This window comes from Opisthocomus hoazin, chromosome 2 (assembly GCF_030867145.1).
Source record: "Opisthocomus hoazin isolate bOpiHoa1 chromosome 2, bOpiHoa1.hap1, whole genome shotgun sequence".
Lineage (NCBI taxonomy): Eukaryota > Metazoa > Chordata > Aves > Opisthocomiformes > Opisthocomidae > Opisthocomus > Opisthocomus hoazin.
Genome location: NC_134415.1, coordinates 29821022 through 29965200, shown reverse-complemented (window position 1 = coordinate 29965200; position 144179 = coordinate 29821022). Strand labels below are relative to the sequence as shown.

Below are 144179 nucleotides of genomic sequence, written 5' to 3'. Positions count from 1 at the left end.
TGATCTTTCTCTGACCTTTTATTCAAACTTTTTTTCTACATTCCCAGGCTGTTATATTCTGTTCAATCATGTCTCTTTGATATTCAGAACAATCAGATACTTTTTCACTTGGTGTTACATGATGTCATAGGCAAAAGCAGCATAAATCCCATGAGGTTACCCTCCGGTCAAAACGGTTCACTGAGAGGATGAGACTCAGTCCTAGAGCTTTCTTCTGAGTCCGGAGCTATTTTCAGGGCTGGGGGAGGGAAAGGGGGAGCTGGCTTTTTGTTTTGTTTTGTTTTCCCACAGACATTGTAAGGCAAACAGACCATGGGTCAGGTAATGTAAGCAACAGACTGCAAAACCATTGCCAAAAATTGTAACCACCCAATCGTCTCTGAAGGAAAAAATTCATTTAAGTGACACATGTTAATAGTATTGAATTCAAAACACTTGTTTTGACATCCAGATGTTGGAAAGTGCCATATCTTGATTAACAAAAATATTTTCTGGTCTTTCAGATCTTCCTTCCTTATTTTGATCGCAATTCAAGTTTTGGAGAAATTCTTTCCCACTACTGTCCACTGATCACATCACTGAAGTATTTCAAAATTTTAACTTGTTTCCTATAAGGAAAAAATGGAAAGCATAACCACAAATATTTATGTTAGTGTCAGTGCTTATTATTGGAAACTTGGTTCAGTCTGCTGCAGTGCCATTGCAAGAGCATACCATCAGATATGGCATCCAGCTCCTCCAGGCACTTAAGAACAGCATCAACACACACAATCTTTATAACCTGGGAAAGACAGAGTATCCCAGATGGAAAAGTGTGAGTGACACGCAGAAATGTCCCCATGCAATTGCTTCTAGTTGGAAAACCTTGAAAAGGTATGGTAGTATTATCAACAGGAATGAACTCCGGGCATAAGTCGGCTTTGGAGTGCCTCACACATGGAAAAAATGAGACAGCAAGATTTCGGTGTTAACTCCTTCAGGGCAGGCACTACCACTAGTGATGCTCTGCAGCTAGGTGGTTTCTTAGTTGTCTGCTACTATATCAGGACTCAGAATTTTCCTGTAAGATGGTGGTGAGTGAGGGGAGAATTTCAGGAAGAGGGAATTTAGGCCACCATACAGTAAAGCCTGTTTGGCTTTCAATGCTTTCTAAGGATAGAACATGTAAGTGGTGAAAATCTCGTTTATAAAATGTCGTTGACTGATAAGATGGGGGCTATCTTTTCAAGAGGAAAGCATCACCAGTGACCATGATGTCAATGCAGAGTTCCCCTTCCACAGCAGACAGCCCATATTTTCCTAGCTGAGTGTTGTGTGCTCTTCCTGTGGTTGTACATCCTTTTGAGGATGGCATTACTCTTAATAGTGATAAGAAATTAAAGACTGTTACACTACTTAATTCTACAGTAATAAAGGGGAATATAATTATCTAAGAGAAATAGGTTTGGGATAGAAGACTCGGTAATGTTCCTACTAGCCTGTCTACTTCTCTTTTCTCCTTTAAATATGGTAGTCTAGATCCCAGTGTTATCCGTGTGACAAAATACCCTCACTGTAGCCTTACTGCTGCCTTTGTAGTCTTACTGCTAACTGTATTTGATAAATAAAGCCTTACAACAATAGTAAGGGTTTATGCAATGTTCTAGCTTGCCTTTTATTCACTGTCTCAAACTGGTTTACAACAAAGGCCCAAAATACTCCCCTACTGCAGGAAAGCTTTCTCCCACTCCTCCTTCCCAGGTGGATAATCTCCTTTCAGCTAGAGAAATAAAGGCCTTTCTTTTGTCAAATCTACCAACAAAGGGACCTAACTGCCAGGAAGTTATTAAAATATAAGGGCAATAACAAAACAAAGACCATCTGGGTAGCCTAATGAAAAGCCAAAAGAAGTTTGGGGCATGGTCAAGAACAGAATTCAAGTTCCCCCATCCTCAGATCAGAGCCATAACCACAACTACATTCAATTTCCCTATTTAATATATTTTGATACATTTTCACCTATCAACCAAGTAGCCTCATTTTCCGGAATTTTAAGGTTTATGGCCCATTTCAGTTTCTTCGTTTACTTTATGGGAAAGACACATTGTAAATATTGGGCAACGTCTCTCGAAGTCTTGTCCTAACCTAACACGACTGAGCAGTGTGGGAGGAGGAAGTAATGACTTCCCCCTGACCTGTGTAGCTGACATGAAGTCTGCCAAGAATCACAGCCTCTTTGCTCAAGGGAACACAGGAGCAAATCTTCAGAGAGGAAGCAGGGAACGGGGGGGTGAAGAGGGGGGCAGAAGTATGTCTCTACCCCCTCCTGTGCTCCATGTGGCAGAAGAGAGTGGCTACACCACTTAAAAAGAAGTAGTAAATTCCTCTCTACCTTTCCCCCTCACCAGTAGTTCGCTTCTGAAGGGTGGGGTGGTGTAGCTTTACACTGCCACTTCCCGGATTGGTACGGTTTTGCAGTGCCCACAATGTGGGGTAGTGTATAAAAAGCAGAGTCTAGCCCATTTGGAAAAGAGAATGGTTTTCCTACATGGCCAGAAAGACAGAGCTGTGCTGTAAGGATGGAATTTCACAACAGAACAAAAATAAAGCACAGCGCTGTTCCAGAATTTCTCGATTCTTATTCTAAACAGTAATAAACCCACCTCCCAAACCCCAGTCCGGACGAAATATTAGCATTCCCTCTGCTCTGGTTACAGCTCACATCCCTCTTAATACCTCTTGCTCTGCCATGAACTATTTGTATAAGAAAGGCTTATGTTTGAACTGGAATTGGCACAAATAGCTACCCATTGGATATTCCTTTTCTGCAGAAATCTGATCTCTTTCAGTTCTTCACAAATCACAGAATCCACTGAGGACAGAAGCCTGTGTTTTCTTCTTCTCCAAAGAGAATAAAAAATCGTCAGTAACCCTGACAGCTTCCTGTAGTGTGGCTCTCACAGCTTATTCCAGATGAGCCGAACTTTAAACTTGCCATAAAAATGTTATGATGGGAGGATGTATCTCCCACTGTACTCAGAAATTATATAGTGAGTTTTACCATCATCACGCCAGAGTGTAACCATTTCCCAGCCCTTCTGAGAAGTGAAAACGGTAAGAATAAACTTAAAAACAGACCATAACAATGACAAATAACAGCAGCAATTATCATAGGCAGCAAAAATTACCCAAACTGAACACAGAAATGTCCATCCCTTCCATGTGCTTTGTGAACAACTTGACCTCATCTACTTGGGCACAGGAAAGCCACTGAGAGCTGTTTGCAAGGATTCACCGCAGTCTGTGTGCCGGCAGGACTAAGTGGCAGCAGGGAGGCTGGCCCTGTGCTTCGAGCAGGAGGATACGTTTTCTCCCTGCCTCCACCACACGCTCCCTGTGAGACCTTAGTGACTCAGCTGGCCCCAGGTTCCTCGTTGCGTAAAGCGAGGCACACTCTCCTTACCCGCTCTCAGCTCACTTTACAGTGGTGTGTATGAAATGTCCAGCAGAAAAAATGAGTATTCGTAGCATTTATTGATTGCTGTGAATGATCTACTGCTGACATCTGTGAGGCTGCCTCTGATTTCGCCAGTGACTGCCAGCTGAGGATCTGCCCCCTACGGTTTTCTTCTCGCTGAGCAGCTGCTGCTGCTTTATAGTCTATTTGGTTATGTCATCATTAGCTTTTTAAATATGGGTAAGGAACCTTAAAAATGTTTTATGCACTCAAGAGATCTGGAATTTCTCAAAAACAAAAAAGTTCTGATGTTTCTCAAGCCTCCCTCCCTTTCCCCTTCTGAAAAGGCTTTAAAAATGTGGAATGTTGTGGGAAATTACTCAGAATGCAATAAAAATGTACATGTAAAAAAAGAAAAAATCTAACTCACAGCTTCCTTGGCTGGAGTGATGTCCCAGGGCTGGTTCCAGCTCAGCAATGCTCTTTGGCCTTTCTCTAGCTTTCCCTTTCCAGGACCACATCCCTCATTCAGTCTCTGCTTCCAGGACCCTCTCTCTCACCCACACACACCACATAAATATACAGACACATACAGCTCTGACACAAATTTCTTTCTATGGCGCAGGATACCCCCAAAGATTCTTTTCTCTTTTACAAAATTCAAGAAACCCCTGTGCAGAGCATCTCCCTTCTCTGCTCTCTGCTCTCCAGCTAGATACAAACAGCCCAAAACATGGTTTATTTACTGGATCTGCTTTTTTAACCTTTTGGTCACTGCATCATTCATTTCTCCTCAAAGCATATCTTATAAAAGGTAACAAAAACACTTCTGGAAAGTACCTGCTGTTCAGGTTTTTTTTATTTTACAATGTTATTTTACACATACATGCTTATAATTCACCAAAATTTCTCTGACAAATAACAGTTGAAAATAACTGTAAAAAATGTGGATGTTAACTTTGCAAAAGGACATAGTAAGGGTTAAAAAATATTTAAATGTATAAAAGGGAGTTACTTCAAGGTTTTGCAAAATAAAAACAGCCCCAAATTTTATTGTTGTGCCAACAATTTTAACTTTTTTATCTAGAAGTCACTTCAAAAAGTTCAGTGTCTGAGCTATGCATACACAAGTCATTCTCTGCAGATCTTTTATACTGCCAAATATTTCTGCCATTACAATTTACCAAACAGCATGCTGTTTACGCCTTTTCCATGAAAAAGCAAAATGGTTTTGTAATTGAAAGATCTACTGAAGATGATAATTGGTATCCAAATGAATGTTACAGACTTAAGCTTGCTGACTTGAGGCTCAGGCTGAATTAAATGACTCGGAATTCAGCAGGGTAGAGATGGGCTTTCAAAGCCAGTTAAAAGCATGAAATGAGGAAAGCATTTCATAATAAGACTTAATTCTAAGCATGTAATAGGAACTTGATTAGAGTGCTTGCACGCTTAAATACAGGCTTTAGTACCTTGCTTGGTTATGCCATAAATGAGTATAGCTTAGATACGTAAATAGTTTAGAAAACACTGTGTACTTAAAATAACTTTTTACCCTTTAAAAGTTCTTGTCCATTTTCCATCTCTTAGGTGATATTGCCATTGAAGGACACAAAGCTGAGTATGCTAAGTCCCTGGGGCTGCCCAGCTCCTGCAGTAACCTACTTCAAGCTGCTCGACGTTCCCCTCCACGGCACATGGCCTGGACTTGCTCTTAATGCGCAAAATTCCCACTACACTCTAGGCACTGCTAAATTCCCACTCAACTCTGCTCTGGGAGATTTAAAGAGAGGGTTAAGGAGGAGGGACCTCCACAAAGGATGAGTTTCACCCACTGCTTCTGTTTTGCCCCTGCTGTTGCAAAGCCCAGCTTGCCACCACACAAGGCCTGCAGCCCAGGAAAGGGAGCTCCACAGCTGAACGAAGTAGCAAAGACAGAAGGTCTCTCAGTCTTGTAAGTCTTCTTCCCTGCAGTCATGTATTCAAATTTTGGAGGCACTGCTTTAGGGAGCATAAACACTCCTGAATACCCTTATAAGTCCTTGCAAGTCTCCCTTGCTGATGGGAACTGAAAGGGGGTCATGCTTTCTCTGCACTGTGCTGGCTTTTCCAGGTTGACAACCAACACTGACACTATCCCGTTTTCCAGGATAAGTGTTCTTCAGATGAACAGCTCCCCAGTAATGCTACAAAAGCAGTCGCAAAGAGAGAAACCTGTAGTATATCTCTACTACTCTATCACATTATGACACCGATGTATTTACAAAAGTATGATGTTAAGCTTAGACACAAGCCCAAAGCGCTGCTAGAAATTCTACCAGGCTGAAACAAACAGACAAAAAGGAGCCAGCAGCCACCTCATATGGTGTGATTTCAGCAGAAACCCTCTTCTTGGCTCGTGGGAGCTGGCTGGGGTCCAGAGCCAGGGACAAGGTGGGGTTCAGGGGTTCCAGGGCTGCTTCTTCCACTGCCTCTCCTGCTCTTCATAGCATTAAAAGCTCTCTACACAGGGACATGGTGATGGGGAAAATCTGTTTATCACTAATATGTAACCCACAGCTTCTACAGAGGCTGCATTTTTGTTGCGAAATGTGATAAGAAAAATAGAAAGAGGCTACACTAAAAGCAAATCAATACTGATTGTCTTCTTTTTTAATTTGTCTGTGTAACTAGGTGTGTTTAGAGTCTCACTGGATAATTAGGGGAACAAAATTTTCACACAAGACCTCTACTTCGTGGCTGCCTTGCCAGTGTGAGAGTTCATACCAGGTACCAAATGCTTCCTAGCAGGGAAGCTGCATTTTCTCTGTGCTGTGGCTTTTACAGGTGCTGACGTGACTGTGGTGGACTCAGAGTACACGTGGGTACTTTGTCAGCTGTGATCAAAGGAGCACTTGCCAGAGCTCAGCAGAGAGACGTAAATGGCTCTTTCCAGTCCCCAGTTTTTGAACCACCTCTCATAAGCCTTGAACTGGATGAGTGCTGCAGCAGTGGAAGGTCACCTAGGTGATTAGAAACCCTCTATTTTTACATCTGTTTTCCAAAAATTCCTCCAGCAGAAGAGAGCTTCCCAAGGCCAGAGCCTTATAGGTTTGTAGTAGAGGTCTGAAATGGCAAGAGAAAAGTCCAAGATCAGATGTCCTGATACCAGCGGAGTCGTTTCAGGTCTCCTCATACATCTGAGATCAGCATTTCACTCACTGACTTCTTGATTAAAAATGCTTCAGTCACTTTCTGGAAAGACGGAGTTCCCTTAAAAGCTCCAGCCAGAGAAGTCCTTTCTAGTTCCTGCTGCCAGAGCAGAGCTAGAGTTTGCAAAGCAGGTTTTACATGCCCAGCTCCTACTGGCTTCTACGGACTCTCGGAAGCCAAACTCCTTAAGGCATTTCTTCTCGAAGACACTGTGGGGTAATTCAGCAGGCTGTGCATACCAAGCGGAACAAACTCTGACATCTCTGCTCCCTGTTGTAACAGTCCCTTCGTGTGTGCTGTTGAGTATTCTGACATCTAGACTACTAGATGACTATTAGTGCCATCCCTAAGAAGACGTCTTTTCTAACAACTATTTCTGAAACTCCTTACAGGTTGAGAGTGTCTATGCTCTAGGGCCTCATCTGCACTAGAAGAAGTTTGCTGGTATACAAGATGTTGGCTACGTATACAAAAAAATATTGCCTATTTCTGCCCCAAAATTACTACAGTCTGAGTGAGAGGGGCTTTACAAAATCTATTTGTACCGATAAGCTTTCATGTTTGCGCAGCAAAATAATCCTCTAGGAAATAGTGTTGAGGTTTGACTGCAGCTGATAATTTAAAGTTAATCTTAATAATATTTGCAGAGGAGAAAATCTGAAAGTATGCAAATGATTACCAACAGTCTGCTACAGAGAGTTCTCAAAGCAACAGACCAAAATTATCACGGTTTGCTGTAATGCCACACATGCTGTTGTAGTGCAAGTCGAAATATAATATTGGTGGGCATAGGTGGGCATTATTCATCTGCCACAGCTTGTCACTACCACGCTATATGACACAGAAATCAAAATAACAGCTCTGTACTGACATCCAAATATCTCAGTGCTTTCTACAAATACCAGCTACATGTCCACTACATAAAATGCTCAAAGCCTCCCAGAGAAGAGCCCAGAGTGGAGGACAGCTGTGCTTGTCTTTTTTAAAATTCTAAGTTCAGGTTTTTGAGTTCTTCTGAAGGAATGACAATAAGCATTCAAAGAAGAAGATGGGTAATTCTATAGCTGATTGTACTGGAATGTCCTGGAAAAAGAAACTCATGGAATCACTGAAATGTCATTTTAGTGCCAGTGTGAAAATTACATCCAGATTACTTTGTCTGAATATTAATAATACTGGAGAGACAGGCAGCAGTAATTGCAGTTTGTGCTATAACCTAAGAAATTAGTGAATGCACCTGCCTTGCATAAATGGCAGCACTCTGCCTGCTGTGAAATTACCTCTAAAACAAACATAGGCCCAATTTACTGAGACTGTTTGCATGTCAGAGAGATCTGCTGCACATGGCACAGGGAACTGAACTGGGAAAGGTGGCTTAGTACTACAGCGTTTGAACTTTATAATGGATGGTAGACAATCTAATGGGTAATTAAGCAAAAGGTGATTCTGCTACTCAGCTTTAACAAGGACCATATTCCAGAAGTTGAAAGTATGGAAAAGTATTTTGATATGATTTGTTGAGAGAATTACAAGGAGTCTCAATGCACACATAAGGACGATGCTGAGATGGAAGAATAGCTGACCATTTCATCTGAGTAAACTATTACATAACAGCTAAGCTATAATAAAACCCCTATTCCAAATCAAATAAGTCTCCCAGACTGCTTAAAATGAGTCACCAACAGCTTTATAAACATACAAAATACTTGACAAGGAAGTCTCTGATAATTTTTTAGTAATTATGTCTGTGGATTGTTCTCTGTTGACATCACTATTAGACATGGTTTCCCATAAGTTTGCACTGCCTGTTAACATCTGCTCATTAATCACTGAAGCTTTGAATATTTCTTTCATTACAAGTTTATTAGAGAGCTTACATGATCCTGAATCTGTTTGTTCAGAGAGTTGTTTAATTAGCACAGAAGCAATAGCTGAAGACAATATAGTTTTATTTTGTCCGGATTTTTATGGTTTCAAAAGCCTCTTAACAACATGATTTCACAAGACAGTCACAGATGATGAAATATCTGTGCATCTCAGAAATTTTTAAGGAACAGAAAACCATTTTTCATGGGCTTCAAGGACACTTTCAAGCCTTGTCTGTGGTCTGAACAAAACAATAAAAGTTTTGCACTGAAGTATGATTTGGAAGCAAATGCAGAGCCAAATCTAGGAGGTCAAGCAGTGTTTTCTTAAGACAGTCCTACAGGGCTGATACAGTGAACAGATAAAATTGGCTTAAAAATGACCATGAAAAAGGAAGGATGTAATCAGGGCCTGAGGAAAGAAAATCATCCCTGGGAATATGATTTCTGAGGAGAGAGGAGAGTCTAACAGTTACAACACAGTGTTTTGGAGGCAGGAAGGTCCTAAGTTCAATGGCAGCTAAAGTATCACCACAGGCAGTTCACTTGACCTCTGTGGTACCTCAGTCAGCTAAGCTGTAAGACTGGCTTCCATGGAAATCCAGATGTTGCCTCTGAATTAAACTGTTCTGAGTAAATAAGTTACCAGAAGAACTGCATATCTGAAAAATGCCTTAGCCAGAGGTTACTAAAGGATATTACTAATGACAGACAAATGAGGAACATCAGAGACTGCCATATTTGTAGATACTTCAGCCAGGGATGCTACTTTATGTAATGCTTGAAGGAAAATAAATAATGAGTTTCATTATGCTTCTAAGAAAAAAAAAAAAGCCACAGTGCAAAGGCAAGATGCTAAAATGTTTTCAGAAACAGCAAACCTGTAGTGGTAACTGTCAGTTGTTTTAATAGGCTATAAAAGTGCAAATGAAATCCCTCTCAGTCTATCTTGCAAGACACAAAACTAGGGCTACTCATGGGCAATGCTTATGGAAAGAAAGTATTTCAGATGCTCAGTAAACTCTCATTCAGCACTACCTACGAAGAGGCAGATGCCAGCCCACTCTCACACGGACAGAGAAAAGGAATCTGTGGAAAAAGCCCATGAAAAGCCAGACGGCAAATGATGGTGGCTCTCCCAAGGCCCTGGCCCGAGCCCAGGTTAGTGCTGGGAGGCTGTATGTGAAAGCTTCTAACAGGCAGGTCAGGTTGTGTGCAGATAAACCCACTCAGTTTTGCATTTCATAGTCCACCTAGCATTTCAGCCCTAGAAATTCTGGGATGGCAGCAGCTCTCTTTCGTCTAGTCCTGCAGGAAAACACAAAGAAGGTTTCAAGCAAGTAAGAAATTGGAGCTCTGTTTTGCTTCATTACCTATAACCTGCTGGGTGGAACCAAACCCACATCATGGCACAGTGGCTGCACTGCTCTCCTCTTTAGCACAGTTCAGTACCAAGCTGAAATAGATTCCTAAACAAATGAAAGAATCACAAGCTAGAGGATAGCAACCAAGGTTCTCAGAAGGGAATGTTCCTAGTGGGAAGCTCTTTGTCCTGATGCGGACACACTGTTTTGTGGTTCTGGTACAGGGATGGGGAGTGGGGCTGCCTGCCATTTGTTTCCTCTGAAGAATGGTTTTGGTAGAAAGAGTGACAGTAGGGTGGAATAGATCATGGTGCCTTCATGCAAGGTACAAGGGATAGGCTGTAATAAGTTATTTTTGTATTCATTGGGACCAAATTCCTTAGTACAGTACTCTGCAAGAATAACTCCTGTGACAGTCACATTTATGCACTGTCCACAGCTGAGGACTAATATGTAAAGTCAAAGCATGACCATATGTAGGACCTGCATCATGGACTAAACCACAGAAGGAAGAAATGCAGTCGATGGTGATCAAAAGCCCAAAGACAATGGGCAGATCTTTGGGTCTTCTGTTTACATTTTTCAGGTCCTCGTGCTTGCTTAATTTTTGTTCTTGTTTTTTTTTTCTGTAACTCTGTTCTTCAACAAACAGAGTGGCAAGAGCTCCACCTAGGATAGGTTGCTATACTGGAGTGGGATGGACTTCTGTGTTTACACCTTTTTTCGACACAAGCAGCTTTGGTTTGAAAATAGCGTCTAGAAATGAACAGTGATTCTGCCATTTTTTTTATTATGTGCAAAATGCTAGGAATGTTTAAAAGTAACAGTAACCAAAGTAACAGGGAATAGGAAATAGGAGAGACATTTATCCCCTTAGAAACAGCTTTATTCCCCTTGCATTTCTACAGGAGCATAGACGTTTTCTGTCTGCTTTGGCACCAAAAGCAACTTTTTCGAACATCAGGAATTTTTCTGCCTTTTACAAGGGCTGCATATATTGGATGTGAGAGCAAGAAAATGGACTTCAGTTTTAAAACAATTTATCACGGCTACCAGCAGGACAATAACAAATATGACATTCTCTTGAATGAGACAGGCTGCTGAAGAAATATATAATTTCACAGCGCTCCAAAGTCTTTTTTTTCGCTTTGCAACTAGTTCCTGCTTTGTCAGATCCTCTCATCTAATGACATCAAAGCAGCTGAAAAATGTGGACTAGGCTAAGATGAATGTATGAGTCACTTGTACTCCCATGGGTGGGAGCTAAGTACAGTTCAGCATTAGAAAACAGGTATTTTTATTGCAACAGTGATCCAGCAAAATCAGTCACAAGGGAGCTGATCCAAAGTCCATTAACATCCACGGAAGATGGAAGTTTTTCCACTGATTTCATAGGCTTTTAATCAGACCAACTGCCTCTTCTACAATATCCATCTACTCTGATATTTCAAAGAGAAGATTAGTACAAACCAAAGATATACATGCTGCCATGAAGGTCATATTCACTGATTTGCTATAGCATATGCTGCAGACAAATTTCTGTACCTCAAGCTGACATCAGGAGCAATTTAGATTTAGAGAAGAGTATTGAATAACAGGCTTTTAAATACAGTAATTATAAGGTCTTTGAAACAAATACTAGTGTTGTGATTTGGGAAGCCTGAGGAATTTAATCAGCCATTCTTGATCTAATTGCCAGTGTGATTTTCACTCTATCAGATGTGAGTTGTAATCAGTTTTGAAAAGCCTGACATATGATAGGCTTCTGGGTTCTCCTTACTTAAATGTTTTGTTTATTTTATCAGACAACTTTCTAAGCACAATAGGTAACCTGGTCTGAAACTCTCACCCGTTTTTCTAGGACACAGTGAAGCAGGTGCTAGAACGCCCAGAAAAAATGGCTCTGGAAAGCTATCACAGCTAGTAACAGCTGAGGTTTTGATAGTTACAAAGGGCCAGAAATCACTTTCTGTTAGCATCCAGTATTTTAATTTCGATGGAGAGATAAATGAATCTTTGTCTGAAATCCTTCAGCACAAGGACAACTTCAGGAAAATGAAAGGAAATGCATCTTCACAGAGTGGAAATGCTACAGGAAACACTGGAGTCAAATACTGTGTCTAGCTTTCTACAGGACTGCAGTGGCACTACTTATAACAACTGTAATTTCAATTTATGGGCTCAATCTTGCACAAATAGGGTCCTTGCAGGATCTGGGCTTAGATCTGCAGATTCGCTGAGGCAGGAACCTGTGTTCAGAATTACCTGTGCAGATGATGGAAAGGCATAAGGAAGCCTGAGCTGGCTCAAGGGTTTTGGGAGGCTCCAGCAAAAGTTGATGCCCCCCATCAAAATATCAAGGGTTTTTGCTACCTGGCCCCGGCAAAAACTCTCCTTTTTCAGGTGAGGAAATTGCAAGCATAGTTGTGATTCAGGGGTAATGCATATCACAGTCTTCTCTCTCTACTAAATTCAGCATGTCGCAAGGACTTTGGAAAAGAGCAGCAAACCGGTCCCATTTTTTGGGTCTGATTGTGTGTCTGTGCCCCTTCCTACGCAGGAGAAAATGGGCAAGTGCTTTCTATCAATGGAGGAGTGCAGAGAGAGAAATGTAAGGAGGCTGTAAAGAAATATGATGCAACATGACCTGGGCCTGATCCAGAGCTCAGTGGAGCCGATGGAAAGACTCGTAATCAGCCTTGGATCCCACTCCGGAGGAACTGTAACCATGCTCCACGGGGAGCCCAGAACCCACCTTCTCTGGCTGCATAGTGTGCCCTTGTCTTCACACCAGGCAGAGCTGAACCCTGCCGAAATGTTGTTTGTTATTGTTGTTATTGTTATCGTTATTATTATTATTGAAAGAAGTATTTTCACGGCAGTGAAGGTCAGCTACAAATGATGACTCACTTGCACCGCAGATCTACACAAATAGCATGTGCTAAGATTACCATCTGGTATAACAATCTACATCACAAGACTCCACATTTCCTGTTACCCAGGGTAAGTAAATTTCAAGCATGAGGGAAAATTTTAGCAAGTTTCCCCAAGTACCTTTGCAGAAAGAATAATGTGGCTTACACAGAGGGGGGAAGAGAAAGGGAAATTATGAGGTAAACGCTATTCCCCTCCCTCCTGCCCCCTCATCTCCCAAGAAGAAAAACATATTAAGTTTGCTGTTCTCATTTCTATCGTATTTAAAAAGTCAAATCTATGTAATGAATACCTGCCTGGAGGGAGTCCAGCGGGATGCTGACAGCCAGGCTTTCTGGACACTGTGTGAAATGGAGGGTGTACATTTCACTCACTCCCTCTCTCTCCCTTTTTCCGACTCTTTTTTTCACTTATTTATTTAACGTCAGGACAGTGCTGTGCGTGCTGCCGCTGTGAAGGGCGCTGGACCCCGGCGGCGCTGACGGCACTGAGCCTCGCGGCAGGAGCGCAGCCAGGCCCACGCCAAGCTGAGCTGCCCCCAAAATGGAGGGAGGGCCCTGCCGCAGCCTGGCCGCAGGGGATGCACACGCAGACGGCCCGTCTCTCTGGGGACACTGGGTGGGCAGCTTCCCGAGCAAGGCACAGATGAAAACACAGAGATGGAGCAAACACATATTTCCATGGACGCCAGCGGCCTGGCTGTGGCAGCAGCTGAGGGTCTTGTCCCAGGCTGAGGGTCTTGTCCCAGCCAGAATGGCATGCACTAGTCTTGCGTCCGCCCAAGCAAGCAAGAGGCTTTTGGTGACAGGGCTTACCTTGTGAATTCAAGGTGCTGGGGATCATATTTATTGCCTGGTAAAGTCTCCCAGTGCCACCGAGCTTTGCTTTTCTGTCTCCCTCCGTCCTATTTGCCCTTCCCATCACACCCATCTAAGAGGAGGCCACGTCGCCACTGGAAGCCCAGCCTGGTGCTGAAGCCACTGCCCAGGGTGAAGCTTCAGCCCCACAGCCTTTGCGGGTTGCCAAACACCACAGTTCCGACCTGCCATCTTGCTCTCCAGCCATGGCACCGTGTCCCTCTCCTCATGGGTGCCAGCCACCTCCCATGAGCCTGCTGCTGGCCGGGCAGCCAAGGGACACGGGCTGACTTGTCCTTCAAAGAGGCTCCCAAAACACATGGCTCTGGGGTTTGGCAGGAGCTGAAAGAAAGACCTGAGCCCCGGGAGGAGAAATAGATAAGTCTTTCCAGGCAAAACTGAGGTGAATAAAACAAATAAATAAATAAAGCTGGACAAGCCAACGGATGCCAGAGTCGCTGCCCGTGAGTGAGGTGGCTGGGAATCCCCTTTGGGATGCTGGCAAGGGTTTCTTTGGCCTCGGGGAGTTCCTGATGTCTTTCACTGTGACTCAGTGCCGTTCAACATCAGCTGCAGAGAGACAGGCCTCTGCAAGGATGAGAGAGATTTCATCTCTTGCTCACATTTCAGCCAATATCTAGCACTCAGGAGAAGGCTTCTTTCTGTTTGTTTGTTTGTTTGTTTGTTTGTGTGCTAAGAGCTGCAGCCTGTGCTGTGGTAGAAATACCAGGAGACAGCGAGACAGCAGGGCAAGAAACACAGAAATAAAATGCAGAACTATACGTGTCCTTCTTTCCCAGTCATGGGCAACCTTCCTGCCTGCCCTGCCCTGCCCTGCCCTGCACTGCCCTGCCCCGACACATCCCTTCCAAATTTCTTATCCAAAGCTCTCCTTCATGTGCCACGTTTTAAGCCATCTCAGGGTCAGTGCTGACGCCTAGCCACGAGCAGATCTTCAGCCAGGATAAACTGGTGTAGCTCTCTCAAAGAAGCCCAAGAACAATGCCACCTGGGGAGAAAACCCTTCTAAGTGACAAATGTTGTCTCAGTTTTCTCCACAGCTTTAGCTATCTTGCACTGAAAGGACAAAGATCGGGTCTTCCTCTGTCTTCTGTGCAGGTCCAGGACTACTGTCAATGCCTGCACAATAACTGCTGCTTTCTGAGTTAAAAAAGCAGTGAGTAATGCACAGATCACAAGTTGAAACTCTGCACAGCTTGCTTTCTCAACATTTTAATTCATGCCATCAACATAATTCTAACAAAATTGGGATCTATATATGATGTAAACTGGCAGATCTTTGTATTTGAACTTCTGAATCTCCATGAAAACTGCTGCCCAATGATGCCAACAGGAAAGACCTCCCATTTGGCACTGGCCATTCAGTCCAAACAGCCTGCAAATGCAGGTACTGCACCTCAAACTAGGTAAGAAATCAGCCAGCAAATATGAGAAAAGACTCATTTGTTAGACATTGGATTAGAGAAGGCCACGTTTTTTCCACCCTGTGATCTAAGGAACCTTTAGAGAAACTTCAGAGAGTGAGATGCTCTCACGAGCTAGTAATATTCACAAAGCACGGTAGTGTTCCCTGTGAAATGCAGAACCTATTGAATGTATGATGAAATACTCTGGTGTCCCAGAGCTAGTACCACCCAAAGTTGCACCAACAACACTTTTGTTTCTCATTCTAGTTCATCGAGGCCTGGTTCAGACATGCACTGATGTAAATCAGACTTCCTTTGAAACTGAACTAAGGCAGCAAATGGAAACCCAGCATGCACCAGGACAGACTGAGATGCGACACAGTCATGAGGAACTTCACATCCCTCTGAACTGAATAAAAAGCTCCCAAACCCCCCAATTAGTTTTTTATCATTTCTTTAAAGGATGATGCACTGGACAGAATAGATGGGAAAAATTTTAAAGGACGGCAACTGTAGGGATGTTGCACTTGCCTTGAGGCTGAACACTGGGGCATTTTTAAAGGTATTTTCTTAGTTTGTAAAAACATTGCCCAAATCCATCTCTGAAACCTCAGTACCAAGTGTACAGATTTCATTAGCAACCTTGCAAAAATATAACTGTGACTTCAGCACTTCTCAGTTATTCTTAACATATGAGCGTTTTCTGGAGAATCCAAACCTTTGATCAACTTTATGAGAAATACGTGTGACAGAAAGAAAATATTTAAGGAGCCAGAGATGTCAATTACGAGCTTTCAAGCAATTTTATACCCTATATAACGCATATAAACCAATACGGTTTAAAGGGTATTTTATCATTCTATAAATGTCCTGAACTATCTGTTTTAGTATTTCAACTTTTCATTCATTTGTTTCAAAGCATGAAAGATCAACTCTCTTCACATACTCATGGTCTTTCAGGGCATAAGGCAAAACAAATTGGGAACAAACTAGCAGAAATGCACAGAGACTGTAAATTTCAAACAAATGAAACACTTCTGTATTTTTTATTTCAATCAAAACTTGTTCAGATGGATAAACAACTGATGTTGGTTTGTGCTTTTTATGATTTGCTGCTTTTTTTATATTCTCCTTTTCTGACCATTGTGCTTCAGGACCGGACCCTGCTTTATTGCTATTAAGGAGAAGCTTACCACTGACTTTGGCAAAAACATGTTCATTGGCTAACATCTTCTAAAGATGATTTTAGACATGTTGATTGTTGGTGTGCCTAGGTTTTTAGAAAATGCAGAATTCTGGTCTCCTGAACTGCACAACCATTATGTGGCTCAAAGACAGACGTCCCAAATATCTGTTTGCTTTGGTAAATCTTGCTCTTTAGTCCTGGAGTTTTGCAAAGCTGTCCATCAGTGTGCTAAGAACTCCTGACCATTGCTATTACAAGGAGTGATAAAATAATTCTACTTTAGCCATTTAAAGATCATGTAGACCAAATTCTACTTTTTACCATTATCAGTACGCTTTGACTGATAAACAACAGGATGTTTCCCTTTTGCAACTAGACAAATGTCCTGGACAGAGATAATGTCAAAACTTCCAAATTAACTTAGGTACTCAACCTGCAGACGAGCCCCTTTAAAAGGGCTTTCATTCCCTCACAGTCTCTGGGCCTATCTGCAATACCTTATGCTTCCATTTTGTGAGATTTCTTGCAAAACATATTAGCCTCAGTAAGAAATCTTCAATTCCCACGGAGAATTACGTTTCAAAATGATGCTCCGTGCTAGTAAGTAATATTTTTTCTGGGCTTCCACATATGGTAATATTTATCTTCAAAGTTTTCCTCTTTGGCTCGTAGGCTGGTTTGTAAACCAGATGGTCTTGTGTGGCCTAATTGTAAGATGATTTGTTGTGTGATTCAGTAGCATTGTTTATTTGTACAGTGGTTTGATGGAATTTGTAAACTGCATAATATTGTTTTTCTGTGTTTTCTTTTATGAAAGAGCCACATCTTGCTCTGGCATTTGTGGCGGTGATTATAATTAAATGTAGTTCTCAAGATACTTTGATCTCTGTTTGCTTGCTGCATTAAATCAGTAACATAAAAACACAATATTTCTCATTTAAGCAGGGAGACAATGCTTGATTTGAAGGCTGAGTGAATCCATCAAATTTTATCTTAAAAAAACAGAAATACAATATTCATACAAATAAGACATTAATTGAATGGTGGAAATTCAATGGCTTTTCAGTGGTATCAGCCGCACGATCTACTTGGAGCTAATGTTTTTGTTGCCCTTTTAACAAGCCTCTTTCATATGGTTTCTGCAGAGAGGTCATCATTGGTTTTTGAGACAAGAATAGTTTTGCCCTACTTGATCACTGCATATGGTGACTTGAATTCACATAAGGATTCCTTAACTGTGAATATATTTAGGCTGCCAAGTCTATAAAAAGATCTAAGAGTTTTCTGGCCTTCCCACTCTGTTTCCATCATGAAAGGTGCCTTCAGAGGTCTGTTTGGTTTCTGGTAGGCAGACTTATGGAGGGGTCACCGTGACTGAGAACACAAGAAATATTTTGGAGAACAGGGCTCCAAGCTTAGGAGATTGGGAGGCTTCTTTCACTTTGACGAACCCAACTTAAAGACTACCCACTTTACTCAAAGTCACATGTATGTCTCTTAGGTATTGATGGTCTATATAGAAAACTGATGGACACAGTTCAATGTCACAGAATCACAGGTCGTACCCTTTTTCAAGAGATGTCCACATCATATACAAGAAAATCAATACCATGTACTTGTGGCACTGATACAGCCAAACCTCAGAAGACAGGCTGCAGACAGAAGAGATACAAGAATTAAATTTGCCCTTTAGCCTCTGGAAGCAGTTCTCTTAAAGCAAATAAAAAATTTTTTGTATGGATTAGGAATTATTTTAGTACAAAGATGCTGAGTATGCAATCTCTAGTAAGTAATTTACAACAGATTTGGAATAAAGCACAAGAATCACAATCATCAAAACAAATCCTGTAATTATTCCAGCAGAAAATCTGGGTGCAATGATGATTCACACAGAGAAAGTCTGATTGACCTGTATTTTTTATTTGGACATTTTCTACTTTTCATCCCTTTATGCAAACACATTCTGTGGCAGATTACTCTTGAAACGATTTCAAAGGAATAGATCAAGATTCAGACAGACGCATACCAGTAAGTAACCCAAGTTCATGATGAAGCTGAAACTAGTCTGCGATGAAGCTACTCCCACACAATGCCTGGCCAGCCTAGGGATGTGTCATCATTTTTTTAGTGCCTTGACAGAGATAGTCACTGCTCTTGCACTTTCCTAAGCAGATCTTTGTTTGGTATAAAACCTTCCCATTTTGCCTGTTAGTCTTTGGAGATGCAGCTTAAAATTGTTGTTCTTTGTAGTCATTTTTTTGCTGAAGGAAATTCCTTCACACTTAGATTTCCTCTTAGGTCAGGCAGTGGTTGAACATCAAGTCGTGTCTGAACACAGTTTGTCTTCTTCTGAGATCTACCTTATCTCAAAGGGCCATCATAGCTTTATTCTCTTGTCAGATTGCCACTACTCAGCAGTGAATAAAAGCACAACGGGAAGTGAGAAGCGCAGCTAAAAGCTCCTTTAAGAGGCATCTGCCTTCCCTTCACATTAGCTGGTGCAGAGTATTGGCACTGAGGTGCTTCACCCTCTTATCACAGACAGGAGGGGACTGGGCTGTTTCTTGAGGCCTCTCATTAGGACACATACAGAGGTGGGCCAGTTCATGCTACAAATATTTTTTATTTATTTCTTGAGAGAATATTGTCAAGGCTGAAAACAGTTCAGATGATTAGCCATTTGTTTTTCCTCAGACTTTTTTTCCTAAACAGGAATACGAAAACCTGGCGTTTTCATTCTTGTTTCTTAAGTACCAAAGAAAGATGACGACTGTTTCACTTGGGAGACTTTTTTCTGTATGCCGGAGGCATAGGGGAGAGGCCACTCCTCTGAAAGTGGTTATTTTTCACTGAAAATCAGCAAAAAGCACAACTTCATTCAGTGCTCTGTTTTGGTTATTTTTGAGGCTCAAGAAGATGTTGCCATGTTAATTCAACACAGCTCGTGGTTTCAAGCATTTCTTTACAGTCAGAAACACTGGAAACTTGCTTTCATGTTTGAAATGAAAACTGATATACTAATCTAACTATGTGACACCAACAATCTAGAGTGCAAATGACTGAATCCTGCTCTCAAGTTGAGCTATAAGTGCACAGCATTTCTGATTTGAGAGTATAAGGCAAATATATTTGACTTCTGTTCTCTTAGAAATCAAAGATATCTCAACAAAGGCTGATAAAACTTTGCAGACAAATTTATCTCTGGGCTGAATACCAATATCGAAAGTTCAGCCTGAAAACGATTCGAGAAAGCTATAAGCAACTGAAAAGGATTGTTTACCTTAGCTGTAGCCTTACAATATACTCATGCAATAAATATGGTGCAAGAATTGAATCCAGCATTAAAGAATATTATTGTCAATACTGTTGGAAGAGATAAAAATGACAGCAACATCTTGTAAAATATATCAATTGAAGTGATAATAAGATCAGTTTCCACCTTCAGAAAATTGTCATATTCTTAATTTTTCTAGATTTCAAATATAAACTGAAACGTGTAATACAGATGTTTTCATATAGGCTGCTGTGGCAACCAATGTTCAAACACTTTACAAATACACGTGCTGTGTGTGAAGCCACCAGTAAAAGGACAAACTGAGCCTGACTGTTCTTAGCCAAATGACTTTAAAGCCTGGTTTGTGCCCTGTTGAAATAGTCATGCTAGAGTAAAGCTAAAGTAAGATAGCTCGGAATAAGACCAGTCAGTTCAACTCAGTTGCCTCCAAAAGTAATTTCCTGCATCCAGCAACACAAGTTACAAAAACAACCTGCTATGCCTGGAGTAACCCAGAAGTGAAACAGTTTCTGAAATTTCCTTTTTTTCCTCCTGGGTGCCATACAGTAAGACTGCTAAGAATATAACTAGTGAAGTTGTCCAGAAAGTGCAAAGACACTTAGCAAATAGAGGGAGAGGCTTACAAATACAGAAAAAGACTACATAAACATGGCAGTCCAATGCAAATTTTAAAGACGTCTTTAAATTTATACTCACCACTTTAAATCTATGCATCCACAGAAACAGATCAAGCATGAATTGATTCTTTCCTTTCTTGCTGTGTGCATTCTTGCTTGCAGGTGTGTAGACAGGGTTTTCACATCTGCAACCCCTGACACATTTTTGCATATACATATTCATCAGCTTCTGAAGATAGATATCCCCCAGCATGAGCGAGAGTCACTGATTCCTCCTACAGTGCTTACAAGTGAGGAGGAGGTCTGATCAGTGACATAGTTGTTTGAATGGGTCCATAAGGGTCTGGTGGAGACCAAGACACAATATTTTTTCATAATTTACATGGATAGCCCACTGTTGAAAGTGCATTTGATGTCCTGCTTTGTACCCAGCCTGCAGAGCACCTGGCGTGCTAGAGCACTGCTTTAAGGGACCGGGCACTAGAGAAACCCAGGAGTTTAATGTTTGAGATCTCTTCCTTGGTCCTTGGGATACTTGCTGAGTCTTCAGCTACCTGATAGTCACCATCTGTTACCACAAACCAGTGGAGGGACTTTTAATACTAAAATAAGAGAGAGGCCAGGAGAGCAGTTAGGGGTGCTTAGCTACAGGAGAAGTTATTTAAGGTCTTGTTAACACCTCATTCGAATTATATCTCCTGACTAATAACGATCTGAAAATGTATTGATGACTTTCAGATATTCCTAGGTAAAATCCTGCCTTCCTTAAACATGCCCCTACTCCAAGACAAAGGATGAGAAATGGGAACAGCCCTTTGTGCTACAGAAGCTGAGCCAAGTCCAAAGCAGAAAGTACAATAAAAAACAGTCCAGTTTTCCCGTGGCTTTATGTAGGGCCTATAGTTTATGCTGACATAAACCTTCTGTTGTGTTCATCTTTCCTGCTCTGCTTTCTGTGACTCAAGTTTGCGTACACCAACTGGCTGTATTTGACACTCAAGTGATTCACCTCCTGTGTTATCCGTCATAGCGGGTATCAGTGTGAAAAAAAAATAGTCAGCTCATTCTTATTTACAGTCTTTTGGTTTTTTTTGTAATTGAGTGTTTCATAGAAGAAGCAGAGGAAACGATGTATTTCAGAATATCTCCAAACCCAGCTTTCCCTCCCAAGTGTCCACAAATTGATCCAGACCACCTCTTTGAGAACAGGTTACACACTGCAGAGGAATGCATAACTTGCCCATGAACTGCTGCATATTTTGTCCTTTGTATTTACATTTTTCCAAAGGAAAAAAAAAAAAGCAGGTTTTTCCGGATAAAGATATTTTCTGCTTTTGATGGATGAAATTAGTCTGCATATCCTTGGAGACTGCCAACAAGTTTACACTCGGAACTGGAATGAAGCCATCAATTCGTTTCACATGAGTTCCATCAGATGGCAAAAAAACCATCACATAGTCCCATAATGCTGGTCTTTTAATCATTGATGACTGAGGTGACCTAAGGTGTCGTGTCCCACTACCAGTCCTCTGGGAACCACCCTGATGTGCAGGGACACTTTGACTGTCTCTGGTTGCCATTATTATGAATAGCAACTAGAATTCTACATCTTTGTGCTTGGGGAAAAAAGAAAATACAAGACTATTCTGTGAGACTTGCATCCAGCACCCTCAGAGCTATTCAAGTGCAAGAACTACTGGGATCTTAAGTGAAAAGCCTTACACACCCCAGCAGTGAATTTGGTGATTAAAGGTTGGTCACAAACCAGTTGCAGGGATTGAACCTACCTGAATTTTGTAAAAGTGTTTCAGATTTGAACACTACATCAGAGCCCAAAACATTTGTTTTTTTGCCTCTGGTAAAATGTGGACTCACATGTCAACATTTTGGTTTGATCCATCTCTAATTAACTGGATGAAATAGTACGTAAGAACTCCTTTCTGAGCTTCATGGTGTACCTCACTGAACAAAAAGAGACTCTGGTCCCCTTGCCATTTGTATCACTGCCCTAGTGAGGCCTCATCTGGAGTACTCTGTCCAGTTCTGGGCTCCCCAGTTCAAGAAAGATGAAGAGCTACTGGAGAGAGTCCAGCGGAGGGCTACAAGGATGGTGAGGGGACTGGAACATCTCTGCTACGAGGAAAGGCTGAGGGAGCTGGGCTTGTTCAGCCTGAAGAAGAGAAGGCTGAGAAGGGACCTTATAAATGCTTACAAATATCTGAAGGGTGGGTGTCAGGAGGATGGGGCCAAGCTCTTTTCAGTAGTGCCCAGTGACAGGACAAGGGCAATGGGCACAAACTGAAGCACAGGAAGTTCTGTCTGAATATGAGGAAGAACTTCTTCAGTCTGAGGGTGACGGAGCACTGGAACAGGCTGCCCAGGGAGGTTGTGGAGTCTCCTTCTCTGGAGATATTCAAGACCCACCTGGACAAGGTCCTCTACAACCTACTGTAGGTAACCCTGCTTCGGCAGGAGGGTTGGACTAGATGACCCACAGAGGTTCCTTCCAATCCCTAGCATTCTGTGATCTTCCTTGTTCTCTTTCTTGCGGCAAATGGTTTGGTATGAGTCACGTGGATCTTCTAATTGGGACCTGCCTACAGTGTGGGCGAACGGTGCCGAGACCCAGAGATCAGTGACCACTGACCATTCCTTCATTCCTGCCATCATCTTGGTTTGGCACTAAAACACTCCATTCAAAGGAAATATTTGTTTCTTGGACCACCATATGTTTTAAGAAAGTTTTATACCCCAGGGGTTCTGTATTGGATTCCAGCAGGTTACTTCATTAAATGAGCATATCAAATTTGATTGGAAGTTCTCATCAGCTTTCTGTTCCATTTAATTTTATTTTTATACAGATGAAGAAATTACTGTTACACCCATACCCACTGACAAGCCAACTACATTACTTCACATCTACTTTACAACCACATATAATTACATAACCTCTCAGTTTATTTTCTTCCAGAACTCATGGCTCCTCCTAGAATCTGTTCTGTCTGATCTAAGAGGAAGATTCTGGCCTAAAAAAAGGTTTTCAAGACATTTACATGGTTTGGGTTTTTCCTGTATTGAATATTCCACATTTATTAACCACATTTTGATTCAGAAGAGCAGCAAGGGCTTTGCTGATAGTCTGGAGAGGCTGTGTTAGTGCAAGCAAAACACAAGCCCAGCATCAAAATATTCTGCATAAATCTCATTATCGTGGGAGAGCTTTCATCATTTCAGCTCCATGCTATAAAATCTCTCTTAGCACACTGTGTTCCCTCCACTTTGTTCCTCTTCAGTTATAGGCACTACAACCACTCTCCCATCTAAAATTTCCAATCTACTTTCCTCCTCAAGCCCTCCTGTTCTTCACTGATTTCGGAAATGTAGCAGACAGAATTGCAAAGTATTCTCGCCTCACTGTTGAGGGCCACCTTGGATAAGAATGGGGCTGGCAGATTACAGTCAAAGGACATAGCTGGGTAACTACAAATAGTTAGAATGCAAATTACTATCTGGCATTTTTTGCAGGACTATATAGTTTTATGCTAGTATAAACTCAATGAAATCAATTAAGGCAGTTCACTGTAAGGCTGGAGCGTAACTGTGGTGAAATGGCCCCTAAGATTGTTTTTAATGCTCACCCAAAGTTGCATTCTTAAACACATAGTCACAGACCACAGGGTCTATTTGTTCTAATTTATCGCAACAATACTAAACAATCTGGCACAAACATCGTCTTTCATTCATGCCAAGAAATGCTATGCACCCCTGAGATCCCAGAGAAGGCACCAGGAAGAGCAGATGTTCACCCCTTCTCCTCACAAGACCCTGGTCTGGAAGCATTTTCATATATGACTTTATCAACTTTAAAATTAATGGTTCAGTCCTACAGCCCTTCCTCCCACCAGTTTTATTTATTAAAGTGACTAGAGCTGCACAAGGTCTGATAAAGAAAAGTTGCAATGCCAGGCTCCTTAATTCTTATTTGCCTAGATAATTTCAGTTGCATATTGCAGAGTGCATGGCGAGAGACTTTCAACAAACGAGGGAATCCTATTTTCTGTCAAAAAACCATTTCCACGTGGCTATGTGGCTACTGCTGACGAACTGAAATAGCTCAGACAGTTGAGCACTGGTTTTTCTTGTGCTGTTTTAGCCAGTGACAGAAATAGTGGTTGGGTTGGACCACCACTGCTCTTGGATTCATTGGGGTGGGCAGGGCTCTGCAGGTCTCCAGCCCACCCTTGGGCTCAGAGCAGGCGCAGCGGGAGCAGGCTGCCCAGAGCCTCACCCAGCCAGCTTTGAGCATCTCCAAGGATGGAGATGTCACGCTTTCTCTGGGCAACCTGTTCCAGGGCTTGGCCACCTCCACTGTAAAAATATTTTCCTTGCACAAAGCCAGAATTTGCTGTGTTCCAGCTTCTGTATGTTGCCTCTCCTCCAGTACCCCATCTCATCCCACTGTAGACTGTTTCACAGGATGAACAAACCCACGTTTCACCGAGCTCTACTGAAGGACCCAATGGTGTGGGACCATTTCCTCTGTGGGCATCATGAAATAGATCACCTTCTCACCTCCCACAGTGCTACAGAAATGAGGAAGAAACTACTTTGAGATCATCTGCCAGAGGAAAGTCCCCAAAACTGGTGTCTGCAGTAAGATGACTGCCAGCACATTGTTCTGGCAAGGGATCAGGCACAGTGGGGCTGTGAGGTAACACCGCTCCTGCCCAGGGCAGTACCTGTTCTGTGCACATGTGGGACAGCGCTGCTGCTCAGAGCAGTCAATCAGAAGTCACTTCTTGTCTATAGACTGAGACATATACTGCAGTAGCTGAGGGGAAAGCAATCCTCAGAGCAGACATGATCCACGCCCACACTGGATGGTTGTTCTTCACCTCAGCCTATACCGGATTGCATCTAGGTCACACACACTAAAATCACACACCTAATCATGCTTTGCAGGGAATAAGCTGAGCCAGAGCCGAGGAATCGCCTATGCCAGAACAACATTACCATATGAAGCAACACCAGCATATAATTGAAATAATTTATTTACCACTAGAGCACCACAAAAACAGACATACAATGTGTTAAAATACAGAGTAATCGATCACCAAAGTACAACACAGCTGTCCTTTAAGTTCCTTTTTTTTTTCTTCTCCTTTAAACCATGCCAACCATACAATTGTATTGATGCTGAACACATAAAAAATGCTGTCCTACCCCACCCAGCTAAGTGCTAAGATTCCCCCTCAGCCCCAGTCAACCCCTTGGGTCTGACCTTTCAGGGTGCTGATCATTTCCCACCGGTTCTCGGGGACTTGGCTCAGACAATGGCAATTACCTCGTCGTGATGAATCCTCTGGCACAAAGTCCTTGAGCTGTTGCAGACCCATCTGAACATCATTGGGGGGGGATTTACATCAGACCTGAGCGGTGCTTAGGACTCACATTACCCCACTCTGTAGAGGGGAATTTCACCCATGAGTTCCGCACATTGTAGGATCAGGCCTAACATCCTTGGTAATTAAAGGGAAATACATGCCCAATAAACAAACAAAAAAACCTGTAGGAGCTTTATTATAATAGACTATTTCAAATACTATCAGTGCATTTTGAGGAAAAAAAAGTGAAAAAAAAAAGTATTCAGTCTTGGGGTAAAGACGTACAGAAATAAGGTTTTATACTTTAAACTCCAAACCCAAACCGAAATTTTCAGCTGCGTCCAGCGCATAGTGAGTATAGTTGGACAACTATGCTACTTCCTATTCCACTCTTTCAAAACTTCAAAACCGGTTTTGAGTTGCATTCCCACAGCAGAGAATCGCAAAAAGGTTTTTAAGTTTTTTAAAAAGTGTTCATCCTTGTCTCCTTTCCTGTCCAACAAAAATACAGTTCTCATACTGAACCTGATAAAACTAATTTTGCTGCCGCATACAACAAAATCCAGAGTATTTACTACCCTGAGGAGTTTCACTAAGTTCAGTGCATCTTCTCACTGGAGTAAGTCTGGCTCAAGCAAGTGTTAGCAGGGCAGATTTTTCACTTGTTCATCTCAACTCACTAAATAAATCAGAAGTCTAACATACCTCCTCCTCTGCGCTGAGTCAGCGGGTGGGATTAGATCATCTGTGGGGCTACGCTTCCATCTAGGCAATAAGCACAGGCTCTACCGAAGCCCCGAGGAGCTGCGCGTGCAAGCCGCTGCGGTACTTCGGTTTTGCATCAGTGTTCTGCTGAAGCCAAAGAAATTGCACTTCTTAAAACTGGAGCTGACAACATCCAGCTCAGGAGCATCCTCCCGACACCGCTCGAGAAGATGTCCTTCTTATCCAAGTAGTATGGGTCTAATGCAGTTTTCCAGCTTTGCCGTGCAAAACCATTCGTCATCTGAAATGAACTGAATGTGCCGCCTTTGTGATTTTTTGGCTAGCTGATGTTAGGGCTTTTTATAAATGAAGAGTATGACGTGGATTTTTTTTTTACTCCCTCTACAATATTTAAACATGTAAGAACAACAAAATCCTAGGAACCGCACGTTCCTTATTCCTCTCCATTTTTTAAAAGAAGCTTTAATGTGAACTCAACTGAAAAAAATTGGCAAACTCACAAAAATCAAGGGTCTGATCCTGCTAATCCCTACACACACCCCAATAGCCTAAAGGGGCCTGCCGTGCTGCTGCAGAAGTTAAAGGCAAACCTCTGTTACCTGCAGCAGGAGCAGGACCGGCCCCACAGACTAACTGCGGGGGCAAGTCCCCGCTGTGTGGCAGGCCACCGCGCGGCCTCTGACCGCACACCGATCCCGCTCACCCCGTCTGGGGCATCGCCGCGGCAGATGCTTCCTACCAGCCTTCTGCACAGTGGTGAATGTCATTCTCTGCAAGGGTCTGCCTCGCCTCAGCCAGGCTGGGACATCTCTTCTTGCAACACCTTGCTCCCTGCCCATCTGTTTGAATGTCTATAGCCGAAAGGAAATCAAAAGGCCTGCAAGTCCGAACCGCATGGCGATTCAAGTGTTACAAATGGGGACAAGCGGGGAGGAAGGGGAGGAGGGGGGGAAGGGGAGAGGTCGCTTTAATCCATGCTTTTTATAAAACAGAAAAACAAATGGAGTCAGGTAGCTTATGTCATAATGATGAACAATATACAAAGCACATGTATAGCAATTATTATAAAACATGTATTTGTAGTGCAAGTCAAAATATAGGGACTCTACTCATACTGGCCAGCTAGAGGGAAACACGTGATTCTGAGTGATCAAAAAGAGCCCCAAATTCAAATTCAAACTCATGAAAGCTGACAGTATTACAGAGTACAAAAATATGGTGAAAATTTACACATTACACATAAAGTACTTAATTTTTTAATAGTTTACAAATAGAGATCTACAGATATGTTTCCAATTAAGCTGGCTTTTACTACCCACCTATTGTAATACTCTAGGTATGGTTACATATACCAAAAGAACAAAAAATCCCATAGCATAGCTATACAGCAACATATTAAGGTCTGAAGATTAGACCAGTACAAGTTAAATATTTCACTGGTTTACTAAACTGACATTTTAAATCATTTACAGTAAAAAAAAAATCTTATAGACTTGTCTTTGAGACTGAAACAGAGTGTCCTTTATTAGTAAATTATTCAGTATTTAAAACAAGGGTTTGAGACCTTACAAGAAGCCTCTCTAGGCAGCTGGCATGAAAAATCAGGTATTTTAAAGGCAGAGTTTCTCAATAATGTAATAACTGATTTCTATTTTAATCAAACTAAACTAACCATTACTTTTCTGATTCTTTTGAGCTTGTGTTCCTTTAGGCTTTATACGTATTTCTGGCAGCTTATTTGGTCTCCACTTTGTCCACATTGGCTGGTTTTCTTTTTTCCAATGGCGATACGGTAATGTTCATTTAATAGTTTTTACACACAAATAAATAACGCACTGTTAACTCTACAACTAAGAGGAATGGGTAGGATGCCTATTGCGTAACAATACAGAGAGATCAAGTAAGGCACGGGACAGATACAGCAACTCCACTTCATGGGATTTTCCTGTTTTTTTCCTTTCACATAGTAACACTAACAAATTTCTTCCAGTGTTTATTTTTTAAAAGGTTTTTTTTTCTTTAACTTTGCTTCTTGTCTATCTCACTCTGTGTGTAGGTGAAATGTAGGATAGAGGCCTTCAATGTTTTGCTTCAGATGCCAGTTTACAAAAAAGAACGAAACAAACTTTGAAACAGTTCAGACTAGTACCGCTTTTTTTTCTTCTTTTTTTTTTTTTCTTTTAACACTGATGAACCTGGGTTTTGATTTTTCTTTCTTTCCTTCTCGCTCTCTCTTTCTTTTTTTCCTTGGTTATTTTTTTTAATACACACGTGTCATGCTGTTTCAGGGGTATCCTTTAGCTGCACTTGCAAGACTTTACGATCATGTTGGACAGTTGTTCAATTTTGGGTGTTTTGCCAATGTAGTAGAGGATGGTGAGGGGTTCCAAATCCTGGGACACGCAGCAGGGAGAGGCAGAAGCTTCTGGATTTATGGTGTTATATAAGCTGAGTACCTAGAGGGAGAAAGGAAAAAAGAGAGAGATTAAGACAGCTACCTCTGCCTTTCTGCCACTGCAGAGCAAATTCCTTTCTGCATCACTTCCTCCCACAGTGCCGGAGAGAAAGCCCAGTGAAAGCTGTATGAAGAATCCTGGATTTTAGGATTTCTTTAGCTTCTCCAGTTCAATCCGGCATCACAATCTGCCTGAGTTTTCTAAGGTTTTATCCATACAGTCTTAAACCTCAAACCAGGCACATGACTGGAGCTTGCCTTGCAAGCACAGCCCTTTGAATCAACATGCACACTGTACTGATATGGAAAGAAGAAACGGAAAGGGCTTTATCTTCAGAGTGCCATTTGCTGTTGCAGGATTTTGGCACCAAAGGCAGAAGAGAGCCCTTCACAACATAAGCACTCCTCTGCTTTTCCTCTCTGGCTACATTTTACTAAGCCCATTAATGCCACCCTGCAAGCACCAGGACTCAAGCTGCTATTAATCCTCTTGAGAATCAGCTGTGGTGAAGTTCGCAGCGCTGGTGCTTTATGTCACGTTGGATTCATACGCACGGTTCTCTGCAAGGGAAGTATGTAGGGTTACCCGCTGATGATGCATAGGTATTTCTGAGGATGCCATTAATGTGTTAGCCAAACACCAAGTGACCTTTTCCTAGAACTTCAACTCAACATTTGCAGCTTAGAGAGACAGAAGATCTGTTCAGGACAGCAACACTAACTACTTTATTAAGCAACTTCTGACTCCTTAGGCAACTATCCAAACCACATATTTGTGACCATGACAGTTATTCTTCCTCTTTCCTTTAAAAACAAGTGCTGCTCCAGAATGTGTACACTACTACTCCATAACCAGCATGGAAACATACTTACCTTATTTATATCTCTGCCTGCTGACCTTGCTAATAGTACAATGCCACAGCCAGTGATGGCTACAAAGGATATCTATACCTGGGTCTGTAAGTGCAGGAAGAAAACCCTGTCATGCCTTCACAGTCCAAAGGGAAAGCGAGCTGCCCCTTGGACTTGAAGAGTTCTCTCTGCTGGTTGACATTGATCTGGTATTTTAAGGCAGGCTTGAAAAACAGGAGACATCATTCTTAGTCTGGACCTGAGGGTGAAATTCTTACTTTATGACAACTCCAACGCAAATGTCTGCCTCTTGTATTTACTGTCTAGACACCCTTATTGACAGTTGAGAGAAATAAGCACTTCACAGCAGAACACTACTCATCCTAAGGCAGTTGGCTAAAATACCACATCTAATCATTAAAATAAAAAGTCCCATCTCAGACAACTATCAGTTCTTCGGCATCCCAGACACAAGATTCCTCCTTTGCATATAAATTATCAAAGCACAAGAAGGAATACATCTTCTCAAGTAAAATAAGCACATATATCAGTACATTTTCATGAAATTCAGCGTGGTAGCATATCAGTAAAAATGAAAAATGAAAAAGTGCCAGTCATAAAAGTAGGCGATACTCAGGTGGAATGGCTCAGCCCTTTCATCACTCTGATAGTGCCTCCCTCAGTGCCTTTGCTGATTGAACTCATCGTGCCATCTTCCACTCATGCTCTGTAATGAAATGCCCCTTCCCAGGCAGCTTCCCAAAGCTACACCAAGCTCATACTCACAAAAAGCATTCAATCCATCCATATGTCATATCGATGAACACATAAACCAAAAAATCTCTGGGCCAATACATTCCTACTGCTTCAAGTCCCTCTACAGGGCCACATTTCACCATCCTTAAGTTATTGAGACAATAGATACAAGCTTTGGGCATTGGTGCTGATGTCAGTCCTAGAAACATATTTCACCCTGCAGTCATAAAATAGAAGTGAAAATTAGCAAAATCTTTACTTACTCTGCTGTGCTGAGTATCTGAGCTCCATAAATACGGGCAGGCTCCTGCACAGAAATTAGCATGATATCCTTTAGGTTCATGAATCCACTTCCAGCCAAGATCCCTCTTGAAGTCAATATAAAGTGGACGCAGACAGCAATTATCCTGCACGTTCCTGGGAAATGAAATACAGACAAACACATCAGTCATAACAAAGACAACACAAGGAACAAAAATAATCCAGTTGCTTGCTCCCTGAATGATGCTTTACAGGCAGGCAAGTCTGAGTCCCCCAAATTCACAACCAAATCACATCAACAGTAGCTTATACTGTAACTAAAATCAGATGCTTAGACACAGCAGGACTTGCTTATACAGACAAAGTCATGGTTTCCCTGGAGGACTAGCAAGTATTTTTCTCTAGGTCCTACTGAGTGGCCGCTCTGCGTACGTGAGCATGGTGGAGGTGACAATTTGGCTGTAATTATGGGGCTGATGGGCCTGGGAGTGATCCTGGATGGAATTCAGCTTCTGCTTTCTAAGGCCACAACTTTTCTCATCTGCCACTGTCTCTGCAGGATTGGAGACTGCTTGGCAAATACCTGCTGCACACAGACCCCATGGGTCTGCAAATGAGGGTTCACGCTCTGTGTAAACGCCAGCCACAAAGAAACATGACAAGCAACTGCACTACACCTCACAGGCTGGCACTACTATGTAAGTATACTAAATATGTATGAATAGTTACCTAAAACAATAGGCAGCATCTAGAGCACGCTTCTTCCGCCGACTGGGCTGTTGCGACTCAAGTCTGTAGGAGGGTAATAACATTAGCAGAAGATGTGGGGTCTTCCCACTGTATTTTTTCCTATTGGACTTTAAAGCTTTCACATCACCACTGGAATATGTGTAGTCATCAATACCTTCAAAAAATACATTTTGGTGATAAATATTGTGTTGTTTTTTCTTCACAAATTAAATAAACCATCTTTTTAAAAAAATTCTCTCAGAAACTGGGCAATGATGGTGTCAGCTGAGCATTTTTACTGGGGAAGTGGGGGCAAATTTCAACCCAAGATGCCTAAGATATTCACAGTTCTCGTGTTATCTATTGCATCAGCCCTCCCACATTCACAGCCATTTCATTGTATTTCAGTACATTTACCAGAACTGTTGAAATGAGTAACAGAAAAGATTACTTCAGTCACCGCATCTGCATTGCTTAGTTTCAAATGCCCCAAGCAGTGATGCTTTTGTCACTTCACACAGGGCAGTACTCCCATCTTTTAATAGCTATTTACCTTTTAAAACCCTGTAACACCATTAAAGCTGCTCTGGATACTTCACCTGCATTTCCCACTGCTTACTTCCATCCCATTAGTTTTCTCCATTACATTTACCTCTTTCTAATGTTTGTAAATTTTATGTCTCCCATTGCCAGTTTATTTAAAGCTGCTAATTTTTCCTAGAAAGTTAGTTATTCTAGCCCCTTCTTTCATATGGGCACAGCAAGGACACTGCTCAAAATATTTCTTCTGGAAGTGGCAATCAATGAACTCATATTTTGTGTTTTCTCTTGAAACACTAACTGCCTTACTAGCTTCTTATCATGGCAATAGCACAGGCAAAAGACTCAAGGTATTAGCCTTTCCTAGGAGTCCAAACAGCTCATGTTATGCCTGTTGCAAAGACCCTTCTGAAAATTAACCTCCCGAACCAGAAAACACTACCTAAATAGAAAAAGATGGACATTTCTTTTTGTAACATTTGCAATTAGTGACCAAATATCATACTAACATTTTTTTAAATACACACAACGGCTTTAATCATACATACATTACATGTACCTACTTAGAGAAAAAATTCCAATGCAGTGAAACAATGGTTAGAAAAACTTTATACCTGACAAAGAATATAGCCAAACCCTTGGAAAACACATGAACCAAATCATGATATACTTTACTAAATGAGAACAGTATAAACAGAATTTGGGATGGTTCTAATACAGACATAGTTTCATATGTACTGGTGGATGATAACTATAGCACGGCCAATTAAGTAACATTTCCCTTTTTAAAACTGAAACTTTAATGGAGCTTATGTGACCTTGATATATTTACTCTATATCACCTTGTCTGCTGTCCATAAGAAGCACATATATCCATAACCCTAACTACATGCTGTTGTTTATTTTTTAATCCCCACTCAATCCAATCTTTAAATTTTTACCAGGCTGTCAGCATAAAAAATACTTTGTGTAACTAATTTACAAATATGCTACAATAAATTCTACGTGCCAGTGCGGGTATATAGAGATAATCGATGTTAACTAACTTAGTTCTGCTGACTTCACCTGAGAATCAGACTTCCACTGCTGAAAGTAGGAGCACACAGAAAGGCACACCATTGCTGTTTCTTCAACCCACAACGCACTGGCAGTAAAACACTGCAGGACATCCACACAAATCTAGCACCTATTGTTCAGCTCTTCCAAAACTGACTGATGTCATTGCTCAGAGTAATTTAAAATATTACTGATGTGACCAGGAGAAAAAAAACAAAAGAGTAGCTGGAGACATTTAGTGTGCCTGAAGAGCGGGAAGTACGTGTGCAGGTATCTACAAAGACTGGGACCCTCTATACTCAGTGAAGACAAAGGAAGGTGCTTCTGTGAGTAAAACAACAACCTGCTGCCTTACCTATACTTCGAAAATTTGCCACAAGTATTGTTTAACACTCATAAAACACAGCACGTTCACACACATATTTACTGCAAGCAGCTTAGATGTGTGCCAAACATCATCCCAATTCTACTTTCCAGCAGTAGCCTTCTCTACTAAGCCTGAACTGTTACAGTGCTAGGATGGACAGCAGTCAAAAGGTTTATTTTGAAAATATTCAGCAAGTTTTCTCATGACTACCCAACAGTGGATGGTCTACCATGCAACAGTCTTCCCTACATCCTAAATTTTATGTATATTCAGTGTGCATGCTGTAAACTGTAACACAGACACTTAAGGACGTCAAAGCTGCATGCATGGAATGAGATGGCTTATTTATGCCATCTGGTTTTAGAATAGTTCAGCTGATATAGTTTTACCCTTGTGCCTTCAATACCACTTCCTACCAGCTGAGAATCAAGCGTTTCAAACGAGCAAGTTTTCCATCAGCTGAATGCCAGAGAGGCAGTAACGGCTCTTTGTTTTCCTCCTCGGTTAGTAAGTACCACAACATCTTAAAAAGTTTTTTTCTTTCGTTACCTGCAAATCTTGCTTCAAGCTCCTCACTTTTATTTGGGATGATATAATTATTGGAAGGCACAAAGGTGCAGCATGGACAATGTAAGCTTATCTTAAATCCAAGGTTCCTGTCTGCAAAACATAAAAGTAAGTGGGGTTGGTTTTTACAGATGGAATGATCCTGAAATACTGCTGAGTTAATGGAGGAGCAGTTGGGGCAGGAGTGAAGGCAAAGAGCACTTGTTGTCACCTCTGTGATGGAGCCACTCATGTACAGCCTCAGTGACATCAAAAGACAACCATTCTCCTTCAGCTCGTGTTTTAACTACTTTGCTGTCGATGTAGCGCTGTCCTGGTGATGACAACTCTTTAGATTTTAGAACCTACAAGAAACAACAAATACAATTGCCTACAGGTTAAGATTTACCTGTTTTTTATTAAAATGGACCACCAACATTATAAAATAGCAGAAGAAACTATTACAGCTCAAACCGCTATGCAGCAGATGTACATTCAGGCATATTTTCAGAAAGCATTTTCTTAGGGTGCATGGGGAGAGGAAGGTGATATAAAAACACCCTAATGAAATCAGCTTATGTTCCCAAGCAACACATATTCCTGTCTAAGAGAAATCACACAGAAAGACTGCCCTGAAAACTTGTCCTGCAACACAAGTGGTCAAGTGATCATAGTAACTGGAACATCAAGAGAGGCTATTTCACCTTCTTCAGTAATACTGACACTGGTTAGAGCATAATACCAGATGCTAATGCAAGGCCTGTAAAATGTAGTCTGTACGCTGAAGACATTATATTGCTCACCCATAACTAATCTGTATGGTATTGCCTTATTCATGCTTCCAGCCCTCCCTCTGACTTCAGGTACTAGTCATACATTAAAGAGAAAAAAAATTATTGTCCATACAGGTAACCTAGGGGCATGCAGACACAGCCTGGTGTGAATCATCGCCACACATGGATTTGTGCAACAGGCAACGCTGCTCCCATCCAAACTTTGATGCCATCTGTATTTGTATTTGTGTCAAAAGTTTCAGCAAAGCTTGTAACTGAGCATGCAATAAAAAAATACCTGTACAAAAGAAACCCAGTCCCTCCCCCAAGACACAGTACTGCATGCCTAGAATTTCCAGTGCCCACAATCCTCCTCCTATCTAAACAATTCATCGAGTGCCTTTGCACATACAAGCCTAGCCTGCTATTATTTACCCTAGCTCTAGGATGAAAACAACTGGACTTTTGGCTGCTAACAGGTTTCTGTTTTCCTGGTTATTACTATGTTGATAGTTTTGCCATGCAGGAAGCTGGAATGCCATACAACATTAAGTCAACTGCAATCAAGATACCCCATGAGAACATCACTTTGTAACTTCTAGCATGCCAGCTATGCGACTTCATATATTGTTTCGGCTTCTTCCTCTAACCATCCAAGTCCATCTCCAAATGCGTAACTGACAATGCCTCATTGTTTCCTCCTATTCTGTCAGCCCAGATCAACCTGACATCTAGCAAATTCTGCTGTAATAAAACAATGGTGAAACTGCATAATACATGTAAAGAAAAATATTTCAAAAGAGGTGTGAAATTATGTCATCATGTTAAAATTAGGCTTTTCATAATTAAACAGAAAAGCAGGTTTGAAAAGGCCAGATTCTGTCCAACATGTAGAGCTTCGCTATTTATTTCAAGGGGGTGGTCGACCTCTCAAAGGCCAACAGTGCGTCTCCCACAGTAACATCCGTCTTCTGAGAAGAACATGACACGCTCTTTGCCTTCTTTCTGATCAACACGTTTAGCAAAAAGACATGAGAAGATGTTGGTCCAAGTCCAGAAAATTACTGTGCCCCTAGTAGGCGATGCTGAGTTCTCCAGTAGAAAGTGAGGGCACTCGAACATTGAGCATTGGGACTCCTTTTTATGAGGCAACCTTCAAACAAAGTGTTTGAACAACTGTTTACAGAGAGTCTGGCAGCAGCACGGGGACTACCATTGCTCAGAAGTGCCAGAGGGATGAGAGAATCAGTAATCAATGCTGGGAAAGTCCCAAAGAAGTACAAATATAACTTTGCCTTCCCTTTGGTCTTTATCAGGTCAACTCAAGTGTTTCTGAGGATGTAACGCAGCTGTCATTCTGCAAAGATGTGTTGGGGCGGGAGGAGTGGGGGTGTGAGGCAAACGGGACACAAGAACTTGGCTCATTTCTCTCCCTTTCTGCACAGTCATATCTTTCCAAAGACTCCAGAAACTGCATACCTCAGTTTTGGCAGTGATGTAAGGATCTAAAAGTAAGTAATGTGCCAAAAGCAATCTCCTGATGTTAACTATAATTGGTCTTAGATACATTCTGAAGACTCAGCTGTGCCTTAGTATCCAAAATAAAATGTCTTTATCCCAATCCCATTGCTACCAAAAGACAAAGCCAAGGGCTGGCAGTGTGTACCTGGCATGAAAGGCATTTGTAAAACTACAAGAAATCATCACTGCACATATGCAATGGTACAAAGAACATCCATCCTCATCGATGAACGGAATGACAAGAAAACTGTTTGCAGGTTTCAAAACTGTAGGACACTGTGGATTAAAAGAGCTAGATATTATTCATGCTATGGTAGCTATGATATCTGGGCTTCTCTCCATGTTGTTTATGCTGCATGTTCAGGAAGAAAATTATGAAGAATGAGCTAAAAATTCACGAAGTATGGCATAATATGGTAACTTGATAGTGTTAGGGTGTTGTATGATCTTAACAACCTGATAGCTTGTAAGCAAGAATGATCTAGCCGCACTGTTTCCATTTTTTCCTTCTTCTTCTGTTACATCTTTGCAAGTGTGGAAAGCTAATGGATGATCAAATCCTAGGCTGGATCCTCAGCGTCTATTTCCTCCCACAAAGTAAGTTGATGAAGGACTCTTCGCTTCTTTTCCTACACTGCATTCTATGTTTCCATCCACACTGAAACAACTGCACTCTACGCAGTGGTAATCAAAGTGGCCTCTTCGTAGGAATCTATCAGAAAGCTTAATAGCTACAATACATTCTTCAAATGAGTCTTCCAGAAATTACTACAGGAGATAAGCATTTTAGGTTTTTCTCTGCCATCTTCCCCCTTTGGTTTGCTTCTTTGTACTTCGCACTACATTTCTGGTCTTACCTTCCCCATCAACAGCACACCTTTTTCTTCCAATACACCCTCAAGCCTACAGTCCCATGGAAAAGCTTTTCTTTCAGTATTTCCAATACTTTCTTCCTACTAGATCAACTAGTTTAGTCGTAAAAAAGAAGAAAAGCCTTTTCTGTGCCTTGCAGCTTTTGTGCCTGAAAGCTCGCCTAATTCTTCATAGAATCATAGAATCATTTAGGTTGGAGGAGACCTTCAAGATCATCGAGTCCTACCGTTAACCTAACACTGTCAATTCCATCACTAAGCCATGTTCCTAAGCTCCGCATCTATACATCTTTTAAATACCTCCACAGATGAGGCCTCAATCACTTCCCTGGGCAGCCTCTTCCAATGCTTCACAACTCTCTCAGTGAAGAAATTTTTCCTAATTACCTTTACCTATAAACATTGCCTTGCCTATAAACACTGCCTTTCCTTTATGTTTAGCCCATCGTCACCACATCAAACACTGTTATCAGCAATGTTGCTGCACAACTTGTATCTGCAAGAACTAAATGAAGGCCTAAAAAGTAGACCTTTGTGCAAAAGAGTTTTCAGTGCGATAAAAATATTAACTGAAGACAAGGGAATAAAAAAAAAGCCCACAGGAGGGAAGGAAGACTGAGTTAAACTTTCCCTTTAATCTTTTCGCATTTCCATGTGGCATCTTGTAAACACTCCCTCTTAAAGAGGCAGAAAGAGTTGGGTATGTCTATGGGTCATGACGTGGGTGGATAGGGCTTTCAGGGTCGGGGAGTACTGTGCACAACCACCTGCATGCAGAGATGATAGATTCAATCACCTGCATGAGCAGGAGACAGTTTACACACACACAGAACCTCACCCCCCCACTTACATGCGGCACATTTGAACACCTGCATGCACACGTAGCTGATGATGCACAACAGCTGCACGCCCGCAGGTGCAAGCACGCATGCCTGCACACACGCGTGAGCGAAAGCTCAAAGTCAACAAACTCAAAATCCAGGTTGTGCAAAATCTCTACAGCTTCTGAACATGGGCACGTTCTTCCAGGTATATCAGAGTATTTGGTCTCACTTTCAACAGAGTGATAATGCAACGCTGCCTTTTCTGAGGAAGGATTATGGAGGGAACACCTGCATATGATCACTTTATGTGGGGATGAGCAGAATAGGTAGATTTGTTACCATAAGGTTATCCAGCAGATTTCTAGCTGAGTACACAGAGCAGTTCTCATTCAGTAGCCATGCTGTGAATTCTAACAACAATATGTTTTAGTCTACCCTATTTTTGTACGGGATTCCTCCCTTTCACAGGAAATCAAATAGTTAGCCAAAATGCTTGTTAATCTCTTCTTGACCAAGTATCTTGTACATTTAAGCCCTGGCTTCTAGCTATCTTTTTCTAGGGGTACTGCTAACCTTACCCTCATCAGTTTTTTTTCTATACTGACTCTTCTTAGAATACCTGGGGAAGAAGCTATCTTACAAATACCCATGAAGGATCTCTTAGATATCACACACGTGCAGCTACTGCCAGCAGATCAAGGCAAAACAAACACATGAATATATGAATAATGCAGTTAACTGCAGGAAAGGGCTCATGAAGCAGCCAGATGCAAACAAAGCATTGCTCCTGCTTGTACAGCTACACATGTTTTTAGGAATCTCACTTGGGGATCTTGGTGATGACAGCTCTCACATGCCACCCTCATCAGGCCTGCCAGTCTTCTGACATTTTATGAATAACATTGAAACCTACTCTTTATTGGTTCTGCAAAGGCATTCTGCTCAGTCTTTGGGGGAGACCCTCTGCTCTGCTGGCAGGGATTTGTCTGTGCTTCTCCTTGTCCGTTAGACGAGGCCAGACCACGATGCTATCTTGGAAGCGTATCCCAAATCAACATGACCAGGGCATTCAGCGGTGAAAAGCTTCAGTTCTGTCACAAACTGCTTTCAGAAGAACGACCGGCAAGTTTCCAGAAAACACTGATCTCTCAATTACTTCTGCCACCTGCTATGCTTATTTTTCAGATCAAATGGACGGCATTAACTGAAATATGTTTTTTAAAATTTCAGTATCAAGTAGCTGAAATCTTCATTAAAATACTGGAGGATGAAACTGTTTATTTATATGCACATATATTTATATTCTCAAGTAACTATCACACAGTTCTGAATATAAAAATAAGGACAAGGGCTGTCTTAGTCTGTATTTTGTAAACTGTAAAGTATACTGAGAACACTACATAATTCATGATAACAAACAAAGCAGGATGTTTGCAAAATTAGCAGAAATATGGCTTCTTTAAAAGACGGGGCATATAAGAGGCTGATACAAGCAGAGCAGCAGCAGCATTTGGCATAAGTGTAATTATACTGGTTCAAAAACAAAACCAGAAAACCTCCAAAACCCAGGACTCTGTTAATAGAAACGTAATTATTTTGCTCAAATTTTCCTTTGCCTACTCCCCTTCTCATGCATATAGGCAGCTAAAGCAGGGGATAACTGAATGAACACATTAGTGTATGTATTCTAGACAATAACCACTGAGACCAGACACCAGAACAGCCTGTCTTTGTGACTCATTACACACATAAAAGGAAAAAAACTGACAGAAAGACACAGTGGTTCTTTCAAATAACTACAACTCCAGAACAGCAACTTGCTTAGTTTATGTCAGATTTGATGGTCTGGCCATTAAGTACTTCTAGTCTCCTACAGTTACCCCAGTCAGAGGCAGAAAAATAGGAAAATTACAATTAAGTATAATTTACAGTGGAATAGTTTTGGCTAATAAATTCATCACCTCCCCAGCAAGCATACAAACAAAAAACTGAATGTGGTTCAGCAGTGATGATACACAGGCTGATGCACCAATGACATACATCTGCTGCAGCCAAGAAAACCCCAGGCACACATCAAGGGCCAAGCTTCAGCAACAACAAGGGCATTTTATAGATGGGTTTGAGAATTATGGTCACCAACTGTTAGGAAATATTTCTGGCAACTTACAGTTTCTTAAAACAATTTGATCAACTTTCAAACATAATAATAAGATCATACGGCCACTTAAAAATATCTATCCTGTCTGCTGCATTGCCCTGGAACTTGGGATGGTCACTGTTGTTGGCCAGAATGGGTTCTGCAATCACTGAATAGCAGTAAATATGGCATTATCTTGTAAAAACCTGCTGTTAATCTGTTTTTCCTCTCCATTCATTCTGGACTGTCCGATCTCCTCCCTCCAGATGCTGTTGGCTCCTTGATATCTTCCTTCCTTCCCTTCTATTCTTTGTCATTTCAGACTCCTGTGATGTCCTTGTGTATTACAACATCTTGGCAGGCTCACTAATCTTTATTTTACTTATCAGTCGTTATCCATGGTTTCCACTCGAACTTCAAGGGCCTTTTAAAATAATGGAAATAACCTGACATATACTTGTAAGCTCCAAGTAAATAAGCCTAAACAATGAGATCCAGTGGTAAATGATGTGCTAATGCTGGTTAACATCAGAACAGAGATAAGTTCAGCTATGCACAACATCATGGCTGAAAACTGCCATTTAGGATAACCTCTTCTGAACTAGAAGAAACCTGCAGGGGACTCCAGCCTAACCCACTGCAGTGGAATAACCAGATTCCCAAGGTCTGCATATGCAGCCGCTTGTGGTTTCCAAATTCTTATGTACTACTCACCTTACCGAAAGATTCACTCGCTGCCTGGGTCCAGATTTCAAAGGTCTCCTCAGACAGCTCTCAGGGACTTCATCCAGCCCTTCCTGAAGCTTCAAGTTAAAAAATGACCATGCTAATTCTCAACCCTTTCTCACTCCCTGGTTGAGTTTGAGGTCTTTGATGGTATTTTGGACATAAGGATAAGCAAACCCTTAATTCTGTTGCAAACCTCTCCAGTTTCTTACTCATATGTGGAAACATGTGTTGTAAAGCGCAAAGCCTCCATATAGTACCTTTTTCCAGATAATTGGGAATCTACTGGCTATCAAAATCTTAGCTGCTTCTTATCACCACTAGTGCAAGATAGTGAGTGTATTTTTTCAAAAATTCTCAGTGTGACTTTTCAAGCTCTTCTTGTAACCACTTCTGCAAAAGAGTAATTCAATCTCTGACTTCAGTGCTATGGAGTTAAAAGGGCTTTACAGCCCCCCTGCTTATCAATGGAAGTCTTTCCATTACTCGCAAAGGTCTCTGAGTCAGGCTCAAGCTGAGGGTAGAATCTTTGGAGACTAGTATATGAGATGCAGAGTTCCTGCCAAAATACAAAGGTATGGAGCACTTGCCAAAGTTTTAAAAAAAGCCATAGCTCTCTGATCCATCTGCTTGGAACTTGCCAGACACGTTCTTCATGCAAACTTGCAAATAAAAAGAACATATTGCACACATAACCCAACCCCTTTATATATCTGGATGGGCTACAGCTGCAGTAGGATTTGCTTACAGCATTGGCTGCTACTCACTTAAAGGTAAAAGAAGGTGAAGTGTGAGGGGGTGAAGAGATGAGCGGCTAAAGCAGGTCAAAAAGGGAGGGAAAGTCACGTATGCCATGGAATCACTGTGACTGACTCATTGCATCATGCTCCAGTGAGGGCATGAGCTCTGGGAAGAGAATGGATCCTGAGAAGGGATTTCCTCTCTGTTTTCTCCCAAAGCAGGGCCTTCCTCCTGCCACTGAAGATACATGTGCAGTGTAAGTTGGGGATGCAGCCCCAAGGCCATTCAGTCTGATTTATGCTTAAGCAGGCAGGAAGACTCTGCATTGTGTAAGCAATAAACAAGAACTGAGGGTAAGGGGTCCTTCTCTGGGAAGATTCTGAAATACTGAGTGCAATTTCCTGCTGTTTAGGAGATTTTAAGATGGCTCCAAAGAAAGATTTTGTATAAAATGAAGCAAAACAAAAAAATCCTGTAAACTTATCTAGCATTTAGCTTTAACTTGCCAAAGGCACATTATGTTTTATTAAAATATCAACAAAGAGGAGCCAAAGTCAACAAAAACAGAGTGGGTTCTCCTGTCTTCTAGCCAAATCCCCTAGATCTTGCAGGGTTCTCCTGCGTTCATTTCCCCTTTAAGCACAGGTCTCTCAAGCCCTTCCTCTTCCTTTGTCCTGTCCCTGACAGCCATATCTCATGTTCACATGCATTTTACTGCAACATTTTGACATGCAACTTCCTTTGCTATCTGAGTATTTGGACTTACTGCTTCTTCTAAGATGCTGTCTTCTTCCATAAGCCACTCCTCTTTCTTCCCTTCCTCTTGCCCGCACTGTTCTCCAGAAGTCGCGATTCTGCTTGTGGTTTTCTCTGCCCACCACCTACAGGCTTCCACCCAAACCACTCCCATCCTCCTCCACTTTCTTCCGTCATCTATTCTTTTTTATACATGCTTCTCTCCAACAAAGCTTTCCACCATTTCCTACACCTCCGCAAAACAGCAATATTGCCTTCCCTGCTCCAACGGGCTCCCCAGCGCAAGGTCAGCCAGCCAAGCTGATGCCTCTCAGCCCAGTAACTACCACGCTGCGGTGCTTGGTTAAAACTACCCCACCGGACTGCAGCCCAAAGAGCAGGAACTCAAACCCAATGGCTGATTTCTGACCCATGTTCTGCACTCCAACGCTCCCCATAATGTACACGCACGGCAAATGGCAACACATCTGTCTATCAGCTCAGCACCCCACATTTCTACGCACGGTAGTGTCGAGCTGAGAGTACAAGCTGGCTTGTGCCAGTAGCTAATGGGGATATTATATACTTCTTCAAGTCGTCTTCAATAACTGCTCTGTTCCTGGCAGGAGGTGGCTGCATCTGAGATAAGGTCTCAAATCGCAGCGAATATGACGCAGAGATAAATACTTCCCTTCACCCACGCTTACAGATTATTTGCCAAAGGTAGTCTATACATGGTCTCCAGTGTACTGACTTTTTTATGTAGGGGATACAGTATTCGGAACCAACAAAAAAGGATTCTGTAACAAGGACAATGCAGCAATTACACTAAAATACACTGCAAATTAACTTCCTCTGTTCCTGAGCTGTTGCTGAGTGGCACGGGGAAGGAGGAGGAGGTTGGTAGAGTAGAAAGTTGTTAGCTCGACACTTTATGCTGAGTTTGGCACTTCAGAGAGCACTGTACGTTTGCCATTTAACATAACCTTGTAACGTTTCAGATCGCAAGGGTCTGATTTCAGGACAGCAATACACAAATTTTGAGATCCACACATACTACTTTAGATGTGGGTCACAGTGACGGCAGTCAATCAAAATCAAATGCCCCAGGTGATATCTGTAACACAGACATCCTGTGCCAGCTCACAGCCACAAATCCTGCTTCCTGGTATTTTCTTCCACAGCATTAGAGACGGCACTTTTTGGCAAGAAAAGAGAGCAAGGCCCCTCTGCTCCTGATTATACAGAGATCAGTCTGGAGTAACTCTGCTGCAGTCAGTGTAAATTGCCTCAGATTTGCACCGTGGAGATTTGGCCCAAATCTATGGTAGCTCGTTCTAAACGTATTCCCTAACTGAAAAACAAGACAAAACACTGTCTGAATCGAAAGTATTTGAACAATCGACTGTGGTTTAAATTTAAATCTGACTCATAATGGGCTAATATGTTCCACAGCATCTTCCTCCTCATACCTCCAAGCAGGGAGAGAGGCCCTTAAAGAAACGGGGGTCACCACTGTCTGCAGGGCAGACAGTTCTTCCTAGACCCCAAGCAAGCTCCACAGGTGCCCTTGTCATGGACGGGGCCCTCCCTGACATGGAAAGACCAAAGGTCTGCTCCTGCTTGCTTCAAATTATTAATTGCAATCTGACATCCCCTCCCAGGCTTTAACCTGGCGCCATTTCTTTGCTCCAGCCCTGTGCTCTGTAACATCCCACCGTACGTTATCCCTCCGTTCCACAGCCTCTCAGGTACCCACACCCACAACAGCTTAGGACAGCGACGATGATAAAAAACAGCGCTTCAGTTGCGTTTTTCATGATTCTTTATGAGGTGTTAACAAAACATGGCACCGCTTCCACAGGAAGTGATAATTACTCATTATTGTTTGACCGTCTGTACATAATAAAAATACCTTAAAAACAGTACCACACTGCTCTCTGAACAACAGCTTTTTGCCCTGCAAGGGTTTCCACTCATCCAGCTTTGCAGTAGTGCCTGTTTACGTTTTGGAATGCTTATTCATAAAAGACAAGCTTTTTTTCGAAGGGTGCAGGGACTTTATTCATAAATACAGAAGCACCTTAATAAAAGAAAGATGTGATGAAGCCTTCAAAGCAGGCAAGAAAACTGATGAACAAAGACATTCCCATAACAACCGAGCTTTATCTGATCAAATTCCAATAAAGCCTGCCTTTGGCATAGATCTTTAAAAACATAGCAAGGGCCACTGGAGGATGCTAAAACTTGTTTATTTAATATTATTCCTCCTCCTTTCCCCAAAAGTACTTTATCCTTGTAATATTTTCTGAAGTCTTGGTGCACATTGAGAAGCACACTAAGGCAAACACAGCGCAGCAGAAGGACAGGAGGCGAAGCACAGGAGAGCGCTCACTGCATCTGAGGTCACACCACTTCCTTCCTTCGTTCCTTCCTTCCTTCCCTCCGGCTTCCCACTCTCCAACGTGCTGATGATCAGCAGCCCCACCAGCAGACTAGCCCTCACTTTCAGGCAGAAGAAACAACAGAAAAGATACTGCCTTTAAAGAACTTAATTCTCTGTGGCTTCACTTCACCAGAGCTAAGAAGAGGCAGAAGCTTTTATACCAGCCTTATAAAAGAAACGTAATTCATACTTCCATGAGTTTCATTATTTTTCATCCTAAGACTACTTAATACGTGCACTGCACTTCCCATCTGCACAGGAACACACAGATGTGGCTGACTAATCCTTAAATATCAAGAGAAGCATTCTGGGTGAAAACAGACATTAAAGAATCTATTTCTGCTCTCAGGGATTACCACTCACCCACCGGCTTCACGGAAGCATCCAGGGCACCTCCATGAGAATTAATCTCCAGGACCTACCGCCTGGAGAAACCTAGTGGATCAGCAGACCTAGCAAACACATCCACAACCATTCGCTCCCATCATAAATACGACAGGGTGCTCTCTGCCCCAGCCTTGCCTCTGAGGTGGGAACAGGATCCCGCTGCTGCTGCGCTGGGGGCCGGGAGCGAGGGGCCACGGCCTTGGCTCGCCACGCCAAGCAGCCCCAGACTGCCTTCCCAGAGTCACTGCAAAGGGCTGCAGGAAAACACAAAGTCCTTTTCTGATGTGGTTTGGAAAAGGGAGCCAAGTATAGCCTGAGGAAAGCTTAGCTGAAAAGGTGCAATCTTGCATTTCTTTTTTCCTTTCAAGGGGTAGATCTGTAAGGTCAGAGGACCACACAAAGAAGGAATCAAGAGGAAAAACAGAATATTTATATTACTTTTGCTTATTTTTTCCATTTACCCTGCACATCTGTCTCTAGCTGTTCCTAAAATACTCCTTCAGAGTAATATTGTCCCTTCTGCATCAGTGGTACATATACTACTACTAAACTGCCACTGGACTAAATCAGAGAGCTCCTGGGGAGCGATCAGGAGACTTGCATGTGTTCAGGAAGGGTAACTTTCCCAGCAAACCACAGTAACAGAGCTCCGACTCTCTCCAGAATACTTCTGCCCCTCTTTTCCTGCTTGACTGAGAAATATGAGGGGACACGGGAACAACCATTACCTGAAACTACAGGTATGAGAGGAAGTTCAAAAACCGTCATCAAGATCTCCTCAACAAAGCAGAACACTAGGCTACCTGAAACTTGGTGGGAGAAAAAAAAAAACAAACCAACCCTAATAATTAAATGTTGCTCATGCAAGACAAAAAACCGCACTGTTCCTTCTGGGCACAACAGCCCTGGCAAGCCCAGCACTTATCTCACAGACTGGAAGCAGTGCCTATGCATGGAGGAGGAGCGGCGGCTGCACATGCCAACCCACCAGCAATCTCCTCTGCAAGCCTCTCTCTCCAGGCATGGCTTTTCATGCTGGAGGTCAAGACACCTGAGAAAGCCTTCAGCCGTTACAGAACGTATTTGCCTCTCCCACTGAAATTAGCATCTTCCCCATTCTCCCCTTCTACCTCCCATGTTTATTCCTTCCCCCGCTGCTACACACCGCAATCAGTCTATCATTACGCAGCCCTGAAGCTCCTCTCTAGCATCACTCTGTAACGAATGCCTCCTACCCATCCTTCCCCCGCTTCAGCTCCTTAGATTTTCCTCTCTAAAATTCACGTTCTAAGTTTTAGGATGTTTCCCACAGTGCTGTCCTACAACAGATCCTCCTCTTCGACTTCTCCCTGCTTTTGCTTCTCCTGTTAAACACTGCATGCTAGCCTCACGCGTTGCGACAGAGATTAGATGTATCAGTATTTAGGGACTCTGATGCTCCTGCAGTAGAGCTGCTGGAAAGGAACTCATGCAGTTCAGATTGAGCATCACAGAGCTAAGACAATACCTACATGCAAAGTTTTGGGGAGAGCTGCATACAAGACTGCAACAACTAAATATGACCAAAGAGGGGGAAAAACAACCAGCAGAAGAAGGATACAGGAGCTTCTAAGAAGCAAAACAGAGAGAGGAACTAAAAGACAGCTTTTATCATTTTAATGGGTGCTCTGAAAGGGAAATGCTCCAGAGACAGCTTGCCTCTCTACAGGCCAAGGAGCAAAGTAACATGACTAAAATCTGCCTGGCATAAACACATGCTCGGAGCTTGCTGCCTTTGGCTTGCCTGTTACTTGGTGGAGAAAAGACCTAATCCTACAATAACCTGCACTCATTACTCACCTAACACTTCACTCAGTATGCCCCACCCAGCCTAAAAAAGAAATTGCCTTACTCACCAGCTATATATTTATCTAAAGGACCCATGTACCTGCTCTGGATGCAGGTGTCAGTCATTTCCATGGGCACAGGCTTGCTGGAGTCAGGCTTTCTCAAGTAAATTCCAGCTGTTTCTCATCACAAGGCAAAATCCCAGCCAAGCAAAGGCCCTTTCTCCACTGAACCCTTTGTGTCCCACGTTCCTCAAACACGGAAAGGCAATGAACCAAGCTAAGGCAACCGCAGCTCTACTGCCTTCAGGTGGCTGACCAACGACTCTCAAAAGCAGAACAATGGAAAGCCCAGAGATGCCATCGACTCCTTTTAGGAAGTATGAACAGTGAGGTCATGCCAGAACATACGATTATGTCAACAGGCTGGTGGGGCAGCGTCACAGGGACTCAAGTGTAATTCTTTGTGATGGCTGTTATATATAGATGACAACAGTGACTCTCGTTAAAGATTCCTAGCTTTTTCTTTTAACAAATGACACACTACTTACTCCACTTTTCTGCCAGCCTGTCCTTGGGACAGAAGGCAGCCAGGCCACAGTCGTGAAGCCAAGCACCCAGTGACCACCTGTGGACCTGCACCATGTTCAATTGGGAATCATGCTTCCCTACATTTAAACAGCATCTACACAGTCCAGTGTGCCTTTTCCTGCTGTCAGCCTCTAAGGTTGGGTTACATTATCACTTCAGCATGTGAACCCAAATTCCCCCTTCTCTGCTTCAAGTTTGGCTTGCCCTGGACCAGACCAGGCAGGAAAAGGCACGTGTTGAAAGTGAGGGAGAAGACTAACGCAAATTTGCACTTACTGCATCCAAACCAGACCCTACAGCGCCGCAAATCCAGGGCAGTACTCAGGCACAGCTAATGAGGGCAGCAAAAACAGAGCTAAAGAGGGGTTCAATACACTTTGTTTTACAAGCTGGTATCCTATCTGGCAGGGTTTTCAGCAGAACAAGTGCTGGACTGCTGCAACAACCATGAGTTTTACTCAGTATAAAACTGCTGGGAGTCGAGCCCCTTTTGTTTGCAGTGTCTCTCAGGAGTCTATGTAAGTGACTTTAATGGCTTTAAAGATTAAATGACAACAATCCTATCAACAATCAGGAGTAAGAGAGAGTCACAGGGTCATTTTCTTCCTCACTTCTCAATCTCTGAATTGTCCACTCCCTCGCCTCAGTCCCTAGACCACTACACAGAAGCCAGGTCTGAAACCGCTAAGCTTTGAAACTCAGTTATTAACAACGTAATTTCTGTGAGGGATGGTTAACAGGCTTCTCCTGAACGCAGGCCAGAGAGAGGAATTTGACTTTTATGTAAACTACAGTACAGGCCAGGAGCTGGGAGACAGAGATCCTGGGGATGACTTGTTTGATGTCTTGTTCTGTCACTTACCATTACATGCTGAAACTTTGGAATCCTGAGGCACAATTGCTAGAAAAAGTTTGCACATTTCAGCTTTGTAAGATTTTGAATAAAGTCCTTTCCTGGAAAAGCACGGGAATTAAGAGACTCCTTTGGAAAGACAGGACTCATCCGCTTCTCCCCGCAGCTTCTTCCACCTGCTAGATGGGTAGCAGAGGGGTTTGCTGCAGAGAGACGGGGAGCCGCCGCGTGCGAGGTGCCACCGTACCTGGTACAGCTCTATCCGCTGCTCCGAGACCCGTGCCTTCGAGTTCTGCAGGCGGAAGACCCTGAACTCAGCCTTCACCAAGTTGGAGGCGTTCTTCTCCATCGCCGAGACGTCAAATCTGACGATTCGGAAGTAAAGGCTGTAATAGCTCGGTGGGATGGCATCTGCAAGAAGGCAGTGTGATTTTATTATCTTTTTTTAAATAAAATATGTTGTTCCTTCAAACACTGTAATACAAGACAGCTTCAGTAAGGGAAATATCTGTTACATGATTCAGTTTCCAACAGCCAATTTAATATTATTAACAATTTAATAAAAAACCCCACCAACCCCACATGTGTTTGATTATAGGACTACCATATTGATAAAGATTAACAACTATTTCCAACTCTGTTTCAGGTTGTGCATTTAAACCTCCCCTCTTGCAACACACTGGTGGAAAATCCCGGGTGGGAAAAGAAGTCACAGCAGTCGGTATCTGGGAAATGCCTTCCGACTCGCACAGAGCTCACGGGGCTCCGCTAAGACGACGAGTGGCAGCAACTCATCTGACCTGCGTGTCCTCTGAAGCCCATTTCCCCCCCAGAATACGGAGCACAAACTGGCCGGCTTCAGATTTTGTTTCGCGTTCTGTTATTAACGGATTTTATTGGAACAAAATGTTCACTCTGGTTATAGTGGCGAGGGCGGGAAGAGCAGAGGAGGAAGAAAGGGAGGGAAAAGCCAAGCGGGCAGCAGACACCGTGGACAGAACCACACGAATCCCCACCACCTGGAAGCAGTACAAGCCAGAAACGCACGCAGCTCTCGCTACCCACCGGGGGGGCAAGCAGAAAAACCCAGTTACAGAAGAGGACTCCAGTGACAGCGCCAAACGCACCAGTCGGGTTTCAAACCGGCCTCCCCCCCCCGTTCCCAGCCGCCAGCGCCGACCCCTCCCGCCCGGCCCCGCCCCGCCCCGCAGCGCGAGCAGACACCGCCCGCGCGGCGCCCCGCCCCCGCCCGGCGGGGCTCGCCTCGCCTCAGCCGCGCTCCCAGGGGCCTGGACGCGGCCCGACGGCCGCGATAAAAACCTCCGTGCAAACCGAGGGAAAGGCTTCCTCTTCTCTGACCGGGTGAAAACGGAGGTGGAGGTGGGTTAGAATTAAGGGACAGGCTCATAAGGGTGACATTACGGTGGGTGTGTACTACAGGCCACCTGACCAGGAGGAGGAGGTTGATGAGGCCTCCTACAGGCAGCTGCAAGCAGCCTCACAGTCACAGGCCCTGGTTCTCATGGGGGACTTCAACCACCCTGACATCAGCTGGGAAGACCATACAGCTAGGCAGGCGCAATCCAGGAGGTTCCTACAGAGCATCGATGATAACCTTCTGATGCAAGTGGTGGAGGAACCAACAAGGAAAGGTGCGCTGCTGGACCTTGTATTAACAAACAAGGAGGGACTGGTGGAGGATGTGAAGGTCGGAGGTAGACTCGGCTGCAGTGACCATGAAATGGCTGAGTTCAGGATCCTGCGTGGAGGAAGCACGGCGATAAGCAGGATCAAAACCCTGGACCTCAGGAGGGCTGACTTTGCCCTCTTCAAGGAGCTACTCGGAGGAATCCCGTGGGCCAGGGCTCTCGAAGGCAGGGGGGTCCATGAGTGCTGGTCGCTCTTTAACAAACACTTCTTTCATGCACAGGAGCAATGCATCCCCCTGAGAAAGAAATCGAGCAAAGGAGGCAGGAGACCTGCATGGTTAAACAAGGAGCTACTAGCAGAGATCAGGCAGAAGAGAAAGGTCCATGGAATGTGGAGAGAGGGGCAGGCCACTTAGGAAGACTACAGAAACGTGGTGAGAGCGTGCAGGGATGCGACGAGGAAGGCCAAGGCCCACCTGGAATTGAAGCTGGCAAGGGATGTCAAAAACAACAAGAAGGGCTTCTTCAACTACATCAGCAGCAAAAGGAAGGCTAGGGACAATGTGGGGCTGCTGCTGAATGAGGCGGGTGTCCTGGTGACGGAGGATACGGAGAAGGCAGAGCTACTGAATGCCTTCTTTGCTTCAGTCTTCAGTGCTAAGACTGGCCCTCAGGAATCCCAGGCCCCGGAGGTAAGACAAGAAGCCTACAAAGAGGATGACTTTCCCTTGGTCGAGGAGAACTGTGTGAGGGATCGCTTAAGCGATCTGGACGTCCACAAATCCATGGGCCCCGATGGAATGCACCCACGAGTGCTGAGGGAGCTGGCGAATGTCATTGCTGAGCCACTCTCCATCATCTTTGAGAGGTCCTGGAGGACAGGAGAGGTGCCCGAGGACTGGAGAAAGGCCAATGTCACTCCAATCTTCAAAAAGGGCAAGAAGGAGGACCCAGGGAACTACAGGCCGGTCAGCCTCACCTCCATCCCGGGAAAGGTGATGGAGCAGCTTATCCTGGAGGCCATCATCAAGCAAGTGGAAGAAAAGAAGGTTATCAGGAGTAGTCAGCATGGATTCACCAAGGGGAAATCATGCCTGACCAATCTAATAGCTTTCTACGATGACATGACTGGCTGGGTAGACGAAGGGAGAGCCGTGGATGTTGTCTACCTTGACTTCAGCAAGGCTTTCGACACAGTCTCCCATGATATCCTCCTAGGGAAGCTGAGGAAGTGTGGGCTGGATGAGTGGTCGGCGAAGTGGATAGAGAACTGGCTGAATGGCAGAACTCAGAGGGTTGTCATCAGCGGCGCTGAGTCTAGTTGGAGGCTGGTCACAAGTGGTGTCCCCCAGGGGTCAGTACTGGGCCCAGTCTTGTTTAACTTCTTCATCAACGACCTGGATGAAGAGTTAGAATGTACCCTCAGCAAGTTTGCTGATGACACCAAACTGGGAGGTGTGGTAGACACACCAGAAGGCTGTGCTGCCATTCAGCCTGACCTGGATAGGCTGGAAAGCTGGGCAGAGAGGAACCTGATGAGGTTCAACAAAGGCAAATGCAGGGTTCTGCACCTGGGGAGGAACAACCCCATGCACCAGTACAGGCTTGGGACGGACCTGCTGGAGTGCAGCTCTGCGGAGAGGGACCTGGGTGTCCTGGTGGACGACAGGTTAACCATGAGCCAGCAGTGTGCCCTGGCTGCCAAGAAAGCCAATGGGATCCTGGGGTGCATCAAGAAGAGTGTGGCCAGCAGGATGAGGGAGGTTCTGCTTCCCCTCTACACTGCCCTGGTGAGGCCCCATCTGGAGTACTGTGTCCAGTTCTGGGCTCCCCAGTTCAAGAAAGATGAAGAGCTACTGGAGAGAGTCCAGCGGAGGGCTACAAGGATGATGAGGGGACTGGAACATCTCCCCTACGAGGAGAGGCTGAGGGAGCTGGGCTTGTTCAGCCTGAAGAACAGAAGGCTGCGAGGGGACCTAATAAATGCTTATAAATATCTGAAGGGTGGGTGTCAGGAGGATGGGGCCAAGCTCTTTTCAGTGGTGCCCAGTGACAGGACAAGGGGCAACGGGCACAAACTGAAGCACAGGAAGTTCTGAACATGAGGAAGAACTTCTTCCCTCTGAGGGTGACGGAGCACTGGAACAGGCTGCCCAGGGAGGTTGTGGAGTCTCCTTCTCTGGAGATATTCAAGACCCGCCTGGACAAGGTCCTATGCAGCCTGCTGTAGGTGACCCTGCTTCAGCAGGAGGGTTGGACTAGATGACCCACAGTGGTCCCTTCCAACCCCTATTATTCTGTGTGATTCTGTGTGATTCTGTGAGAAAGCAACAGAAGAAAGAGGGAAATCGTACTGGGGGGCCGGAGGAGGAGGGATTTTCCGCGGCGGAAGCAATGCTCGTGGGCCTCTCCCAGGGCCAGACCAGCAGCAGCACTGCAGTCAGTGATCACAAGCCGCGAAGTTTTTCCCGCTAGCCATGTGGCACATGGGGGCAGGAGATGACAGCCAGTTCGGCTCCCGTGAAGGACCCGGGGCCTTGTTTGGAATCAGAGAGGCCTCCTGCTCCACCGCCTCCCTCAGCTATCCAGGCCGTTAATCCAGGCATCTATCAGGCAAATAAAGTACCTTCTTCTGGAAGGTGCCTAATTCTTAACAGACACAATACTCACAAGTTATCATTTCTATGTAAAGAGATGGGAGAAGCCAAGTCCGGTACATTTACCTTTATTTCTAACTACTAATGATTAAAGGCAGTTGGAATAAATCCTTAATATTTTTTCATATCAGTAAGACATATTAATAACTTCAAGACCTTCTTCCAAATATTTAATGTTTCTAGACTGTTACCAGAACTTCTGAGCAATGCAGCAGGTCCCAGCTATATGAGGCAACACCACTCGCAGTCACGCATTTAATAACTTGATTTGTTCTAGCTCTTTGAGTAATTCTAAATTCAAACTGACTACAGAATAAATACCAAGTGCAAGTCAGTCACACAAGGAATAAAGCAAATTTATTCTGTCTTCACAAAATTCACAAACATGCTTTCTCTATATAATTGAGCCAAAAAACTCTTTTTTAAATTATAAGGTAAAAACTCCTAAAAATAGCCCTAGCTATGAGAAAATCTTTGACAATAAAGAAATAATCTCAGCCCCAACTGCAGATGCATTACAAGTTTGCAAAATACTTTAAAAAATCCTCTGAAAGAGTACTTCCCAAAGCAGACCCTCAGTATGGTCAAATGAATAAGAGGTATAAACACGAACAGGAAGCCCCAGGCTTCCTTATGATCCCATTTAATTAAAGAAACAAAATAAAGGTTCTCAAATTTTCACATCTGCAGGGCTTGATAATAAACACCAAAGCATCATGATCAGTATTCTTGCCTACCAGGGTTATTGACAGGAAATTGCTACAATCTTATAGTGAGAACTCAAAGAAAAATTGATGCAAATTACCCCTGCACCAGAACTGCTCCTCTCTCCCATGAGCAACACATTAGTGCTGGTCTCTCTCAAAATAACAAACGAAGGTCTTCCGAGAAAAGCTTAACTTTATATAACAATGATCTTAATTTTGATACATTTCGCAAATTCTTGTAAAAGCTACAAAGTTCAGAGATTACATACTCATTCAGGAGAGAAATAATCAATTTCTTTTTCTGCTACAGGAAACTCCCAAGACTACTACTTGTTCTTTAGCCAAACCTAATCCTACTAGGAATATAAACTGGCATAGTAATATGTATATATAAGACTGATGCTTCCATGATGAGTTGTAAATTGTCCTTCCGTGTCTTTTATTTGAAGCATCAACCTACAATTTCATTCCCTGTGGACAAGCCAAACTAGCAGTCAGCCACTTGCCCTGGCACAGACAAATCTTGTCCACCTTGACTTTATTTCAGATTGAAAAGTCCTATTTAACTATCAGTTTGATTTATAGTTAGCTTTTAACTTATTTCTAGAACTTTCTTGTGCTATATTTGTCATCTTTCTTTTCAGTTTCTATTTTTTAGACACTGTGTATTACAAAGCTGTGAGTATGTATCTGAATGGATTTTCCTGAACCAACTCTGCATTTACATTTTTTTGTCTCTTTCATATATAAAGAACATAGAGAAGGAATACTTTTTCAATATGCATGTTTTTGTGTTTGCGTATGTGCATTCGTATACACAGCAAATGAGTATATACACTGGAAGACAGGTGTGGGACACCCACCATGAATAAAAACAAATTCCCATCTTACAGACATTTTATCTCTCTTATAAGATAGTTTTATATCTTGCAAATCCCACACAAGAAATTTGACTTCTTTAGTCTATCATTCACGACAGTATCCACAAGAAGCCAGTTCAGGAAAAGGCACTATTCATGGACAGCTGAAAAAAAATAGGGTTTTTTACTAGCTGGAACCCTTCCTCTGAAAAAGAACATCTGATTGCAGAATTGGGGTTTATGTGAAAATTAATCAGCATTAAGACTGAGAATTGAGACTTGCAACTCTCTTTAAGGGAATAGAAAGAACCCTATGGAGTCTACAAGGTTTTGGATTAGCCTTTAAATGATCTCAGATGCTGCAATTTATCTCTCTTTGTGACTCCACCTTAACCTGACAGTTGTATCAATTCAGACTCAGTTGGACACCTCTGGACTCCCCTTTGGTTTTGGCCCAATGACTCCAGTAGATGCCAGGATGACTCTGACCAAGTTAGTCTGCAAACACAGTCACCCTGCTGCAGACTAGACTCTTATTCTTTGAACCATTATCATTAATGAGTGGAATTAAATCAATATGTTTCCTGTAGCTAGGAAAACACAGATTTCTCTTGTTTTGGAGAGAGGGAATGGTAAATGCAATGAAAGATTCCATTTTTATCATCTTTAAATTATTCATTAATTCAGCTCTCAAAAAACTGAAGACTTCCAGCTGTAATGATCGTAATAACCACAATCATCACAGTGCAGTTGAGACAAAAGTTACAAAACACAGTTGGAGAAGGTGAAGGCAGCACCCCTCCTCCTCCCTTTAGCCTGGTGAACACCGAGCATCACAAGTTTAGCTTTTTCTTTCTTTTTTTTTTTTTTTTTTTTTTTTTTTTGTTCTTGAACGAGCTTGAACTTCCATCAGCTGCTTTACACAGGACAGTCCAAACTGCCAGGTTAAAATGTACTCTGGTGTGTGAGTGTTTAAGTGCAGGAGGACACTGTGGTTTCTATGCTTCTTACTGACTTTGTTCAATGTCCAGCATCCTCTAAGCTCCTGTGCCAGCAACTAGGACAGAAAGCAGCCCTGCTCTGACAGAGCAGAAAAGCACCGATGGGAGGGGTGCAGGAGACCTATCCCAAAATACTCAACAGTCTGCAGTGTTGCTCCAGGTTGGAGCATCGTCAACAGGAGAGACTGAACACATCCTCCGGCTGCCCATCCAAAACAGCTCATAAAGCCCCAGGCATCGGTCCTGGGAGGAGAGCGAGAGGAAGACAAGCTCCCTCAAACCGAAAGTGGGAATGGAAGGAGTTTGTTTCATGCTGGAGACGTTTCCCAAGTCAGGAATCTCCTACATAAAAGGATGACACTTTTACCTTCCACAGTTGTGTCTGATGAACTAAGCCGTGCATTTCCACAGCTTTCCTCACAAGTACTGTCTGTACTGACATTTCAGAAGAAACAAAACACTCTGACACCGCTCTTCTGAGAGTTGGGCTTTCCATTCTGGCGAGGAAAAAGGCCTAAATTCAACTGCATCCAAACAAGGCTTTTTTCCCCCCTCTGAATTTTTATTTCTGCTATTGAAACAAACAAAAAAATCAATTATATGCGCAACCCAACTTAGGAAATGTAAACAAATTTTCTTTTTGCATTGGAAGAGGCCAGACAGGCCGACTTCACACATACACCCACACTGGAAAGGCTGAGAGCTTCAATCTAATCCTTCCATCAAGGGCTTGTAATAAATGCTCCAAAGATTTATTTTTATTCCCTTTTGTGTTTATTAAACTTTGGAGGGTTTCCTTTCCCTTTTCTTTTCTTTCTGGTGCTTTGCCCATTCTTTATTACAGCAGCTACAGAACATGGAGCGCCCTTTTCTTCTCGCCCTCTTTTTTTTTTTCCCCTCCTCGTCTTTCTAACTGCAGTACATGAATGACCATGTAGTAGGCTTTGAAGCAGCACATGCAAATATTTATAAGAGTAGCCTGATTGTTATTAAATGCAGTTGTTATGCTTTCCACGCTCTGGCAAGCTTCCCTAACCCCTCTAACTATTAGGACCATTTAGTCTGTTTAGATTTCAGCTCACTGATAGCAAATCCTGCTTTTTTTTTTTTTTTGTAACAAGCAGCATAACGTGACATTGTTTCTCCCCCTGTGTGAATTTTACTCTCTGCTCAACATACAGGTCCCTGCCACGAGCCGGGTCAGGCTGCCTTTAAGGACATCCAGATGTCGTAAGTGAAGCAGCATGCGCAAGACTGCTGGAAGGACAGGCAGCTCGTCAGCTCTAAAACTGCACATCTTTCCAGCAGGATCCCATCCTTCTTGTCGGGCACACTCGGGTCACAAATCCTCTCCTCTCCTCTCTTCCAGGGAAAGTCTCTCCAAGAAATTAGAAACTTGTTTAATGCATCTGGGCTCCCAAAGCCCACAGATAATTACTCTGCTCACCCCTCCTGACCCTGACGTGACTGCAGAATCCTGCTGGAAACTGCCTCTCTGCAATGAAAGGGGATATACAGATACAGTGAACCAAATTACAGAGGCCTACAGGTTATATTTGGGAACTAGGATTGGCCCTTAGAGGTAAATCAGTTGTACATCAGCTTTCCATTAGCTCTGAAACCCTATCCTGCTGTGACATTATGTTATGAGCACAGCCATTAGCTAATCAGTGCTCTTGGACAGAAACACTCAGGCTGCTCTCTGCTCAGACATCGCTTCCAGCCTCTTGCAGCAAAGCTTCAAAGTCAGACAATACAAAAGCAGTGTAAGAGACTTACTCTAATATTCCAGTTTTTACTTACAAAGCTGCCCATGAGCAATTACCTTTATCTGTGATCAACTATTTGCTATTGAGGAGGGACACTGCACTGCAAGCCAGAAAAAATCTGCTGGGAACACAGTGGAACACGGTGGATAAGGCTTTCAGCTGAGGCCTAACAGCTCTGGAGCAGCTCTTCTTGCAGAACAGGGTATGTGTGCACCTACAGCACAATGCAAGACACGATGTACGTGTTCAGTTATTGCACCTGGTTTTGGTGAAGAACTCATACCAGAAACTGGCAGCTAGGTATCTTCCACTGAACGATCTCTAGATACCGAATTAATCCATCTCAAAGAGGAGTGGATGGTTCATGATTCCTCATTCCCTGATAGCTTCAGTCTTGGTATTTATGGCATATAGATATGCCTACACTTAGCAAGAGAGACAGACAGACCTATATGATGGAGGACAGAGCTTTATTCATCAGAAAGAAAGAGAATAGGCCGGGGATCCAATTGCTGGATGACCCTCTTCAGCATCAGAACAACTGAAGACTGAAACCACTTCCCTCTTTTACCACCGATACTGACCCCTGGACCTGTCCCTGCAGTCACACGGGGAAGCCTCAATACAGCTTCACTATGACAATGGATTTTAGAGTCCTGAGATGATTCTCCTTGGAGAAAAACCAAAGAAACAAAAACCTCACTGCTACAGGGACTCCTGCTGCAGCTCTTTAAACATGACTTTCTTTCACCAGTTATGCTAACAGAAGCCAATCCTGAAGATGTTTTCTTATTTCAGTAACTTCTTCCTATATTAGCTGACTTTTTCTTTGTAATGATGACCCACTGAGCTCCTGACATGCAGCAGGGAATTCATACATGTAATTATTATGCCATAAATTGGCTACAAAGACTCCGTAAATGTCACTAGCAGACTCTAGAGCGCTCAAAGACACGTGGCAGCGCACACACAACACAAATACGTGGTTTATTTTTACTGCCTACACTGTCAAACTCCACACATCCACAAAACATGCACCAGCGAAGGTGTAGGTGGGCACGGGTTTAGAACAGAAGAATTACCAGATTTTGTGACATATATCCTACCGGTTGCTATCTCTCTTTTAAAACACACTAAGATCTACGACAACATATGGAAAGTAAACAACCCCAGGATGTTCTCCAGATTGAAAAGTGAGGTACAGTGAGGCAAAGATGGAATTTTCTGAAGATTTGTTTATGAAATTATTATGTTCCTTACTTTAACATCTGACAAGGGCCTTCTGGTTCTGCTGCTACTTTCTCACTGGTTCACCAAGCCTGAAGCAAAAGACAACTAGCCAAAGCTATGACCTCAACAGCACAATGGTCTGGTTTCCAGTTACCCAAATAATGAATTCCTTCAAGATACTGCTACTGCCTGCAGTTTGATGGACTTTGACATTCTTATGTAATTCTATTTTGTACTCTTGATTTCTGTAATGGTGAAAAAATTCTGCCGTTATCTCTGGGTCAAAATGCAACTGGCATGGTAAGGACATTGAGACAGTGTAATTAGCCACTGGAGAATCATAGAGTTAAGAAGTAAAATAAAACTCAACTCATTGGTGTTGTCGTAGCAAAGCTGCTGCATGGCATTCTTGGTACAAAACGGGTTGAGTCCTGGCTTTGCTGGTCATTTTAAAGATGCAAAGAGAAGGGCATCTTACTACATACTCCCTAATTTGTGTTACTTCATCTCTACTAGCACATGGGAGCTGGATGAGTACTACAGTGGGCATCGAACCCTGCCAGAAAAGCTACCATTGCTGTTTTAAGGCTGTAACACCACCCATTTTAAACCTCTTGGGTTTTTTTGTAATTGTTCTCCTTGGGCCAGGCCAAATCGTGTTGCAAGTTCAATCTCAACTGTGTTTACATGCTGCAGCTGAAACTGACTTCGGATGTTCCTTAATGTAAGGCGGCCTGTTATTTTCCTGTATCACTGAACTGTCTGATTTAAGTGAATCTCATCAGCCAGAAAGCCCTCATTCAAATCTTTTTTACCATTGGACTTTCTTGCTCTACCACCCTGTCACAATTATTCTCATGAAGCTACTAGTCTTCGTAGGCTCAGTCCAAAACACCGTTTAGCCTGAAAAAAACTACACAACCCATTCCAGCTAGAAAGAAGGAAGACAAAATATCTATTTTGAACAATCACCTAGGACTTCTCTCCCCCCTCTCCTATGGGAGCCACATGAAGAAAAACTGCTAGGCCAACATGGCATATGCTTGTTCACCTCCTGTGAGGTGCAACACCAGCAGCCAAGAAGTCTGGGCTATGACAGATCCCCCAAATGAACCCTTCTTCAAAAAGGTCTGCAGCTATTCCATCATCCAAAAGGCAAAGGAGAGTCAAATTTAATACCAAAGAGAAAAACTGCAGGAGCATTCTGATTCATCTAAGATGGCCAAAAGCCTCAGACAAAGTCCACGCGATCATTCTGTTGTGAATGACAGAGAGGCGTTGCTGCCTCTCACACTCCTGATGCAAGGGGATGGAGAGTTAACGTGGGCGCAGGCTCCCACAGAAATACCCAGCTTCCCTTCCCAGACCATGCTACAAATGCTAACGTGCAACAAGCAGAAAGGGGTTAACCTCTTTTGTGCTTTAAGCCAGGCTTTAAAGACTAGACCAGATTTTCAAGTGTTTAGCACCCAGTATTTTGAGGCCCTTTTTTTGTTGTTGTTTTTTTTAATTTTTCCAAATGTCCCTAGTTCCAACTGAATGTTTCTGGCCTGATTTTCAAAGGGCCTAACTGTTCTTGTGATCTTTTGAAAATCAGTTTTGGGTTTTGGCACTGAAATAGAGCTGGATCTCTCTTGGCCAGCTAGACCCAGCCTTGGGTGCTGAGACATGACCTTAAATCTTGCCTCCTCGACTAACTTTGCCCAAAAACCTAAAGCAAAAATTCTGTCAGTCTGTGAGCCGGAACGTAGCCACATATGTGGAAAATAACCATGATTAAAAAAACACATCTGCAGGATTAGAGGCCAAGCCACTGGGCTACCCAGAAAAAAGCCATACCAAAAAACAAGAAAAGTCAGAAAAATCCCCTATGCATCTTTCCTCTCCCTTGCTTTCTTTTCATCCCACATGTCATCTCCAGCCTTCATCTAACTGGTCCATACAGTCCATACTGGTCCACTGGTCCATGCTGGGTGTCAGTGTGATAGCTCCTATACTGTTCTCAGCTGAACCACTAAAGAACAAATATCACACCAACGCAATGTGCTGTCAGAGCCGCAGCAGCAAGAATGAACCCATTTCTCAAAAGACACGCTGTGTGCAATCAAAAAATGATGCTCACAGAATAACCCTTTTCAGGGTCAGGCTGTAAGCACTGCGGTGTATCTCTGGAGAGATGCCACTCTAATGCACTCTCTGTGCCTCCTCTGTCCCCCATTGCCGCTTATGTAAAAAGAAGATTAGAAAATGTGAAGGTGTTTCAGGCTTGGGAAATACTTAGGAAACACCAACCTCAGTGCATCGTCCTTCCATACAAGCCGCATGATTTATTTTGGAATAAATCAGTTGACCGTGCAGGCTGTCCTGAACCAAAAAGAGACACTTGTGGAACATATGGGAAGACACCTGAAAGTAAGGACTACAGACTGCATGCGTTAGTTTACATCTTCAAATGTATGCTAAGCTAAATCAGCACAGAGATGGCAAAAACTTGTGTTATTCCTACTTTACAGCCACAGGGCAGTCCTGAGGCAACTGCCACAATCCTCGTCCTTTACAAACTCTCCTGTCGTGAGAGTGCATTCCGTTGATTAAGACTGAATGCTGCTAAGAAGGTGCACTTTTCTTCTGCAACTCTGAAGAAAGCGAGGACTGCCCAGAAGACTGCTTCTGCTATAAAACAAAATTCTCCAAGTATTAACTTGTAGCAAAAACAGACTTAGCACTGAGCCTCGAATCAGCTGCCTGGATCCAAATGTCTGAAGCTGGAGGAGGATCAAAAGCTGGTTGAAATTGCTGAAACCTCTGGCTAAAATGAAAGGGGAAACTGTCCGGTCCCTTTCAGGAAAACAAAACCAAAACTCTAACCCAGGCAGACTTGGTGTGACCACTGCCAAATATTCCTATTTCTTAAAAAGGAGCGTGGAGTCCCTCCCAGGATATGGCCCCTCTCAGTACAAAGCAGCACGTGCAGCAGAGCCCCATGCCTGATCTTTCTCTCCCAGTTAAGAAAGGCTATTTGCAAAAGTTGGACTAGCTGGAAATGAAGGGTGGCAACACCTGCAAGTCCCCTTCAGATGCATAGTGCTCAGTGGACACTTTCTGCCCCTGCCTTTAAGGCTGCTGGAAAATGAATCTCCTGAAGAAAAATTCCCCTCATGTGAACTCACCAGACCCTTTTCTCTGCATGCCTTTAAAGCCTTCCAGGCTGTTGGCTTTTTTCCCCTCGTCCATGCTGAAATGCAGGGGCTGGGTAATGCGAACAACACTGCTGCATCACGAGAGCTATTTTCAGGTCTAAATTTTGAGCCGTTGAGCAATGCTTAATTGGAGAAACCTAATTACTTGGGAGTATTCTGGAGAGCAGCAAATGCTGATTTTTCCATTCCGGACCATCTTTCAGCATATACAAATCTCCACGCATTTTAGAAAGTCTGGAAGGTCCAACCTCAATTCTCCTCTTCTCAAAGTCGTATTTACATGTTGCCTGCCATGCAAAGGAGCCAAGAGGGAATGTAAACACAAACCATACTGCTATCTTTGTTTCTCAACAAAGAAATCTTAACCTTGCGGCAGGTTAAAATATACGGGGTAAAGAAAAAGCACAACAGCTCACTCTCTCAAACATAACCCCCTGTAATCTCACCGCTGCTCATGCAACACTAAGTTTTTAATAGTGAGAGAGAAAAACACATCTTCCGATGTGTACCTCGCTCATGTGTCAGATGCCATTGTAGCAAGCCCATGACCATGCATTCCCAACAGGAGCTGACAGACCCTTTTCTGCTGGCAACATGCACGACAAGCTAACAGGAAAGCTGCTGCATCCGTCAACAGGTGTTAGAACAAGTTATAGAGTTACCAAAGCCTCTCCGAAACCTGAGTGTAGTTTTGGTCCCATTGAAGTCACCAACAAAAAATTCCCATTGCTTTCAAAAGGGTCAGGAATTTACCCCCACACTTGCGAGCACAGAGAGGATTTTCAGCACAAGAAAACTGTCTCCAGCCTCTCCGCCTCCTGTTCTCCATGAATTTAGTTTGCCAACAAAAGGTCCTTCAGCTTTCAGCAGTTATTTTGTGAACATTCAGGGAAGAAGCACTCCTTTCAAATCCTCATCAGGATCCTTTGAATGAAATCCCAGGTTATCATGTATCAGAACTGAAATCAAATATGTAAATAGATGTATGTTGTGTTTGGAAACTTCTCAGGTATGTACTTTGCTATTCTGCTTACACTGGAATGTAAGAAAAATACTCCTAGTGTCTTTCATCTCTCTCCATGAAGGGCTGCTCCTCTTTCAGGTTGGAATCATAAGCAAGAATTGCAAGTACACTCGCCTAGCTCTTCTTCAAAGAAAAAAAGGGAGGGGGCACACACAGAAAAAACTCACCAGCAAACACAAGCCAACCTTTCTCAATGATAAAGTAAGACCTGACTTGCTGGCACTGTTCAGCTGAGTTTTTATGGCTGCAATGACCTCAGTCACTTAAAGCAGATCAGGCATTCCCCTGTTCATAAGACTGACCAACAGTTTTCCTCATAACAAAGACCTTTTTTCTCTTTCATTTCCCAAGCTTCTTCTGGTTGCATGCTACTGAAGCACTATCTTCAGAAGCAATCCTGAACAAGAGACCTCTCCATTGGCAGCCTGAAGAGGCAGACACGGTCACAAGGCCAGCTGCATTACTTGTATTGCTTGACACAGAGACATCAGGATGTTGACTGCAGTGCCCGAAAACCCTTAAGCAGTCATCATACTCCCAGAACCCAAGTAACCCTGAATAATTTTTATCTAAGAAAACATTTTACCTTCTCTTCTCTACAGCAGATTAGGTGTAAGGTTAGATGTATGTGCGTGTGTTTGAGAAAGTCTATGTATGTTTATTTTTTTTTTAAAATCCTTCCTCTTCCTGGCACCTTTCTCATGAATTTCACTTGCACTGACAGCCCAGCCAGCAGGATTAAAACTGGCTTCACGGTGTCATCTTAGTGCCAATGTACTAATGAACTATATTTAAAATAATATATTGTGCAGACATACTTTTATTGAATCCATCAGACTCACCAAAAAAAAAATTACTTCTGTTATAAATCTGTTCTCCCCGTCAGCATACAAGAGGAGCTTGGCACGCCTGCACGCAGCTGCACACGCTCCGCATCTCTCCTTCCTCCCTGCTCCAGGGGTTCCGCAGACACCGAAGCCGAGGTGACGGGTGGGACAGAGGCACCCCACAGCCCCGGTGGGACCAGACGCCTGTGGGCAGGACCCCCTGCGCCCGCTAGTGCTGTGCAAGTTGGGTGAGGAAAGCAGCGCTCCTCCAGCAATGCCGAAGGCAGACAAGGCAGCCAGCCCAGGGTCAGGCTGCTCGTGAGAGCCACAGGACAGCAGTCCTGCAGGGAAGACCTGGGCCAGGTCTCCCCAGACCTGGGGACCAGAGCGGTCTTTTCAGGACCCTAGAAGGCAGCTCCAGTGAGGAAGATCATGATTAAGCCTGATCCTTGGACAGAAGCACAGGCATACACTTTCAGTGATAGAAATCAGGCTAGTATGTTTACAAGGCTAACCTCTCCAACGAAGGAGACTTAATTCTTCTTTTAAGATAAGCTGTGGTTACCCATCGTATGTCTACATCTGTAAAATTAGGCCATTCACTAAACGTCAGTTCGGTACAGCTTGCACTCTGACAGCAAACACGCTCATCACAGGCTCTGACTTGTGCCTTTAGTGCTGGATGACTCGAGCTGTGTTTCAAGCCTGTGAATATGCATCTGTATTTTAATTTTCTGTGTAGAAGGGCTTCTAATCGCAAGTATTGTTATGAAACCCAAGAGGATGTCTGGAAATCCCTTGGATATATCCTGAGGATTATACACTGCCACGGCGACGCAACACTATACAAAAATCTACATTACAAAAAATGTATGAATGCAGAACAAAGCTGTGCTGGAGAGAAACAAAACACAACTGGAAAACATTTTGAATTATTTCAAGAACTAAGAAAACTTTCCCCAAATCCAATTTTCTCCAACAGTGTCACAACAACCACAAAGCCGTCATACATGACAAACTCAGTGGTGTTGAAATCAAGGAAATGGCAGTGAAAAGACATTCTCAGGCTATTTCACAATTCACTTTAAGCTCTTCATATTGCTGTGTTTATGTGTCTCTCTACCTTAGCACAGAATAATATAATTTTTCTTGTTTTCAAGTCAAACATTTTATTTCCCCTCTTATTCATCTGCAGAGTGGTTCAACCAACTGGAAGTGAATGTATGCAAGATAAGTGGTAAAATCAATTGAATATTTATTAGAATAACAGGGCAAGAAGCCTACCACTCTGCTTCAGAGAAGGAGCATAGGCATTGGCTTCCCTTAAACACAGTCCTGCTGAATTCATCCTATGAGCTTTCCTACGCAGCCATGTGCTTAAAAGCTTTCCTGCCTCAAAGCTTCCACTGAGGGAGAACGGGGTGAATCCAGTCCTCATCAAGCTCCTCAGACTGAGGAGAGCTCACAGGACCAAATCCTTCATGCACCTCACACTTGGAGTGTGATTTTTGTTACTGCTTTCCCAGCCTGTGTTTTGGAGAGGGCTCCTCTGTGCAGGAGCAATAGTGGGTGATAGCTTTCATGCCTATGCTGTCAGTGGCCCTCCAGTTCAAACTCCTGGCAAGAGAGATGAAAACGAGTGTCAACTTTCTGCAAGCAAGCAGAGATTTACTTGCTAGGCTGAGGTCATCCCATTCTTCTCTAGCTGCCAATGTCCAACCACCTGCTACTAACGCTCTCCAACCCTCCACAACATGGATTAAATTTCAGTCCAGATAGAGCTATTCGGTCTCCCCCCAAATTTTTCTTTTAAAAATGGGAAGAGAGTACAGTTTTAACTGACAGAAGGTGGTTAATGTAGATCCCTTCCACAGAGATCAAATTAAATGGTGCATCCCACAGAACCCAGTAGGGCAGCGGTCTTTGCTCCAGCATGGATGACTGTACTAAGAGTGTACTACAAACCATGTCCTAATTTGCTTTTCCTGTTAACATGGACCTAGGAAGGGTAGTGTCTTACTGCCATAGGTCTGGAGCACTAAGTACTGCCTGTTACCTATGGCTGCAGACCACTGCACATAAGGCGATGTACCTTTGAACTGCTCTCTCCTGCACAAACCGTGAACTATCCTTTCCCCCCCCCATCTGCGTATTTATACAGCCCCACGACCACAGTTCTTAAGTGCGCATCTATCATTCATCGCAGTTGGTGGTAGCTCTTTTACTTTTGCTGCCTCATCTCACTTGGAGCTCTCCCATCATTTCATTCCTTTAAACCACTCAGCCATTTCCCCCCTTCAATTAGTCCCTTAGAACTTTCCTTCCTCTTCAAGCTTATGATTATTCTTTCATTAGAGCATTTTGTGGTGCCCTCTCAGGAGAACAAAATGAAATAAAAAAAAAACCCAACCACAATTACACTGTCATGTTCTGTACAGTGGAATAATATACAACTTGTAAGAAAACGAGCCAATGCACAGATTCATAACGAAGGTAACACCATCAAGTTTCACTCTATTCTGGAAGAGGAACAGAGTAAAATTGAATACAGAGTCATAAAATATATGAAATTAAATAGGCCTCTGCAAATGAAAGTTGCCTGTGAAAATAGTTTCCAGGTCTATGGTTTTAATTACTACATAAATGAATGGAAAACAGGATTAAGGAATTTGCACAATTGTTACACATCATATTTGGAATCACAGCACTTTTTTCAGCTACAATAGCATGAAGGCATAACCCAATAAAGTCCAACTGAACTGGATCCAGCTTCTCCCTGATACTTCGGTTTGGTAGACAAGAATCTGAAATCATTCTCCAGCCACACTCAAATGGGACTGAAACATGCAATGTTAGGGTGCTTTTGCAAAGCTTCCTCACTTCTTCTCAGGCTTTGGATTTTATCATTTGCACAGATCAAAAATGTTTACGAGTTCCAGTCATTCAGCTCTGCTTATCTACCAGCTCTGTTTGTAAACAAGATTTCAAACACTGATTGAACCCTGGACCACAATCTCCTCTAAAACAGAAGTCCTCTGAGTAGACAAAGTCATATGGCTACAAAAGCAAAGTGTGCACAGGAGCAATAGTGTTAAAATTGCTCTTGTGCCCTTGTAAGAATCCATTCATGCTTGCAAACACAAAAGCTTGGGGCTTCTCATCCGTGGCAAGAGCAGACCTCCCCCCCCCCCCCCCCACTTTCTTTTTCCGTTTTTCTTTTACTGCCCTGCACATTGACTTTAGCCTGAATAAACTGCCCACGAGTGACTATGTCTTCATGTAGGTCAATTACCCAGGAAGAATTTAGCATGCTGTACCAGCTCATTCAAGCTTTTCTTCCTCAAAATCTCCCTAACTCTTGTCTCCTTCACAGGCTTGCTCTTCATCTCCAGCTGGACTGAAATCCTGTAAATATTACACTTACAAGGTAACAGATCTGGAATGTGAAGCATCTAGAGCTCGGCCGAGTCTCTTCTTGGCATCTCAACATACATACTTTGTTGCCTAGTGCCAAAGAGAATTCAACTGGCCCTATTCAATTCAAATGAAGATATTAAATCCCAGGGCTGCATAAACATCGTTTAACCATCAAAACCACAGTTAAGAGAAATGCCTTCCTAAGGGAAGAGACAAGTGCTCCTTGCCTTTTTAGAGGCCCCGAAAAGTGCAGTGTCTTGAATAAACATTTCAATCTGAAATATATGTTTACATTTTTGTCATCATCCTTCATAAATGAGAGACAAGAGAAAGAAGATAAATGCTGGTTTGTCATGCTTTGCCCTCCTGTAGAAGCCTTCCCTGTGACATTATCATCTGCACAACAGCAAGGACCAACACACGCCAACCTGGGACATTTTATAACAAGGTTTACAGAACAGCACCGAGAGCCAGCTGAAGGCCTTTCCCAGATGGAGACTCTGGCACACATTTGACCACTGCCCTGCTGATACATAATTAGCCCTACATTGAATGAATTAGGGAAGCCAAAAAAGGGCATCTGCTCCAAGCTATCTTCCACAGCTACAAAGGCAGAAGAGGACGCATCTACCTGGCCTTCTCCTTACATGCAAAAGATACTGCTGATGCTGAAGAATAAGGACAGAGTCGTCAAGCAACAATTAAGTTCAAATTCTCTTTATAATTAAGCATTATTGAATGGCAGCACACAGCATGGCTTGGGAAGGAAAACTCAAGCATTTCTCACCTGCTAACCTAGGGCTGTGTCCATACAGTCTCAGTCTTGACAAATGCTAATTTCCAAATGCTCTGCTCAGAACTGCAAGAGCCCCTAAGGCTGGAAGAGCTCTTCCGAATTTAATGTTTGCTCCTACTAACTTAACTGCATGGATTAGATGCTTCATGTCCAGTACAATGAGTGAGGAAGAGACAGGATTCTCAGCTTAAAAACTTATCTCCCACGTGAACGCAATGGTGGGCCATACCTACATACCAACAGGTGTTTAGCCCTGAATGGTATAGCTGGCTACATTGTAAAGACTTTTTTAAGTAAGTGAGCTGCACTGACTTGTTAAAAAGCATTTAGAGATCAGGATGCGGAAAAATGATAATACAGTCCGTAGAATTCAAAACACAGGTAAGAAATAAACCCATGTTTCTCCTCCTTCCAGAGCAGTCAGTGGTCTCAGAACTTTCTCAGTGGCACTGTAACTAAACATAAATGGATTTTCCTCTTATTGCAAATTACAGAACTGTCCACCTAAATGGTTTACTTGGCTGAAGCTCTAACACTGTTGAATTAGTAGCGTCTGTGAAGGCAGAAAAGAAGACCCAACTAAGACGTCTACACAATTCAAGGAAAGCAGAGGTGTCCAGTATTTCCTCTGAGAGGTGGTGTTAATAACAAAAGCAATCTTGGTGACAGAAAGTTTACCTCGAATATAACTTTACTAATCTACATATAGGCTATATGGTGCTTGCATACCTCAAGGCAGGAAGTTATGCCTTGCTAATCTAATCCTCAGAAGCATGAAAGCCCACTATCCCCATCACGCATGAGGAGTGAATTTCTCTCCTGAAGCTAAGGAAAGAGGACTACTCCATGATGACATGCCTGTAGGACAGCTGCAGTAAGGCTAAACAGAATACTAAAAAAATCCCATACATTAAACCACGAGCTGAGGAATCCTTTTACCATTAAGCCAAACTGGTCACAGGCAACGCGAGTGTAAGGTACGGGCAGGTAAACAGAGAGTGTGCAGAGGACAGTACCTTGCCATGGTCTGCCACAGCCACCGGCAGGGAAGGGCAAAAAGATTCCCACCTTCTTCTGCTGTGAGGGAGAGACGGCCAAGGCAATAGATAGATCTCAGCTCAATATTGGACATGAGAGAAACACAGAATATTGTTAGCTAACGGCTCCACTTCAGTCTCTCCTTGTTGATACCAGACCTGGAACTGCATTGCCCTGGACAGAAATGCAGGTTTTACCTCTCAAAGTACAAAGTAGAAATAAGCAAAATCCCTTTGAATCTGAAAAGACACCGATATTCAGCACAGATGCTTCTGCAAGAACCTCCGACTAGTGGCAAGATGTGGGAAGCCCAGTGCTTCTCAGATCCTGTTGTTCCATTTGAACATTTTTTTAACCCAATGCTAGAAATGTTCTAGGCACTGATGACTAGAATTGATTTACTCCAACAGTCTACTTTTTACTCAAAACCACCATTTTCCAGTCTGATCTAAATTGTTGTCTCCAACCCTTACTGGTCCAAGCACATTAAAAGTGAGTAAATAATGCCCTTGTGAGCAAGTGAGAGCCTCCCCAGCTCGCTCCAGAACAGGTGTAAGATTGAAATTTAAAAATAAGTTGTTTTTTTTAAATGTATTGCCAAAAAAATATAGTCAAGAGCTTAAGCTTTTCAAATTCTAGAATTTGTTATTGCTATTACAAAACTTTGCTATTTCCGGAATTCTTGAAAAAGCAAAAAGAAAAAAAATAAGAAAAAGAAGATCGGTTTTCTGAAACATTTCAGGCTAACATAGTACGATGTCCTAGACAGCTTTCTGAGTTTTAAAACCATCCCATTTCAAATATTGGTTAATGTATATCTGGAAAGTTGCCTTGTCTGGAGTAAAATCATACACAGATTGAAAAAGGATTAAGGTTTTTGTTACAATATATGCACTTTTTATATTTTAACCTTCTAGTGTCTGGAACGGAAGAGGAGAGTTGAGAAGTAAGGAGAACAAACAAAGAATGGTACAGTTCACTGCGACGGTTGCTGCTGCAGGCACATACTCTCTTTTCCCAATACACAAGGTAACATGGGGCATTACAGACACTCGAGTGTTATTTTACAGTGTGGTCCCTCCTTGTGACAGGTTAACACATGAAGAAATGGCACAAGTTCATACCATAGTGGGCACTCAGTTCCTGTCTGTGCTATTCATAGCTGACTGTTCAGGTTTACAAGGCTAGACTAGTTTTCCTGTGTCCAAATAAAACAGCTAGATGGATCCAGTTGGATTTTCCAAAGCACAAGATAAACGTCTTTCCCTGAGACACCATGAATATCAGTCACTCCGAGTGTGGCCACCTGCTTCAGATTTATCTGCAGAGGACTGGCTTTTAGATACACATCACCAAGACTGAGTTTCTGATTCCTTTTTATCGGTGAATGTTATCACACATTGAAGGACAGATCACAGTAACAAAACTGTGGTGCAGGACAGATCTGCACTGGAGGTACCTGAGTGACAAGGGTATGGGCACACACCACAAGTAAGCTCACAGTATTGCCAAGACAATGGAACTACACCCAGGCTTAAAAACAAGATGACTTTTTGCCTGCTACTTTTAATGGTTATTTTTGCTCAAATAATTTCAACTTGTTACCTCTACCTGAAGTTTTACCTATTTTGTTTTACAATTTTTGCAATAATTGCAAAAAAAAGAAAATTTGCTCCACATTTGCAAGCAACTTTGTGCTTTTTGGGGCATGCACAAATGCTTGAGACAAAATTCTCTAGAGAAAGAGGTGTACATACAAACACACACACACATATGCACATGAAGAAACCAAAAATATAAAAGAATATATATTTCAGACTAACCAGACGATATCCAACTAAATATTAGAAAAAGATGTTCTGACCATTTATGATTCAGAAGGATCCAAAACTAACGCAGACTCCAGACAGAGATCACATTCAATGAAAGAGCTCCACAAATTGCATCATACAACACCATGACTGCGATAACGAATATGGATAGCAATTAGAGAGTCAATGTCTGCATTTCTTAAAGATCAAAACAGACTAGGAATGCATCAGTGGCTTCTTGGAATAACCTAAAGAATGATTTGAAAACACATTAGTTCAAAGGAGCATGAAAACTATGGTGGCTCTTCACAGAAAGTTTTATATTTTCTGCTCTACATGCATTATTAGTCATACTTTCTACTGGTGGGGCTCTGCAGGTATTCAGCTGACCTGTGCCTACAGAAGCAGGGCTCCAGAAATAGTCCTTACTGCTTTAGTCATATGACACTGGCACAAATTACACAGGATACTTAAGCTTCTTAAGAACCATATTCAGAGGAAACACCACACTGGAAAGCAGGTTGGGAAACAGGGAACTGTCCAGAGAGCACTTTGTTTCAGCTGCTGGTTGCATACCCTGGCGGCAGAGTCCTTTTAAACACTGACACAAAAGAACACGTGACAGTGAAATATCGTATGTATTTACACAAAACACGGTATGCTTGAGGACTGTTCTAGCTCCACTCAACCCAAGGCTGATGTACTATCAAAAGGAAAAGCTCTGCATTTCAGAGGTGGAACTTCAGAATTCACAATGAAGGTGTCTTCAGAATGCACATGTGAATTACATCTATAACTAGGAGGTGATGGCTTTTTCCTGACTTCGTATATTTGAGACACAGACACCATAACACTACAGGATCACACTTCAAATGAGAAGCATAGGACACCAGCTAACCACCCTATAGTCATGCCAGATAACAAAGAACAAATATTTGCCATTTTCAAATTTACACAACAATAGGTTATTTTACATACACAAAAGCACTACCGGAACCTAGAAGGCACAAAACCATAAGAAGTAATCGCAAATACTAAAATGACTGAGAAAATAATCCAAAAAAATGGTTCAACTGCAAGGACATGGCAAGACAACAAGGTTTGACAGTGCATGGCAGATAAATGAGTTCTCACTGCAACACTGCAGCAAAAATAATGTGCTTTCAGACTGCAAGGAAAGGTTAACCTACATCTTCTACTACAGAAACTAACTGGGAGCACAAAAAAATAATCTTCATTTCAGTGCTGGACGTCTCTTTCCATTAGGGTAGTGTCAAAATGGAGAGAAGTCAAAGTCAAGCAAGGAGATCTAGTGGCTCCAGAGTCTGATGAAAGACAACAAAGACTAAATACCTATATGAAAAGTAATGGAATGGGTCAAAACTCAACCATGCAGAGATGCCTGAAGCATGTAATCATCAAAAAGCAACAGCAATTTTTAGGGCAGTAGTATCATTACCTTGGAGTCCACCTAGCTCACTAAGAGAAGTTATGGAACTGCTGTGTTACTCGTTTTGGCACTCCTAGCCTCAAGATGATGAAAATTGAGAAGACAATTAAGTTGACCAGACAGAATAAGGTGAAGAACTTAAAAAACCACACACACTCCCAAAATAAAATTAATTAGCATCTTTTTAGACTGTGATATTCAGTGTAGTTGTCTGTTTGGTTTGATGTGGTTCTATATTTCCCCTAACTGTAGCTGGTAGTTAAGCGTCTATTTTAAACCAATAACCCAGGTGGCCTCTAAAAGGTAGTGCAAATAGCAACTTCCAAAAACTTTTACACTTGGCCTTCAAAAGTAGACTAAATGAAAAAGGACAGACCAGCAATGGTGGGGACACAGTTTTGTAACCTCATCTTCTACTCCACCACGCAGACAGCTGAGCTCCTAGCTATACTGTCTAGAAAGAAGGAGTAATCAGTGACTCCTCACATAGAAACACCAAAAAGTTCTGGTGAGATTAAATATGGCACACCTGCTCTCCAGATTTGCCACTTATAAAAAACAAAACTTCACAGTTGACTTCAAAAAGGAATCAAAAGGACTACAATGCAAGCACACCAGAAGCAGACTCTGCTCTCAGCGCAGCTGGAATAAATCAGAGCAGTTGCCCCTGCAGTGGACACTATTGCTTGACGTTTTGGCAGCTAGGCATGCAGTTCACGAACATATAGTTCATTCTGAAAATAAGTTACCAAAGTGCTAATCTAACAATTAGATGAACAGCACCTACTTATGATAAACCACATCTCTGGCTAAACTGTGGCACCACTCGCCTAAAGCACTGCAAGCACATAATGTCCCCTTCTGCCTTGCCAGCTGCCCCAAGGGTGGGTGGAAGGACAGCAAGGGAGCCACTGAGATTTGAAGGGAAGAAAGAGGAAAAGGTAAAAAAAGATGAGCTTATGTGCAAAGTAACATAATCCATAAGATCAAACATAGGCCACCTGAAAAAACGATGCTCAGAAACCACTAATCATCAGAGGGGACGAAGCACCACTGTCCTAGGGTGCTGGGCCAATGTACTGTGCTGGCGTGAAACTTGAGTAGTCCCTATACAAAGAAACAAAGCCCAAAGAACCCAGAATATTATGTTTCTCAAATATCAATTGTATGCTCTGGAATAGCAAACATAGCCAGTGTTGTACACTCAGTCAGAAAGATGATGTAGCTTTGTTTTGATTTCTTGAGAAGAGTATGAAAAAGTTACCTATTAATTCATTTGGTTATTTCAAAACAGAGGCCTGAGAGAAAATGCTTAGAAGATATTTCTCCATTCTTTTCATAGCTTTCATTTTTTGAAAGGGCATCAAATCCTAATTCCATCTGAAAATAGAAACAACAATAATAATGCAAGATGGGGAGGGTCAGAGCTGAGCTCTGTTCTTCTCATTTGATAGCCTCCTGTAGGCATCTGTGGAGACCCCTGAGTAAAAAAAACGACAGAATGCTACTCATCATCCCTTGGATTGATTTTTTAAAACAAAGCAAGTATGACTGTGACACTGTTCAAAGTTGACAAGTGACTTTCACACACAGCCAGCAACTCAGTTCACCGTTTGCAATATGTTTCGACAGAAGGGATTCCCAAGGTCTGTCTCACTTCTCCAAGCACATAGCAAGCTACAAACCAATTAATTGACCAGCTGGTGAACAGAGGCCACAGCACAATGCAAAAAAACCCAGACATAGGCCATGATTAGAGGCAGTGACCCAGGCACAGTCCCTCTCTCCATTCTTCTACCTCTCTTCTACAAGCAATGCAGGTCTAATGCACAGCCTTGGATGCAAAGGACTGTGGACACCTGCACATTTTTCTACACTTACCTGAACTTTTGAAAAGATCTGCCACAAATTAATACATTAGTCCTTATCTACTTTACTGATCCTTATCTATTTGCTTCTAATGGCAATTAGACTTACATACAAGAAAATACAGTTTCAAATATAGTTTCAAGAATGTAGTATCAGAAGGCTGGAACAGAGTAACCTATGCTATTAAAAAAAAGGGCTGGGGGGGTGGGGAGGCTGAGGGGAATCAAAAGTAGCGAGGAATTAAAGACAGAACAAGAGTGGAAAAATATTCAAACAAACTATTTGTTAGCACCTGGCAGAAAACTAGGAGTTGAATAACAGCTTACGCAGACTTGTCAGAGGCAATTAGTGTCCAAACAACCTGAAGTGCCTTTAGGACTGCATAACAAGCTTTGCAAATAAAGGAGAAACCACAGATGACACTTATCTTGACTTCAGTAAGTTTGGACACTGACACACCCATTAGCAAATGAGGGAGATATGGTCTTGACAAAGAAATTCAGTAGGCAGGTTGTAAGACTGGAAAACTGCCCTGAAAAAGCACTTATCAGTGGTTCCTAGCTAAAACAGAAGCATCTGTCCCACTAGGAGCTGCAGAAGAATGAGATTACTAGAGAGCTAGAGAGCTATAAAACACGGACTAATGAGTAAATTTGTGTTGCTCAGCCAAAAGAGACTACTGAAGCTGTTACATAAAAATGGCCTTCGGGTATGTAAACAGCTGCCACAAAAAGCAGGGGAATGATCCATTTTCCATGTCAATGATGGATAAATCATGAGTAGTTCTGAGCTGCAGCACAGAAGGTTTGTGCTAGATATCACGAAAAACTTTAGCCATTAAGGATAACAATGATGCACTAGAACAGGTTGCACAGAGAGGCTGTGGTGGTGACTGGAAGCCTTTAAGAAAAGGTTACACAAATACCTATGTGGAATATCATGGCTACAGTCTACATCCTCTTCTAATGCAGGACCAATGGAGCAGCCCCTGGAAGTCCCTCTGGCTTTGTGTTTCTTCTGGGATAACTGGCTGTTGGCAAACAGCTCATGGTCATGAACAAGCTTCACGAATCCACCTACTGATACCTATACACCTCAGATGACAGATGTATTTATACAAAGTAATTCCGGAACATATGTCATTAAGTCAGGTCCCAGAGGGTGAAGGTCAATACATGAACTCTAGCAACTTCAACAGCCCTGCCCTCCAGCCAGCTAGAGCCGTGCCAGTATGCAGCAAGGCAGTAACAGCTGGGAGCATGGGGCTGAAGCTGCCATGCACAGACAGCTCCCACTGCAGCCAGAGTGAGTGACAGGCTTCTAAAATCCTTCCTGTGGGAATGATATCTACATGCTATTAATTACAAACATACAGACAGATTAACTTAAAAATTTAACAATGTTTCTTCGAAGCATTTTGTTTCCTGGGTACTGCACTTGGAAGTCTGCTGCAATTATCCTGCAACTAAATAATAAACCATAGCAGCTCCTTCAGTTACAGAGATGAGCCTTGTATTAAAGGAATTTATACCAGGATATTTGAAATGTATAATAATGCAAGTATAATGAGTAAATTCTCTGTGGTATTGATATCAAGGTCATGCTTACAACAACACCTTACATAATGATAACTGATCCCCAAATTAGGATGCTATGTGTGACAGTGCTCTCCTCCACTGGTGATTCATTATCTTAGGACTGCTTGTTATATTGCTTGAAAAGTTATATTCAGCGTGAAGAGTGAGGGTAAAGTTTTAGTAAGATTACTATGATATGCTTTATTTTTTTTCTTAGTCTTTGGCATTATTTCATGCTAAACTTTGAACTTGCTGCTTTCACTGATGCGCATTTCAAGTTTAAAGCGAAACAGTCCAATAGCTGAAGCCAAAAGTCTGACCTCCACTATAACTATTGTAATCTTCCGGGAAAATATCCTCTTGACTCCAATTTCTCTTTTCAGACTCACCATGCTGCTGACGAGAAATAATAGTTATTGGGGCTGTAAGGCCAAGATTAATGTCTGCCCTTGCAAAAAAAAACCCAAAGCAAAACAAAAAAAACACCAGTAGCACTGAATGACACGTGTTTCTCCCTTTCTCATGTATGATCACTTCCTAGATAAGCACTCTGGACTAGCGCAGCCACAAGATGACATACACTATCACATGAAGAAATATTTAAGATCACACGGAAGTCTCCGGTTTTGAGCACACATGCCTTTTGCAGCGTAACTGAATACACCACGGAGCATCATTATCTGACTTGTCAGTTTAGAGGGGAAGGTCTGTAGGGCTGGGAAAAGTACGGCAAGAGCAACAACGCCTCACGCAACAGGGTCTTGATCTCTCACTGGGGCTTGAGCAACTACTGTAATACAAGTATTACGGCATTCTTCACTTTGCCTCAATTGGATAGTGTTGTTAGATGGATGCAGCATGTTTCTATCAAGAAATATTTGGCCGTGCTTCTACTGGAGTGAAATGATCCCTGTAAATACATGGACAAATTGTGGTTGGCCCTTGGCTCCACACATCAGAAAATTGCTGTCAGCAGCTGCAATATGGGGTGAAAGTTGGCTGATGCACTAGCAGGACCAGAATGGGAGCAAAGAAAAGGATCTCTGTTACAGGAGCCGTGGAGAGCCCTGACTCACTAAACGCGGGCAGTTACAGCCTCCCCAGCTGGGCTGTTCCTACCCATGGATGTTTTACTTAGCACCTCTCAAAAAGATGAAGTGGGGGGAGGAATATCAAGTGTGAACTTCTTTCTCTTTTTTTCAATTTTTCCGGCATAGAAGAACAAGACTGCTTTCACGGAGATTTTTTTTTTTTGGTGACATCAAGAAAAGTTTAAAGTTCCTTGTCAAAAGGAATGAAAAAAATCATAAACAACACAGAATAGTTGCCAATGCCCTTGAACTAGAGTGCCCAAGCCTACCTGCTTAGCTTTGAGCATCCAGAAACTGTACCACTGCTTCGTAACGCTGAAAGTAAGATGGGTATTTTGGTATTTACTTAAGGTTAACAAAGCCCCTAAAGGCCGAAGGATCCCAGGCTCTCCAACTTCCAGTCAGAAACATTAAAATGCCATTTGCGCAGCGCATGTGATGAATTGACTTCTGTTGGTATTGGCTGCTTTTAGCCAAGTCAGCCACTGGCAATTTTTGCATCCAACCTGAGGAGCATGAATTACAACAATCCAAACTAGAAGTTTGTAAAGCTTATCTCACCATACCCAGACTTTCACAAAAGCAGGTAAAACAAAGCCTCTTCCCTATGTCAAACAAATAGTTTCTTCCATCTTGGAAAACTGCATGGGAGGATGAGAGAAGTTTCATCATGATACTGAGGCTTCATACCACTTTGAGGTCTCCTATTACTGTTGATGCAAGTGTAGCAATCAGCTCCTTTTGCCACCAGTCATTCTGTCAGTTGTAACTTCAGGTCAAGCCAGGAACCCCTTATCATTTGCTGACTTCACTCAAGGTTCCTGGTAAAAGCAGAACCAGTACAGATACAGAGAAATGTACCGCTTATGAAGCTGGCATAAGAATCCATGGCATCTCCAGATATCTCTCAAATGCCTTCGGAATAAGGCAAGAGAACAGTGACAGATTTAGGCATGTCAGACTTGGAGGCAAATAACAGATAGCCTTCTCCACAGGAGTCATTTTCACACTGGGACCTCTTCTGAAACATGTCTCTGATGAAACCCTGAAAAAGGATAGATGCTTCCAGACTTCTTCTCGGAGGCTTAGAACAGAAGTCTTCTCACTTGTGTATTTCTGATAAAGGCCCCAACAACGGAGACCAAGGAATTAAGTTTAATTATGTTTTACCAGGAAATCTGCAAAATTTCGTTTCAAAGAATGCACCACAAAGTAAAGCATTTGCAGTGTTGCTGACATGAACTTGTCTGCAGGTTCCCAAAGCCAGAATGCAATGCTGAAGCACTCCTCCTGACCACCACTTCACCTCAGCAACAGGGCTCAGGTACTCTGCAATGCTCAGGGCTCCAAAACCAAACCTACAAATCCAACATATCCAGAACTTTGAAAAAGGAAAAAAAAAAAAAGATTTGGGAATCAGAATATTACAGCATGCACCCAAACCTAAATATGCTAAATAGAACAGGATAATCATAGAATCAGAGAATCATAGGTTGGAAACAACCTCTAAGATCATCAAGTCCAACCGTCAACCCAACCATGCCTACTAAACCATATCCTGAAGTGCCACATCTACACGTTTTTTAAACACCTCCAGTGATGGTGACTCAACCACCTCCCTGGGCAGCCTGTTGCAATGTCTGACCACTCTTTCAGTAAAGAAGTTTTTCCTAATATCTAATCTAAACCTCCCCTGATGCAGCTTCAGGCCACTGCCTCTCGTCCTATCACTAGTTACCTAGGAGAAGAGACCAACACCTGCCTCACTACCACCTCGTTTCAGGGAGTTGTAGAGAGCAATAAGGTCTCCCCTCAGCCTCCTCTTCTCCAGATGAAACAGCCCCAGCTCCCTCAGCCGCTCCTCATAACACTTGTTCTCTAGACCCCTCACCAGCCTCGTTGCCCTTCTCTGGACACACTCCGGCACCTCAATGTCCTTCTTGTAGTGAGGGGCCCAAAACTGAACACAGTACTCCAGGTGCGGCCTCAACAGTGCCGAGTACAGGGGCACGATCACCTCCCTACTCCTGCTGGGCACACTATTCCTGATACAAGCCAGGATGCCATTGGCCTTCCAACCATAGACCTAGATCCTATTCTTAACAGAAAAATCATATGTGGATGATTATACAAAAAGGGGATTGATACCAGGTGATAGCAATGGTGGCCAGGCACATGGGAGCACCCATCTTCCCTTACTGGGTATTCAAAATCACACACAGAGAAACTTGCGCTGGATTGCACAGCACAGATTAGTATTTTTTATCTATTGCTATTTATAAGAGCAAATTGCTCCCTCCTTTTATTGTGTGTGTGTTTTAAAAACGAGTGGGCCTCACTGCTCAGCTATTGTAACTGGAAGATTTAAAAGCGGTCAGGAAATTTCAGGACCGAGGAGTGGAGGAGATGAAAGCGAGTCCCACGGCACAGGCTCTGTTCCTCTCGCCCCACCTCTGCCAGGAAGCGCTCCCGTTCCCCTGGCAAGCAGCGCAGCTGGCTGCCTCCTCCTGCTCAGCCAAGGGTCCAGAGAACAGCCTTTCCAAACTATTCCCTGGCTGGAGAAGGAAATGAAAGCAAGTCATTTTCAAGAAAAGCAGGTTGGATTGTCCAACACCCTTTCACTCTAGGGAGAGAAAAAAAAGAAGAAAAAGGAATTATACAAGAAGTAAAAGTGTAATGGAGAAGAAAAGGCAAAAGAAAACTGTACATTTTTTTGCATTGCAGAGAAGTCAAGATTCACAGTCTCAAAACAGGCAACACATCTTTAAATGATTAAGATAAAGACAGTGGGTAATAGATGAATGTTAGAGACAGAGGGACGTCAAAGTTTTTAACAATATTAAAATCGTGCCATCTTTCCTGTTTCATAACAGTAATTACAATTAAAATGATTTACACCCTGGTCCAGCGTAAATTAGGAACAGAAAAGCACAGAGACTGTAAACCTCTCTTAAGGAAACCTCTCCAGCCAGCAGAAGCTAGTGCCGCTAGAGCTGCTTGCATGCAGGAAATGCACACCTGGAGGTGCGCTCAGCTTTCAATTCCTTCCCTCTAATTTTCACCCCAACTGGCCTAGGAAGCTCCCAGGCAACTCGCTTCTGAAGATCCCTAAGACGCTTCATGGACTGCATGGGAAACCTGGCTGCTCACTGAGCCCAGAGACTACTACAGAGAAGGACATGGAAGGACTGGGAGTTCCAAAACAAACAGTACAGTACAACAAAGTCTGGAGGAGCTCATTTGCAGAGCTTCACCTACAACTAGCGCCAAATCATGCTATCAAAGAGAATGTTAATGTTGAATGGTCATTCTCTTTTACACAGTAACTTGTCAAAAACAGATTGTTCCCTGAAGACACTTGCTAGAGTTATCTCCAGTTTAGTGTTAAGAGGATGGACTCAATGAGAGCACCAACTCTTATCATTTAAGTACAGGTATTCCTAATACCAAGGTCCTTAGTCTACTAAGTCCCAGTTACTAGGATGAGTTATGATCCATCGTGCCCTTTATGCTATTTTTACCAAAAGTGAAATTTCTTTATAGATTACATGTTCAGACCTCTGGGTGGGGTAGCAAGAACACCTCCACTAACCACTCTGCAACATGGAGTCACCAGCTGAGTCAGTGACTTGGAGGTCTCCCATGTCTTGTGCTATTAAACGTGGAAAAGAAACCCAAAAACATTATTTGCCTTCCAAAATTACGGTTTCTGGCAAGAGAACTAACCTCACAGCTGGGGTGTCTGGCCCCTTGCTTCTCTGAAGGAAGAGCTGCCAACTGTAGGAGCACTAGATAACCCATCACCACCTATTTCCTCCTCTGTAGTTAGGAGCTGTGGGTGGCACCACTCTAGGCAGCGCAAGGGCAACTAACTCCATCAGGCCATGCCTTTACATCTAGCTCCTGCTGAGATATGGTAACCCTCTGATCAGCTGGTTTCTAGGGACCTCTTATCCTAGGCCCCTGGAACTTCAACAATTAAGCACCTTCAAGGAGCCAGATGTAGGTACTGGTTTACTCTGAAGATGAAACTGAGGTGCTTTGGTTACCCAGACGTGACAGGAAAGATTCACAGCTTAGGCAGAAGTGATCACCTCATGTTCTGCACAAAATCGAGAAGTCCCAAAGAACTGCACACATTCAGGTTTAGTATTATGAAGGAGACAGTCATACAAAGATGAGTACGATGATGAGTCGAATAAATCAGACAGAAGTGTTTACAGAGAAAACGGGAAAGGATAATGGACGTACGCTTAGTTTGCTGGACAGGTAGAAACGATACAGTCAACAAGTAAGACCACTCAGGTCAGAAAACTGGCTGTGACAGTGACCGAATGCAACCATAAGGAGACAAAATTAAAAAATGCAACTATATATTAGAAACCAAAGTAAAAGTAATAGTTGCTGAGAAGTACTATACATCAGGAAATAATTACTGCAGATAACAGATGAAAAAAATCAAATGAGTGTACCAGCTTCATGGCCAAGAAACTTAAAAGATGAGATTTACTTAAGTACTAAGGAAGCTTAACAGTGATATTCATCTGTTACAAGATAAAAACTGTTGAAATAATAATACAGAAATACACTTCTGTAGATAAAAAAGCCAGGCAATCATAAGTTGAAAAGATGCTTTTTTTTTTTATTCCAGCAGCAACTCAGAAGGTCTTAAAACAATAGCTACCACAGTCAGACACTGTAAAACAAGCAAGACCAGATAACCTGCATCAAGACTTTTTAAAGAGCTGTCCAAGGAACTATCTAAATTATTAAAACTGGCCTTCAATAAATCCCAAACACTAGCAAATATCTTCAGGATTTGAGGCAGAGCATATTTGCTAATATAGAGTGCCTAAACAGGGCAACCCATGCTATCTCACAGACACAGTCAACCTTATATTGATCCCAGAAAAAAAATGCAAAGTGCAGGAATGAGAATTAGCTCAGAGGAATTACGGGAGTATAACCAACATCGGCTCAAGAAAAACAGATCCCACTGGTCCAGGACCTTAGTGAGTGTGACTGGTAGTCCTATTGGTAAGACAACTGCTTTCATACAATGTACCTCCACAGCTGCAAGACATTTAAGCTGGTGCTGCATAGTGATTTCATTAGGAAACAGGAACAACAGGACACCAACATGGACAGGTAGTAAATGAATTAAAGCCTTGTGTTTTTATGAGACTCAAAATACAATGGTAGACAAGAAACTGTTATTGAGAGACTAGCTTCTAACAAGGTCCCACAAGGCTCATTTTGCTGTACTCTACTACCTAATATTTTTATCCATCACCTGGAAGGAAACTAAACCATTATTAACCAACTGCAGCTGGAATGATAACATAGATGTGACAATAATGAAGAAAATGCATCACGAATACAGTGACTGAAATCTTAAACTATCGAGATGTAAATGTCAGTAGAATCAACATGAAAATACAACTCTAGGACAGAGAAACTAGACCATACTTACAGAGCAGGGGACTCCATCCTGAGAGTCAGCATCTCTGTAAAGGACTTGGGGAGGGGGGAACCCTGGTGGATCATTACCCAGGTATGAATTTTTACTCTTCCTTGTATAGATCCTCGCAAAGTTACTGCCAAAATCAGTTGCATAAACTGTGTAATACTGAATTAGAGCAGAGTCTGCAACATGCATGTACTTGACAATGGTATAGCCACTGTTGAAATACTGTGTCCAATACTGTTGTCTGCAATCTCAGCAGTATAGGAATCAAGCAGAGGAGTTTCAGAGGGAAACTGTGAGAATAACTGAAAAGGCAATGAAGTATCTCAAGGAGCACAGCATATTAAATTTACAAGCTGTGGCTCAATCACAGTCTACAGATCTGAAACACCCTCAACGCTGGGTAAAGCAGCCCACGCTGAGCTCCTGGCTGACTCATTGCAGGGTCTTCCAGCAGCCACACCAGCCTGCTCTCAGCCAGATCAGTTCCTGCCTGCAAAACCTTCTTCTCCTACGGGTGCCTACACAATGACCATAATTTTGATAACAGGCATTCAAAATAGGAAGTGAAGGTTTCAACCAGATTCAAATGCTAGAACAAGATAAACAACTTAAACCACAAAGATGTTTGTTTCTAGTGAATGTAATTAATCACTGGAATAATTTACCAAGTGTGGAGTGAACTCCCTTTCAAAAAAGAGGTAATTCAGCAAAGCTCCATGGTCTGGCAAATACAGGTTGGGAGACCAGAAGACTGTCACGATGGCTTCCAGCTTTTTTCATCTGTAAGTGTCCATTCTACTATAACACAAAGCCTCCTATAACAACACCAGTTTCATCCTTTCTAAATTACAGTATGGTATCAATCAGTCATTAGGAATGAGTGTGAAGAGACCTCGAATGTTCTACCCTGAGAAGAACATCTCATCCCTGCCGAGGTATCTCCTTCAATTGTAAGACAACATTCACGTTCAATCAGAAACCTGCTTGCAGGTCTGACTGTCATTACATTAAGGCACTTTATACTCTGTGACACTGTACCATTGCCCTAAATTAAACAAGAACCAAGCCCTTTGGTTTCATAACCCCCACCAAATGGCTTGGGATCAAATCTCATCCCAACAGGTCATAGGAAGTACCACACAGATAAAATACAAACCAAGCTTTTTTCTTTCATTTTTCTAAAAACAAATAAATAAAACCCAAAAAACCTGTGGTGGATGTTCAGTCTTCCCAGGCTTTGAAAAGTATATAGCAGCAGCACAAACATGGTACGAAACAGCATTCAGGACATTTCTAATCGGCAACGCAGATCTACCTGGCTCAGGCTTCATCTGAATGAAAGGCTGGGATTCTCAAAGGCTACAAAGCAACCACTCCTTTAGGTGCTGCTTAAAACCCCAGCCACAATGACTGTTCTGCTTGCCTAAACAATCACTGCACAGACTCCAGTTTCAACACTGCAAGGAAAAATCTGGAGTGGCTTTACTGACTCAAATTAAATTGCTCCAACTTTTCACTCATCCAAAAAACGTACCTCAAAAGTTAACTCTTTATTTTGCGAGCTACTTTGAGATGTATCAAGTCAGAGAGGCTTTATGTAAAACCATATGCCCCTTCATGCTATAAGCACAGCTCCTGTTCACAAAATTTTTGACTTTTCAGCTTGTAAATTCAGCATACATCACGCAGCAAATTGACTTTCAGAAGTTGTTCTCCCAGCTCCAGCTCTGTGCAGAACTGACTTTTAAGATTTAATTGATAACATAAAAACACCTCACTGGCTTAGCAGCCCTGACCTTTCTTTACAGTCCACTGCACAGGGATTTGCCACATTCTTATTCACAGCCTTTAGATTTTTCCCTGCTCTGGGCACTGAGGTCTGACTTTGCACATATTTATAAGAAGCCTCTGGATGTGCAGTGAAGAGCTTCTAGACAAAAACTCGCTGTCAGGAGGATGATAGAGACATATTATGGCATGTTTATTTGCCAAGACCTTTGCAGTCAGATGGCCATTTATTTTAGACAGGAGAGGTGTGAAATACCTAAGTACAGGACATGAACTCATGCCTCCTTCCCTGCATTCTGCAATTCTTGCCATATTGCTGCCATATGCTGTTCCCAGATGACATCTGCCATCAAATACTTCTATCAATAAGCTACTAAGGTGTTTATTTTTAAAAGTGATTTTTTTTTTTTAAAGCCTTATGCAGAAGAACATCTCCACAGGCAACTCAATAAAAGTGAAAGCATCACATTACAGTAATACATCCCAAGATATCTTGAAGATGTGGCTGTTTTCTGAAACAAAGTAACGGCACTTCATACCTGATCCAAAGACTTTTGTAGTCAATGGAAAGACTTCCAGTGTTTTCAGCAGGCTTTGGACCAGGGCCTTTAAATCTGGGGAACGTACCCTCAAAAGGCAGAAAAGTTGAAAGATTTGACTGTATCACATGTATAGCTGGCCTTGTGGCAAGTGTGCATGAGGCAGATTCCTTTCCAGACTCTACCTCAACAAATACACTTCCAGCCAGAGAAAATTAAGTCTCCCAATAAAGCAGGTAAATAATAGGACTCCAGCTTGGAAGGGGGTAGATTCCTTCAGACACACGATATTGTTATAGCTCAGTCTCTGGCCACCTTTATAAAGATCTCTTTTTCTAGATCCTTTTGGGGCTCTTTTCTTCCCTGATTAGCAAGAGGAATGTGAAATTTCCAAATACATGGCTCCTAGCATCAGGGAGAAATGCAAGATGGGGTGGGGGAATCCAGATTCAAAGAGGGAGAGAAAGCTCAGACCCCCAACAATCTGTTCATGTCCATTCTAACTGGGACAAAGCTGCTCGCCTAGCTCCCTCGCTTTCCAAACTGCATATCCTGGCAGGGAGCCTCTCAGTTCCTATCGCACCACCAGATCAGAACAGCAGATTTATTTTCAAGAAAGCTGGAAGTTGTTCCTCACTCACAAACCTAAAGACGGATGATGTCTGCTGCAATAGCCTGCCATTATGCGCTAGGTAAAGACACAACAAGCACAACAAATGAAACGTACAGACATCTTTCAGCGTGCCTCGATGTTGAAATGTGGCTACTTCACTTCCAAAGTGTGCATTGGGAAAAATTTGAGTATAGAACAGTGATTGGCACAAGACACATACAGCCCTTGCTCTGCCAGAGAGGCCCAGAGCCAACTACAACAGCCAAGAAAACTGGGCTGGATCTCTCAGAGATTGGGCAAGAATGAGAACACCAAGGATCTGCATGGATCCAACACATCTCCAGGTAGTTTAAAACATCCTATCATATTGGAGAATACAACGTATCACTTCTCCTTCCCCAAGGGCAAACATCGCCTGTGTGCCCTGTAGGCATCTGGATGAAGAAATGAACTGCCAGTACCACATGTGTCAGTGGACCTGATCCCCGGTGTCCATAGATTTTGCTTACCAGGTATTCATTAAGTGTTCTGTATTGTTGAGTCAACTGGATCAATTCCTGCATCAAACCCTTGAAGCATGAAAGCCAGGAACTGCAATGCAAAAGGCAGAGCTGCCCTTCCATCATCACATTCACGGGGGAGCAGAGATGTCTCTCAGCTTTGCTAAGCTCCGCCGCCTCTGGCAACAAGCAAAGAAGGGACAAGGTGCAGCAGTCTGCCACAGGCTTTGGTGAATGCTGGATCCCAGCAGCACTGTGCCTGCCAGCTACTTCTGCCGTTATTTCAACCCACTGCTGCATCTGAAGGGGGTAAATTTGCTGCATAGTTTTCACACGTCACTTGAAAGATGGAAAGTTTTGCAGGTGTTCTTCCCAGTGCAGACCTTGGCAGTCCTAGAGCAGATCTTCATGACCGTTTGCCCAAAGCTCCAAAAAAGTCAATTTTTACATCACACTGGACAACACTTTACTATGAGGGTGGTGATGCACTGGCACAGCCTGCCCAGAGAAGCCCTGGATGCCCCCTCCCTGGCAGTGTTCAAGGCCAGGTTGGATGGGGCTTTGAGCAACCTGGTCTAGTGGACGGTGTCTCTGCCCTTGGCACAGGGGTTGGAACTAGATGATCTTTAAGCTCCCTTCCAACCCAGACCATTCTACGATTCTATGATTCTGTAACACCCACTCAAATAAGCAAGGACTACACTCTCTTCAATTTGGGGTACTGGAGGTCATCTGCAAACACAACTGAGGGCTGAAGATTATTAAGTATTATTGCACAGAAGCCTTCATCAAGTATAGGATTGCTAGATACTCTCTGACCGCTTCAAAAGAGTCAGCCCTGCTAAGATCTACTAGCTTTTCAGCCTCCTGAGCACAAAGTCCACCCACAGGGTTGGGGTTTTGTGTATGTCGTGCCTTTTTTTTTTTCCTTTCCACCCCAAGGAATGAAAACCAACATGTTCTGATTCCTATCTTTCAATCATCACCATGGTAGAGATAAGTTACCACCACCATTTCAGCTGAGCTAGCTGCTGAATTGCAAATGCTATACGTAAACAAAAATAAGAAAGAGAAGAAATTTCAACCGGCTTAGCTTGCCTTTTAAAATTCAAGGCAGGGCAGGGGTTTGAGAGAGATGAAGCCAGGGAAAACACTGGATACTAATACCAGCCAAACAGGGAAAAATAACGAAGTTGTAAGCCTGAAAAACTGAAGTGGAAAGAATGACAGATTTACTGCTGCATTTGATGCACATAACCACTGATAGACTCTTCCCAGGAAGTGTTGAAATAACCATCACTGAAATGACTCCAGAAGCTAAAAATTAAATTATCTTTCCCAGAACATTCCAATTTGGGCTTTGGCAACAACAGATGTTTTAATGCTCTTAAATACATGCACGCACGTGTGTACGCACATGCACACACGCACATGTATACTTAAGTACAGTATCCTCTTTCACACAAGACCTCCCTCTTAGTTTTCACAAAGTCAGACTGAACCTACAGTCATTCTGCAAAGTCTTTTCTTCAAAGTGTCTGCTCAAATGTAGAACTGTCAGATTAAGCAACCCATAAGGAGTCTTACAGCAGCTCCAAGTTATGAATGAATGGTTATTTGTGAACTCGCCTGTCAAGACAGATGTGGTATTTGTCAGTGCAGTGTGGGTTAGATATGGTGGGAAGGAGCCAAACAAGCAAAGTGAAAGGTCAGTATCACAACATTTCCCTTTTTCCCCCCTCAGTTTGCCTAAAATGATGCCACAGCTTTTGCTGAAGCGTAACACAGTAGTCCACTTTCATGCAACCTACTATGCCTCTTTGAAAAGCAATATTCACACAAGAACAGTAGAAGAAAAATGGGTGCAGAGGAGGAGAACAACAGGAACATTTTGGTGCAAGAAAGCTACCACAGAGAGACAAATCCAAGATGCACAGAAAACAACGTATCTTTAGAAATTTGGTAATAATTGAATCAAGACCACCCTATGGAAGCTGAAACACAATGCATTGTTTTTCTTATATTAAAACCCTGTATTACAAGGATCACAGGTTAATTCATGTTGGGAGGGAGATCTAGTTCAACCTCCAGCTCAAAGCAGGATGAACTATTAGATCAATCTACCATTTGCACTTTATACAATTATTTATAATAAGCTGAAGTCAGCATCCCACTCTGCTAGGTCTCATATAACAAGAAAAAGAGGCTCCTGGCCGAGGGGGTTTCAGCGGGTAAAAGCTCAGCTCTACAATGAAGATCTTGAATCTGTCAATGAGCATCACAGATTAAACTAAAAGGAACCCTTGCTTCTCATCCAAATTAAAACTTAAATGAGGAAGAGATGTTCTAAAGATGCTCTCCACACTCTCTGTCGTAAATCTGCTGCAGGGATGACCAGGAGGTCTAGCATCTGGAAACCCAACGTGGACACCAGGGAACCCATACAGCAACACAAGATGCATTTCAGTGGAGCCTGTCTTTGCACAGCGAGCGAGCAGTTTCTCTGTGCTGCTGTCCAAACTCGCCCTGCCTGACCACTTCTGCGAGGGGCCAAGCAGCGCGCACGAAAACCTGGCTGCTTTAGAGGACGCTATGCTACCCAAAGAAGCAATTTCTCTACTCTCAACCAACTTGCAGAGCACCAAATCTGTATAAAAACCTGCCCACCAGAGAGGTCTAATGAAAGCAGGTCTAGCACTTCAATTCTCCAGGGCCAATCTTGTGCCATTCGAGCTAAGAGAACCATGGCGCTAAACAGGCTCATGAGCCATTCATAAGTTCAACTGCTCACACTGGAAGGAGATAAATCACAACCCTTCACATCAAGTGTTTTTTTCAACTCTTCATCCTCTTGTCAGCAACAAATCTTTTGTGTTTCTCCTCTACACCTTGCAGCTGTATGTCTCCCACAGTTGGGTGCCCAGCTACAATTACTTAACAGCAGCAAGGACAACGAGGACAAGCATGAGAGATCTGTTTTAAGAAGAAACATAGCTGCTTCAGATAGATAGACTGCTACAGGAAGCCAACCGACAGTGATGCTGGAGCTAGGCACCTACTAGTCCACATCACAGACTGAAAGAGAAACGAGCAATGGCCTGTGGTTGAAGGCAGGATGCAAACTTTCCCTAAACAAATGACCAAACCAAACTTTGCAGTCTAAACAAATCAGCAGAGACATCTGTAACACAGTAGCACATTCAATAATACCTGGGGAGCGTATCATCCTCAAGCTAGAAACCGCCCGCTTAAAAACGTGCAGCATGTGGTTTCACAACAGGAGTCGAGACATTTGTGAGTCTTCACTCATGACTTCTTTTGTCACCATACCCTGGGGTTCCTCTCTTTATCTGTAACACAGGAGCAGTCTAGCACAAACACTGCAAAAGCAAAAGAAGCCAGGGTCATGGGAGTACTGCAGAGCCTCTTCTTTCCTCTCTAAAAAATCCTGTAAAGTATTTCCTCCTCACTGGACTCCGATGCCCAAATGACAAATTTCAATGCCGCGAGAGGGATTTCAGCTGTCTGGCTTTGTTCATCCCTGCAAATGCGCCATAAACTGGGCTCCAATTCAGGAAGCTAATTAGGCATACACAGAGCCTTAACGTTAATGAGTCCATTCATGTGTGTGAAGCTCTGTGCTGATGAAGCTCACCAAGGACGACAGCCAGGAGTCCTCATTCATCTTTTTTCTCAGCTCTGGTGCAGGTAGGAACCTCAAACTGACAGCAAAACGCTGGAAGTTGTAACTTCAAAGTAACACAGCCATCCTGATGACCACTACTGTTCTCATGCAGTGCACCAGGGATGAGCAAGGCTAAAACCAGCAGCTAATTAAGATGATACTCTGCTTTCTTCACACAATCACCCACTCACACCCAGACCTGCAACTAAGCGGACCTAGCAAGAGCGGCATGAGCTCTGGGCACTCCCTGCAGATCTCCATCCACGAGCAGAAGACAAGCGCACATTTCCAGATAGATCTCTGGGACTGTAAAACACCCACCCTGCCAACGGGCTAGTGGTTGGGGAGCAGCAGGAGCAGTGATGCACATCTAATCTTTTCACTCACCAAATTAGAGTGAAAGTGCCCCTTTAAAGCAGACAGAATCACAGAATCACAGAATGGTAGGGGTTGGAAGGGACCTCTGTGGGTCATCTAGTCCAACCCTCCCGCCGAAGCAGGGTCACCTACAGCAGGCTGCACACCAGAGACAAACTTGAGGAGGGTTATGACAAGGGCTGGGGAATATAGCCCTACATTTCTGTCTTGCAGGTTTTCCAACCTTGAAGCACTAAAGAGGGGAGTCATGAATGTTTTGCTTTTCTGTAGGCTTCATCCTCTGGAAGAAATGCAGGGGCCATGCACCAGCCAGACCGGCTTGTGGACACCCCCCCCCCCCAGCCTACAGCAAGTCGCGGGTGTTTCGGAGGGCGGGCAGGAAACACACGCGGCACTCTCCATCCCCTGCTCCACGTGAGTGGGAGCGGAAGACGAGAGCACTCCAACTTCAGCTGCCCTTGGTTACTGTACCAGAGCATGTTACTTATTATCCCTCTTAGTAAGTAGAGGACTACTGTCCAGAAAACTACCCTGCTCCTTTTTAAAGCTGTTTGCAATTTCCTGGTTTTTGTCATCACCACCTAGGAAGACTGCAATAAGTGCCATACTTGAACAAGGAGCAAGGAACTGTTCCTCCCATGTCTCTCCTTGGGGAAGCCTTTGCATTGCTTCAGGTCCTCTCTGCAAACCAGAAGAGTAAGCCTGGCAAGCATGCCCTACAAGAGGTGCTCCAGAGCACGACAACAGGACCAGCATAGCCTGAAGGTTTTAAAATGAGGTATTCCTTCTGAGACTGTTTCCATATCATTAACAACATAGGAAATCCTAAAAGATTAAGTTGTGTGTTCTGCTAAATGCAAACACGCGCGAGCTGCAGAGCCGTAGCTGTTAACATCGTGGTAATGATGCAGTCAGTGCCGGCAGATGCAGAGCACAGCTGCTCCTGCAAAACTAATTCTGGTACCCTGAAGACAAGGAGCCCACATAGGTGTAATTGCTGGTAAATCGAGTCCTTGTTGATAAAGTAGAAGCATATCATTGTGCCCAGCCAGGTTATAATGTTGTCTTTCATGAGGTGAATATTCAGCAGAATGATGGTCTATGTAAAGCAATATTCACGGTACGGAGCTCCCAAGACTAATGCTACCACCCAGTGCAGGCTGGAATCCATGGAGGCTCCTTCACGCTGAAGTAGTTTAAAATCCACGCAAAGCCAGGCCCAAACCCAGAACTGTGATTTCTCAGGCTACCGAGTACTTACAGACCTTATCTTCAAGAATGCAGAAAACTTTAAAATTTACCTGCCTTAGCCTTAAGCCATCAGCACTGACCAGCTCACGGACCGTGATAAAAATTGCCGTGAATGAAGAGGACAGAATTGGGCCGCAGCCCCCGCACACTCGTGTCGCCTGTTATTCTTGAGTACCCCAGTTATGCACCAGTATTGCAATTCGCAATCCTTCACAGTGCTGGCGTTAACTTTCTGTTTATCGTCAGCACAACGGTGGTTATCACCCAGCCTCAAGTAAGTAACTAGCTTAAGTATCAGGCCCTAGATAATCCATGAAGAACTGATCAGTAATAAACTTCTAAGGTGGCCCAGCCTTCACAGGAATCAGTATTAAGCATCTGCTCAGCTAACTTCGCCTCAGCACAGAATTCGCACGAACCCTGTCCGATGTTGTGCTCAGCTCCCCTACCCCACCTCCCTCTTCAAAACGCTCCATAAAACAACTCCATTTCCGACTGCCAAGTGGACTTAGGAGAGATTCAGACTCTCAGTATCTAATCCATGCTGTAGCGAGCACAACAGAGGCAGGCACGCTTGACAGACAAAAGCTTTTTGGTTTTTTCAAACCTCTTTGTAGTATTTTTTTTTCCACCACTACTTTTCAGATCTGTCGGTTTTGGGTCTGGCAGTCCCTGACTCGCTGAATTTCCACATATATTCTGACCTGATGTGTCTTTAACCTCAAGTGGACTGTCAAGCCAGATGCCAGATGCCCCCTTACTTCCTCAGTGCAAACTATCAGTAAACCTTAGCATAACTTCACTTTGAGCCTTAAACTAACAGCATGTGAAAAGATTAATACGAATAAACTCAAAACTAATCAGATCCCTTCTTTAAATGTTGACACAGTATTATTTATATCCCATAAATACCTTCTTGACTAAAATTCATCCCAGGAGATTGGCATCTTGCCAGTTCTATTCATATTTACTGTATTTATACAGTACAGTTGGCCAAGGATAATATTTAAGACAAAATATGCCTTAGGGTATATACAATATCTCTTATAGTTTTCCTTTTAAATCTCCTCATTGCTAAAAATATTTAGTCTGAACTTTACAAAATGCCCCACAAAGACCTATCAGCGATCTGTAGTGATATATTGCTGACTATGAGTATAATTAGAGCATATTTGTAATACTTGGGTTGTAGTCAGTTACCGAACGCTAACAACTTGCGCTAAAAACTGAACCACTGATCTTTCCCATGCCTTCCTTCCAGCAGCTTTTGACCTCCAGTGCGTTCACACTGATCCCCTTCTCCCCTCCTGCTTCCCTCCGATGCAGCAGAAACCGTAGAGTTAAAAAAATTCACTCCGACATGTCCAGGGGAACGCGCCCGCGGCCACCAGAGCTGCGCTTTCAATTTCTTCCTTTAAAATATGGTGGAGCGATTTCTTCCTTTCTGTCTTTTTTGGAAAGGTTCGCTCCATCCAGCATAACTAGAGAGCAGTGGAAAAACAGTTAACCTACTTACTCTGATGTTAGCGACAGCCCTCGCACAGTAGTACTGGATCCGCCGCTAACTGGCCCTCCGATCCCAAACGTCTGATGCACTCTGTTGGTAGGTACCTGCAATCTCCCTCGCTCCTCCAAAACCTCTATCGATACCTCAGCACACATCTGGCCTCCGACAACGTTTTAAAAATAAGAGTCTCACACCATCCAAGTCGCACACCACAGATACTTTAATTTTCTGGAAAGTGTGCGGCCGCGTTTTGGACCATTGGTTCTTTGTAGTTTGATCATGCAAGGAAAAAGGACAGCAGTGCTCGGGACGGGTGCCTTTCACAGTTCTCGGAGACTCTCTGTTACAGGGTCAACTCCACAAGCCAAGGCAGTGCTGTTGGTTGTCCTAACCTTTGCCCACAGGCGCTCACTCCTCTGCTCGGGGCATGACCCGATGGGTCTCAAAACACGAGTGCTGACTTCCACCAAAAACACCACCAAACCACTACAGTGCACCTTCCTGGAAAACAGGCACCATGTCTGTCTGCTCTCTGCTGCTCTGACTTACACAGAACCTCTCTGCTCGTACCCGCCTGGCTCCAAATAGACTTTTTTTTTTTTTTTTAGTAAGAAAAAAAGTACTTCTTCCCCGAGGGTAACAAGGGTGGAGTGTATTTATCATGGCTATTATGGATGGTGCCATAATTAAAATAATAAAATGGCTCTGAGGGCCAGGATGTCCTGTACCTGATGCTGTCATTTAAGAAGGAAAGGAAGAAAGGGAGGCAGCTGCACTGAGCGCGGGGTTCAGATACCTTGGCTGGCATCCTGGGACTATCACATGCAAGACGCAGCAAGCCCCAAAGCTACAACTTGCTAAACTAAAAATAAATAAGGGGAAAACGCAATTAGAAACTCTAGGATAAAGTTACCAAGATGGCTGCATTATCTATTTAAGCAAGAGGTATGTGCTTCTCAAAAACAGACAGCAAGTACATCGGGCATCAAGTGGCGGGGGAGGGAAGAGAGAGAAAAGCGAGCTAAACGAAAAGAGTAGGGACGAGGTTTTGGATACGCGAACGGTGAAGTGATTTGCTGCTTCTGGTATTTCACTTTCCTCGGTATGATGATGATCTAGATTCTTTTAAGGGAGTCTGGTGCTTTTTCTTTCCTCTTTTTTTTTTTTCCTCTATACACTTAAACTTCACTACCAAAACAAAAAGGCACATCGTTACAATTATTCATCACTCTAAGTGGATTTGGTCAGCACAGAGCATTTGTATCCCCATCCCCTCCCCCCTTTTTTTTTTCCGTACAAAACGTGGCGCGGATCACCAGAAGGTCGTTAAAACCAGCAAAACGCAGACGGGCTGAGACAGGTTCCAAGAACCGAGGCTACCCAGAAGGGAAAACTTTTCCTGTACCTGACATGAAAGCGCCCACGAACCGAAGCGGGAGGCTGGTGAAAGCGGGAGGAGGGGGGAGGATGTCTCAGCCCCGTCCCCCCGCCGAGCACCAGCGCGAACAGCGCTCCGCGGGGCGATGTGCGGGGGGGGGGGGGGCAGACAGAAGAGGAGCCGGTGGCTTTTTTTTTTTGTTTTTTTAAAGACCTCCTTTTCTTCTCAGTTATGGAGAGATGGAAACCTGCCCGATCTCCTGCCCGACACTCCAAGGGAAACAACAGCAGTGGAAAGATATTGGCCCCTTCTGGAGGCTGCACGGGGGGCTGCGGCCAGCGCTGGGGAGGGAGCGGGATCCCGGGCGGGGGGGGAGGGGGGGAAGCTACGCTCAGGTACGCGGTGGCGGAAAGTAGAGGCGCTTTTAGGGACTCCCGGGCGACTTCAGGGGGGATCGGAGACCCCGCGCGTCTGGGAGGGCAGCTGACCCCCCCCCACTCGGCACACATGCCCCGCCACCTAACCCAAACCCTAGAAGCCGCCACCTAAGAGCCGCCGAGGCCAGGAGCGAGCCCGGCGCAGGCGGCAGATGATGATGATGATGCACAGGGCTGGTATTTGAAGGTGCCGGGCACTGCCAAACCCCGGGGGCAGAATTACACGCAGACGCACAAACACGGAGGACTTACTTTCGGGGTAAAAAGGCTGCATGTCTATTTTGTAAACTTCTTTGGCATAGTACTCCTCGTCGCTCCTCTCCCTTTCGCAAGTGGCAGCTCTGTGGTTGGCCTTCTCTTGCAGCAGGTCCCTGGTGCTGTTGTAGATGGAGATGACCTCCGGGGGCACCTCCTCGGGCTCGGGGTACTCGTCCGGGGGGCTGGTGAGCTTCAGCTTGCTCAAGATCTGGCCCCGGATCGCCTCGATCCTCTTGCGCATGAACTGATCCATGTCGAGGGTGCTGCAGGTAGAGAGGCTGAGAGCCACGGTGGCCAGATCCACGGTGAGGAGCACGCTCAGCAGATAGCAGTGCATTTTAAGCCTTTAAATACAGCGCCCCCCAAAAAAAGAGTGACTTTGACAACGAACGACAACAACACCACCGAAAAGGGGAAAAAAATGTTGAAAAACTAAAAAGGGGATGTGTGCAAACAAAGGGGAAGATCTGCAGACAAAATGCAGTTAAAAACCGGACTGCAAGGACGACTTGCAATCGAAAAACGCACGGGAGGCGTCGGTGAAAAAAATACCAATTATAATATATTAAAAAAAACCAAAAAAGACAAGTTGCTGCAACTAGATAAAATTCGGGGGTGGAGTGAGCGGGGCAGCAAAAGAAGGGGAAGGGGAAAAAAAAAATCAAACAACCCCCAAACAGATAAACAAACCTGCGAACCCAGCAAACGGGAGCGAGAGTGTCGGCAGCGCGCTGGCGGAGCGGGCTGGAAAACCGAAAATCGAAGGGAAAAAAAAAAAAAAAAAATCGGGGCGGGGGGGGGGGGGGGAGGAGGAGGGGGAGAAGCGGCGGCGGCAGCGCTGGGCAGTGCCGGGCGCTGCCGCGGCCGGCGGGGCAGGGGCTGCCGGCGCGGAGCCCCCGCGGCGGGTCCCGGCGGGCAGCGGCACCGCCCCGCGGCCGGCGGCGCTCAGCCCCCGCGGCGGCGCCGGCTGAGGCGCGCACGTGTGCGCCGGGCTGCGCCGAGTCCCGGCCCCGGCGGCCGGGCGGAGCGGCGGGCGGCGGCCCCGGCCCCGGCGGAGAGCGGCGGCGGCGATCCCCGGTCCGGCCGCGTCCCGCAGGCTGCTGCGCGCGCCCCGCGCCGCATGCACCGACCCACCCCCGCCCGGGCCGCTGCGCGCCGCAGAGCCTCTTCCAGCTCCCTCCTCTTCCTCCTCCTTCCCGAGCACCAACCCCGCGCCGCAGTCAGCCAGGCAGCGCCGCCGCCCCGACGGCCTCCCGCGGATCGCAGGCGCGGAGCGGCCGCCCCGGGGCTGGCCGCGGCGCAGCGCCGCTCTCCCCCGGCCTCCCCCGCCGGGCCGGGGCTGGCCCCGGCGCGCAGCTCCCGGCGGATGGAGCGCTCCGCCCGCCGCCGGCCCCTCGGCTCTCCCCGCGCGGAGGGGACGGCCGCCAGCAGACAGCATCGCGGCCGCGCGGGGAGAGGGGGATTTATACGGCCTCCCCGCCCCACGTGCTCACCTCGCCGCGGAGTGACGTGGAGGGGCTGCGGGGAGCGGAGGGCTCCGCGCCTCGCCCCGGGGAGGGCAGGGCAGGGCAGGGCAGGGCGAAGCCGCTCCCGCCGGGCTGCTGCTTGTTACCCTCTGGGTGTTTTTAACAGAAGGAGGGCTGCGACGTCTCGTGCGCCCATCGCTGAAGCGACTGGGCCAAACGGGAGGAGCTGGGCGCCTCTTGCGAACCGAGGGGCCCGGGCTTTGCGCTGCCCCACGCCCGGCCCCCCGGTTCCGGGCAGTTCGCTCCCCGCCGCCGGGCCGCGGGTGAGGGGTGCTGGCCGCCGGGCTTCGAGGAGGGTTGGCTGCTCCTCCGAGCTCTGCTCTCCCGTCGGAAGCGTGCGAATGCGTCCTCACCCCACGCTCGGCAGAAGCTCCCGAGCCCCACGCGCTCGGGCTGCGCCTGTAATTCCATTTTTCCGCTGCCTCCTTCGGCCACAGCGAACGCCACGGGCTCCGTCTGTGCCCGCTCCAGTGCGTGTGTAATACGGGGAAGGGCTGGCGCTTCGGCCTGCGGAGGACAGCTGCCCTCCTCTGCCCCAGGGAAGCACCCTGCAGTCTTTCGCCACCCGTTTACAGCCCCTGTACATGAACACTGGCTTTAGGAAGCGGTGAAGTCACCTTTTTCTTTACCCTCACCTGTCTAGCCCTGTCTTCCCTTCTGAATTCAGACAGCACCGGTTTTACTTGCCAGGAGTTTCCAATCACACCCTCCTACGCGGCACAAGGCAGCTTCTGAGGAACCTCTGCTTTGTTTCCAGAGATCAAGACCCGTGCAGAAGAGGCACTCGAAGGGCCACTGGCACTCAGGGGCACAGCGGGGCCATCGCCCGCAGTGCTACAGGCAAACACACGCAACAGCAGCGAGAGCGGGTGACCGGGACCTGTCTGAAAGCACGACGAGAATCGTGTCAGGCACAAACCAAAGACCACACCTCAGGAGCCATCTTCCTTCTGCAAAACGTCCCAATGTTTTCTGCAGCTCGGGAACGGCAGCCTTGCAAGGAAAAGCGAGTGTTTTTCCTTCCCAGCGTGTCGGTGAGGACAAGCGCTTCCTCGGAGCCACCGTGGCCGTGCCCTGGGGTGACGCGGGGGCCCAGCGGCTCGGAGCTGCTGTTGGCAGTGGCAGGGCTCTGCGGGAGGGGAATCCTGCACCAGCGCAGCCCGCTAACCCGAGCGCTGATGTGGGCACCAGCAGAGAACAGATTCGCCGAGAGATGAGGAGCTAAGAAAACAGATTATTTACAGGCACGTGTGCACACGCAGGCTCTGAAAGCAAACGTGCCCCCCCTTCCTTCGAAGTGCGCGGGTATGTACGGCGCGGCAGACACAACCGAGACCGCATCCTCCCCGTGCAGGAGTCAGCGGTGCTTTCCACTGAAATCTGTGAATTCCTGCGAGGTCAGGTTAAACGTCTCTGCCACAACACCACGCTTTTACTGCTGTACAGGTCAACGCGCTGCTCCTGCTGACCTCAGAAACACAGCTGCAGTGTCAGGCATGGCAGCGTTTCCAGAATTACCCAAATAAACATGCAACCTCAAGGTGTAGACTCAGCTGGTTTCACTTCTGCAACACACCTGTACAAAACCAAGGGGACAGGTCCTCGAGCTGTTACATCTCACAGCTCCGCTGCTAACCAGCTGAAGAACCAGCTCCGTTACATGAGGTACCTCAACCACAAATACTTCCAAAGAAAAGGGTTATTAAATTATTTCCTCCAAAGGCTACAGCTGAAACCATGGAGAAGTTCCCGACACAGCATCCGTGGACCCGTAACGCCCTGCTGCTCTAAAGGCACTGCCCACCGCTTGCCTCGTGGGCTTCGGAGCAGCCCTGGGGACGGCGCTCAACACCCTCCTCCTGTAGGAAACTTCCCACCACCTCTCAGAAGACCCCCGCAGATAGATCCCTCCCAGATCGCAAAGCGTTTTGATCCTTGCAAGTTTATTTTTATTGCAGTTTGGAGAAAAATACCCCAAACTTCAAGATGCTCTGCTGGAGGTGACCAAACCCCCACGTGCTTGGTGTCCGGCCGGCCAGGCTGCCCATGCTTCCCTTCCAACCCTTTTGGTGTGACGCAGGGCATCAGGCTTACCCACGTGCAGGTCTCTGTTTCACTTCACCAAAGCTCAACTCCCTAAAACCTTCTGGTGTCACCACGGTGATGTTTTTGCCAGGCAGAACCTCCTGGGCACAGCAGCAGAGATGGGCTTCAGCTTCTCCCTCGCAAAAGCCCTGGCCACTGGAGCCACATCCCCAGCAGCTGCAGAAGGCCCATCACCCATGCCTGAGCCCAGGAGTGACACCTAACTGCTAGCCAAATCATTCCCATACACATCGACATTCATGAACAGCAACTTTCCATTTTGTAATGGAACGTTCCATATCTGGAACGTACACATCGTGCTATAGATCATGATATACCTGACCTTATTTCTAAAATCTCTCCCCTGCACGTTCAAGGGTTTGGGGTTTTTTTTGCCATAGAAGTCCTGCAAACTAGACTTTAAACAGGTGACATTTCTACCTTGCTACAGCGAGGAAACGCACTGAAGAGGCCATCACAGATCGTCAGAAATGACGGAGCCAAACTGTGAGCACTTCACAAAGTTGGATGAGAGCAACATCATCAGGATTCAATGATCACGTGCCCTTCTGCACAGGCAAGCCAGCTCCCACATCCTACCTTCAATGTTCAGGACTGATATCTGTCAAAATCATCCCAATTATGGCTTTGTCTTTTTTTTTTTAGCCTGACAAGCTTTTTATTTTTCATTCATTCCAGAGTAATCTTTATTTAATGATTACCTGTTAGTTTCAAAAGCTGCTGGGATTATCAGACACTAAAGTTTACCTCAGCTTACACTTATCTGTTCCCTGTGCCTTTGTGAAACGGACTTACCCCGTGGGGCTGCTGTCAGTGGAAGCTTTGTAAGGCAAAAAGCTGGAGTGGGCCCTTAGCGCGCATACACGGAAAGAACAGAACTTATCTGTTTGGGAGCTTTTAATTCAATACAATACTGTCTTTTTATATATTGATTTTTTTTTTAATAAACAGTAACTGTTTATTAGAAAAACAGGGACACCTGGAAAGTTACTTCACTAAACGTAAAGGTTTCATGTTTCCTATTAACTTAAAAATTACATGGTCAGGATTTTACAATTTGTGGTTTCTTTTTAGATTGTTTTGGTTATACGCAAATGTGCTGTGCGAAATACAAAGGCAATAATCTTTCTAAAACTGCTGACGACCAGGTCATTAAGCAAGGTGGCTGGCCACATTTCATAAACTAAAGAACATTGTTGGAAGAGGAATAACTTTTAAAAGTTAAGAGGTGACTTTTGTAAACTCTTACACTGATGACGAGTGCAGGATGATTGCACAATTAATTCTTTGTGGCACGCACAGAAATCTGCAGCCGTAACTGTGGCCGTGTAGAATCTCGGTTATTCTGATGCAGGGTGCTAGGGAAAAAAAAATTTTGAATTCTCCTTTTTATAAAAATACATGTACGAAGGTTCAACTTGTAGGGCCAAGGTGGCACCTAATAAAGGTGCAGCAAAGAGGAGATGACAAATAATGGAAAATTGTAATATATACCGTAATAAAACCTCAGATTTTACTGTTTATTATCCTTAGTGAAGTAGAAGCCCGTACTTCTGTGCTGCACATTTCATCAGTGTGCACAGTAATGCCTGGATGAACTTGAGAGCAAATCCTGCTGACCTTGCTATAATACAAGCAGCCCCACTGCCCCTAGGATTGCATTTCACACAACCACAGCCCACTCCTGCAACACTCGTGTGCCAGAAGATAAAGGCTACTTTATAGAACATGCTGTTTGACACGCAAGACTGCTATCCATATATACATACACATATGTAACTACTTGTCAACTTACAAATCAAAGGTATGTTGCTGATATAAAGAGACAGAGCGCGCGTGCGCCTATTTGCAGGAACAAGAACTTTTTATACATATGTGTGTGTTTATTAAAAATACATTTATAAGATATATAAAAATATGTGTGTAGATCTATAAATATATATAAAAACATACATCAAAAGTTCTCATTCCTACTATATATTTTACATATTTGTTCCTATATATATAAAATATATAAAAAGAAAGTTCTCATTCCTACAAATAGCTTCAATATCTTTAGCAGAAACAATCACAGGAGAGTAGTCAACAGGATCTGGTCAAAAAAGCCATTCAGGTGTCACCTCTGTGATCTCATGGAACAGCTCCACCTCCACCATCGAGCGAGAACACAGTATTACAGCGAGCCGTAACATACCCACAGCAGTGCATAGTCTGCGTGTTTAAAACTGTACCTTAACAAAAGGCATCTAGAATGCAATTACAAAACAAACAAACAAAAAGGAACTGTAGGCAGGATCCTGATCCCAATACACCTCACCTAGAATGACTAAAATTTGAAGGAAAGGGGAATGTTCAGGTGGTGTTGAGATATTATAGCTGCCCATTAGTATAACTCCCCCTCAAAAAAAGTCTCATAGATAAGGGGGAAAAAGGAACAGAAGGGAACGTGACCATTGGTCTGTGTTTCAGTGCTAGGGTTATTATCCACATCTTACATGGCTTGGATTTGACAACCCAGAGTTGGGTTGTCTACAACTTCCCTGTAGTAAAGATGCCTCCTCTCTCCAAAGAGCACAGCTGGACATTAGGGGGTCTAGGAAAGCAACGCAATGATCAACCATCTAAACCGGCCTATCCTAAAAATATACATGTTTTCTGTAAAGGCTGTGCACACCACTGCTGCATCCAAAGAGGCTTCTGCTTCCAACTGCCAGTCCCCATCTTTAAATCAGCTAAGGCTGAAGTCTCGCTGAAAATTTTGTGAATGCCAGAGAAGCTCCCCCATGGTTACAGCTCCGAGAGTTTGATCCCCTCACGTGCTCTTCCAAATCTGCTCGTCAGCCCTGAGGATGCCATGCTAATCTTCTCTGTATTGTTCCAGTTTTAGTCCACGTACCACCAAAAAAAAAAAAAAAAAAAAAAAGGCCTTCCTTAATCCTAGCACCTGTGGTTTTAATCACCACAGGAAATCCTGTTTCCACTAAAGTCAGTAAGACTTAAATATCGTCAGAGGAAAATGATCAGATTCACTAATTAAAATAAAAATAAAAAGGGAGACATATAAGCACAGCAGCTTATATACCAGAGGGTCTTGACATCTACTTAAAGCAAGCATGACAAAGTGAAGACAGTAGAGTAAAAGTCATCCCTTTAATCTCAGCATTTGAACTCCTGACCTGCATCTCTTTCTCAGTATTACAGCTGTTGCCTTCTATTTCTGAACCGCTCAGTGATGATCTGGGTTATATCTCCTTAAGTAACACACAAAGGATATCTCTAAATACTGTATTCCTAACGCAGCATCTGCAAGAGTTTATTCAACCAATTAAAATTAGGTAACTCAAGTTAGAATATGCACCCAGATTGCACTGTTGAAGTTTTAAGAAGATTATGGATAAAGTGAGATTAATGGGCAGCAACTTCAAAAATGGGCCAGCCAGTAATGCCATATTTGCAGTCATATTCTGCAGCTACAGAAAACAAACAGCCCTGGGTCTGGAGTTCTGTCTTCTTCACACGCGGCTTGCGCAGTCTGCACAGAAGAAAAGCTCCAATAAGCTAATGCAGCTTCAGAAATGTTTTTTCCTAATGATTTGTAAGCAACACGTGTTCAAGATGACCCCAGTGAGTTTACAGAGAGCAATGCATCATTTTATATTACCTCAGGAAAACAAACAAACCAAACCTCGTGCAATACCAAACTTTTGTGCTGCTCTCACCAGACCAGCTCTAGAGAAGGTCTTTGTGTTGCCCCTCAGCCTTACACATTTTTAAACCCATTTTCTATGCCTGGCTACTGAAATCCATCAAAGCCGTGTTCTTCAATGGCAGATCAAACTACAGCCTTCCAGCCAGACGGTTTGAGCTTGGGGACTCAATCTAGAAGTCGAACAGAAAGATCCATTTCTTGATAGTGATAATTTTGAGACAGATCTAGATTATTTTAGAGCTGGATCTAGAACAGGCCACCTACATGGAGTGGCACAGGTGTTCAGCATCTACTTGTCCTGAATCAACCGCCGTTCAGATGGGATTGCATTTAAGGACACCAACTCTCCTGGTTTTTAGCGGGGCCCTGCGGACCCAGCAGGCTACAAGATCTACACAGCTGCTCAGCTTTCCCAGCAGCAGGGCTTCTGAGCCCTGTACCCAGACAGGGGTGCTCTGTGCTTCCCCAACTCGTGCCACCCAGAGGCACCAGCCCAGGTCCAGGCTGCCTAAGGAAGCTGAGGAGCAGCTCCAGCGGCACACCTGCCAGGCCCAACACAGGGCTGAGCGCCATGCCCTGTCTGGCCGCACACCACACAAAGAACTTGTGCAACAACCCTTTCTGAAACACACACGATCCCCCCCAGCTGGGCGGTCTGCACTGGGAGTGTGCTCAGGGAAGCGTTCTCCAGAAGGACGGCAACCTGAGAGCACCTCCCCTGTCATCCAAGGCAGGCTGTGGGTTAAGGACAAAGATCTTTAAAAGCATAAAGAAGATCAAAAGAATTGTGGTGTTTTCCCACAAATTTAAGAGTCCAGTATTTTCTAGAAAAATAAGAGAAAGGTATTGTGCAAACAAGATTTAAGAACAACAGATAAGAACAACAGATACAAAGAATGGAGAGCTATCTTCATTAAGAATATCAAAGCCCAATCTGTGCTTTGGACATCAGCTTCTAAACTTCTCCATTGTGGATGTAGACCAACAGCTGAAATGCCTACTCTCACAAATCTAAGTGTCATTTGAACATCCACCTCATTAACAATGAAGTCGGAGCTTAGAAAAGCCTACGCGATGGCCAACAATGCAGATGTTAGACCCATACCACCTCACATAAAGGACCCGAGTCGCACCACTCCAGTCTCTTAAGATACTAAAATAAATGAATTCATCACAAGGCAGATGGTCCAGCAATGTGCTTCAACAGTAACTGAAGTGAATGAGAACCAAAGACAGCGGTCTGTCTCTGGTAAGCATAATATTGACGTTATAGAAAGACACACAGGTACTTAATTTCCTTTCTTTCTTGAACTGTCTTTTCTATAAAAAATGCATTTCACTTCTGCTTTAATTCCAGGTAATGACATCAAAACTTCAAATAAAAGAATGCTCCAGCAGTTAAAAAAAGGGCAATGAAAGTAACTAACATAGCAGATGCATTTCTGACACTGCTTTGTTTTGGCAGAGTAATGAGCCCTTACACTGAAGATCTTGCCTGAAGGTTCTGAAGAATCTTCACAGTCTTTTTGTTATCGTGAATTAACACCCACTTGAGAATTTTATGCAGCCTTTTCTTAGACAAAAAAGAAATCTTTACATAAGCACGTAAGATTTCAGCAGGTACTGTCAAGTATTTCACTTGCCTAAAAACCAGCTGTACACAAAACTACACTATTGTTACCAACACGTAGCTGTGCAACACCCTTTATTTATGAACCTTAAGCTCTTTTGAAACCCATTGGGGCTATAACTGAGGAAGCAGACCTACACAATGGTAGAAACGCTAACAACATGGTTTTGATCGCCCTTCATCTGTACGGAGCGCTGTGAGGTGGTGACTGCATGGATTACATCACGGGCAGGTACTTCAAAGTCTCAGTTACAAAAAGCAGTAAGCTCAGGTACTCCACCCTCCAGTAAGTTTTCATTCAGCTGCCTGACTTCAGGCACCCCTCCTGAAATGGAATGTAGGCTACCCTAAGCATAAGGCTGCTTCAAAAGCATACTCAGAAATCTCTGCCGTTGGCAGAGCTGGGAATGAAGCCCGGGACTGTTGACACCTGTACTCCTACCTGCAGCTTCCTACTCTTCTAATACATCACTGCCCACAAACCTTGTGATTTACGGATCACTTCAAAAACAAAAGCCTCTTTAGATAAACTGTACGCAGCCTGAAAGTCGATGCAAACATCCACATAATCAAGAAAGCTTTTCACTGCCATTTTGCTTGGATGAAGCAATGCTGGTATGCATTTCTGTTCCCAACAGGAATGAGAATGTCCTCCTTTACTGGGATATAAGTTAAAAGCAACAAAGCAATTGAATAGCCACAGGCTCTCAGTCACAATCTCCACGACCACACTCATAACGCAGTTTGTAAAGGGCTCAAATTGCTAGTGGAATCTTTAAGTACTTCAATATTCAAACATGTTTTAAAACTATGGCAAACAACCCTCTGTTACCTACTCTTTGTGATCGCACAACCCTGTAACAGACCTGATTTAAAGACCTGATTAGTACATAACATCAGCAGGTTGTCTATTTAGCTGTTTCTAAACTACACATTAAGTTTCTGGTAAGAAGTGTAACCAGCGTATCTTTTAAGTGAACCATTTCTATTAATTATTTAGTGACTTCTGAGAACAGTTATGCCTGCAGGAAATCCTAGCGGTATCAAACCTCAATGCAAGTCTGATCCTGGTTAGCAGTTCACAATTAACACCATATATACTGGAAACAGAATTAAGACACAGAAAGAAAATGTTGCAAAATACTGCTCAAAAAGTTCACTCACTGGCATGAGAGAAAGGGCTATTGACACGACTGAGGCACTGTGAAGAAATAATGCTTTTTATGAGTATTCCTAAAACCACCTTCCAAAGTGCCTCTTGGAAGCCATTTGTGCTCACGAGCTCACCTCTGAAGGCTTGATGGAAGTGTCCTAACGAATTCTGCAATTTGATATCCAACAGATTAAACACATGGACTTAAACAAAAAGAAATCATTCCAAAGGATGAAGCATTACACAAACAAGAATCTTTGGTGTAAGCTATTCAGTTTGACTGGAGTTTTATTTCAACATGTCCCTTAAGACAGAAAAGCAATTAAAAAGATGCATTTGCAAACAAAATGCTTTGTCTAAGAAATATCAGCCACCCCTATCAGTCTGAAAAAGAATGATTAAGGAAAAGCCCTTATCTCCTAGACCATCTACAGAGGTGAAACCTTTGAGGTTTACATACTGACAAGAGGTTAAAAGCCACAGCTTTAGAGCAGCAGTAAATGAAATCAACAGTCTTCCACCATCTGCTAATTAAGAACTTGTCCAGTCTCCAGCGTCTGCCACTGAGGTCATAGTCTAAGTAGAACATCTTATTTAGCACTGGGATCCTATCTACTTAATAAGATGCAAAGAGTCTTCACTACCTCAAACCTTGTCCTGGCCCTCTTATTCCTTACCTCAGCAATTCTTGAAGAAATCATTGAGCAATTTGCAGGAGTTGGAAGTCAATAACGTTGATGACTGCTCTGTGTGGATATTAACTGTGCCAGGACTCATTTCATAAGAATGAGGAGTTTGTCATTTTAAGTTGTGCAGTGTTGTGTGCCAGATGACTTCTGCTGTCCTCCATGGAGACAGCTACTGAGCCAGCTCTCAACAGATGCGGCTTTACAGACCACCTTCTTCTGGAAGCATTAGATAGTCAAAACACTTATGGCCTCCAAACAATTCATTTCTCTCTTTAAAAGAATACGCACACACAAAAAGCCCTACCTCTACTAGGAAGCAGCTTCCAGCTCTTTTGTTCTGCTCAATTTGTGAACCCAGGAGACCTTGCCTCACAGCTGCAGACGTGGGAGCTCTTCCCTCCACGTTTTAGCAGGGAAGAAGGGAAGACGCTGTGGTGCTGCAGCACCACACACAACAAAGATATTCCACCACCTCTCCCAAAGTGTTTCCCCAACAGCAGGCTGAAGAAAAGCAGGAAGATGGGTCTTGGGTTTTTTTCATAGGTCAATTCATGCTTTCCTTGCTGAAAAATGTTACTACAATTAATGTGACGAGAAATTAGCCCAGAGGATAAGAGACATGGGGAAGAGCTGACCTTGTGCCTTCTCTTATTAAACAAAACTTTGTTGCTTTGCATGCAATCCATAGAATATTAAACTCTACATACTCTGGAGTTGGCTTGAAGCCTAACAAAACTGGAACCACCCCATCCTTATTGGCTTTATATAGATAGGTACAGAAATACACAAAGTTGAAATGATTCATGCTCTCTGGAATGAAGGGCAGCAGCACAGCTTTGCTTAAGCAGAGACATTCATGGGAGCAGGCAAAACAGTACTCTGATGGCTGGGAAAAGCCGCTGAAGGTTGCTCTTGGTAGCTATTGAAAAGGAAGAACATTACTGACAAAGCCGGTGGGGAGGCGGGTAGGGCAGCTGATCCCACGGCTGAGAGGAGACTGGACGCTGTCTGGGCCAAACAGGGTTTAGTTGTTCCTTTGAACTGCTAGTCAATTAAAAAAAACCTTGTGAAATAAATTGGCCAAACGCCTAAAATCAAAATATGTCACTCCTATCTGCCACAAGAGTCCTGAGCTTATTTCTCTTCTGGAGGTAGCCACCAATTTAAGTTATTCAGCAGATTCTCCGCATACGGCACAACCAAAGGACAAGGCAAAGGCAAGGTACAGTACCAAAATTAAAAAACTATCCAATATACATAAAAATCTGAGTATTATGCTTCTTAAAAGGCAAGAAATGCTCTTCACTTACAGACAAAAAGTACTGTTCTGCACTCTAAATGAAATGGAAGCTCAAAATACTTCTAGCAATATTGATCTATTCCATGGTTTTCTTACATACACAAGCAACACTTCAGTGCTTTAATCAAAACACTACTTCAAAAATGCGCAAATAAAACTTGGAAACACCCCAATATTCTAGAAGTATTCTGAAAGTATTCTGAAATTTTTAATAAACGCCTCAGGATGTCGTAGTTCTTAAGAAAAACTAGACCACTTTCCAGAAATTTGATCTCAGACAGAGACTGGTGATATCAAACTAGAGAATGACTGTAGATTTAAGGGTGCCGATGTAATTTTTCCACACAAATAACCGAACTCTGTAGAAAGAAAGCAACGTCAGATTAGACTATTATGCTGCTTCATAGTCTCAAAATCCGTTGTAGCACATTTTTGTGTTGAGCTAATGAGATGCCAGCTCTGGCTGAACAGCTACACAGATGTCTCGCCTTCAGAAGCTGGGATAACCATATGTCAAACCTCTGTGGTTTTGCCACTTCATATTTTGGGTGCATGTCTTCATTTGTGATAATAAATTATCAGGCCACAAACTAATGTCTCCTCAGATATCTAATATGTTTAACACTCAAAACAGCTTGAAAATCTAAACATTTCTGCTGTTAGCTTTGAGTTCTCCTCAAAGAATTACGCTGCGATATATACCAGATGAATAGGCTAGGGATAACACAACCATTGCCAGTAGTTAGGATGGGTTTCTCTGTCATTTTGTATGTATATTTATTATCCTGCAGTATACACAAAGTTCAAATCCCCTCCCCTCCTCAATGCCTTCATTAGGAAAATCTAAATCCACTCTCCTACCACACATATCAATGCAGAAGACTGAAAATCTGAAAGTTGCTCTAATCATATCTTGCACATAAGCAGGTACAAAGAAAGGTTTGTACGCAAGACATCCGTAGAAACAGCCAGAAGAGTACTCTGTATTTTAAGTATCAATTAATAGGCCCCCAGGCAGTTTCTTCACATAGCAAATGGGGAAATGCAATAGCAAAGTTAAACAAATGACAGCATCAGACAGCCAGTCTGGAACAGTGAAGACAGCAGAATTCAATCCCAGCCTCTCATTTAGAACACCTTCATCACAAAGCATTTCCTTCTGTATGCATATGCTTATATGGAATATATTCTTATTACATATGTCAGCTTCTGCACCTTTGCAACCACACAACTAATTAGGAGAAATTGCTGTCGCTTAAGCAAAGCCAATAGGTGTTACCCTGACAGACGTCTTCCAAAATTTAGTACTGTTACAGCATGCACCTAAGAGGAAGGGCTTTGTTTGACCCTCTACAGACCTGAGGAATTAGCATTATAGCTGACTAAGCCCACAGGATGTATCTCAGAGGTCCGGCTCCTTACTGAAAAAGGCCAGAACACCAGAACTGCAAATGAAGCGACACTGAATACCATTTTACACGGTATTGCTAGAAAAGTCCTCCCTCCTCCAACAAAAACAATCGCGACGACTGTCCTTTCCTCTCTTACCAGTCTCTTAGCTTATACAGCTTCGGACTTGCAATGGAAAAAAACATACATACATACAAAAATAAATATAAAAGCCAATCAGTAGGGTCAAGTCTCTCTTTTTACAATTGTGTTTCCAGAGTTGTCTCCAATCAAACTAATGCTCCAAGACCAGAACTATCACATTAATGGTTACTTTTCTTTGTTATCTACAAAACCTTTTCTGGCCAGAGTAGTAAAGACTCTATAGGAGTCTGATAACTTTACAAGGTGACAGCATTTCTGTATTTATTGTAAGCCATTTCTATTGCAAATTGCTAACAACTTTTCAAAGTGCAACACTGATTTGGAAAAGCAGGCACACTAATACATCAATTGCCATGACTAATGTATAAACTTTTAATGACCTTGGCAAAATCTTTCTTTCACTGGGCAGGTGCCACTATTTTGACTGTACAAAATGTTTTGGAAATATGTTGAAAATTATACATGTTTTGGAAAATATTTCAGGATTTCAGTATAGCAAATGAAGTTATATTAAATAAAAGTTTGATGTGAAGGAGAAAACACTCCAAAGTTGTGCAAGTCTTTTTTTTTTTTTTTTAAAAAAAAGAGATATGCTCCAAGTGTTGTACATTCACAGAATGCTGACTTTTTATCCAAACAAAAGTTAAGAAGATAAAACATTATCTTGAATAGTTTTCTGTTCCATTCAGTCACTGTCGTCATCTTGCTCCAGACCACCTCCTTGTTCAGTATTGCCCTCTCCATCACTTTCCTTGTCCCAGTCTTTCATAGATGCTCCCATCATGAAGTCATCACGCAGTATATTCCATTCTGGCACCTCTTCAGACTTCATTTCGCCCTAAATATTTGAGGGGAGGAGAAGAGGGAACAGCAGAAGATGAGATGAATGTGAAAAGCAGTAAAAGACACAAGCTCTTCAGGCAATCAAAATAACACATCTCACAATCTGCATCAGCAGACCTACCAAGGGCTCACTCTTTACGCAAATAGTACACAGAAACATGCAGGACAATCATAAATGACTTGATGCTAATAAGCAAACTTGTTTTAACCAACCAATAAAAGAAATATGGAAAGAAAACAATTATTCCTCATGGATGAAACAGTCAACCCTGGGCATGGCTTTCTTTATTAAAATCTTTCTTGGCAATCAGAATGGATTCATGATATCATTTATTAACCCCCAGGTGCTGCTTCATTAGAACACTTCTTGGCACATTTCTAACACACAAATATGGACTTAATAACGGCTTAAAAACCCCCAAATTTAATATTTAACATATTCTGAGATATGTGAACCAAATCCCCTTTATGTGGATTATTACCTCACTACCTGGGCTTGTCATATGGTGCAAAGCTGCTTCTAAAAGAAACAAAGTTCATCCACACTCAGCATGCCAACAACACCTTACTCCAAATTTCCTACCTCTTGAAAGTGGATAAACTAAGGCCACACTACACAGACCGGTGAATAAAAAAGAAAAGTGACAGGAGTGTAGTTTTAGGTTAGCACTGGAAACCGTGCTTGGTTGCCGCTCTTCAAAGCGGCAGATCGTATTTGGGCAGTGCAACAGCCCCATCCTGTGGCAACAGTTACGAAGAACAGCTTGACGCTATTCCTACATTCTCACCGAAGGAAACTACTAAAAAACTGCTCAGCGTGCTGAAGAAAGATTTCAATGGTTTAAACCTCGGTAGCAAAATACTTCTGAGGAAGAACGTGGCTCAGTGTCCAGCAGGCAAGCAAAAAATTGTCCTGTCAAAGCGGAATCAGGGGCACTGAAAACCGTAATTTACTTTTGCAGGGTCTCTGAAACAAAGTAAACACAGGCACCCGCTCTCCTGCTCAAAAGGAGAGACCTCAACAGACTCACCCTAGTTTAAGTAACTACCACCTCCTGGTACTGTACAGTGGACGAGGGTCATCTGTTACAGCATCCTCTGGAGATGCAGATTTGCCTACTAGATGCAAAACCTGTAGTAAATGTATGATCGCTACAGACATTTGTTCATGCCTCTTCTTTGTCATGCATCTAGGAATATGCGATACATAGAACCACGGCATATTTAAGCTGACGTCCATGCAATCTTTGGGAGACAGCAGCATATAGAATTTAATGGCAGCAGAAATAAGGAATAGAGAATGCAGGTCCGTCACTGTAAATCTAACGCATCACATCATGCCAGCAAGTCTGCCAAACAAGGTATGTATTTTTAACAGCTAGTCAAAGCAGAAATGCTAAATGTGACTTCTCCTGCAGTTCTTTTTGAAAAACTACTCTCACAAAAATAGGGTAACAAGTCTTAACATTTTCCTTCCCAAAAGGAATCTCCCAGGGCCCCGTTCAAAAAAAGAGAAACTCTACAGCTGTTCCTCAAGATGTTGGCACTGTGTTTTGTTTTGGGGTTTTTTCTGTTGTCTTCACAGGTGCTCTCATTAATGCCTACTCCTAAGACTAACTCTCCCATCCCAGTAATTCCCCTTTTCCCCAGGGTGGTGCCTTCTAACCATCCCACTTTTGCAGCAATTCACTTCAAATGCTTTATCCAGTAAAGCCTGACATCATCTCAGACAGGGTAATCAATTACCTGGAATTAAAGAGTTACAGATAAGGTAGGTCCCTAGGCAGACCTTACAATGTTCGTATGGGAATAATCTACATTAGTGCAAACACATGTTCTCTGTTCTGGGACACAAAGAGAGGGTAGCTTTCTGCCCCTCCCCCTCAACTTTATTTGGGTTGTTTTATATAGAGAGAAAGGTCAAAAAGATTCCAAAAGTCACAATGCTTTTTCTTTTTTAATCCCAGACCTTTTATAAATCACTGTTTGAACATGCCACAGAGCAGAATTTGACATACCTAAATGGAAAATCCCTAGAAAATAACCCAATTTTCTTATTATAATACAATAATAACGAACCCAACAGATTCTATTGTTTTTCCCCAGATGCGCAGAACAGGGAATTGTTTTGTTTTTTAAACAGCACAGAAGCAGTAGATTATTGTCAACAATGACAGTGAAAGACTCAGGGTTTCAAAAGCCCAATGCTCACATTCATCACAACCTACTATTCAGCAGCCATTCGCCCTTCTTCCTGGCCGTGTCAAGTGAACAACAGGACAAAAGCAGGACCTCAACAAAAGAGGGATGCTGATCCTCCATAGCGTTACCCACTATGTAAGGCACCACAAAAGTTTGAATAGAGTTTTACAACAGGCCCTAAGGAGAAAAGACAGAGGTAGCATGTCCATGCCTCAAAGATGAAGATTAAATGCTTGAAAGCAAATATTTAATCAATTTCAAGCATGCTCCCAAGTAAAGAAAACCCCATATTTAGTATCTTCATTCCTAACTCATTTATTGCTCTATTTTCCCCTCAGAATAAAGACTCCCCAAATCCATTACATCACAAAAAATTCCTGGAGTCTGAAGAAAATACACAGCAAGACTATCTGTATAATTAACAACCATTTCAACTGTAACATCACTTCCCAGCTTGCTTTATGTAAGAATGGTAATACACCTGGGTTTTCAATGCCATAATCTGGTTTCATCTAAATAAAACAAAACCGATTCTTGGCAGGTGGAAAATAAACCAGCTTGCATTCTATGCAACTGCTTTTGAACCTCCAGTCAGCTGTTCAGCCACATCTCCCACACTTCACTACAACACTGAAGCCCCTTTTGAACATTCCCAAAGCAGGCTACGTAAATATTAGTGTGCAATGCTACATAAAGCGGATCCTTCGGTAAGATAAGGAGTGAAAAATTCTGGTGTTGCTTTTTTCCCCTCTCCTTTTTTAGACAGACATTTGAACGCATTTCTTCTTTCCCTGAAGGTGTGGCAACCTATTTCAAATGGTTGGACATGCAGCAGTCAGTAGAATATCTCAGGAGTCACGAACACATGGTGATGCACTTGTTATCACGAGCTGAAATAAGACAGGCCAAAATGTGCTATGTGGTTACTCTAGTGCAGATACTTACTTGCTGGGACAGACCGACAGTTCAGTTGAAAAGAGTTCATTATATGATCATTACTGACTGATAAAACAAACAGCATCTTGCCCTCTTGGTGTGCCACCTAAGCTATTACAGCATTAGCTCAAGTCTGACACAAGTAGGGCTCCGTAGTGGGGATGTACTTCCCAAACTAATTCTGGTTTGAAGACTTAGTCTGTAAAATCTGCACCAGGACAAGATGAACTGAAACTCTTCGCCAAGTGCTAGTAAAATCAACCACCCACCCACAAAGTTTAGGTCTGTCACCTACAACAAACAGCCATCCCTTGCATGACCGCGGCTGGAATTGCCTCCTGGATGCTTTCAGAGGAAATGGTCTGTGAAAGTCCCATGGCATCATCATCAGCTATATGATGAAGTTAGAAATGTTGCTGTTTCTGTTCATTTCTTTACAAATTGCAAAAACTTTGAGCTCTGTAATTCACTCTTGGTCAATGACATTGCATAAAGTATCTTCAACTGAGACCTGCCAAACTCATCACTGCAGTTGTGGCAGACTGTGCTGCTGCTCAGGTGGGAGATCGATCCTCTCTGAAGTCGTCAGAAGCAGCAGCAGGATACCTGTAACTGTACATGGCTGCTTCAGTCTGCACACCAGTGTCTTGGCTCAAATTCTGCTTCCTTTGAAAACTTAATCATAGAATCACAGAATGGTAGGGGCTGGAAGGGACCTCTGTGGGTCATCTAGTCCAACCCCCCTGCCGAAGCAGGGTCACCTACAGCAGGCTGCACAGGACCTTGTCCAGGCAGGTCTTGAATATCTCCAGAGAAGGAGACTCCACAACCTCCCTGGGCAGCCTGTTCCAGGGCTCCGTCACCCTCAGTGGGAAGAAGTTCTTCCTCATGTTCAGATGGAACTTCCTGTGCTGCAGTTTGTGCCCATTGCCCCTTGTCCTGTCGCTGGGCACCACTGGAAAGAGTGTGGCCCCATCCTCCTGACACCCACCCTTCAGATATTTGTAAGCATATATTAGGTCCCCTAGCAGCTTTCTCTTCTTCAGGCTGAACAAGCCCAGCTCCCTCAGCCTAAGACAATCAGAGTTCAGTCTGTCCAAGTCACAGGATGTTGTCGTTGTCATCTGTTGCTTTACTGGCACAGCAACATCCTAAAACCATAGCAGGAGAGTTTGCCAGAGCTTTTCAGCACCCTATGCATAAGCAGACCAAAGTCCCCTAATGCCTATTGGTAAGCAACGGCATTAAAAGATAGGTCTTGAAATCAGAGTGCACAGATTAGAGACAGCATTTTGCTCCGCTTCCCACCAGCTCTTGTCACTTGAACACACCCCAGTTTCTGCATCTGCAAACCAGCAAATGTACCTGCATCACCGCAGAAATCACCTACAGCCTGCCTCCAGGAGACAGTAACCGCAGAGTGTTAACAAATGAACATTTTTCAAACCTAGGAATTGCAATCAGCACGCTGGGCTCCCACGCCTTTGCTCCATGTACAAGACGAAATGCCAGAGCTTGCAGGGGCATCTCTCTTTACCATCACATACAGTCAACGTTTATTTGTACCTGTCAGGGAAGGAATTTCTAACATAAATACCTCTCAAGCAACAACTTTAAGCCCCGAGAAAACAATTCTAACGTGTCTAATTGATTTGAACTGCCTCCCCAGGTTTCTCCCTGTTGCTCAACAAAAACATCTAAGACCTTGAAATATAGGGAGGCTTTTGTCACAATGAAGTTGTTAAAATGTCTAACTGCCAAAATACATTTTCGCATACATCTGACAATTACCTTCCCGCCAGCCTGCATCTCGCTCCGAATGATTTCTGTCTCTCATCCCAAAAAAAGTTCATTTAAACCTAGCTCAAAAAAAAACCAAACCAGCATACACATACTCTGGGGCATATTAAATCTCCATTAAACAAAACACCAAACACCAAAAGACACTTGGAAGAGAGGGGAAGACTTGGAAAACAAGGAACATCAGTATAATCATTTCTCCTAGATTTGTTTTCAGGAATATCCAAGCTGACAGACAAAGAAAATAAGTTTCCTCTAAGCTGGCAGGAAATAAAGAAAACTGCAGCTAAAGTATCTAAAGCAGCAATATAAGCAGAAAACAAAATCTAATGATTTTTAACAAAAAAATGATACTTGGGTTTAATCATCAGTGCTGCTTCCAACTTTAACTAATTTGAATTACAGTGAGATCTTGACTGTAAGAAAGGTTCCTTACACTGATCCTAGACAGACAGAAAACCAGAAATCTGGAAACCAAGTATATATCCTGTTCCACTGTCATCATGACCACCTGAGCTGCAGTCTCACAGCAACTCATGCTGACTTTGGGAAGCATTTCTGAGCTTGCAGAACATGCGAGTTGCACAAAAAAAGTGTATTCTGCTGCAGCGTAAGTCTGCACAATCACTTATTCCTTAAGGCAAGAGTCATTCAACATCCATTTGCATCCTCTCTCTGAACCAGGAATTAGAGCGACTGAACTAAATCGCCTTGGTATATCTGAAGTGATGCTGTACTGCAGATATGAGCAGTGGCACAGGCGATTTACTCAGACCACACGGACTCTTGCGCACACCAGCATCTGCACTGGCATTTCTAGTAAATAAAACCAAGAATAAAATTTTTTTTACAGTGTGTTTTGAAACCTGCTGTTCCTCAAACTTCTCTGCAAGTAACGCGCTGGAATTATTACTACAAGCACAACAAACACTGATTTTCGTTTTGAGCCCAGCCAGAAGACCACCCAGAGCTTAATGACCTGCATGAGGAATCTCCCCATCCTCATATCCTCCTCTAGGGTTTACTACATCTGGGGATGTGTGAATGAGAAGGAATGCTTTGGGTTGGCATGCAGAGGCTTAAACATGCCCCAACTTTAGAGGGGTCAGAACTGAATCACAAAATTCTAAAAACAAGCATTCATCCGGACTTAAGCAAAGAAGAAAAATCATTAGCATCATTATTAAATGCTCACTTGCAAGGAAGAATCACAGAAGGCGCTTATGAGAAAACAGATTTCCTCAGCCTTAGCTCATCAGAAACCTCATAAATCAGTATTTCTGTCAGAAAAAGGAAAAACATTTTAAGAATTCTAGTGTAACACAGGCCCCTTCTGCGTACAGGATGCTCTGGAACTCCTCAGCCCGTGCTGTGCCCCAGCTCCGATAGCAACCGTCTCAGCAATCCTTCCACTGCAAAGGGAATTTTACCCCACGCTGTTGCAAGGCAATGCCTGGCCATAGTGGCATCAAGATTCCCTTTACACATTTTAATGAGATGAACAGCATGGACATGATACATCCAGGAGCTACTCACAGAAAACAAAACTCAAATAAAAACTCACCTGAAAATAAGCCTCACCTAATGAAACAAAATCTTATAATTAAGTTACAACACAGGTATGAACTGTTACTTTTACCCACTGAATATATTCTGTCATTTTTAACTCATGTTCTGTAAAATACCAGGCACAATGACAATGTCCTGAATATCAAGCAATTACATCACTGTCTTTACAACTGTCAGGCCAAAACACTCCACTGACATACGGAAAACAGGTCTCCAAGTATGCATTTTTAAGTATGTACCAAATAAAAATTAGCTCTAAATAGACGGCAAATTATTACAGAAAAGATACCTAGAAAGAAACAACACATTCCCTGTATTAGGTTATCATGCAACAGATCAGGACAGAAAGTTGCCAGACAGTATACTTCTTCAGTATGCCATCACTGCTCATTTTCAGTCACGTTTGGCTTTTCCTCCTCTAAGAGCAAAACTGCTTCGTTATCCTCATCTATATGGTTTTACCTTCACATCTGCAATGTCTGTTTATCAGCAGTTATACTGACAGTGAAATTACTGCCTACCATCCTGCCCACTACTATCTCAGTATTCACCTGTTACAGGTGAAGAAAGGGTAGGAGTAAGTCTCCATACAGCTTTTATGTTTCATCTACTTGAACGATAGGATCCTTAGAGCAAAGACTGCACAGCACCTGGATCAATTAATTCTTGACATAAGGACCAAATGAATACTGTGGTTAAAAGCAACACATGATCAAGACTTTTGTATTTAAAACAATATATGCTATACTTCCATTGCTTATCAAGACAAAAATTTGTATAGTAAGTTATGGTACTCAAAGTAGTTGAACCACAAGCTCCTTGTTCATAAGCCTTGTAAGGTTTAAGGCAGCTGCAATGCTTCATTGAGAATCTTAATTCTGACTTGGAAATAGACAATGTTGTCCATCAGAAACAACAGCTTTTCATTCTAATAAATTAATTAGCTTTTCTAGCTAATCCTGAGCCTCAGGCAACCACAGTCTGCAAAATATTGTTCATTTTGTTCCAGAAAAAGTCAGCTAGCATTAGTTAATTACCAAGAGCAAACTTCTATGGACTCCTCCTTACCAGCTTCCATCCATATTCCTAAAAGGAAAATAATAAACCAAGAATTTTTCCGTATGGATGGGATTCAGATTAAAGGAAGAACGAACTTTTCTAGATACTTCACGTTTCAACCCTGAAAGAAATGCCACAAAGCTTCTCACAAGCAACAAGAAAAGGCTTTTATCCATCAGCCGGTCCTACATTTCCTAATGTGTATTGGCTGCAGTAATGAAGACATGACGGAGTTTAAGGATCAACCTGAACATTACCCAGACCCACATCATCCTTGTTTAGTTGCACAGTTCCCGAACCACCAAGCTGTATTTGGAAAATATGAAGCTACAGCAAAAATGCCTAGTAAAAAGCACCCAGTCAAGACTAAGGCCTTCCAAATCCTATCCCTCAAAAGTCAAGTACTAATGTCTTTCAGCAGTCTACTTCAGAAAAACATTTTCAAATCACAACAGATTTTTCTAAGATGGCACCTATTTATGCAAGACACTTAAGCACTATCTCAGCTGGGTACCTAAAGTTTTCTGCAGGTTTTTATAAAAGCTGGCCTGTTGGCACAGTAAGGAAATATGCAGGCCCACAGCTGCTTGGAGTATTTTTTTATCATTTTTTAGATTAACTTAGCAGCTTGCAGATTTTTGAATAATCGGAATGTGACTCAGATTATTTCCTACAAATGATGCCGAAATCATCAACTGTTTTTCTTTATGATTCAGCAAGACGCATCACAGGGTGAGTCCCAAAAGGCTGTCTCAAACAACTACGGCTACAGTAATGACCAAGTCCTTCACTTTCAGCACTTAAGAAATCATCTCACAGAGTAGCTGATGAGGAAGAAGTGTGGCTAATAAAAAGCCTCCTCTTCCTGACTCAGGATTTCCCCTTACATTTGAGTCCCGAAACAAGTATACAGATCCAAAAAACTACAGGGCGGAAGGCGGGGGGGGGAAGGGATAACAAACCCCACAAAGAACTTGCTTTTGTGTATTTTTATTACCAAATATGAAATATATGAAATACTGAAGTTTTTATGACTACTAAGCAGCTTGTCTGGCTAAACCTCCCTACCCTCATTGCCCCTGCTTTTACTTAAATGGCTTTTGCAACATATCCCAAATGTTTGCAAATCCAAGTTTCTTTTACTTTATATTCCCATAATTTCCCTCACACCATCATGGGTGAGTGGCAAACTCATTAAGGAACAGACCATACCCCTCAACACTCCCAGGCTGCTTTCTAAAAGCAGTTTAAACCTAAAGAGGGAATATGTAAACTGCCCGCCATTCCAGTCCCTTATCTTAGCCATCTGTCTACCCTTTGTCAACATTTCTGACCCTTCCACATCCTTCTTTGTTTCCGTACAGGTTTTCCCAACTCCTGCAGATAGAGAAGAAATGGCACAGACCACATGCAGAACACTGCCCAGGGTTCAGCAACAAACCTAAAAGAGGTCAGATCTTCACAAGAAGACAGCTTTAGTATGATTTATAATAATAGTACACGTTTGGGGGTTTTTTTTACAGTGTATCTTCTAAGCTTTCAGTAAATTTCAGAAACACTCACTAAAAACTGACCAGATTTTCCCATAGAAAAAAAAAGTATGGAATTCCGCGACACTCTAACCAATGGAAGCTGGAAGCAGCTTGACCCACCGCTCCTGAAGTCAACCAAGATAAACAGATGAGTAGGTGCCTACAGAGTTCATTTATAATACACATCTGCTAACTCAACACTCTGGAAATCAGAACATTTTATACCTTAATAAAACTTCAAAGTAAGGGAATCGCTTTTCACGATAATTTCCAATAGAAATTGCTTGGATGGGGGAAACAAACTGGTTCAGACAGACAAGCTCCACCCAATCTTTCTTACTTCTGGAGAACTATTTTTTTTTTTTTTTTCAAAATTTTATGGAATGTTTAGATATATTTTTCTCTAAGTACACTGCCCTGCCTATCAGAGTTGTGAACAAAGCCAAAAGCAGAGAGCTGCTTTTATAAGGCTTCCAACTCAATTTAGCAGATAAAAGTCTAATAGGATTTGAATTTCTGTGCTTGTTGTACTTACAGGAAGATCAAAAGATGATGTACACCACAAGTTTTTCAAATGTGGTTGTTTTAGACATAGTTTTACTGAAAAAGCCTTGCAACATCATCTGGGAAAACAGAACACCATCATAGTACCCTGTGTGCTAAAAATCAAACAGCAAGGCAAGTTAGTCTCAAATATGACAGACGGAGCTTTCTCAACATTGCCTGACATTTCAATCACAAGTCCCTATTTCCATTTGCTTACAAAATTTGCCAAACTTCAACTGCTTCAAGCTGAAGGCTTCTGCAATGTTTCAACTAAAATCACTCCAGCCCTTTTCACAGGAAGATGAGCTTGTCTGCAGCAATAAGGAGGAAAGAAAGAGACATTTCCTACAGGCATCCATTAAAACCTTGCATCATTCATTCTTTTCGAACTTAAAAAAATCAGCTGCAGACATATTTTGGAGCTGGGAATGTGTCTTTTGCTATCTCCATGAATATTTTCCCAGACCTGACCAAGTTACAAACATCCAGGGGACCACCCTCAAGTGTGAGGTCCGTCAGTAGGTACGATAGGCATTTAGTATCCAAATTCTCTTAAAATATCTGTCCGCACTGATCACATACTATCTGGATCTTAGAAGATGGCATTAAACTGGACCATGCGCGACTCATGGTGACAAACAGGGAACCGGTCTTGTATGAGCAGCTGTCAGGGCTGCTCTCGCATCAGACACCAGGACACCAGGCTGTGTGCCTGGCCCTCAGATGCACGGGGAAATAACCTGGTCTGGAACATACAACATGGAGGGGAAAAAACAACAAAAAAAAAAACAAACAAACAAACAAAAAAAAGAGATTGCTGGAAACAGAATGCAAAAATCACAATCTTTTTCCTTTCCTGACTTCTGATCAAGTATATGAAAGAGAGAGCGCAAAAGGGAAATCTGAGGATAAAAAGCACAGGAAAAAGGGTGAATCTAGTGAAACAGGGCCATCACGCAGCTCTTAATCCTCTTACCTGGAGTTGAACTCACATTGTCAAGTTCTTGACATCTATCAAATACATATAAAAATATTGACAAAGACCTACGTTCCCATGTTAAAACAGATATGTGTTACCAGCCATAGCAACAGATATGGAACTGAGCTTGTACATCTTAAAAACCTAACCCTGCTGATTATCTAAACTGGTCAAGTCAATACATCTTCCTGTAAACAGATTTAAAGTAAAAATATCACCCTCAAACAACTTCTAATTTTCCACAACAACCCTTTACCTTAAAGAACCTTAAAGAGAATTGGTTCTGTTTTAACCAAAACCAAGACAATAAGGAATTTCAGATATAGCAAAGTGGTGGCAGGCTGCATCGTTATTTATCCCTAAGAGTAAAAATTACAACACAGCATACAATCAGGTGGTCAGTAACCTCTTGGTACAAAACCAAAGAACTATACTAAAAGCATCAGCTCTAAACATATATGGCGTGACCTTTAAGAATGTGTACACACAGTTGGGAAAACCAGATACAAATGCCTGATTTATAAAGAAATCCAAGTTAAAAATTTCTGTGCATGTGATGGGAAGACATTTATTAAAACTGGGAGAACACATCTACTCAGGCTGCAGCTGAACTAAATTAATACTTGGCTGCCCCCTCAAATCTGCCGGAATACTTGCACGCCTGGTTACTCCTTCAATTAGTTCTGCAAGACCAGCACACAACAGCTGTAGTAATAAACTTCTGCTGCTCTGCAATGCCGTTATCACCTAAGAAAAAACGTTTCCTTTTAAGACTTTTAGTCTTGATACACCTCACCAAATTTCTGGAAGTCATCTATGCCTTCATCCATACTTCAGAAATAACTTCCTACAGCTGCAATTGTTCAGACTACTGTCCCTCCAAACAGGTAGATGGATGCAAATAATCCCCTCCCGCTCCCCGTTTCTGCACTGTGGAAAATGTGGAAAAAAGCAGAACATGCCAATGGCCAGTACTTACGCAGCTGCAAGAAAAACGCAGCAGTCACCCTCACAGGTTTTGAACAGATCTAACTTCTAGGCTGGAAAGTACATTTATATCCGCATTTAACTTGAAAAATGAAAGCCCCCATGCCACTCCTTCTGTCCCAGCAAGAACAGCAGTCAAAATCAGAACTGTGGTGGTACTCCTGTCCTTGAACAATCCTCAAACGACTGCTCAAAAGTAAAATATTTATGAATATTAAAAGTCTTATGAACAAAAGAAAAAATCTACAGCAAACCTGACTCGAAACACTCTGTTTACAAATTACTTGCCAAACACCAGAAGCATTTATAAAATGCAGTTGAGGCAGAATGAACTTTTCTGGAAAAGCATTTTATTTCCAGTCCCATATGAGCAATAGCTGATATGAAATATTAGTTGTATTCTTCTCTGTCTATCTTTCTTCCAGTCAATAAATTATTTTAGAATAGGTACTATTTTAAGACCGATCTACCAATTTTCTTCCAGATGCCATCACAACACAGGAAGTAAATTGTACCTCCAAGTCACGTAGAAAAATTACCTTGCAGAATTTGAATCATGCTTACTGAAGTAGACCTGCTCTCACTTCCACCACTGAAATGCTCTGCAACAGATACGGTGTAAGAAAACTTACGAGTTGAAGCAAACATAGGTGACTCAGAAAACTATGCTACAAAGGCCTTATTCAAAATTTAAGGTTGATGCAAGCAGGCTATGCTTGTCACAAAGAATATTTGTCACTTTCATGCCAGTTATTTGTATGTCACCGAAAAAATTTTTTACCTTTACAGGGAGTAGCACAAATGACAAGCGAAAAGTCAAGACGAGAGGTTCTGGTACTGAACGACCCTGTTGTAATGGACATGTTGTGAGGGAGAAGAGTTGAGGCTGCTCCGGGAATGTTACCTGAGAATTTCTTTGTTTTCCTACCATTCAGATTTCAAGACCTCATGTAATTCACCACATCAGCCAACATGTCTGTGTAGAGCTAAGAGATCAGAAACTTCACTCAACCCTGGAAGCAAAGGTACTTCCCTAGCCCACAACCCTAAGAGCACCCAGAAAATTAAGGACCTGAAGAAAACAAAACATTTCTGCAAGGAAACCTTTATTGACACTACCTACTTCTGTATTTGTTCTATAGACATAAAGATGACTTCAGCCTCTAGGGCTGGAAAGACAGCATCTCTGATATGTGCCTTTTTAAACTTGTAGCTTAATGATGTTTCTTTTAGTATCTTACGGGTAGGAAGCTGCAAGATACAACCAACACATACTGAAATGAAGATCTGGTCTGCAATGATTGTGTTGAACAAGACTGAAAGCTCTCAAATCTCTCAACAAATGCTTCCCAAGAAAACCTACCCCAAAACTTAAAAAAACCTCAAAACACCAAACAACAAGCAAGACAGATTTTTTTTTAAACAAGAAAATTATTACATTTTTCTCCCACATTGCAAGGCTTTCAGATAAGGTGGTGAGGGAAGGGAAATTAGATGATCTTACCCAGAGGCAAGCATCATGTACAGTACCTTGGAAAAAAACAGGGAAAAATATTACACAAGTCAGCTGGCTCAGCAAGGATTAAGAAATACCTTGATAAACAGCTAATGATATGAAAGGCCAAGCTTTTGGCTCCAGCTCAGAAAAGTAATTACTCCCATCTGGGCACAGAAAACCTGAAGAAGGGCTACAGTTTCAAATGGCACAGGAGCATTTTCACAGCCTTACAGTCTTTCTTTCATAGCTACACTAGGTGGGTGCACACCAAGTAGTATTTACGTCAATGGTTAAAAGCATACAAGACTATAAATGACGTTCTCATAGTCACAGGTTACCTGTCCTTCCCATCAATGCATGAAGTTGATAGAAATAGAGAACAAACTTTAAGTGGTTGTGCTACCGTGAAACCCCACTGCTGCAGATGGGCCTTTACAGAGCATTTAATTTCCTTTTCTCATGAACACATATACCTGACTAAACAGTCAACCACAACAGAGCTTTATAAGGGGTTTCTGCAACAACCGCTGACATTTGGAAGAAACCACCAAACTTTCAAAAATATGGCAGCAAATCTTGCATTCAAAAACCACTGCAGAGTAAGGTAAAGCATTTGTCCATTCTCATAAACATAGTCAAGTCTCCTTTCATAGCACAAGGCTTGAGTCAAGAAAGGTTTGCTTTCACTGGGAAAATTTTATTCTGCTATTTTTCTTGCTGACTGCTTATTTTGTGTGGGTGGGGTAATGTTTTTATTGTTCTGGACTGCATTTTAATTGATGGCAGAGTGCCTGGAGTTCGGGATTGGCATCTCTTCCATTGTTTTTGTTGAGATAAATAAATGTATTTCCACTCTCTTTTTTAAAAACAAATTACACTCCATACTCTCGATTTCTAAAACCAAAGCAGGCTGCTACAAAAAAAAAACCACACACATAACAAACAAACAAAAGCTTTCAACAATCTACCAAATTCCTGCTGCAAGTAATTCACCACCCAAAAGCCTCATCCCTGCTTACTATCCTCTGAAAAATCCTGAAAGACCAAGACGCAGAGAGGTGACGGTGGAGGCCAGGAGTACTGTTCAGTGGCTAAACGTGCGTGTAGTTCTGCAGATCAGATTTTGTCCTCAACCTCACGCATCAACAACTACAAGGATGGGAGCCTGCTAAATGGGTAAGGTCTGTTCTCAAGAGAAAATAAGGCAGATTAGGAACAGCTTGAAGAGGAGTTATTAAAAGTGAGGTTGGTTCTGTACTGAATGGAGAGTCGCTGAAGCAAATGCCACAAGGGAGAGAGAGAGAGGGGGGTGGTCTATCCAGGCAGACATGGCTATTCAAAAAAAACAACCAAAAACCCAAATCCCCTCCCCAAACAAAACACAAACCTACAAGTACAGCCTTATATTAATGAAAAACTCCAAAATCTGGAGTTTTTGTTCACAAGCAGTGTGAAAGCAGCACCTATACCAATACTCCAAAGCGACACTAACCAGCCAGCATCTAAAGCATCTGTAGAGCACTTTGATGGGAATATGCTGTTACTGATTTTTTTGTAGTACAGAAACATTTGCAATCTATGTTTTTTGACTTAGTAATTAGAAAATTGCCCTGCTACAATCTGACACAAAGAAAAGTTTTTGCTCAGCTATTGATCCAATGCCTACTACAAGAGTAGCTGGCACTGCTATCACTCCAATGTTCTTCTGCTGTTCCACAGCAGTAAAAAAAAAAACACCACACACACGCACGCCCATCTCCCCCCTCCAACAAGCACGTTGGAATTATTCAAGGAGAAATAAAGTGTCAGCACCAAGCTAAATTGTTTTCATTATGCAAAGAATTTAAAAAATACTTTAATGTTACACTTGCATGAAAATTGTATGAGCTCTTCATGCCAGGCAGTGTTTCAGCATGCTCCCCAAGTGCACACAAACAAAAAACATATGACAAACTGTTGTCTCCCAACTGATTAAAGTATCTCTTCCTGGCACAGAAAAGCACTTAGTTAACTGCTGTGAGTCTGCGCCAACAAAAGTATTCCAACCACTACCAAGTACAAAGTTCAAACCTGAACACAAATACGCTTCAAAAACGTGCAGCTTCTGAAACACGAGAAAGAGTATGTCTCAGCAACTTGTTTTCAACCCTGAGCTACTTGGTGAGTTGAAAGAATCGATAAAGAACTGGATGAATCCAACTACACTGTGTCTCTCTTGAGCATGTTTGGAAAAAGTGGCATGTGTTAAAATACCTCTTTCCAAAACATCATAACAGCTATAAAGCCACATCAGCCTAACACATACACAGAATTAGGGAAAGAAAAGCCTACATATAATGTTTAATATGTCTCAGTTTCTTTCTCTTGCGGTATTCACCTGTACTGGGAAGCCCTTCAGTTCCAGATACCACAACCATCCAGAGGAAGCGGATTTGAAATGCCCAAAACTGTGGATACACACAAGCAGTACAGTCTAATACACCATGCATGAAGAGCCCCCCTGACTTCAACAATTTTAAAGAGCTGATTACTACTGGCCATATTCTGAATGTCACAGCCGACTAAAATCTAGTCGTTTGCTCCATGGCTGGTGCAAAATCCAAGACAAAATCCGATTTTTCATATTCTTTTTCTAAACACACAGTTAAACTAAGTTATTTGTACACAAGGCTTGAAGTCTTATCAGAAGAGACTCCAGTGTTTCGTACCTTAACACTCAAAAGACAGGGAAAACAGGCTAAGAGCTACTTGTTCCCTTTCTAAGTAGTCTCAAAAAAATCCAGGCGCTTGGATCACAGCTGTTGTGAAGAGCAGGCACATTAACACACAGTAATTATACAGAGAAGGTATCTTGTATGCATTTTTTCTCCCAGATGAAGCCTACCTGTTTACTTTTTGTGGCCTTTCCAGTGGGATTCTTGCTTCCTTTAGCACCGTCCATGTTTCTCAAAACATTGATGAAATCTTTCTTTGAAACAGATGACAGCAGTTTAGCACGCTGCCTCTCAGAGCTCCCAGCTTTCTTCACCTTCTCATCAACATTCTTTTGGTGTGTCCTGACCGCATTAAATAATTGTACAACACCTCTGGGATGGGGAAGAAAAAACAACAAAACAAATTTTTTAACTCAGGTTCCCTTACAGAAATGAAACCTCTACCAAAGCAACTGATCAGTGCAGATGCTGGATGGCTTCTAGCTCCCCTAAGTTGGTTACTTAGGACCTTAATTCAGCTAAGAAGTAACATTTACTACAACATAAGAGACTTTCAATTATCACTCTTCCTTCACACTTACTGCTAGGAACCAGTAACAAACAAATCCACAAATAACTATTCAGACCCCAAATTAAGCACGGTAACACAGCACTGATACCAGTGCAAGAGCATGTTTCATCCCCATAAGCATGTTATTCATCCTACAATCAGCTATTAAATTCCTCAGGCAAGATCTTAAGAGCAGCTGAAGCAGGGGCACAAGGCAGAGGAATGAGTAAGGAAACAGATACAGACAGCACATCAAGGTGTTCAGCTAGCTCTGTGACACCAAACTACTACTGCAATGCAAAACAGGCAACTGAACTTAACAGATGTGGATCTGATGAATCCTCTGCGAACAAGGAAGGGTGGTGGTGGGAGAGTAGTAGAAACAACTGTTCCGCATTTTTCAAGCACTACATTAACGAAATGAGGGGATCCAACAAAGCACTTCTGTTAAGCAAACATTACATTCCCATCTAAATTTTCACTCTTTCATAAAGCTTCTGAAATCTTTTGTTGAACTTGATACTGTACAATGCAGACCTGTATATAAATCACTCGGCTCCTGCTAGTCACTTCTTAAGAGTTCAATCTGATTGGAAACAGATTAACTGCACAGGGTTTTTCTTCCCCTTTTCCTCCTTTTTTCGATATATTTAAGGAAAGCATTCAGGAAAAACTCTTACCTCGTGGCAATTCTCTGAAGATTTCTTTCTGTGTCTCGGTCTTTGACAACATCTGGCTTCACTCGGCACATCATTTCCCACTCCCGCTTTTTATCAAGCTGTGTTATAAATATTGTTATGTGAAACAACATGGAGCACTTGAGAATGCAGCATACTCTGACAGAGTATGTAGCAAGAGGAAAAAAAGATCAATCAATAAAGCTCAATTTGGCTTGAGGCTAAGGGGAGCTCTGATATGTGGCTGGACAACAGCTCTGAGGTGAGTCTCTTGCATTGACACATCAGAGGCCACAGTCAAATCTCCAAGAGTCACTTGCCTTCTGTCACAAAAACTAGAAAAGAATCACACCAGAGTGATGCCTGTGATTCAAGACAAGCAAAAATAATATAGAAAAACTCCAATGCTTTCATACTACGGACAAAAAAACTAATCAACACAGCTTTCATCTCCAAGACTTCACCAAGTGATCATACAGAAATTTATGCATAAGAAAGTCCTGAGTCTATCAAGACAGGCATATCGTATTTTGAGCCTTGGGAATTTGATTTCCCCCGCTGAATTAATCACGGTCTGGCTCTGTGACTGACAGTGACACACAGCAAGGTTTACAACGGGCAGAACTCAAACACCAGGGAGAGCACCAAGTGCCCACTGGAGAACAACTCCTCCACACAACACTGATTTTTGTGGCTTTCTGTTTCAAAACCAAACTGATCCACTTTTCCATTACCAGGAACTACAACACCACCAGCTTTTTTTCTGCTACTATAGTAGAGCACTATTTCCCCAGCCTCTGCTTCAGGATTAATCTAACAAAATATCCCCCCCCCCCCTTTTAATAATTTAACAGTGTTCTAGGCTTGGTGATGTTGCATTAAGTCCGTTTCATGCAGGAAGTCTTTTGTGGAATTTCAGAGTCTTTGATCTTTGAAATTCCAGACAGACTACTACAAATTTGTGAGTTTATGAACATGTTTAGGCCTTTTATCAAAAGAATTGCCCTATTCTAGCTTCCATCAGCAAAAAATTAGCAGAAAGCACACTGTTCTCAAGTTTTTCTAGGGGTAAACAGATCAGTTTGGGGACCTGCAGCCCACCTCTGCTTTGCAGTGCTCCCACATATTTACTGGATGAGAACAGATACTTAGGGCAACCATAATTGAGCAGATGACATACTGAAGCTCTCTATTTAAAAGGCAAGCCATGGCCTAACCACAGCATGTCCCAGACCGTCAGGTGGATAACCTGGTTATCCCATTGGAACACAACTTGTAAGATGAGACATTAGAACTATTAATGTTTTAGCCTGAAGGTAAATCAATCACAGCCTGGAATTAAAAAGTTCCACTGAAGACACACAAACAAGTGACTTAATTGCCAACATAATTTTGTTTTCTTTGTAACTGTTTCAGAACCAGAAGCAATTTAGGACATCCACACCGTAATAGAAAACTCCTACCACGAAAATCATCAAGGGGAGCAAACAATGATTCACAACCACATCACTGATTACTGTGTTCTCAACCTAGAGGCCTTTGATTTTGGAGGTCGCAGAAGAAGTTAAATGAAAGCAGTTTTCTTCTCTCTGTCCCTCACGCTTTCAGTGAGAAAGAACTATTTCAACTCATAATGTTGACAAAGTGAATTATAACCCAAATTAACAATGGCAAATAAAAAACTAAGCTTAAAGCAGCTGCTTTTACCCTCTCAACGACCAAAACACCTTAAGCTGACAGACTGGAACAGCCCTGCTGCGAACAATCAGCCTGCCTGATGGTCCAGAAAAAGCATTGAGGGAAAAAGCCCTACAGCATGACTGCCTGGAAAGTAAAATTTGAGGCTACTTGAGATCACTGTGGAGGAGAGATTTGAAAACTGAGACAGTCTCAGAGCACTCTCCCAAATCCCCGCTGAGAGACTGTTGCATATATCCCCGTCTGACTGGGCACAACAAAATACTGCATCTTTTTCTCACCTTCATCCTCTTCTCCAGCCTTTCTTGTTTTTCCTTTTCTCTCTCCTTCTCCAGTTTTTTATTCTTGGCCAAGATGGTGGACTTATTTTGTGGAATCTTTTTGTTGAGCACTTTTGCCATGGCATCTGCCCAGCCTGCACTTGGGCCAGCTTTGGAGCTTGTTGGCTCTTCAACCACATTGCCAAGGGTTTCTGTTTCATCTTCATCATCACCGTCCAGGGCTTCAGCTCCCGAAGAGTAGCTGTCTTCTGGAAGTCCTGAGCTTAACTCAGAATCTAGGCATAAAATAAAAAAAGGAACAAAACCAAAAAAGTATCAGGCATTCTGTTTCTAGCAAGGATCCATCACTAGATTAATTTGCTCCACATATAAATGTTATCCAAGCTCAGGACCATGTACTGCTTCCTGTTACAATTAATTCCTCAAACAGGCATACACCACCATCATGAATTTATTAGAAAGCATCCAGTGCAAGTGCTTGCTCATCTCAGTGATGATTTAAAGTGACTAAAGAGGTTGAGTAAAAGGCAGCCTTGGAAAATTATTATTAGATTAATAAATATTTTGATGTTTAGGAGTGGCAAGTTTTGGGAAAAAAATGTATCTTCCAGTTCAAAAATTATAATTTATAGATGCATATACACACACATATGCATATACATACCGATGCACATACTTGCATACAAACTGCAACAGTGACATCTAGTGCTTAAATGCAAATGGCCACATGGATTAAATCGAAAGTAAGGGGGCATTTCTTACATGAAAGCAAAATCTGCTCAAGTTAATGCCAGCAAAAAATATGATTACCTAAGCATAATGAACACAGAAGGGAGACTGCTTTGTGAAATGAAGAATCAAGACAGTTGTCAGATAGCTCAAAAGAAACCAAAGGTACTGAGTATCGCCAAGTGACTGCGCAAGTTATTGACACACAAATCAAACATGCCCAAATTCAAGTTTCCTTACCCTATGCCCCCTTCAAAACAAAAAAGAAGGAATTAAAGTTAAAATACTGAATTTTGGAATCAATCAACAGCAAGACAGGAGAGAACAGCCAACTAGACAGCAAATCAAACATATGACGAATCTACCACTTCCATAACTAGTCTGTTGAGTGGGTCTAACAGCAAAAACAAAGTCTTTAACGGTGCAGACAAGTAGCTAGAATGAAACAGACTGCAAGTTTAGGGTGTGTTACAATATGCTTGGTTATTTCAGTGGATCAACTTTGTCATGTAATCAAGAGCAGAACATACAAGTGTCCTGTCACTATTAACTAGCATTCCACTAATATCTGTGTCACCCAAAAATTCTAAATTAATTATCTTACATACAACTTTCAAGGCCACAAATCAAATGTGGGAAAGGCGGCAGCTGGTTTCTCACAACTCTGCAGTCCAGCTGGCTAGGGGACAATTCCCCACCAACTCCGAGACAGGAGCTGACTGGGTTTTATCCATCTACCACGCTCACACTACTTTCAGGGAGCATTTTAAAATTGGAATGTTGAGTACTACTAAACCAAGTGCTTTACTTTGCAAGCACTACTGTATCCCCTGAACTACCTTTATCAATGAAAGAGAATGAAGGCAGGATTGCTTCACAAGATCTGTTTTCTGTAAAAACACAGACAGCTACTAATGACATTCCTTATCAATCAATTACCTACTTAATTAAACACAAACATACACTCTGTTGCCAGACTAACTCTACTCAGCTGCCTTCACGTGCCTTTTTGTCCCAGCAAAAAACCCCAACGTAGCAGCAAAACAGTGGTATTAACCGATTTAAAACAAAGCCTCTTGACTCTTAGAGGCTCGGAGAGCAGTTAGTTATCACCATGGAAAGAAGCAAGACTATGTCTACATCACAAATGCATAAGAGAAATATTTACTGAATACTTGGTCATTATCTACTTCAGTATAACTTTCACTGCCACCAAGGTGAACACAGTGCTGTGTCACACCCCCTGCGGGACAAGTTACTGGACTTTTTTCAACAGTCCTTACTATAAATTAGATATTTAGAAGTGGCAAATTTATTCAACACATTCAGAATCTATTAAATGCATCCTTTTTACGATACCAGTGTGTCTCCATATCCCGATTTACAGTTTTTTAAAAAAAATTCAAACCATTGCATGTAAAGAAGTAGGTGCATCACATCCTGGTACCTACATATAGAACAATTTGTCAAGTTTTCACCTCTAAGCATTGTCCACACTAGAATATTGCTATTTACTTTTAAGCAAAGAATTAATCCCTACTTTCGACTTTTTAGACACACAAAAGACCACAGCTACCAAAAGTCCAAACCTGAACTCCACATGCTGCTTAGGATCAACTTCCACAGTTTACCATAAAAAACAGATCAGACTTCGAAAAAGGAAAATTGCAAAAGCATGCATTAATCTCCTTCATGCAATACTTTCTGCCAATAGAACAGGAGGATAATGCCGGATAATACCAACAACATTTTGCTTTCAACAATTACAGAAAGATGAACAAGGCTTCAACAACCAGCCATGACTTATTTTTTAACACACCAGAGGAGCTGTCAACAGCATGAGATAAAGCAAAGGTATTTCAAAGTAATTTAAACTAGATTAACTTTATCAGAAGTAGGACCTGGGGCCCTATTCTGAATTGCAAAGACTGAAGCATGGCACAGATTTAATATAAAAAGTCCTAACTGGGGGGGCGGGGGGGGGGTGGGGGTGGGAACATACTTATACATCTCCATACTTTATTCTTCGAAACTTGCTCAGTGATGCAGACACATACAGTCAAAAACACCAATCAGCCAGAAGCGAGCTCAGAAAGAAGCTCCCACGCAACGCTTCCCCTTGGGTTCAGCTTTGACCCTCAAACCAAACAGAACCACTGCGAGCTACAGCTCCAAATGACCACAACCTTGATTCCTCCCAGAATAATGAAGAGCAACTAGATATCCAATTACGGGATACATTTAAGAAGCAATCACAACTACTTAGGTATTCCCTCGCAACACACGGAAGAGGCAAGAACGAGCGGAGAGCTCTGGATAAAGGACGGAGTACGAGCGTGTTTATACTCTGTGCTCTCCTGGTGGATCTCTCAGGGGTTCCCTCGGGAGCGGGAAGCAGATCCCCGTCTCGTACAGACAGACACACAGCCCGCCGCACCCCGGAGCTCGCCCAGCTCCGTCCAATTGCGCCCCCCCCCCCAAGAACGGGGCACCCCAGAGACACACAGCAGCCAAGGGCCTTCGGAAGGCGACGGGGCCGGGGCCTTGGCTCCCGCCGCCCCAAGCCAACCGGCCCCAACCCTCCGCCCAGGCTCCGGAGGAGGGCTCAGACGGGACAGAGAGGAGCGGCCGCTCCGGCCCACGGCGGGGGCCGGGGAGGCCTTAGACGCCCGTCCGAGCAGAGGGGGACCCAGACCCCTTTCCACTCCCGCCCCTTCACGCTCCCCTTAGGGAAGCAGCGCCCGTTACCGCTGTCCGCCTCCTCGCCCACCGCAGCCCCGCGCCCACATGTGCCCGCCACGGCTGCCGCCATCATCCTCAGCGTGCCCCTCGTATCGCCTTCCGGCCCGGCCCCCGCGCCGCGACTCTGCGTTCCGGCTCCAAAGGTTCCGGACGGCGGCGGCTTCCAGGGGCGAGCCGGGGGCTGGAGAGGCGCATGGGCGCTTCGACCAAGCTGATGTGGTCTGCCGGGTTTTTTTAACTGAACAAGCGACAAAAATAGAAAAGTAAATAAAGCAGAGAGCTCTGCCGCGGCTTCTGCTCTCCCTGAGGCTCGAGGAGGTCCGTGGGTCTCGGGCGCTGGGCTGCTGCTCCTCCCAGCAGTGGGCAGAGCCCGGCCGGACCGTCAGGGCCTCTCCTCCGCGGGCTGCTGGGCCTCAGAGATGCCACTTTGGGGTCACCGCCACCCAGGCGCTGGTACGCGGCCTCACGTCTCCGTGCATCGGGAAAGGCTGTCTCGGCTGGAGCGTGGAGAGGACCCCTGCAAAGGCTCAAAGCCAGCAAAGCCCAGGCTGGTTGTTCTTTGCTGGTTGCTGTCCTCCACATTTGGAAGCCACAGTTAACGTGGCAACGATAAAAATAAATTCATGTTGTATTTGCTGTAGATTGCGTGGTGGGAAGAAGATTTTGAATCCTTACCTTCACAGTGCTGAGCTCGCTCAAAGAACTTAGCGACGCTTTCAAACATTGCTTCAGGGCCCAAAAGGAGGGCAGTTTTTAACTTGGGGACAAATGAGAAGCTGAAATTACCTTTTGTTGGGTTTACAGTCAGTCAATTAAAAAAAAGAAAAAGACAAGTGAACATTTACTACAGGCTCTTAAGCATTTCCCATTTTCACACTGATGCTACATACCGTTTTGGATACATTTCTTCTACACTAGAGACATCCTCTAAGGACAGTCATGGGAGAGTTCTCTCAGTGTTTAAGGTTACTCTGCACTAGCTAATACCTGTGGAAGGGGTGAGCTCAAACCTCCTTGGACACCAGAAGGCACACAGGCCCCAGATAGCTGAGTAGGTCATGGACCCTTTGTAAAAAATTCTGCTTTTCTTCTGCATGTCCGAAATGGCACGTTCCACCACATGTCTCCTCTGGGGCACGCTGGGATGTTAACCTCCACATGACAGTTACTGTATCCACCCAAACTACACTGATCTAATGCTTAGCATGAGTACTTTAAGTCCTAGATCACTGACTGTGCTTCACATTCTTTCACAAATTTTTCAGATTAAGATCTTAATATGCTATAAATTTTTGCAAACTCGTGTTCAGTTGATGTACTGAAATCCCTTTCTCTTAATGGTAGTATTTGTTTTCAGCACTGGGTGTTCAGAAGAGGAGACTATCCACCACATGTAGGAAAAAAAAATATCCCTCTTACTTTAGGATAGAGAGTTTCTCATCATGGTAACACTAAGTTTCTGTCACTTCACAACCCGTAAATGGACACGCAGGCCAGACCGTGACACTACTGGTTACCCAATTACTTATTCTGATGCATCTGTAAGAAGTACATCATGAAAAAAGCACCAGCTAGAACATCAAAACTGTAAAAAAGCAAATCTTCTCAAGCAACTTCTTACTTTAAAGCACTCCAAACTAAACAAACAAAAGTCCGTTATCCAGAACTGCTGTTCCTGTAGCGATTAAATATGCTGGTAGGCAGAATCTCCAGGATTCCTTGGAGCCCTGAAGGTGCAGTACAAATAACCTTGTACGTTGAAAAGTGTGTCTATAGGTATGAGTACAGCTAGCAGTGTATCTGGAAAGATTTGCCCAAAACACTTGCTGTCTTAGGTCATAATCATTAAGCATGATCATATGGATGAAATACCACACTCCTCTGCACCTTCACTGACACCTTAGAGAGCCTGTATACATAAACATGTATTAAAATGAGGAGGGGTGGCTCATATTGTAAATGAGGTGCAAGGCAATGTGATACCTAGATACTAATGATCTCAGACTGGTGGTTTGGGGTTTTTTAAAGGTCAATTATCATATGATGGTGCCTCAGAAAAAAATTACTACAGGAGAAAAATGTTACCTGTAAAGTATTCTTCAGTATTTTTGAGGTTTAAAAATTTTTAAAAAGCTATTTAATTTCTACAAGCTGTATTTTTGTAAATAAAGATTTCATTTGTTGTTGTTACCCTGCACAGTCAGTGACCCGTGTCTTTGTACTTCTCGTGTTCCATGTTTTTTTCCTAATGATGTGGGTGGCAGCCAAGATAGCAAATTCCCTTTGCTGCCTCAGTATCAGGTGGAAAAATTAAAAGTTGGAGAGAGGTCAGAAAAGAGCGACAGAGATTATTACATGGCTGGGAAAATTGCTTCAGAAGGAAAGATTGTAAAGGCCAAATATGTACACCTTGGTTAAGTGCCAGCTAAGGACAAACAGTATTGGACTTACTGTTTCTGTCATAAGCAGTCCTGCAGATCAGAGCTACATGGAAAGAATTTCAGTCTGGTTCATTGTTACAAGCAAAGAGAAACCCAGTGCTGAAAAATTTGGGATGCTGCTATGATCTGCAGAGTAAGAAGGAAACCATACTCTTGCCTATGCAGACAGAATTACCTTTATTCTAAAAAGTTCAGTCATGCTGTAGTTATCAGCTGTGATCTTCATCCCACAGCACAGCCTCTCATCTATTCTGGGCGCAGGCCACCGAGACCCTTAAAGGTAGGAGTCCAGTTTGACTTGATGGGATAGGTGTGGAAGTAAGTGCAGAGACCAGTGGCCTTTGGATCAAGTTCTTCAGGCTTAAATTTCAATAGAATAGAAATGAAAAAAAAATTCCCATAATTGTGATAATTTCTAATATAACACCTTGTTCTGTGCTAGAAATTGTTGTTGGCATCCATGACAAAGCAGTGTTGTAGCAACACTCATACATTTCTATGGAATTATCCTTAGCTTCCCAAGTATTGAGCCCTTTTTATCCCAACTAAACAGCTCGGTATTTCTCATCTGTCCAGCTGTGTTTTCTTTTCCGGCTCTCCCCTGTGGCTGCGACCGGTCCCTTCCCCTTCACTTTGTGAGCAAATTGCCTTGACTCGCACATATGCCCCGAACGATTGCCCGTTCAGTTCCAATGAAGGCTGAATCCCAAGCCAGTGTAAGAAAGTTCAAAATCTTTGCCACTTTTGTAGGTCATATTCACAGCCTGATTCCTGCACTAAAAGAGATCAATAACACTGGCTAGAAGATGAGCATGATAAAGCTCTCCAGTGCCCCGAGATTTAAACATGTTTATTCTCATTTCCATTTCTTTGGTTTAGCTGATGCCATGTTTCGCCCCTGACTCTGCAGGGCATTTGTAGATGAGGAAAGAAGAGCCATTCATGAGTAAATCACAGAATATTGTGCTGTCATATAATAACTACTGCTCTTATCTCATATTCAGTAAAACTCATATAAACTGGCATTTAATAAATCATATTAAAATACTACCTGGTTCTCTGCAAATGTTTCGCTTCATGAAAGTTCTAATCCAGCTCCCAGCAAGGTCGAATGGAAACTTTGTCTTTCTTTCTGTGGGAATTCATTTGGCTGCTGAGCCTCGCAACTACCCCCCAATGATGAAATCTTAATGTTTTTAGGATGGAGACACAGGAGTGTAAATACAACATTTGCAAACCTTTATGCCTGTATTGCGAACATAAGTACAGGTTTGTAGGCTTAGCGGAATACTTGTGCAACTGTTCGCTACCTAAGCAATGAAAACCATAGAAAACCCAAGAACAACTCTCCTGTACATGAAAAAAGGATTTTGGTTCTGAGGCTCAGAGTCATGAACTGAAAATTGAGGCTAATAAAAAACTGTGAAATCTTGCCCATTGAGTGAGGCAGGTTATCGCATTGAATATACATGGAGTTATGCTGGATAATCTTAAATCTGTGTTTCCCAACTTTAAGTGCTTGAGTTTGCAACTATCCAAGTTATTTGACGCAATTTATTCTGCATGTAGTTAATGATTATTATATTTTAGCTTTAAACTAGTACGATGGTGCTATTTGAAATACAGCTTCCTTGTTTTGGAGATATGTAAGTTTATATGTCGTGTTGAGGAGTAATTATTATTTTCTCCCACATCAATATGAGAAAATGAAAGAGAGAGAAAAGGACGTAGTGTGCCTGGGTAGCTAAATCTTAAATTCCTCTCTGTTTCTTTTTCACTAATTCTATTCATTCACTCAGGCTCAGTAACCATTCTTATTCCTATATTCTGTAAGAATGAATTATGGTAGTGATGGTGGAATTATGGTACCTGACGTAATTGAGTTCAAAACATGAACTAGTAACTGGAATTTTAGGAATTCATGTCAGATTGTCTCCATTTTATTACTGTCTGAATCACCGGAGTTAGCTGGAGTTACAATGAACAAATGAGAAAAAGAGCTTGCCCCCAGAAATGTAGTTTTATATCCTGAGTAGATTTTAAATGTTTAAGGACTTGTCAAGGAGGGCAGGTGGGAGAACAAAATAGTGAATGAATATGTTATCCAAACCTTTAAGGACTTGGAGGCTTCTTTTTTCATTTAAATTATTGTCCATCATATTAATCACATCTGATAATTTTAAAGAATTGTCAGTAATGGTTAAAAAAAAGAACAATAACAAATTAGCAAACATGAAAAAGCAGAAGACCTTAGAAAGTTGTCTTCCACTCTCTGGAAATCACAGAAAATACTAACTTGAGCCTGTCTGTAGTAGAAGATGATCCGAATGTTTAATACCCGAATGAGAATGAAAGCCTCCAATTGTGCCAGAAGTGCCAGAATAGTGACTTAGCTTGTACGCACTGAGGGTCGCACAGGGACAGTGCCTGTAAATTCAGACAGCGTGAGTGTCTCACCAGTTATAAAGTAACAAACTGCAGAGAAAGAGAATTCTCTAAGGTGATTAATTAAAAGAGTCATTTATTACTGCAGAATAGTCTCAGGGAAGTTTATATACATTTTTTACTTAAAAGTTTTATCTGTTATCTGAATCTTTTATAATTATGCCCAATTATTATCTCAAATTGTAAAATCCTCTTGAATTTATTTTGTTAACGATTATGACAGTCATCACAAAACCAGGTGAAGCCTAACTGCAGTGATTTCACATCGGCCGTAAAAGTCAGTATAAAATAGAGATGCAGAGGGGTTAGCCAAAAACAGTATTGTAGCTACAAAGCAAAAACTGTATTGAGATAATTGAGGAGGATGAGGTAATACCCTTGTATGATGGTGTAAGAGCTAAAGAAAGATTTCATGCTAAAGTAGCTTAAAAGTTTCATAATATATTTAACTAGAAGACAGGGAAGTTCTGTTTTTTAGCTAGACTTAACCTTTACTTTCAACCTTGTTTGCACATGATCAGCAACTGCATCTATTTTTGCAATGAATTTAATACCCTATTTTGATACACCTACCTTCAATAGCACCTGATTACATAATTTATCCTACTCCAATCAGCATAAAAAAAAAACACCTGACTTCAAAAAGCTTCTAAATCCATATTCAGCAAGGCTCTCATATACCTTTGAACCCTCAGCCCATGAAACCTGTCCATGAGTACTTGTGAGCTTGAGACATGTGCTTACTAAGCAGGTGCGTAATTACCTCCATGAAGCCTGAATACATGAGGTTGTGGGTAGGTGAGCTGTAACTGGGATGTGCTACTCACACCTGAGTGCTGATGAAGAGCCATGATTTTCATATCAGCAAATCTTCTGTAAAATAAGTTAGTTTTAATTTTTTTTTCTCCTGACAGCTGAAGCACAAAGGGAATTGGTTTACAACTGGCCTTTTTGGCTTACAACCGGTCTTCTGTTATACTCTCAGATTTTCAAGTAACAGTAGGTTTTTAAGAACCTGAACTTTGCTAGTAGTAAGGTCACGAGAACATTTTAAAGATAGGAAACTAAACTTTGCATTCAGATGTATTGCTGCAAAGTAATTTATCTCTGAAAATCAATTCCTCCTCCTCTACTCCCTCCTTCTCACAGTGGAGATCATCTACATATCAGTGAATCCAGCTAATTCTTCTTCAGCTGAATAAGAACTTGGGTGACAACCATAGTTAAAACCAATTTAAGCAAGACGAGATCCATCAAGAATCTTACCATGCTTGGAACATACTTAGAGGGACCTAAACTCTCCAGTGAGGTGTGTGTTATGTATGTTTAGAAAAGAGAAGGAAGAGGTAGTTCTATCTAGCAAGGCACACATACTTTTAAGGTGGGTGCTCGAGAGAGTCATCATCTAATCTGTCTTGGTCCAAGTTGTCTTCTTTCCATGTTCTTACAACAGGCACTCTCCGAGGTAACATAGAGGTTATTTTTCAAAGTGTTTTAGGAGGCTTCATCTTTAATAAAAAGCAAGAGGATAAATTTCCAGGTTCCCTTGAAATCAGCAGCAGATCTCCCACTATGTTCAGGGAAAACAGGATTTTGTACCATGTTTTAATTCTGTGTGCAAAACCATAACTACTAATGATTGTTAAATGCATTTTGTTGGCTATAAACCTCTAGTGATTTAACTTGACGATGTAATTATTCACGGACAAACCTGTTATGGTAAAATTACTCTTTCAGGTTTCATCTGAATGCTAGGGTTAACTAAACTTGAAACACTTTTTTTTTTTCTTCTCCAGCCCCAACAGAAAATATTATTGCAAATGAACTCCCTGAATTCACTGAGCAATTTTCTTGTAAATGAAGTTACAGACTGCAGCAAGGGGCTTGACTGAACCTGTGTAGCTGTTTGTCATCTTTCAGAACGAATGGTGCTTGCTTTTCTTTTTCTGCTTTGCTTTATTTGGGATAGGCTTTGCTACCTTGTCCCTCTCTGCAAGCAGCCACCCAGCCCAGCAGCGTGTGTGTGTCTCCAGGCATGGCGAGGACACTTGACTTCTATAAAATCTTCAACTTCAGGGTTGTGTGGTCATTTGGTCATTTGCCTAAGGTTTCATTTGAGCCTCATCAGCACATTATTTATGAAATATTTGAGAAAAGAAGGACATTATAGACCTTCATCTGAATCTATAGAGGAGCTGGATTGCTTGATTTAGTGTTGTTTTGTTTTGTTGCAGTGTGTTTGGGTGTTTGGGACACATCTAAGGAAGTTATTGAAAGACTGCAAAGTCAGAGAAATAAGCTTTACTTTTAATTTCAAAAGCAGTCAGTTCCTTAATTGTTCCTGGTTTTGTTTCAAGAGTGGTCCCTAGTGAGTAAATCAGACTCCTGGGGTGTTCAGCCTCCTGCCCGAGTGAGCCTGCCCATGCTGCCAGGATTTTCATCTGCTCTGCTGCCACACAGTGGCCGCGGGTTAGTGTGGTGGCAGCAGGAAAAACAACTTGGTGCTCAGTATTTGGACAAAACCATTTAGCTAGCCTGGGATTTGTGAACAGGCAGAGTAGAGGGTTTTTGATGATCTTAACCGATAAATAGACAGACTGCTGCATTTTGTATGGAGAATCATTTTTCAAGTTGCCTGTCTTCATTTCTGGATATAAATGTCTTGTTTATAAGGACAGTCCCTTTAAGAAAAAAAGGGAGGGGGGCAACTTGGGAAAGATTAGAAGCCTGACAGAGGGATACACACTTATTTTGTTGGGTTTTTTTTTCTTGGGTTTGGTGGGTTTCTTTCATTGTTTGAAGATAATCTTGACTCTCTCAACCAGATTTTTCATGTGTGAAGATTCACAGTTCTAGGAAGAGTTAACGCTGGATGTGTGTGTGCATTGCTACTAAAAAGCAGACCCAACATTCTTAGTACTGTTGATATCAATAAAAGAAACATACGTCAGGCTGAGAAGATGAATGTGGATCCCACATTCTTGTGTGTTTCTAATGAAGTTCTATGGAAGCTCTTTCCACCTCTAGAAGACAATGTTTCTGTTTATCCTTAATAGAAATCCAATGCATGTAGCTATGTAATGGAATCTCTCATTTTTTATTTGCATCTGTTAGCTTTTTATTGCAAATAGGGCTCTAAATCTTACTTTAGAAATGAGTATTGCACTATATGTCACTGCCTGTGCAAAGGAAGCCGTTAATAATGTTCGTTATGAAAACCTGATCATAAGTGTTTTTAGTCCATTAGCCATTCAGCTTTATTTATGTCCTCTTTCAGGAAGAATTTGAAGCCAGAATTCAAAAGAAGAAGTTTGGAAAAAGAGCCACACATGAGGTCATAAAATGCTGTCACATTCAGCATGCTAGAAAATTCTTTTCTTTCTTCAAGGTTTTCAGTAACCTTTAGAAAAAAAGAATGAGTATTCATCATCTGCTGCTTTGCCATCATTAAATTGGAACGCTTTTGGGAAACAAAACTCTGGTGCACCAAACCAAACCAATCTGCTAATTACACAAGATTAGAATGTATTATACTTCCATGGGCTGTTTAAATGTACTGCAAGTAGCAGTACATACAGAGTCTTAGTCCCTTCCCCTCAAGGCTTATGTGATGTAACTTTATTCTTGAGTGTTTGTCCTCACTACCAAAATGTGTAGTTCTGTGATGCCTTTTAGAATAGAAAAAATTTTTAAATAAAATGCTGAAAAACATACAGTCAACCTCCCATCTTCATGGACTTACTCCAACTGACCTGCATTTGTTTCAGGTATTACTGAAAAAAATTAGGCCCTAGCTCCAAAGTGTCCTTTGGTCCTATTTTGTAAAAGACACGCTTAGGAGTAAAATTTTGCCCTAAAACCAATCCTCACGTTACGAGCTGGGTGAAAGCATAATCATATTCAAAAAGTTAAAGACTTTTTCTCTCTCAAACAACTTGTTTTCTCTCCCTTTTTTTTTTTGTGTGTGTGTGTCTCTAAAATACTGTGGGATTTGCCTGATTTATAAGTATAAATCTGCTTGTAGTTGCTATTTTTTCTGGAAGTAAACTCACCGCATACAGCTGAGCCTGAGAAAAAGAGAAAGTGTCTTACAGCATCCTAGGAATGTAGTTACTGCCAGCTCCTGAGATTTCTGGTGTACGTTTACTGTTTGAATCTGTGCCTGAAGCTACGACTTGATCCTGTTCCATTTAGAAGTTGTGAGTTTGGGATTTGAGATGTCAGCAGAGGGGCTGCTCGTGATGCATCACCGCTGCCGTAGGTAGCGGTGGCTGTGGCAGCCCCTTGCAGGAGCTGCTGTGGTTCGTGTTTCGCAAAAGCTTCAGGAAAAGAGGCTGTGTGAGAAACAGGGCAGTGTAAAAAAGAAATGGTCTCGGCTAGTCTGTCTTCCTCTTTCGTTAACATGTGAAGAGGCAAGTTGATTGTGTATAATACAAATTATTTGATGATGTATAGGGAGACTGTTTTCCTACGTTTTACATAAAAATGCAGTGGTTAGCCTGATGTAATAATTTGGCATTCAGTGTTTTTCGATCGGCTAACGCTGAAAGGCTGAAGTGTTTTTTTGCATGAAGAATAGGCCACCAACTTCTGAATTAATTTCTGTTGGAGACAATATGGATGCAATGTTTTTAAAGCTTAATTTAGATTCAAATTAATGTGAAGACAAGCTCCTTGAGTCACCTAGTCTTTCTCTGTGGAATCATTTCTAATTGAATGTTAAGATCAAAGTTTAAGTTTATAAGAAAGAAAAACAAGTGCAGATAAATAGTTATTATCTGACATCCTTATGAAAATTCATGACCTGCCGCTTTATCAGAGACCTTTTAAGAATTCTAATTGTGAAGTATGCATAACTATTAAATGGCTAGAGCGCTTCAGTCTCTTGATAAGAAGCGAGTTAAATAATTGTCCTGTTTAACTTGTGCTTGTTAACCTTTAAGGTCAACTAGTTTGAACATACGTTTAATGAAATCCTGGAGCCAGAATTTATGATACTGCTGCTGAATGTTAAATTGGACAATTTACATAAGCAGGACATTAACCTTCTGAGCACTAAATAGCATTTTAGCACTTAGCCGCTGGGGACAATAAGGGACATGTTCTATATATTTGTGATTAGCTTGCCTAGAAACTCTCATGATGACCAATTGGCCTACCAAGTTTAGCAGCATAATTAAATGAATGGACTCAGCCTAAGTAAATTATCAGTGCTGTGTACAGTATATCATTATATTCCTAAGGAAAAAAAAGTTATGAATAATTTAATATTACATTACTAATTTATCAATGCTAAGTGACTGTGAGGAGGCTCTTTGTAATTCGTTGTTTTAAATTTGATATTTGATTTACTGCTGGTGTGATTAAACTTGAACCTACTTCATTTCTTTATCAGAAATTTATGGTAACAGTAGACTTTTTTCTCAGGGTAATGGATGTTTTTTTCGGTTTCTTCTGCTTTGATGTTAATAGCAAATACAAAGTATTACATATTGCCGAACTTGTAATTAAGCAATTTGTCATAACAAGACGTGTGTCTGTGTCATCTTTTGGCTGGCAGATCTTGTAGCAGATAAGGGCAGCAGACCTGGAACTGTCGGTGCTCCGAACTGGAGGAGCAGAGTAATAGCAGCTTAGGGTACACGTTTCTCCCTGAGCTGAGAGATGGAGCACGATATCCTTGCTCTACCCACCCAACTATTTTCTCGGGGCAGGTCAAAGCTGTATATTGCAAGCAAACAATGTAGATTTTTCAGGGTAGGTGTTGTACTTGTTAGAACAATCACAGTTTATTCTGGGATGGTGCCTCTTGTCCATCTTGTGTTAGGTGCTGCACAGATGTGAACAAGGACATGTTTTGAAGGATGGGTTAGGACCTGAGCCATTTCCCAAGGAGAATGCCAAGGAAGCACCTGCTTGCTTTTGCTCAAGTGCTTGCATTAGCTGTGAGATGCCTTCACCTGGGTGTTGCCTATGGTCATGACTCCGCAGGTGGTCAGGCCCAAGGCTGCCTGGTGTACAAGTGCTGCACCTCCTTCTCAGCTCAGCACTGCTGCCCGAGAGGTTACCCTCCGTCAGCAGAGGTAGGAATGGGACTTGTGTTCAGGCAGCTGGAGCCAAATAAGGGAGGATGGAGCTGACTGCCGTTTCTGACAGTTGTCTGTACTGCCTGTAGGCTGGGAAAGTGCAATTTTTGCAGAAATCGCTACCCAAAGACATTGCCACTGGTAAAGTACTTGCATTACAGTCTTGTAAAACAAGGACAGTGACTTAGGGGACTCTTCACAGAACAAAAGATTCAGGACAGTGATGGGCGTATAGTAAATTAATTACACATGGATGTTTCAACACAGAGAGAAAATAGCCCCAAGATCCAGCTCAGGATCGTTCACAATAACACTGTCAGGAGGATGTGATGGCATTGCTGTCTTTTACTTATGGGATTGAGTGATGGAGGCTGCTGAGCTCCGTTCTGTGTGCCCCGTGGACTTTGCTGAGGGTGCTGGAGAGGCTGAGCATTAGCAGCAAGCCCAGGCTCTGTGTGTGTGTGTGCGTGTTTGGTGGTGTTGGGGAAGAAGCACTCAAAATCTGTGATTTTTCTGGCATTCCAGTGTCCTACTTCAAGTTCTGCACTGATCAGTTTCTTCACCTGTGAAGAAAAGATAACAGTACTGAGTATGAATTTTGTCATTCTGTTGATGAGCCAGAGGAGCATAAATTTAAACCACTGGTGAATTTAGTGCTGGATGGCTGTGACTGATGTACTCACAGAGCCTGGACAGATTAGGCCTTTGTGGTCATTCAGCTACACTGACTTCCACAGCATCATTTTTTGTGCCTGAGAAAGTCATGATATGTGAGAGAGACAAGGTATAGTTCGTACTCCATGGATGTTGCTAGATGCTGTCTCGTGAAGGAAGAGAAGTGGTTCAGGTTCATGGATGCTCTGAAGCTGTCTTGTCTCATCCAGAAGTAAATCAGCATGCAGTCAGTGTCTTAACTTTCCCTCCTTTTTATATCTTTCTGACAGTGCATGAAATGAACATGAAAAATGCTGCTTTTCATTAGATATAAGACCAGATTGGTTCCTTAAAAGCTTGGAACAAGTAGGATTTTTGGTGGAAGGGAAAAGGGGGGAAACCTGTGAATTCTGGTCTCTGAAAGAGAACCTTCCCTTCCAAATGGAGTTCTGGCCACGTATTCATGGGCAGAAAAAATATTGCAAAATCCGTTCCTCTTTCCCTTGGAAACTGGCAGAAATCATTCCTAAGGATACAATCCTGCCCTTGATGCTTTTCTTGAGATTGCAAATACTTCTTGATTCAAAGTAGAATAGATCAGACATACTGGGAAGCTTGTGACTAGTTAGGAAAGTCACTTTTTTAAAAAAACTTAACCAAACGCCTGTCTTTTTGACAGGCTAGACAAATTACTCCTGTTGGTATTTTGGATGCTAGGGCTCTTAGCCCTTTCCTGGCTAGCTGATGCATGCCAGCCTTTTCAGTCTCACTTGCTGATTACACCATAGTTAGAAACTACTAATAATAAAATAGCTGAACAGGAAAAAACTTAAAGCTATCAATAGATTTATTAATATGCCTAATCATATCATCCCGAGGATTATTCAAGGCGTCATCTGGCAGCTGTAGACATTTGGTAGACCTCAGAACCAATTAAGAAGGGAATTATGTGCTTTCAGAAGTGTATTTGTCTGAAAAAAAAGCTCTTCCAGTTGCTGATTTTTCCATATAGACAAGCTTGAGTGACCCAAGTTCAGGGCCTCATTGTGGCAGAGAAGTCCATGTACTGTTGGGCAAGTCACTGAGTTGAATGCGTCAGCTTCTGAGCTGAAGTCTTGCCATATACAAAATGTAGATAAGAGTTATCCCTCCTCTAAATAATTCTGTGAGGATGTATGCACCATGACTGCAAGCTACTTTGGCGCTGCAGTAATGAAAGCTACTGTATAAATAATTCGCCTTTCCAGTAAATAGTAAAACTCAATGGAAAAAAGTTAACTTTTGTGACGAAGAGATTTCAGCCTGCTGCATAATAAATACACTTGCATCTGAGGAAAATAAGGAAGAGAGACAGTCACGCACCAGCCCTTTTTAGCCCCAGAGACTCAAACTGTTAAAAAAGATACATTATCGGCACAGCATGCATCTATTTTTCTACTCCATTTTTGTGGCATCAGTGCTTTCCATCAGCCATCACTGGGATTACAAGG

General features: G+C 42.9%; 2 protein-coding genes across 2 annotated transcripts; both read right to left on the bottom strand.

The window, feature by feature from the left end:
- Nucleotides 1–25206: 25206 nt before the first annotated feature.
- On the bottom strand, nucleotides 25207–94809 carry TGFB2 (transforming growth factor beta 2). Its single transcript, XM_009932814.2, has 7 exons — nucleotides 94049–94809; nucleotides 48525–48688; nucleotides 34078–34210; nucleotides 33849–33959; nucleotides 31337–31511; nucleotides 30610–30763; nucleotides 25207–28739 (listed from the first exon to the last, which is right to left on the bottom strand). The coding sequence occupies exons 1-7, from the start codon at nucleotides 94389–94391 to the stop codon at nucleotides 28581–28583; spliced, it is 1239 nt and encodes a 412-aa protein (XP_009931116.1). The 5' UTR covers nucleotides 94392–94809; the 3' UTR covers nucleotides 25207–28580.
- A 9655-nt stretch (nucleotides 94810–104464) lies between these two features.
- On the bottom strand, nucleotides 104465–131282 carry RRP15 (ribosomal RNA processing 15 homolog). The gene is made up of 5 exons (XM_075413016.1): nucleotides 131070–131282; nucleotides 127593–127867; nucleotides 125617–125714; nucleotides 124557–124758; nucleotides 104465–108559 (listed from the first exon to the last, which is right to left on the bottom strand). The coding sequence occupies exons 1-5, from the start codon at nucleotides 131134–131136 to the stop codon at nucleotides 108407–108409; spliced, it is 795 nt and encodes a 264-aa protein (XP_075269131.1). The 5' UTR covers nucleotides 131137–131282; the 3' UTR covers nucleotides 104465–108406.
- Nucleotides 131283–144179: the final 12897 nt, after the last annotated feature.

Excerpts from the sequence above, each read along its gene's own strand:
- TGFB2 (XM_009932814.2), bottom strand. The coding sequence starts at position 94,391 with ATGCACTGCTATCTGCTGAGCGTGCTCCTCACCGTGGATCTGGCCACC. Across the intron at positions 33,960-34,077 it reads TGAGTGGCTCCATCACAGAG|ACAGGAACCTTGGATTTAAG; the intron begins GTGACAACAAGT and ends TATGTTTTGCAG. Across the intron at positions 28,740-30,609 it reads CAGATACTCAGCACAGCAGA|GTACTCAGCTTATATAACAC; the intron begins GTAAGTAAAGAT and ends TTCTCCCTCTAG.
- RRP15 (XM_075413016.1), bottom strand. The coding sequence starts at position 131,136 with ATGATGGCGGCAGCCGTGGCGGGCACATGTGGGCGCGGGGCTGCGGTG. Across the intron at positions 127,868-131,069 it reads GGGCGAGGAGGCGGACAGCG|ATTCTGAGTTAAGCTCAGGA; the intron begins GTAACGGGCGCT and ends TTTTATGCCTAG. Across the intron at positions 125,715-127,592 it reads GGCTGGAGAAGAGGATGAAG|CTTGATAAAAAGCGGGAGTG; the intron begins GTGAGAAAAAGA and ends TTTATAACACAG.